This window comes from Tetrao urogallus, assembly GCF_951394365.1.
Source record: "Tetrao urogallus genome assembly, chromosome: 7".
In the NCBI taxonomy this organism is placed as follows: Eukaryota; Metazoa; Chordata; class Aves; order Galliformes; family Phasianidae; genus Tetrao; species Tetrao urogallus.
This window is the reverse complement of record NC_136820.1, coordinates 29,105,432-29,213,793: the sequence shown is the minus strand read 5'-3', so window position 1 is coordinate 29,213,793 and position 108,362 is coordinate 29,105,432. Positions and strand designations below refer to the sequence as shown.

At 41.3% G+C, this 108,362-nt stretch overlaps 7 protein-coding genes across 7 annotated transcripts in view; 2 read left to right on the top strand and 5 right to left on the bottom strand.

Annotated features, from left to right (window-relative positions):
- Positions 1–2,079: 2,079 nt before the first annotated feature.
- Positions 2,080–4,909, top strand: GATAD1 (GATA zinc finger domain containing 1; the record flags this gene model as incomplete). Its single annotated transcript, XM_079538623.1, has 5 exons — positions 2,080–2,277; positions 2,363–2,488; positions 2,738–2,797; positions 3,851–4,034; positions 4,719–4,909. The coding sequence occupies 5 exons, from the start codon at positions 2,080–2,082 to the stop codon at positions 4,907–4,909; spliced, it is 759 nt and encodes a 252-aa protein (XP_079394749.1).
- Positions 4,910–17,219: 12,310 nt separating this feature from the next.
- Positions 17,220–29,936, bottom strand: LOC306948932 (1-aminocyclopropane-1-carboxylate synthase-like protein 1; the record flags this gene model as incomplete). The annotated part of the gene is made up of 14 exons (XM_079538671.1): positions 17,220–17,389; positions 18,052–18,205; positions 18,362–18,504; positions 18,632–18,773; positions 20,995–21,040; positions 22,125–22,211; positions 22,631–22,731; positions 24,895–24,972; positions 25,147–25,244; positions 26,859–26,925; positions 27,561–27,630; positions 28,391–28,461; positions 29,662–29,721; positions 29,793–29,936. The coding sequence occupies 14 exons, from the start codon at positions 29,934–29,936 to the stop codon at positions 17,220–17,222; spliced, it is 1,431 nt and encodes a 476-aa protein (XP_079394797.1).
- A 4,184-nt stretch (positions 29,937–34,120) lies between these two features.
- PEX1 (peroxisomal biogenesis factor 1) lies at positions 34,121–54,340 on the bottom strand (the record flags this gene model as incomplete). The annotated part of the gene is made up of 24 exons (XM_079538550.1): positions 34,121–34,202; positions 35,204–35,334; positions 35,559–35,759; positions 36,889–37,119; positions 37,942–38,115; positions 39,246–39,349; positions 39,433–39,575; positions 40,187–40,251; positions 40,754–40,888; positions 41,157–41,326; positions 41,507–41,696; positions 42,847–43,001; positions 43,491–43,661; positions 44,134–44,230; positions 44,951–45,083; positions 45,988–46,088; positions 47,303–47,412; positions 47,681–47,804; positions 48,736–48,855; positions 50,247–51,013; positions 51,103–51,217; positions 51,450–51,533; positions 52,304–52,447; positions 54,212–54,340. 24 exons carry the CDS (start codon positions 54,338–54,340, stop codon positions 34,121–34,123), a joined length of 3,876 nt encoding a protein of 1,291 aa, XP_079394676.1.
- A 369-nt stretch (positions 54,341–54,709) lies between these two features.
- On the top strand, positions 54,710–57,439 carry RBM48 (RNA binding motif protein 48; the record flags this gene model as incomplete). Its single annotated transcript, XM_079538109.1, has 5 exons — positions 54,710–54,823; positions 55,155–55,345; positions 55,472–55,617; positions 56,355–56,875; positions 57,353–57,439. 5 exons carry the CDS (start codon positions 54,710–54,712, stop codon positions 57,437–57,439), a joined length of 1,059 nt encoding a protein of 352 aa, XP_079394235.1.
- A 351-nt stretch (positions 57,440–57,790) lies between these two features.
- On the bottom strand, positions 57,791–62,864 carry CLXN (calaxin; the record flags this gene model as incomplete). The annotated part of the gene is made up of 6 exons (XM_079538031.1): positions 57,791–57,841; positions 59,306–59,410; positions 59,734–59,885; positions 61,612–61,716; positions 62,450–62,605; positions 62,807–62,864. 6 exons carry the CDS (start codon positions 62,862–62,864, stop codon positions 57,791–57,793), a joined length of 627 nt encoding a protein of 208 aa, XP_079394157.1.
- Positions 62,865–64,931: 2,067 nt separating this feature from the next.
- Positions 64,932–79,856, bottom strand: FAM133B (family with sequence similarity 133 member B). Its single transcript, XM_079538117.1, has 11 exons — positions 79,822–79,856; positions 76,612–76,709; positions 75,866–75,944; positions 73,323–73,397; positions 73,132–73,164; positions 72,638–72,706; positions 70,799–70,894; positions 69,592–69,639; positions 67,711–67,806; positions 66,854–66,925; positions 64,932–65,479 (listed from the first exon to the last, which is right to left on the bottom strand). The coding sequence occupies exons 1-11, from the start codon at positions 79,843–79,845 to the stop codon at positions 65,393–65,395; spliced, it is 777 nt and encodes a 258-aa protein (XP_079394243.1). The 5' UTR covers positions 79,846–79,856; the 3' UTR covers positions 64,932–65,392.
- Positions 79,857–96,007: 16,151 nt separating this feature from the next.
- CDK6 (cyclin dependent kinase 6) overlaps positions 96,008–108,362 on the bottom strand; it is a gene marked incomplete at both ends in the record, with an annotated part of 119,630 nt that continues 107,275 nt past the window's right edge. Inside the window, 3 exons of the mRNA XM_079538133.1 lie at positions 96,008–96,160; positions 98,576–98,711; positions 102,677–102,727. Coding sequence (XP_079394259.1) covers positions 96,008–96,160; positions 98,576–98,711; positions 102,677–102,727 — 340 coding nt within the window. The remainder of the gene's footprint in view (positions 96,161–98,575; positions 98,712–102,676; positions 102,728–108,362) is intronic.

The window sequence follows — 108,362 nt, the reverse complement described above, 5'->3', positions numbered from 1 at the left end:
TAAGGGCCTGAAGACAACTGCAGAAATACTTCTGTTAAGAGGTGCATTTTCTCCGTTCTTGTGTCACAGAAGCATTCTCAAGAAGAATTATAGCAGTTCGAAAGTCAGACTTACCATACTCTTCAAGAACGAGGCATGTGTCCAAGTCTTAACTCTGCCACTGCGACATGCCTTGGGCCAGAACTCAGTGACCTCAGAAAGTGGGGCTGGTTCTTGGCTCCACCATGCTTTTGAATGAGGAATTAAGACCTACATGTTGCTAAGATATATGCAGGCTATTCATGTTAGCAATAATTCTCCAATACATTTAAAGAATAGCATCCCTTATAGCTAAAGTAATTAAGAGAAAAAAGGCCCTCATAAGAGAGCTAAGGAGCATATGAACCTTAGCACAGCACCATGTGGAAACACAGACTGCACCAGTCGGGCAGTCATGCCCAATTACATGCATTCACAGCACAAATATTTCCAGACCAGCCCTCCAGGTGCATCCTCTGCAGAGTGACACAATGTTGTAATAAAGGATTCTTCAGATAGGGGCCAGCAGATACAGGAAGCTAAAAGGAAGCAGTGCAATTAAATTATTGCGGAATAATTAAACTATGCAAGCAGGGGATGCATGGAGCATATGTGGATATGCAGCACTTCTAATAATTAATCATCACCATCTGAAAGCTCTCAGGAATAAACGATTCTGCACAGGCAGTCAGGGTGCACTCAGCCAACTCCAGGTGGAGCTGACATTTTGCTCCAGGCTCTTTGTCTGCCCTCGGGTGAAGTCCCTTGGGGCAGGGATGGGTTCTGAGATCAGTCAAGAGAGCACTACTCTTTTGCTGAGGCTAAAATAAAGTAAAATAAGGTGAAAGTATGCAATAATGCGATAAAATGAATGTAATCCCCAGCTTCAGCTAAATTTACACTGTGCAAAATCCAGCCACCTACCTTAGGCATTTCCGACATTGAAGCCACAGCCCTACACAACCCACTTCAGCTTCAGAAAGCCTGGTTCTACTAAGGGGAATCTAGAAACAAATAAAGATGCTCAAAGATTAGCATCACCTTTGCCAAATTTGGATCCTAGCAAGGGGAACAGAGGGAGAGGGCTTTTAAGAAATCCTGAGCCCCTTCCCCCTGTACCTACTGGGCACTCAGCAATTCTCCCATCACATTTCAGCCATTGCCTTTCCAACCTCCCTCAGCCCAGGCAGGGGGCGGTGGGACAGCCAGGGCAGCCCCAACTCTCCATGCCGGTGGTTCTGAGGGCCTTTCAGAGGCCACGAGCAGAATGGTGATCCCAAGCCCCACCTCAGGGTGTCATTCTATGCAGGCAGATCCCTGTGAGTTATGCCCATCAACTACACAGTTGTTCCCATAGCAGAGTGAAATCCTCTGTTTTACATGAGTGATGGGGTTTAAGCAGGATTCTTTTCCTCAACAATAAAAAAAAGTGTTGCAGAACATAGTTCACAACTGCTGAGCATGAGGCAAAATCAATTTAATTTGCATCAAGGCAGGTTTAAACGAAACCTAGCAGCTCCCACACTCCAGAACCAAGCCCTGCCACATAATCATAGAACCACAGAATTGCTCAGGCTGGAAAAGACCTTCAAGATCATCAAGTCCTACCTCAACCTAACTATACCACCCTAACTCTAACAGCCTAAATCACATTCCTGAGCACCACATCCAAACAGTTTTCAAACACATCCAGGGATGGTGACTCAACCACCTCCCTGGGAAGCCCATTCCAGTGCCTAACAACGCTTTCTGTAAAGAAGTGTTTCCTCATATCCAACCTAAACCACCCCTGCCACAACTTCAGGCCATCTCCCCTCGCCCTTAAGAACCCACTGCCCTTCCTCCCGTCCTCCGCCGTGCCGCGCCGCCCCCCAGCGGCGGTACGGAGCGGCGGCCCCGCACGCAGCAGAGGGCAGGGCCCGGCCGCGCTCCTCCCGCCGCGCCGCCACGCAGCGACATCCGCCGCCGCTGGGGAGGGGCCGGGACCGAGGCGGGCCGGCGGTGGCACCGCGTTCCCCCGTGTCGCTGCCGGGGGCCGCGGGCCCCGCCGCCGGCCGCAGGATGCCGCTGGGGCTGAAGCCCACGTGCAGCGTGTGCCGCAGCACGTCCTCCTCCATGTGGAAGAAGGGCGGGCAGGGCGAGATCCTGTGCAACAACTGCACGGCCCGCTCCGCCCCGCCGGGGCCCGCCGCCTTCGCCACCACCTCGGCCGCCGCGCAGCACAGCAACGGCGGCGGCGGGGGCGGCGGCGGGAAGCAGGTGAGCGCCGGGCTGCGGGCGGGGCGGCTCCCCGGCGTTCCCGCCGTGTTTATTTACAGCCCCGTTCCGTTCCCTCCGCCCCCAGAGCAAGCAGGAGATCCACCGGCGGTCCGCGCGGCTGAGGAACACCAAGTACAAGTCCGCGCCCGCCGCCGAGAAGAAGGTTTCCACGAAGGGCAAAGGCAGGAGGCACATCTTCAAGCTGAAGAACGTAAGGCGCTGCCGGGGCTGTCCGCTCGGGCGGGGCGGGCGGGCCCTGCGGGGTGCTGCCCGAGGCTGGCGGCCCGGCCCCGCTGTGCGTTTGTAAAGTACGGACGTCTGCGGCTCGTTTCCCGTGTTTCCACATTCTCTGCGATTCGCCGTCAGTGTGTCGTCGTCTTAAAAGGGCGAGAAAACCCACCCTGCAGTTCTTTTGCTCTGCTTTAATGCTCTTCCTCTTCCATCTGTGTTGTTTCCCCAGCCCATCAAGGCCCCTGAATCCGTATCCACCATCATTACTGCAGAGTCGATCTTCTATAAGGTATGGCCCGTGCAGATCTGCCCACCGAAAGGACCTTCCTGGTGCTTTCAGTTTCACAAGTTACCAGGGAGGCAGCAGGAGGTGCTCACAGAGCTGTGCTTCCCTGCCCAGCAGTGTGCGGGGTTCTGCTCTGCCTCATAGTGCTGCATCTGGTGAGGTCCCACAGGAGCCCATGTAGTCACACTTGTCATGTTGTGTTCATCAGAGAGATGGCAGCCGGCCCGGCTCCCACCTGCGCTGTGTGTGAGCAGTCCCACACACCCTGGTAGCGAGGTGCAACTGGCCGCTCCAGTTTAGGCAGTGTTTGGACTGTGCTCTTGAAATAGGGTTTGAAATTTGGGTGGCCCTGTCTGGAGCCAGCAGCTGAACTGCTTGATCCCCTTGGGTCCCCTTACAGTAGTCCAGTCTTGATAGTGCAGACACTGTGCTGTGTTGCAGAATGTTATGACACCAAGTGATGTCGCGCTTGCTGTGCAGCGTTATGCACTGACTGAGCACTGTGTAACATCTGGCCTTAGCAGGAGGTGACTCTGTGTTTTGGGCCTGCTTTGCACACTGATAGGTGAACTTTGTGTGCAGAAAGCTGCTTTGTCTGCACGTACAAGGTGATTGCTGCTATTACTTTCTATGGAAGGTGGTATCACTCATCTACTGACAGAACAAAACCATCACTGCTGTGCAGATGGGAGGTGCAGTGGTAGTGGGAAGGGGGGGATGCAGAGCAACTGAGAGCTGGTTCTGTGAAGGTGGGTGACGCTAGGCTGCTTCTGTGGCATTTGGCAGGCAGAGATGCTGACCTGTAGAGCCTCAAAAACAGTTCAGGGACTGAACTCAAAGTTCCAGACATCAGGTGGTTGTACACAGGTCATGCTGGTGACTGCTCAGGTGTGACAGTGCTCTGGTTCATGCCACCTTTTATTGCGTGTGGGAAAGCTATGGCTGTATTGAGATTGGGGTAATTTGAGGTAGTGTAAGGTCATGATATTTAGCATATGAATCAGAGTGAAGCTTTTGAGATCAGATTGATTTGACTTTCATTTGTGTGCCTTCTAGGGTGTGTACTACCAAATTGGAGATGTTGTTTCGGTAGTTGATGAGCAGGATGGCAAAACATACTATGCCCAGATCCGTGGGTTTATTCAGGACCAATACTGTGAAAAGAGTGCTGCGCTAACATGGCTCATTCCTACACAAGCCAGCCCCAAAGACTGCTTTGACCCCGCATCCTATATCATAGGTAATCTCTAAGCCTTCGTTTCATATGACTGCTTACATGTTCCCAAACTAATGCAGAGTTGTAACTTTTAAGTAAACTTCTTTGGTTTGTTGTAGTCTTTTATGTGATTCCCACATTTTAGACCCTAATCCTGTAAGCATTTAGTTTACTTGAATACTTTTTAAAATTTATATATGTGAGCAGCACTGCTGCAGTGAGTGGGGTTGTTTATTTCTTGTGCTCACAGGCATACACAATTACAGTCTTACAACTTTAAGGATCAAATTACTACTCCACAGATAGAATTAAAGTTATTATGACATAAACTAGATGTGCCAGTCCAAGCTGTTTCTTCTGAAGTGATCAGAATTAGCTGCTTTTAATCTTGGATATATAAAGTACATTGAGAGCACTGGCGTAGAGTGCGTTCTGCAGCTGATTAAGAAGTAGTAATAAATTGAGTAAATCCTTCTGACAGCAGGCACAAATAGGATCTATTGAGAACACGTTCTTCAAATGGGGAAAAAAATCAACCCAACAGAAATAAGGAGGTTTTTCACTGGTGCTTTAGCCTCAAATACCATGCAAGGTATTTTTTTTGGTGGGGCAGATGTTGACTGTTGTTGTGTATTATATCGTCTTGGACTCTCCACTTTTATGCCTTTTAAAATTTGTATTTGAAAAACATTATTTTTTTTTAAATAGGACCAGAAGAAGATCTCCCAAGGAAAATGGAATATTTGGAATTTGTTTGTCACGCACCTTCAGAATATTTCAAATCTCGATCATCTCCCTTCCCTACTGTTCCTACAAGGCCAGAGAAGGGATATATATGGACTCATGTAGGACCTACCCCTGCAATCTCCATTAAAGAAACTGTTACTAATAATTTATAATTTTTTAAAGGAACACTTTGGACCAGTTATTTTCAATATATCCTCAGGTCTGCATATCCCATATGTTTAAAAAAAAGGTTTTTTTTTTAAAAAAAAAAAAAAGGATAAAATGTTCTGTTTACTTCATGGATTTATGTATTTATTTTAAAATACATCTCATCTTTAAAACTGAAGTTGTTTCTTTTTCCCCATGTTATATTTTGTAGTCATTACTGATCATTTTGGGAAAACCCACAGTTTCATATCCGCTTCTACTTGGATGAGCAAATCAGTTGACTTCTGAACATTGACTTTAGCATTCTTATTTTCCAGTTTTGCAGAAAATGAGTTACAGCGTGTACTTCTAATTGTGCAGCACCTTAAATGCCTTTTTCATGGAATCACAGAGCATCCCAAGTTGGAAGGGACCCACAAGGGTCATCAAATCCAACTCCTGGCTCCACACGGCACCACCCAAAAATCAAATCACGTATCTGGGAGCGCTGTCCAAGCACTCCTTGAACTCCAGCAGCCTCGGGCTGTGCCCACAGCCCTGTGCAGCCCATTCCATGCCCACCACCCTCTGGTGCAGACCCTTTACCTGACCCCCACCTGCCCTCCCCTGACGCAGCTCCATCCCGTTCCCTTGGGTCCTGTTGCTGTCACACAGAGCAGAGCTCAGCGCTGCCCCTCCACTCCCTGTGAGGAGCTGCAGCTGCTGTGAGGACTCCCCTCAGCTCCTGTGCTCTGGGCTGAGCAAACCCAGGGACCTCAGCTGCTCCTCATACATCTTGCCTTCTGGACTCCTTGTAGGCCACTTTGTACCCCTTCTTCGGACACTCTTAAACAGTTTCCTTATGCTGTGGCACCCAAACTGCGCCCAGTGCTGGAGGAGAGGCTGCACAGCTCAGAGCAGAGCAGCACAACTTCTCCCTTTGCCCAGTGGCGGTGCTGGGCCTGCAGCACCCAGGCTATGGTTGGCCCTTCTGGCTGCCAGGCACACTGATGGCTCATTTTCAGCTTTCTGTCAACCAAGCTTAATTTGGCAATTTTTCTTTATTTCTTAAATAAACTCATAAATACCCAAAATAAATTCATAAACAAACACTTGTGGATGCAAACTTGATCAGTGATGCAGTAACTAGTTTTCTATTGCACTCATTTTTTTCTTCAGGCTTAAGCCTATCAGCCACGTGGCTGTATTCTTAGCTGTCACCTTCTAAGGGAGTGTTTTTCAGCCCCATGGGCCTAAGTAACTTTATGATAAATGTTGTTTCTGTATGAGGATACCCTTCTTACAAAGCTGAATGCAGATTTAAAGCCTGTTATTTGGGTTTGTCACCTTGCTTCCTCCTGTTGGGATATATCCTTATTTCTTGAGTAAGGCAACAATGACATACAGTTTGAACTGTACGTTGTTATAAATTTGTGTGCATTTTTTCAGTCTTTGCAGTTAACAATGATATGAAAAATAATCCTGAATTCAAATTAAACATTTGCTCAGGAAAAGGAAATAAAGACCGATTTTATATACGGATAGTCTCAGTAGAGTAATGAAAACACTTAAGCGGCTGAAGCGGAAAAGTACCAAATACTGAACTACTGGTGTTAAGAGCTTTCTGCACAAACTGTTCTACAAGCCAGCCATCTCAAAGCATTGTGATGTACTTAGGAATCCCTGAGCTTGCTGCTTCCTGCTGCTTGTGAGGGACAGAGAATGTAGGGGGCCTCCCCAGAGGCAAGACTTGGCATTTCCTTTGGTTGAGCTTCATGAGATTCATGTTGGCTCATTTCTCCAGCCTACTCATGTTGCACTGAATGGCAACACAATGATCAACCATTCCTCTTCATGCCATTCAATGCCTGCAGTGTGAGCACTGAAGAGATGTGAGGTCTCCACCTGTGTTCTGAAGGAAATCATGGTGGCCTTCAGGTTCAAGTGAGGAAGCTGCACGATAATTATGAAACTTCACAGTCAAGAAGAGCCAGAATAGAGTTGTTGCAGGAGCTTTACAGGCACGCTACGTGTAAAAGGTGATAAAGCTATTGTAGCAGAGGTGCCAAATGAGTTCCAACATTTGGAAACCTAAGGAGATATTTATGCCAGAACAGGTCTTTGTGGGGGACTTATCACATGTTGTTCTGTTTTGTGCAAACAGCCATCACTGCCAAAAAGAGAAGGAGCTGACCTGAGAAAGTGTTTCAGAGAAAGAAAAACAAATGAGTTAAGACTATTTCTAAATGACCATAGATGGTCCTGCAAGGACTTGCTCCCTGGTCACACGCTGTTTCAGATACTTGAAAATGATTGTGACAGGGACTGGAGAGTGAAACAGTAGCAACAACCACAACTAACAACTTTTCCAGGCCTGCAAAAACAAAGGTTGGTGATAAAATACTACTGAAGACCTTCACAAAACTTGCTGAGTGCACTTTGCAACTGAAATGCAGTAATTGAATAAATAAATGGATAGGAATAAGAAAAGCAATTTGATAGGCTCTGCACCTAGTGATCATTGCTAATCAGACATCAAAACCCGTCTTTGATAGCCAGGCCCATGAAAACACCAGCTTTCTGCTGTACAAAATCTAAATGCTGGAAATTGGTAGAGGATAACAAGGGAAAGCTTGACAAATTATTGTGTCATAGACATCTGTGGTGTCGCCATGTGTGTTCTGTTGAATGACTGCTTACATTAAAAAGATGCAGTAGAACTGGAAAAGTCAGTTCAATGGTGAGGAATCCTCAACACTCACCTTTGGACTGCTTGGGTGTTTCAGGAAGTCTTACAGTGACTGCACAGTTCTTAATACCTTTCTCCTGCATGTTCTGGCTTTTGGCCATTGTTGGAGGTGGGCAGCTCTGAAGATTCAAGCTATAACACAGTGCTGTTCTTGTGTTGATCTAAAAAGATGCTTCTGAGTGCTGGCAAAAGAGGGAATAGAGATTAGAAAGAGAGAGACATTAGAGAAAGAGAGCACATAGCACAGAGGGCTCTCAAGGTAGGACCTGCTCTGAAAGGAGGAGGGTTACAGCAAGCCAGCAGATCTTCTCAGCAGTGGGCTTGGAGCAGGTGACCTCCAGAGGTTTCTTCCAAGCTCAACCCTTCATTGTTTCTACATCAAAGTTTTGCGAAGAGTTCAAAACCAGCACTTGAACTGGCAGATATTGTTAGCCACCAAAAACCAAAGTTAATGTGCAGATCCTCTTCTCAAAGTCTCAGCTTGCTCAAGGTGAGCCGTGGGGCATTATATGTAGGCTGAGCCTGACAAGAGCCTACAGAGGAAGGACTTTGCAATACGCATTCCCATATTTATCCCACAGAACTCGTCACAAGCTGTAGCCTTATATGGGTACGTTTTCAACATGCCACCTCTGCTTATCTCAGCAAGGGAGTGTTCAAGTCACAGCTGAGATATGCAGACTTCACAGGTAGGCACAAAGCAGTTGCTTTTGGTTTTGTTTTGGCCAACTCTATCTGCAGGATCTACTCCCATTTCCTCCACAGCCTGTGGTTGGTTTCTTATAGGGAAGGACAGGCTCTGTCTGGCCAACACCCAATGCTTGCTGCACAGCCCGTACTACCGCCCCTTCCTTGGTTATAAGCAAGAGATCAACACAGGTGAGTTTTTCTAGTTTACCACCTCTGCTGATCTTCTACTGAATGTGCATTTAATTTTTAAAGGGCAGTGCCAGGAATACTGTGCACAGTCAGACTTTGCAGCCGGCCGATAGACCCAGTGCTGCACTGACAGGTGCACAGAGATCATCCAGATCTCACCGGTAGAGGACGTGTCTTTGGGAAGTGGTGAAAGCTTTCCCTTGGTCATTCACCATGCTGTCTGCAGTTGGTTCTCCTTTTGGAGCTAATAGTGACTCATTGTTTTGGAAGGTGGGAAATTGCAGGAGAGAAGAACCCAGCACCAACAATGGCCAGTGGGAATGAAAGGTTTGAGTCGAAGAGATGCAACAGGACAGAACAAATCACCCACAAACGAAGGAATGAAGACCTCCTGACATTCTACCTGCGTCATCAGGATGCACTAAAAAGTCCTTGTGCATGCCACCAAAGCAACATTTTTACTCTACCGTGTTCTGACGCTATAAGGAGAGGTAATTGGAAAATGCTGTATGCATCGTAATGTGAGAGAGAAGGGTTCTCAAGGAATGCATTGCTGACCAGCAGGACAAGGTATCTTTACACTCCTTCATAGTGGCCTGCTGAAATCTAGGCTTGGGAAGAAGAGGTTCCCAAATTCTGCTTATATATTTCAGATTTATTGCCACAGACTGCCTTGCGGCATGAGTTTATCAGAGTGGGACATTCATCAGAAAGAAAGGGATTGTTGACTGTGTCGGATATTACTTGCATGGAAAATTATTTCTATTAGTGTCAGCTGAATGATTTGTGTTAAGAAATCAATCAGTGATACTGAACAGGAGGGAGTGATGCTCTTCAGTAAAGAGATGGGCACAAGGACCATGAACACACGTGGTGCAGGGAGGCAGCTGGAACCTCTGACACAGCTTTGTCCCCAAAGATATCCTGAGTGCAATACGGCCTATGTCTTCTCCCTCAAAAAAGCTTCAGAAGCTCTTGAAGCAACCCTTTTTTCCTATGGAAAGAAACGGATGCTTGGGCTTACTGTTCTGAGTCGATAGAGAGCTGGTGCCCAGGACCGTGTGATTTTTTTAGATTTCAGATGAAAGCCACCTCTTTGTCCACAGCTTGGTTCCAATTATATTTACTTTTCATTAAACAGACATCCAAGTGCTTCAGAAGTTCATCAGGAAGTACGAGCCCCATGGAGCTGTTGTTACCAAAGAAGAAGTTGTTATTGTGAGTGAAGACACTGATGTTTGCAAACAAACATCACCAAAGAACCTCAGCAAAGCTGCAACCCTAATGGAAGAGCACAGGGTAGAAGCAGGAAGCAGAGACTGCCCAGAATCCCATAGCACAAACCTTGGGGAGCCTCCAGAAGGCAGGCCACGGTCACAGCCTCCAGCTCCAAGGGACCAAAGAGAACCGAAGGATTTGGGTCTTCCCCCTGATGGTAAGTGAAACTGCATGGGTAAGAGTGAGAGAATCACTGAATACAATGTTCTGTTGTTATTGGTCTGAGTTACTTCCATAATTCTATGGAGATGTGTATGGGGAGCTAAGACATGTATCGATTCCATCTGTATAAATAACAGATTGAACTTGGTTGTATCATCTTTCTAATCCAGAACAGTTAACAGCAGGCAGAACAAAATCATGTTTATACAGATTTTTGTTCTCACTACTGTAGGGCCAGTAAGGCCCTTTGTTAATCATTACATTTACAATATCAGCAACCACAATAAATGTGATCTTTGTTCCATATAGAACATACCCAGTAAAGATGGAGACTAAAGTCTGCATTACCTCAAAGCATGGTGAGCAGTGGATCCCTGCGCTGCTGGGCTGATGTCTGCACCCAGGCTGTGTCCAGGCTGTGCAGGGGAATGCAGATGCAGCATAGAAGCAGCCCATTTCTGAGTGACCAGTCAGCACTGGGTATACAGCGAAAGTAAACAAGAGGCCTATAAGGCTGTTACAGAGCTGTTGGTTAACCATCAGCCCTGCTAAAGAAATAGGAAGTGGCAGTGCACCCTGCAGCTGTAGCCATTGAGTGAAACACCCACCACTGGCCGTGCCCCTCAGCCTCCCACAGCTCCCACTGGACTTTTGATGGCTTCCCAGGGGAATTTCTTGACAAACAAGTGAAGCAGGAACATTTCACTCTTTCACCACATATTCTTGGGGTAGCATAGTTTTACTCTCAAGTTCTGTTGCATTGGTGAAATGATTGAAATAACATTGTCTATATGGTCTCTCCAGATTTCAGCAAGAAGGTCTATGGGCTGGCAGCCACTTATCTCACAGTAGCAGTGGGATTTCTGGGCTGGTAAGTTCAGGCTCTGTTCACTCACTCTCACAGCAACGTCTCTGTGGTTAAGCTGATTGGCTGCCTGGGTCTGGAGGGTGCTACTCCCTAGGTGCTAACGAGGGAAGTTGCAGGTAATGAGATTCTTTACAGCTGTGAATACAACTCAGCCCTGATGCATTTAAATGATTCCATGATCCCCCAGCTCTTCATCAGAGCCTGCATTCTCCAGAGCCTGCTCTGGGGTTTAGAGTGACTCTGTAGCTAAAAGGTGGAAACCCAAAGGTCCAAGTTGTTGCAAGATTACGCTCAGTGGTTAAAAATGGAAAACAGAAGTTGCTTTATGCCCAAATGTAATGGAAGCCCACCTGCTGGGATGACCTTATCCCTGAGGCTTCAGCAACCCCATGGATAGGCTGCAACGTGCTTTGCAGTCTCATAGGATGTTCTAACTCTTGCTGTGTCTTTACAGGTCCAGGCTACGGCTCCAGCTGGGGAACTATTACTGGATATCCCTCCCTTTTGTGTAAGTACCCAGAATGACATACCAGGCTTCAAGTTCAGGTAAATGCTATGGTCATAGAATCTCAGGACTTTTTGAATTGGAAGGGACCTTTAAAGATCATCTAATCCAATTCCCCTCGATAAACAGGGACACCTCCAGCTTGATCAGAATGCTCAGATCCTGATCTCCCCCTGACCTCCAGGGATGGGGCGTCTACCACCTCTTGGGCAGCCTATGCCAGTGCCTCACCACCCTTATTGTAAGGGACCTTTTCCTTATATCCAGCCTATATCTCAGTATTCATTCTAAATCTCAAATGATTTGTATGAACAATCTCTGCTCGCCATGCTCAGGGGCTGAAAGGACCTAGAAAAAGCAGAAAGTAAAGCCTCTGGGCATGCTGATTATACTGCTTACCAAAAAGCTGCTAGGCACGAATTACATGATGAACAGCATGGCCTTTGTGTTCTCCCTTGGGTGCAGCCTTCTGATACAAGTTTGCAGATCTTCAGAGATGCTCACTTAGGTGAGTTAGAGGTAAAAAAAAAAAAATAAAAATAATTTAAAAAAATCTTTTCTGATATCCACACAAATATATGACAAATATTTGAGGGGAAAAAAAAGTTTATTTACTTCACTTGCAAGTATGTAATGCTGCTCTGTTTCAACCAGTACAGCCTGTGTAATTGAGACTCCATTTCAGTAATACAAAAATACTTTGGAATAAATCACTGAATATTTCTTGGACGGATGAGCACATGGGAATCTGAACGCTTTGCTTTCAGTATTAAAACTGTTACCACTTATGCGCTGTCTTTATTGGAACTATCACTCATTAAAAATGTTTTCTTTGCTTTTTTTCCTCTGTAACTAGGATGTGCATTGCTCTTATCCTCCTGAGCTCTGCAGCCAGCCAATTGGGTTCCGTGAATGCCTTTTACAGCTTGACAGTGGTAAGCCTATTGCTGAACTCCACAATTCTTCCTCTTCAAGTGCTTTCACATCTCATCAATTAATACAACATTTAAAATTCTCCTCAGCAAGAACTGTCATCTAAAACAATCTGCCTGCATTATATCCATCATGGAATTTTTTTTCCCATTCTGTGAGGCAAATGTTCTGGATAACACTGATTTCCAACAATCGCCAAAAGGATTATTTTCTCTGTGATGAGTGATTTTTTTTTTTTTTTTTTTTTTTTTTTTAATTTTTTTTTAATTTTTTTTTTTTTGTCTTTGTAGACAGCAATTGGAAGTGCAATACTTGGAATTATTTCAGAGTAAGTCCTTCAACCATTTTTCTTTCACTGCCTTACCTTCTGCTTGAGCACAGTGTGAGATAACAGGTTGTCTCTTGTGTCCTAGCTCCTATGAGTCAGAGACAGTGATGTTAGCTGGAGGAATAACTGCAGCTGCAACCCTGTTACTATATTTATTTGCTCAGAAGACAAATGTAAGTATTAACAACATTCTAGGTAACTTCAAGTAATCGTAACTTCAAGTAATCTAAGTTGTTGTGATATTAATGACAGTTTTATATCTGTTTTGACTTTTAGAGTTGCTCAATTTCTGCAGACTTTGTATGCCACTCAAAAACTAGCAAAGTAGAAAGAAACAGAACTGAGCAGTTTGTGCTGGAGGCTGTGACACTCATAGGACCAATCTCCCTCTTTCTGTCCCAGCTTTTCTCTTCTGTCCAAAGGTTCCCTACACTTAATGTGAGAGAATTCAGAATTTATACTACAGAACGTGCTGTATTTATGGGGTTTTACTCATGATTATATCACCACTTATCTGTTTCTTGGAAATGAAATCAGAAATGCTGATGAGTATCAATGGGAAGGCAGCAGGAGCTGAAAGTCAGGTTAAGGGATTAACAAAACATGAAAATCCCTCCCATGACATCCTTACAACAAAGCTGAGGAAGTGTGGGATAGATGAATGGACAGTGAGGTGTGTTGAGAACTGGCTGACTGGCAGAGCGCGGAGGGTCGTCATTGGCGGTGCAGAGTGTGGTTGGAGGCCTGTTCCTCAGGGGTCTGTGCTGGGTCCAGTCTTGTTCAACATCTTCATCAATGACCTTGATGAGGGGATAGTGGCCACCCTCAGCAAGCTTGCTGATGATACGAAGTTGGGAGGATTGGCTGACACACCTGAAGGCTGTGCTGCCATTCAGAGAGACCTGGACAGGCTGGAGAGCTGGGCAGTAAGAAACCAGATGAGATTTAACAAAAGCAAGAGTAGAGTCTTGCATCTGGGGAGAAATAATTGCATGCACCAATACAGGCTGGGGGATGAGCTGCTGGAGAGGAGCTCTGCAGAGAGGGACCTGGGTGTCCTGGTGGACAACAGGTTGGCCATGAGCCAGCAGTGTGCCCTTGTGGCCAAGAGGGCCAATGGCATCCTGGGGTGCATTAAAAAGAGCATGGCCAGCAGGTCGAGGGAGGTGATCCTCCCCCTCTACTCTGCCCTGGTGAGGCCTCATCTGGAGTACTGCGTCCAGTTCTGGGCTCCCCAGTACAAAAAAGACAAGGATCTCTTGGAAAGAGTCCAGCGGAGGGCCACGAAGATGGTGATGGGCCTGGAGCATCTCTCCTATGAGGAAAGGCTGAGTGAACTGGGTCTGTTTACCTTAAGAAAAGAAGACCAAGAGGGGACCTGATCCAGGTCTATAAATATCTAAGGTGTGGGGGGCCGAGTGGCGAGGCCAGAATCTTTTCAGCAGTGTGTGGGGATAGGACAAGGGGAAATGGCCAGAAACTGCAGCATAGGAAGTTCCACATGAATGTGTGCAAGAACTTCTTCACAGTGAGGGTGACGGAGCACTGGAACAGGCTGCCCCGGGGGGTTGTGGAGTCTCCTTCTCTGGAGATGTTCAAGGCCTGCCTGGATGCCTACCTGTGTGACCTGGTGTAGGGAGCCTGCTTTGGCAGGGGCGTTGGACTCGATCTCTGGAGGTCCCTTCCAACCCCTACGATTCTGTGGGGGAGGGAGGAAGGAGAAGCAGGACAAGAATCTGGTTTATGGAAATACTGGTCTATTAATAAACTGAGTAAGAGGAGCAAAAGCTTAAGTCAGCAGCAGTAGTCTCTGGGTTTGTCTTCATGCATGTCACTGATGTTAGTTCATTAATCAACATCCCTGCACATCGTGTATTGTTTTGATTCAAAGATGTGCTGGCTAATTGCAGCAATAAAAAAAAAATGGCTAAAATAGCATCACTGTGCTTTTTGTCCCCAGAAACCACCGATGAACTTCACCATAACGAGCACTTTGAGCATCCTGTGGGTTGCTGGGGCAATTGCCTGTGTCATTATAAACTCATACGTAAGTACCTTGCTGGATGTGTGCTTGTTGGATGGCATGAGTCAGTCTGTGTCCTGCAGTACCTGTAACCACTTCATAGAACCATGAAATCACCAAGGTTGGAAAAGACTTCCAAGATTATCCAGTCCAACTATTCATCTATTGCCAGTATTTCCCCACTAAACCACATCCCTCAGTACAACATCTGAATGTTTCTTGAACACCTCCAGGGTTGGTAACTCCACCACCTCTTCCCAGGGCAGTCCATTCCAGCACCTGACCACTCTTTCAGAAATGTAATTCTTCCTAACATCCAACCTGAATATTCCCTGGCACAATTTGAGGCCATTTGGTCTGGCTGGGGTATGTCAGCCACTTTTTAGGAAAGGTTAACCTTTAATCATCTGATGAGTAAACATGGGCTGTAGATTATCCCATATAATAAACTAATGAGTTTTGCTTCTTTCCAATCCTATAACAAGCACAGGTAGGCAAGTGACAGAAGTAGAATCGTGCCTGTTTCAGGTTAACTGCTCCATCATGTTGTTCTCATTTTGTGGCCTTTCTTGGATTCAGCTGGAGGTGCAAATGCAATGATGAAATTATTTCTACGTGATTCTGACTCAAGTTTTTTGTTCTTCCTCACAGAAGTTCCAGGCTTTGTATGCTCTGTTTGGAATTCTGTTCTTTGCTACTGTAAGTATGACATTAATCCTGCTTTTTTCATCAGTAAGTCACTGCTTTGCTACAAGCTCTTGGTGAAGCTCTCAAATCCCACTCCCCGGTGCTGCAGTTTGTCCCCTCTCTGTGCACACTGCGTGACATGGGGGTGCTGAGAGCTGTGGCCTGCAGATTAGCTGCTTCTTAGGCCTGGCCTGAGAAAGGCAAACCCTTTCTCCAGCAAACTGGGTGAGGCAAATAGCAAGCTGCACTTCTTACCTGCCAGAATCAGGAAATATTTGGCTTAGCTGCTGACGCACACAAGTGATCTCTGGACTACTTGTATCTCTCTGCTGCCAGTGTGATGGCCAAGTAACATTTCTATATACAGGAGCTGAAGGAGCAGTCTGCTTCTTGGCTGCGGTGATAGGAATGCATGTCTTCCCAATGTTTTTCTTTACTTTGGGTTCCAAGTGTCCACTGTCTACAAATAATTTTGCAGTCCTGAGGGTTGGACAGCCCTCTGTCCCTGCTGGAGAGGAGTTAAGACTTCTTATCATTAATAGGGGATTGCAATCATTTTCTGGAAGAATCCTCTTGCTGTAAATCAGACATTGACAGTTCTCTATATTGTCCCTTTTACATAGCAATTTCTTGCCAAATAAAACAGATGGTAAGTACTTCTCTTTTAATGTAAGTTGCAGAAATTCCAAAATGCAAAACTGAACATACATGCTGTTTTCTTCCCTCTTCTTACAAGGATCTTACAAAGACAGTGACTGAGCTCCAAAGTCAGCCCATGGAAGTGCAGCACTCTGCAGACCATACCGAGGCAGCACAAGGACTTTTCATACCCATTGCTATGATCTTCTTCTTTACTTTGCTATTAGTTGGTTGAACACACAGCAAAGCCAAATATTTTGGCTGCCCTCAACTATCAGCAAAGTGCCACTTTTACCTAAAGGAAAGTACAGGACTGCTCCTTGAGGCATTCTGGCAAGGTGGCTGTGGAATGTATTTTCATGTAATAGTATTTCTATGGATGGAAAAAATCTTAAGATATTGTAGAAGTGTATTAATGAGAGAGTGAACACAACATACCGACTCATCAGTGAAATATTTTCCTCACTGATGGGATGGCCCCTTGATCAATGAATTATGTTGCATTTATTGTCAGAATTGAACCCCAGTGAAAAGTTACGGACGACATAGAAGATGGGAGATGTTTGATGGGATGGTGATGGTTACTGTGAATATCTTTTTAAGGACTGTCATTTGTACTTCTGGATGCTTGGTAATTTGATAGAGCAGCAAACAGGAAGCTCAACAAAGTGAGAAGGAGAGCAAAACTCAGGAGTGACATGATCTTAGGATTAACTGCTGAAACATGCTGAACATGGGCACACATCTCATGTGCATGTACTGAGTTACTTAAAAACTTGATATTTAACCCTGTATTGCACTATATTGCTGGTTTTGGAGCATTACAGGCATTTGAAATTATTGACAGTATCTCTTGCATACATTTTTGACAGCTACAAAAATTTAGAACTTAAATATCACCTGATTTAGTATTTGCAGACTTCTGATTAAAATATGCAGCCCACTACACATATCTATCTGCATACTTTTTACCAGTATGTTCAAAATTTTATAATCTGCCATCCAGGTATATATATGTAAGACTTCTTGCTTTTCACTGATGCTTAATCCACTTTAAATTGAATAAAGCTGGAGGCAGTGCTCAACAAGGGCAAATTTCAGAATATCTAAAAGGCTCAATTTCTTCAAATTCCATTCAACAGGTCTGTGTGCATGACTAGAAATGCCAAGTCACAGTGAAGTGAGACTGTTATGCGATGTTACAGCCAAAAATACCTAAGTAATGTAATCCTTTAGTAAACATAAGCATGCTAAATTTCATCAGTAATTAAACACACAGATAAATTTAAAAAACAAATATATTTTTTAGCTGGGAGGCATCATCTCGTGGTGTATTTGATGGTATGCCAGAAGAATCTTTTTCTGGGCTGCATGAAGAGTCTGCAGTAGAAGATGTGTTGTTTACAACTGGTTTGGCATCATCAGCATGCAGCATTTGCTGAAGTCTCTCAATACCTACCAAAGGGAAACATAACTCAGTTCAAGCTTTTCTTATCCAGTAGAAATGGTGAAAATAGAAGGGAAAAGTTGACTGGACACAGATTGCTCAGAGATGCTGTGTAATCTGTTTTTAGATAGTCCTGAAACTTGATTAAAGAAGGCTCTGAGCTCTGAATTAGCACCTGGCCCCACTCTCAGCAGGAAGTTGAAGTAGTAGATTTCCCTCCCAACCTACATTTTTTTTGTTACCCCATACACTTCCTTTACTTCACAGAAATCCCTTTTGCCAATAATATATAGCAATTGTTCAAGATTACGTATTTTAGTGCATAAAAAATGGGTAAATTTTTCATATCTCACATATGAAGCACGTACAGATTAGGGGTGCTGTGGAATGCCGACATGATATAATGGGTAATTTTCAAGAAGAAGCAGCGACTTCCAATATAGAAAAAAACAATTCTTAAGATGCAATTCCACAAACTGGAAAGGTTTGACATAACCCAAGAGTAGTGCTCAGTAACCAACGCTCTGAGCTATTCTAGTATTTCTCAGTTTCATACAAGGGCTAATAATGCCCTCACAAGCTGAGAGGGGATAAGCAGATTTGAATAATGCTAATGTTTCCCAAGGCTTGCATGCTACTACACGATGTATTAAAAGTAAAACCAACTTACATAAATAAATCTTATTCACAGAATCAGAGAAAACTAATCGAAACCATCCAGGTTCATAACAATAAAAAGCTTTTCCAGGACTAATCAGGAGTTTCTTATCAAGGAGCTTCTGCCATAGTTCGAGTTCAGCTTCAAATGTCTGTGATTTTAAGAACTAAAAAAAAAAAAAAGAAAATAGATTATTATTAAAGATTGAACAAATACACAGACTGAAAGAGCTTTCTATGACCAGATATTAAAGCACTTAACAACATGCACAATTTCATATTTTCAGCTTCTACATTCCCACTATTTCGAAGCTCTTACATACTTTTCTGAAGTCTGCCCACACATAGAGTCCTCCTGAACTTTTCAGCACAGGTATTCCAATGTCTGCAAGTCCATCCACAAGAAGATTCTGTGCTTCCTTAAGTCTCTTCTTGTTGGTGGGAAAAAACACATTATCCAACCAATCTATAAAATCAAGACAAACAAAATTCTATTTATTTCCACCTGTAATAAAAATAATAATAATAATAAAAAAAAAAAACAAAGCAAAAAAAACCAACCAGCTCAATGGAACATTTCTAGTGGGGCTAACCTCTGTCCTTAAGGAATTGAGTGAGAACATGCTGAACGGGCCCAGGACAGCTGTGGAAGACAGCTAGTTGATTCACAGCTTTCTGAATTTCATGATTTCTGGTGTACAGTACCCCAACTCTGATTCCGCTCATACCAAAATCCTGGGAAGACAAGAAGAAGATGGAGAGAAGCAATTTTTACTTTATGCTTGTTCTTTATCAAGCCACCGAGTTTAGAATCATTCTGATGTAAAGGAAAATAAATCTCAAGAAAAGGTACATTACTGTTGCAGTTCAGCAACCAGAGGCCTCTGTCATGTTCTTAAGAAAGTCCTGTATTATTATTCTTCTATATCCAACACACCAGCATACACATATATATAAATATATAGATGATTGTGTATTTCTTGCATACAAGTCTCAACAGTTTCAAGGCCTCCCTAAGCAACCATATCTACATTGCATCTTGTTTCTACGTCCAGTGTTTGTTCTTGATCAAAGCGTACAGTTCCCTATTGTAAAAGATCACCACCCGTGACCACCACCTCAGCACAGCAGAAGCAACAAACATAGTAACTAAGCAGACCTTGCTTTTGCCATTTAGGCCTGTGATGCCCATGGCCTCATGGGAGTCAGGCTAACTGCGGATCCCCACAGGGATGGACCCCCAGCAAGCTCCACATAGTCCCCATCATGTTACCACATCAGCTGTTTGATCAAATAAATGTTCCTGCTCTGCAAAAATAACCTTTGATAACACAATAAAACATTTGATAACACAGCAGGCATTGGAGTGGGCTGCCCAGAGATGTGGTGGAGTCACTGTCCCTGGAGGTGTTCAAGGAACATTTAGATGTTGTACTGAGGGACATGATTTAGTGGGAAATATTGGTAGTAGGTGGATGGTTGGACTGGATGATACTGGAGGTCTTTTCCAAAGTCGGTGATTCTATGATGAAGAATAAAAAAATATTGAGAACAGATGAGTAACTACAAAAATTAAGTTTGGCATTGTCATCAGAGCCTACTGAAGTATGTATTCTGCAACAGTCACTGTTCAGAAGTATTTCCAAAAGCTACATAAGTATGCAATAGCACATACATATTAAAGTCAAATTTCACTGAGTCCCTATGCAGAAAGCCATATGGTTCAGTGCACAAGACATGAAATCCTAAATTCTATTACTGCAAGTCACCAACTCAATGGCAAGCAACATCTATCAATGTAGTTATTATCAGCATATCTCTTGCATTATTACTGATGAAAGAATTCTTAATATTAATGAAAACAGCCTTTAGCTCCTCATTGAACATTAACAGCAAGGAAGTCATTAGCCAAGCAGAGAATGAAAGACCATAACCAAGAAATTTAGGATAAAAAGTATAGAGTAACATCCAAGTTAAAAATACTGACCTACTGCCATTCCTAGGGTCATTTTATGTACAATGCAGGGACTGCTCCATCCCCAAACAAACAAACACAAACAGATAGTATAATGTCCACTCAATAAGGTACCAAATTAATCCCTGTCTGCAACGGGAGGTATAAGATTATGTCGCCTGCATCATGAAATCTTTGCAAACATTCTCCATGCCAAACTGGAAGTCTCATTTACCCAAGCCTGACAGGACTGCAGAACAAACAAGTGGCTATGGAAATTTCTGCTCATTACATTAACTGGAAACATCTAACTTATCTTCTGGAGCACACTTGGACAAATGTAGTCCCAAGAACAGCAGGAAACAACCAGTAACATCCAAACAACTGTGAGACAGGAGAGGCAGAGGGAGAAGGAGATGGTGAAGGAGAATGTGAAGGCAACACTGGCAAAGCAGCATAAAATAACACAACTTGGTTAAAAGTCCTACACTGCTCTTCATTAACTCAGTTTTGAAGCCTTTCGCGTTTCTCAGATAAATATTTTGTGTACCTTTAGTTATAGGCAAGAATAATGAAAGACAGACCAGTGGCTTTACCAAGATTGCTTTCAAGGCCAACAACTGAAAGAGGCTTGACTCAAACCCTTGGCAGTCTCCATTATACCCCATTAAACCCCTGTTCCAATCAGCCATCAGTTTAGTGTTCCCTCCAAGAGAAGAAAAGACAAAATGCTACAGATCAGAAGGTGCTTATATGCATACTTCCACTGTAATTTTCCCCAGAAAATATAGCTATGGTGGCTGTATAAATAAGCATTAACTGTTTCTGTTAAGTAGATCCCTAATTAAACTGCTAAAATTAATAAGTTCTAGACTGCCAAGGGAGAAAGTAATAAATAAAGAGAAGCTCAGTTTGTTATATGCAATACAAATTATGTCAGAATAGTTCAAATAAGTTTTGTGGTGAAATATCTTAAAACACAAAGATAATATTTGGACTTACCTTGCTAAAACCCCACATAAAATGTGTTCGTTCAAGATCTGGTAAACTGAATGAGAAAAGAAGATAAGAATTGTTGCTGTAGATGAACAAGTTGTGCAGGCATACTAAAATGATTAAATATGTAAAATTATAATTCATTTTCAGTGAAATTAGCATTTAAACTTTTCAAGTAGCATGGATGTTTTCAGAGAACTTGTAACAAAATGCATGTAGTATTCTAGGAGGCACAGACATGAAATAACAGAAAAGGACTTCTAGTAAGATGTAACAGACCAGTTATATTTCCCAGATTCCTGCTGCATAGTCAGTGCTCACACCTATATTAGAACAAAAGCAGTATTTCCATAAGGGATGCAAAATGGGTCTTGTACTCAACAGAGAACAACTCTGCTCCACTCTGCTGTGTTTCAGGCCAGGGAAGGGAGAGGTGAACATTTCAGGTCATGTATTTACATGATTTGGTACAATCAAACAGAATACTCCATTGTAGACTACTGAAGAAGATGCTATTTTCTCCTTTGTGTAACTCTGAGTTAATAGGGCTAAGCCTGGAAATTTCCTTCTTCAGCTTAATAAAGCTAGGTGAACTTTCACAGCAGCAACAGCATTTTTTCAGGCATTATTTATAGCTTATGATCTTATGTGGTTGAGACAACAACCAGTAGCTGACTACTTGGTTATACTTGGATGGACTTGGAAATTTCCTATCAGTGAGATAATTATACAGTTAAGACCATACTTCTGGAGAAAGAAGTTCTATTAGTCAGATACCAATAGGTTTAAGCATTCTTGAAGAATTACTCTTTCCATCTCCTGCCAGAGGACACTAAGTGCCCAACAGCATACTAGTCAGGAAAGAGATTCATGGCAGCAGGTCACTTGAGAAAGATGAAGGGCTCTGTCAATTTTTGATTACTATTACTATGCCATGCACATTAGCTACAACCAAGAGATCTGTTCATGTCACTCTAGAAGCATCTCTTGTATTAACAATTCTCACAGATGCAAAGACCTGAACATGAATTAGTTAGAAATACACAGTTATACTAGCTAAGCAGAAAGTTTTTTAAAAAGGCATAGCTTCCATTTTGGATTAAATATCTTGACCCATGCTAAGAAATCACACTTACCTATCTAAGCTAAGAACACTGGTGAAGGTGGTATCATCATAAACAGACAGCATGTAGATTTCATCCATTATTACATGCAATTCATGTCTGTGTATAAAAAATACAGGCATTTAAATGTATTTAAAATTAATTTATTTCCACATATATATATTTCTATATAATCTTAACTACTGACATGGCAAAGTATCCATAATAGCATGCCTATTTGCTATTACATTCACCACAATGATTTCACACATAGAAATCACAAGATTTTTTTTTAAATAATCCCAACAGTATTTCATTTCAAAACAAACTGTTGGATCTCAGAGAGATCCCATTTTATTTTTGTGCTCCCAGAAAAGCCAAGCACAAAGGGTAGTTACACAGAAGCCAAGCTCAAGTCCATGCATGCCACCTCCTCAGAACAGGAACAAAGGACAGGAGGTAACAAAGGTAATTTTTCTTCATCGCTGTATTGCATAATGGAAAACTGAATACCAAACAAGTAGTGCCAGGGCTCAAACCTGTGCGCAAAGTCAAGGCATTCCTTCAGTAACTGCGCTGGGTAAATGTCCCCTAAGGGGTTGTTAGGGTTGATGAGGACTAATGCTCTCACTCTGATGCCCTGAAAAAAGAAAAACCAGCAGTGGGAGACAGCAGTGACACCAAACTGAAATTGGAGGATGCAGCAAGAGCAGACCGTTCCCTTCCATGGAAAGTTGGCTTTTAGAAATCACTGAATTATACCTGGTATACATTAGCATGCAGATTAAACTGCAGGTTTTGTTTCAGTATTCATCCTGTGAAATGCCAAGATCACACCAAAAGGTTTGTTAGTGAATGAAAATCAGGTTAATGCTCATTTGAAGCACCCACTGACCCCAACAGGCAAGATCACGATGGGGGGGGGGGGATGAACAGTGGTCCAAGATACACTTCCAAACAGATTTGATTGCAAGCAGGCAAACAGTTAATGGCTGCAACAAAAACTTTCAAGACTTTAAATGCACCAGCATGAGGCATTACCTTATTCCTTCATGTTTGGAATAAACTTAAATCAGTACTTTTTGTTTCAGCACATTTAAGCTTTAGAAAAACGGACACACTGCATATTCTCAGTCCATCCTGGCCTTCTCTGAAGGAGATCATTTGTGTTAAGCATCTCCAGAGGAACTCCAGGAAATTAAATTAGGTGGAAGCACCATTACTTGCTTTCCCCTCCATATGCAATTTGTCTGAAATTTAATGGTTTCTTGTTCAGCTCTTGCTCACAGTAGGAGCTTTCAGCTATTGCCTTGGAGTCCAAACAGTAAAAAAATTAATGGGGAACGATGCAGATACTAAACCCAAAGCGTGCTTGGCATATCGGACAGCTGACACATATTAAGCAGAAGATGCTGAGGCATTCATGTTCACAGGAACAGCTGCTGAGGGATAGCAGATTCACAACTGCTCTTCTAGTCTGCTTACTACCTTGCACATATCCAAACAGATGTTTGCAATGTTATCCACGAGATATCACACACCTTGCCCTGTGACCCCACACCTTGTCTGGGCAGTCCACATCACACGAGCTTGGCACTCACACCCTGCCCAGCAAGGAGGGTTGGTGGGCAGTTGCACATTCAGTCCCACACAGTCTGGCAGAGGCACTGGCTGATGACACAGACATACAGATGGTGTCTAAACATAGGCACTGTGCTGACGAAGCAGTTGGGTAAACAGAAGAGCTTTGACATGTCTTACATTAAAATAAAAACTATACACACATCCATGTGTATACAAAATATCCACTTTTTTATATGTGACCTTACTACAAGTGACCCTACTTGTGCCTATCTGCGGTATCTGTTGTTAAACCTTATTTTCTACCCTAGAAAAGGACATAACAAATCTGTGTTAGTCTTCTGTAACACCACTACCCTCACCACATCTTTGATAAAATGTGTTACTACTCATCCTATGCTTCCCCTGCTGGATTCTATCAAGGACGAGCACAAAGGCTGAGTGCATTTGTAGTTTTCCAAGAAGTTTGTGGACCATAAATACCAAGACACTAAGAACAGGAAGCATTTGATCTTGAAACACTGGTGAGCACTGCTTTGTGGGCACTCACAAGACCAAGCATTTCTACAAAAAAAAAAAAAAAAAAAAAGTTCCAAAGACAAAGAGGGACAAAATATATATTTAACAATATGAGAAATAATATCCTCATTTACACAAACCTGATCAGAATAAAACAACTCAAAATGCTAAGACTTCTGGTCTAATGACATTTCCTAAATCCTGTGAAAATTATATATTTTCTGAGGAGCCATCCTAGTGGAAGAAACATCCTGTGCCAAACCTCCTGACCCCACCAAGCTCCCAGTGACATTGTGGTACAGCAGATTCTGTCCTCTGTGCTCCAGAAGAGCCCTCCTCAGAAGCACATTCAACAAATTCCTTTACTTAACTACACACATTATTACAGTAACATATTCTCTCTTTTTAGGATCTGAACAACAGCTTCTTTACTATACTTTGAGTTCCATTACCAAGCAAGAGACTTAGTCTTGAAAGACAAATTAAGATCTATTCATAAAACACAGTGAGGAGTTTCTCTGCATTTTGCTACAGATTACAGAAACAAATGCAATCCCTGTTGCTAGAGTTGGACCCCCCCTTCCTCTTCTCCAGAATATCTGCATGGATGAAGATATACAAACAGTTTGATACCAAGAGCATATGCAACTTAAAAAAAAACATAAGGAAAATCTGAAAAATCAGAAGACACTGCTATTGCTACCTGCTTTTTAGCTCTCTGTAGTGCAGCTTCTAATTTTTCAGCTGTTAACTGGAAAGGGTGAGTTTCTTCGTTAGTCACCTACAGGAGAAAAACAATCAGCGAGAACAAAGGAGGAAACACTCCCACCCAGTGAAAAATATACTCAATACTGGCTCTTAAATAAGCTAAACAAACTACAGTTTCTGATGGCACTGCTTCAAGGAGGGAAGAATACTGCTAAAGAATATGAACAGTATATGAACATGTCTTTACCTCACTGGACAAGGGCACATGCACGGGCTGCAGTCCACCATATAGCCACATTTTTGAATTTATGCCACCATAGTGAGGAGCTGGAATAAGGTATCCATCTGAAAGTATTTAGAAAAAGGAAAAAGTTAGGAAAGTTAAGGTTTCTCATGAGGAATCACTTTGCTAAGACACTAGTAAATTGAACTACCAGTCGAGGAATTTGACATGATTTCAACTCAAAGGATTCACTGCGGCCTAAACCAATATTCAAACTAAGTTGAAAATTTTGTACTTGTCAGTCAACCTGAATTCTACCCAGTCCTCTTCCCTAGCATTTTCAACAGTAGATGTGTATCAAGTCATATGAGTAAAAGGGTATGGACCTAGTCAACTTGCTGTGTGACTTATTCTAATAAAATAGTGACAAATAACTATCTTGCTCACAACATTTTGTCAATGTGCTCTTAATTTTTCATCAGGAACTACTGCAAACCTTAAGTACTTCTCCCTGGCTGCCAAAGTGCTAAACTGCAGCAAGGAATCCTGCAGCACCGTGGAACTTCTTTCCCTCCTGCTTTTTTATTTCTGTGAGAAGCCCCAGGTTGGTGCTTCCCTGCCAATACCCCATGTGACAGGGTTTCAGAGAGGACAGTGTACTTCCTTTTCTCCTATTAAAGAAGGGAAGAAAGGAGTTTGTCAGTCTTCAGGCAAGAGAGTTTCTGTTAAAGCTTTGTAAATGCAAAAAATCTGAACATATTAAAGTAGGACATGAATATGAGTAGCCTTGAGTAAACATTTTCTTTACCATTTTAAACAAAACTGATTTCACAGCCTCTTTACCACCATGTGCTGAGGTCATCCTGCTCACCTTCCCACTCTGATGTGTGCCCATGGATGTTGTTCACACCTACTCCAGGTATTCCCTTGGCTGAAAATCCCTCTCTTGCTACAGATCCACTCCCTTTTCTCAAATTCCTTATGGATGCTTTCCTTCCCCAGTCCACTTTCTCTCTGAGTGCTGCTCTCTTCAGATTCTATGTGGTTCCCATCTCTTTTTCTCATCACTCTTCAAAGCTCACTTTCTGTTATCTTTACACCCTTTCTCTTCCTATACTGCTCCTCCCCAAAACCCTATAGATTATGTTCCAGAAAGTGGCTGGCCTGCTGGTACCTCAAATGTTTTCCAACCTTATAGAAATAATCGGAGGCATTAGTTCAAAGATACTTTGCTAGAAACAAAGAAACGCTAAGTCCATGCTATGCTTCATCCAGTTATAAGGAAAGCAAGCTGTGATTTAGACACAATGCTATCATGTTCACTTTTAACTTGTAAACAGAATCACAGAATCATTTGAGTTGCAAGGGGCCCTTTAAAGGTCATCTAGTTCAACTCTCCTGTAGTGAGCAAGGCCACCTACAAGTACAGCAGGTTGCTCAGAGCCCTATCCAGTGTGATCTCGACCGTCTCCAGGGATGGGGCATCCACCACCTCTCCAGGCAACCTGTTCCAGTGCCTCACCATCCTGATTGTAAAAAACTTCCTCCTCATATCCAGTCAAAATCTCCCCTCTTTTAGTTTGAAACGATTTCCCCTTGTTCTATCACCACAGATCCTGCTAAAGTTTCTGTCCCCTTCTTTCTTACAGCCCTGCAGATACTGACAGACCACTCTCAGGTCTCCCTGAAGCACTGATAAATGCTTTCAAGCAAAAAGCATTCAGGTTTTTACTCACCACCAGGGTCACACAGCACAGTTGACAGAGTGGCAAAAACTGCACAGCAGCCATTCATGACAGTGATCTGAAAAAAGCAGAACAAATGCTCCTTAGCTGAGATACCACCACCTCTGTGGTTTAAATTCAAAACGGAAGAGTGAAGAAGCCACACAACCACAACTATCATACAAAGTGCTCGACTGTCACTCACTGACCACTTTTTCAAATGGAAAATTGACATTACTGATGCTTCTGTAGATCATGTATAGAGAATCACAGAACATCCCAAGTTGGAAGGGACCCACAAGGGTCACCAAATCCAACTCCTGGCTCCACGCAGCAACATCCAAAAATCAGATCTCATATCTGGGAGCGCTGTTCAAGCACTCCTTGAACTCCAGCAGCCTGGGGCTGCGCCCACTGCCTGTGCAGCCCGTTCCCTGCCCACCGCCCTGTGGTGCAGCCCCTTCCCGACCCCACCTGCCCTCCCCTGACGCAGCTCCATCCCGTTGCCTGTCGCTGTCACACAGAGCAGAGCTCAGCGCTGCCCCTCCGCTCCCTGTGAGGAGCTGCAGCCGCCATGAGGGCTCCCCTCAGCTCCTCTGCTCTGGGCTGACACAGATCTCTCCTGCAGTATCCTGCTGACATTTGTGTTCATGTTTACTTATCTTTTATCAGTTCAAGACAAAATAAACTGCAGACATAAGGCAATTTGCTTACATGTTCTGGTCTAAGTTCTTTTGTGGCTCTGGCATAGTGAGTCAGAAATTTGGCAATTTCTTCTCTGAAGCTAAAATACAGAAGAATTAGAGTCAGTGATGTAACTGCATATTTCTCAGAAGAAAAAGCACAAAAGATGCATAGAAAAATGAAGTTTACAAAACAAAAAAAAAAAAACCAACCAAAAAGAACAAACACACCATTCTGTTATGAAAGCCTTGAAGATTTTTTACTTCCTACAGCTTAAACAATATAATTTCCTAAGATACACAGAGAGCTACATTTTGTGAGATACAAAGCACACAGAAGACATCTGCAGCCTTGAGCAGCAGTGGTTGTGACTCAGCTGTTCTGCACAGTGGAAAAGCAAGAAAATAAAGAAAGTCATTGGAGCCAAAGTGGAGCACCAGGATGTGGACACCAGAAGCAGTGGGACCTGGTGAATGACGGCTCCAAGCGAGCTCCCATGTGTGGTGAAGGCTGCTCCACTGTTCTCCAGGAGCAGTACTCAGGCCTGGCAGCCCAAAGAGCTCCCATTCACCCCTCTCTAAGTCTGGGATGAGCCCTCCCAGGAGTCATCCACCCTCAGCTCTGAAGAGCTGCCTCTGCACGTCTTGCACCCAGCCAGACACCAGATCCTTTGCCACTTTTTAGCACTGTAAGGATGGAGAAAACAACGGAACAAAAAGCCAGGCAAGCAAAAGCACATCCATGAGCAGCTGCCATTAGCACACCCACCCTTCAGGCTCAGCAGGAGAATGAAGCCACGCACTGCAACTCATGAGCATGGAGCTCAAGCGGGGACAGAGAGGGGAAGATGAACTTCTTACCTCCTCGCACCCTGCGTGTCAGGGTACTGGAAGAGATCGGGCTGCAGGCAGTCCATGTCAGGCCGTGTGAGCTGGAGACATGAGAGAGAGACAATGTAGAGCATGGAGTAATTGGGATCTTCCGCTCTGCTGTACCATACTTTTTTGGTTTTAGTTGTTCAATAACAATAAGGAAATGGAGAATATAAAAAAAATATATATTAGATAAAGTTTTATGATTTGCACTTCTCTAAGATACTAGAAACAGCATTAAGACATCAAAACAAAGGAAGAAAAGAATGAAGGAATTACTTATTGCTTTTCTCCATCATATACTTAATCCCACATAGAGGAGAAGCAGGCCAGCTGCTCACACAACTGCTGCTGAGATGTATCAAAGCCCAAACAATTCTTTCCAAATTGCTGACATCAGATGTTAATACCAACCTTGATGAGCTTCTCAACCAGCAGAAATAACACACTATGTGCTACAGAAGGAAAGCAGCTGTGCTATCAGCAATGGCTTTCCTGCCCTCAGCACAAGTGTCCCTGTGTAAACTGTCTGATATTCATTGTGGCCCCAGTTTGGGTTCATTCCTATAACAATCTCCAACTGTTGCCAGCTCTGCTAACCCCTTAGCTGAGCTGGACACTGGCTTTGTGCATGGTCCTCCCTCACCAGCACCACAAAGTTGCCAGCAGTTGCACTGGTGCAAATCATCTCTGCATGCAAGGAACACAGGAGTTAACGTGCTCCCAACAGAAGGTCTGGCCACAAGGTCCCAATTTGCCAGCACCTGAGCCAGAACATCTTGTTTTCAAGCAGGTAAACTAGAATTAATAGAGTGGGAAAAGAACTCCTTTAAAGGCTGCTCTCAGAGCCCAGCCCTGAGAACAGCAGTTTAAGTTCTCAGTTGTAGCATTAATTCTGCTCCAAGCCTGCATTCTGCACACTGAGCACTCTGTGGTCTGAGCTGTGGCTCTGCCAGCAGACACGGGGGCCCCTCGTTTGGGCACCGACCACACGGCCCTTGCAGGAGCACAGCTGTGTCTGTGAAAATAGAGCACCTTCAGTTCTTTGTGTACGAAGCTGAAGCAAAACCAAATTGTGGTTTGCAACCTGAGGCAAATTTTCATTATGTTACTTAGCAGACACAACATTCACACAGTACGTGTGATGTGCATCCTTGTGAAAGCAGCCCTACGGGCGATTTTCTCCACGCTAAACTGTTACCCGGACGCTTTGAAATTGTTAGAAAACAGCAAAGAAGCCGGCAGGCCGCCACACTTACTCTCTCCTCTATCAAATCAAAGCACAGCTTGTTCTCGCTGGTCCCCAGGTTCACGATGCCCTGGAAGAGACGACACTGAACCACACCGGCAGAGCGCCGTTTCCCCGCAGCCCCCGGGCCGCCGCCCGCACCTCGGGGTTGCGCTCCCGGTCGAAGGGATCGGAGACGTAGAGGGCGAAGCCCCCGTCCAGCAGCCCCGGCACGCCGGCGGCGATGCGGGCGCCGCGGGCAGACAGCGCCGGGCCGGGACGTGCCGGGAAGCCGCCGCCGCTCATCCTCGGGCTCGGAGCTCCGCGGCCAATGGCCCCGCCCCGGTGCTGCTTTCTGCTCTGGAGCCAAGGTCACGATGTTCTAGTCAGGATTTTGGTTAAAGGCACTTTAGTACAATGCTTGTGTGCTGTCAGGATAATGTGTGCGGATCAAGGAATAACGTACCGAGTTTCCTGAAACTTGGCAATCATGGGGGACATGGAGATCAGCGCTGGATTTTAACTGGTTTGTCTGGTAGAGTCAAATAACAGCTACACACTTGTGAGAGAGAGGTACCTTCCTAATACCTTCCTACAGGAAATGCCACCAAGCCCCAACCCTGGCCTGAACCCCAACCCTGGCTCTAACGGTGGTTCTGATCCTGCTGTGCTTATGCTGGAATTGCATAATGAGACACTGACAGCATTTTATGGATGGTTTCAAATAGTTTGCTCTTCATTCTAGAGAGCTGCTGCTCTCTGAAAGCAAAGGAGCTCACCCAGCAGCTTCATGGCCTGAAAATTTTTCTTGTACCAAACCCCTGCATCAGCAAGCACTTCTCAGCCAGCCCTCCCACAAACACACACCTGCTGTGCTGCACCCTCGCCCAGGTCACTGCTGAAGACCCTTAGGAACTGTTTTTACACTTTACTGCACAGAGGAACTCCAGAATGACCTTTTCCCTGCGATTCCTTTGTCACAGAATCATTTCAGTTAATTCTAGCTATTAACACCAAGGAGTTTTGGATAGTGGTGTGGGACACCGCTCCTAAGAGATACAAAATCCACCCCTATTACCTATCAGCTGCAGCTGTACCACCACTGCTGTACGATGGTACTGAAAGGCACTGACTGGGAGTCCCACAAGATCCCCACCAGCTGCTGGAGGATACGGAGAAGGAATTGCTCACACCTGTTTCTGTTGGGCTGGCTCACAGTGGTGACCTGAATGCCAGTGAAATGATGTAGCACTTCTTTACCAGCTACAATCCACGGATCAGAAGGTATTTTATCCCATACCTCTGGTTCTAGAGAACATTGCTAACTGTTATTCCATGCATTTTCACTCCAGGATGTCTCCAGCACATTGTCACTCCTTTGTGCCCAATGCAAATCGTGTCACATAACCCACGCTCACCTCTCAAGCCAAAGCCATGCTAACAGATGCCCCACGTTAAGAGCAGTGTAAAAACACAGCAGCCTCTACAAACCCCACAGTGAGCTGCTCTGAGGTGTGCGGCTGAACAGCTGCCAGCTGAGGTGCCTGAGTGGCAGCTATTGCCACACTGCTCCCAGTGATGTGTCACAGAGTGAATTCCTATGTGCCGAATGGTACAAAGCATCAGGACTCCTGACTCCAGCACGCAGAGCTAATGCTCCAAATACCAGCGTAATCCATGGAGGACATTTCCTTCTTATTCTGGTCTCTGTCAAGTTCCTGCATTATTTACGATCCTATGATCACTATCTTGCCTACCTGGAAAGGCTGCCACCCTGCTGTTCAAACACCACAGGATCATGGAAGATATTAAATGACAGTCAGATCCACATGTAATCATACAGCATTGATTTCTTTTTCCCCAAGTAAAATGATAGCTTAGATTTACTGTGAAAGAGATGAACTACGTACGGTTTCATATGATATGAACACACACATAATCACACAGCTGCTGAGAAAGACAACCTAGGAAAAAAATAAATTCCTGTGATGCAAAAGTTTTGGTTTGCAATTATATTTTAAAACATTTGCATTTGGGCTGGAAGAACATACTTTGCTTCCATGATGCCAAGAGGAGGAAGAAACTCCCCGTACAACATCAAGTGTAGATTATTACACACAAAAGCTTCTTTGGCCAAACTGAAATTCAGAATCTGTTTTAAACCTAAAACATACGTCCATCATTTGCATGATTTGCACCTCTCCTATGAAGAAAGGTTGAGGGAACTGGGCTTGTTTAGTGTGGAGAAGAGAAGGCTCCAGGGAGAGCTCATTGTGGCCTTCCAGTACTTGAAGGGAGCATATAAACAGGAGGGAGAACGGCTGTTCATGAGGATGGATAGTGACAGGACAAGGGGGAATGGTTTTAACTGAGAGAGGGGAGGTTTAGGTCAGATATTAGGAGGAAGTTTTTCACCCAGAGGGTGGTGAGGCACTGGAACAGGTTGCCCAAGGAGGTTGTGGATGCCCCATCCCTGGAGGCATTCAAGGCCAGGCTGGATGTGGCTCTGGGCAGCCTGGTCTGGAGGCTGGCGATGCTGCACATAGCAGGGGGGTTGAAATTAGATGATCATTGTGGTCCTTTTCAACCCAGGCCATTCTATGATTCATTATGCAGGCTGTTAACTGCCACACTTAAACTGCTGAGAATTCTAGCTGGTGATGTCTATTATGAAATATTAACATTAACATAATCTAAGCCTCAGCTCAGACTTCCATTTCAGATGGTCTAGAAAATCCTTACTTTTTTTTCAACTTGAAAATAGAAAAAAAAAGTTTGTTCCCTTAAAGCTTGAAAGTTACACAGTAAATACCTTGTGGATTTTTTTAGTTGTACAGCAGAAATCCTATTTCCCAACAAAAAACAATTACGATTTATGGCAGAAGAGCATAACAATAAACAACCCTGACACACTGGATGGTATTTAACGCCCTTACTTGTGGCAAAGCAAGCCTGTCAATTTTGATCGAGGAATTACAAAATTCTCTCAGTATTCAGACACCTGAGCCTTTCTGTAGAGCTAATTGCACTGACTAAGCCAGCCTTTAGCAGAACCAACTCACTCACATCACTTTTTTCCAGTGAGTTGCTTTTGCCGTTCTGCTGTCACAACCACCACCTGTCAGCACACGCTGAATCTATCTGCCCCAGGCTTTTTGTCAGATGTCACCAGCAGACTCAATCTGGAACTCTGGATCACTTCAAAACAGGTACATTCTTTCCAAGGCAGTAGTTGAAGAATTTAGCAGCTACACACTTATAAGTTGAAATTTCCAAATACGAATCACTTTTGGAGTCAAAGCTGCCTAAGCACTTCTTAAGAAACATTTTGGGACAGTAGCAGGAATGGAATTCCTGTTTGCAAAGTGAAAGTGTCAGTTGTACGTTAGAAACAAGATAAGTGCTCGTATCTATATTTATCACTTGTCTCTTCAGAAGTCCCTCGACTACAAGGAAATGCTGGCTGGCTGCTGGGGAAAGGTCAGCATCAGCTGGCAACGTCAATAACAGCCGGGTGTATCACCTGATCACAGAAGGGGTGATGCTGCCCAGTGCCCCAAAGCAATACAGGTATGAGAAGGCACATGACAGTAATTACAGCCAGAAAAATCAATGCTTTCTAATTACCTCACAGAGGTAAGCAGTAGGGAAGGATGATCAGCAAAAATGAGCAAAAGCCCACAGTATTGGCAGAATGTTGTGAAAGGGTGGTAAGGACTCACAGCAAACAGCTCCAGTACTTTTTCTTTCCAGGCCTTTTCCTTTCCCCTGCTGTAAGACTTTATCTAGCTATCAGCTGGGGAAGACAACTCTTTAACAATCTCACTGTAAGTAAGTAGATGTGACTGTAACCCCATGTAAAGTAGGGAAACTTCCAAACGAGAGATTTTTCAAGTCTCCAAGAAGAAGATAGGGTTAGAAAGATCTGATTGTTACGAAATGCAACTTGATGTTACTCTGAATAATTAATGGTGGCAAACGACAAGATAAAATTATGTAGTTTTGTCTTAATATTTTTCTTTTTTGGCTACAGTCGTTCTAGACTTACCAGTATTGTTGGCCCATCAATAAACATATGATGTACCACTCTTCTCTGAGCCCTCCGAAAGCCATTAGAGAAAAGCTGTTCAGAATGTCACTGCATCATTTCCTGCCTTAGACAGTACAGTTTACTCAGACAGGGAGATCATTATTAGGTTGTGGCAACTGTATATTGATAAAATCAAAATTTAATTTTTTTGTGACAAACAACTGGACATAACATAACAGAAGTTCTCTCAAAAATTTAATATTAATTTCCAGGAAGACAATTTTCTTCAAAATAAAATGTGAAATAATTTTACAGCATGTAAACTAGAAAGACATTTTCTTCAACTGCTGCATTAATAAACCCATATGAATATAAATAATCTGATGTAATCACTTAAATATTAAGCTCCCATTTGTCATTTTCATTTACAGTTCAGTAATTACAAGCACATTAGAAGTTACTATGCTAGAGTCATTTTTTGTCCTGGTCTGAATGCTGACCCAACTTGTCCTTTCCTCTTGGGATTCTGAAAATTATCGTACCTGGAAACAGTAAAAGACAGCAGCATATTAGCCTGAAATCCCTTTGTCTGCATATGCCCCCAAAATACACAGTAATGCAGCACAGAACTATCAGTGTTCAATTATATTTTGGCTGAAATGAAGAGCACCTGTTTTCTCAGACCTGCAGGCCTGGAGGAGTTTTCATCCACTACTCTGACTCAGGCAAAGCAGAGCACAAAGCTATTTTTTTTTTTTTAATTACTATTATTCTAAAATAACATATATATACTTTAATTATTACTCTTTAGAGGGGAATGAAGAAAAGTGGACGGGGGGTACTGATTCCTAGAAATTATCTCTTTCTCCTTTCCTTCTCTCTGATCCCTGCTGTTAAGATCTGCTTATCCATGTAACACCTCAGGTAGATCACACCTTAATTCCCAAGTCCAAAAAACATCATGGACTGTTTTGATGCCACTTTTCAGCTTTTTCACTCCAGTCATTTTCAAGTTTAATGGACATGTTCTCATTTTCAGTATGTCTTCTCTTTTGCAAATTGTTTTTCTTTGGGAACATATATAATGAGGACTCAAAGCATCATACCTCTTCCCAAATACAGTAGTTAACAGAGGCACTAGTCACTAGAAAGTCATAACAGAGCAATTTGAAAACATGGTGAACTGCTACTCAATGGGAACAGGTAGGACCTAGCTTTATGTTTTAGAGAATCAGAATTCTCTTTGTACTGGTATAACTTTTAACATAATAAAAGGGGTTTTGGGTCTGGGATTAGAATTTCTAGGTCCAATGTTAATAAAAACAATAAAAGACACCCACACCCACACTGGTAAGATAATTTCTTCTTTCTATTGTGTACCTTGGTATTGGTGAAAAAAAACTGCTGTCACTCAATTTCCATGCCACCAGAGTGGCACACAGAGTATCATTAAATAACTGTTGTGGTTCTGATGAATAAGAAATATGGAAAGACCAAATCTCCACTTGAGCTCACAATTAATAATGAAAAATATAATGCTTACAGTTCAGTAAAATTCTTCCAGTCATCTTGGCTAATGGATGGTCTTATACCCTCAAGAGCAGTCATCAAATGGGACTGGGTAATAATTAAAGTGTTCTTGGCAAGCACAGACTGATTAAGGGTGCCATCCTCCTGGAAAACAGAGCCACGAACAAACAATCAGAAATTATCAGAGAAAAAGGACCCCCTGTAATTACAATCACTGCTTCCCCCTGCATTAGTAACACATGCCTGGCTTATCTTCCTCAAACTAGGTATCACTTATCTTTGTTATTTTTAATATTATTGAATGAATTATTTATCAGAATACAATGAAAGGAAGCGCTTAGACTAAGTATTACAAAAAACTGTCATACTCCATTCTTGCTTTTGTAATTGGCTTTGATAGCATTGATTTCTGTCCTCAGGTGCTCTATTTGCTGCTCCTGGTTATTTTCCAGTGAGTCTTCTTGGGAGACTGTTCTAAGCATTGAAGGTTGTGACGATGCTGTGTCTCTCTGAGAGATGTTGGTAAAATCGTGAGTTATAGAGTTTGGTCCAGACAAACACAGAGAGCTCTAAATTGATCAAAGAGAAATACGTTAACTAATTATGGATTCAAAAGAGCAACTCAAACATTAAGATTTAGCTAACTTTCCTACCAACTTCATTCAGTATCACCTTGCTCCCACCAGAAAAAAGAGTACTTTCAAAAATACATCATGCAACCTTTTGTATAGACATAGAAGAAAGCACAAGTTTGGAAACGAAGTGTTTTCCCTTCAGAAAAAAATCAAAATATTTTTGCAAAAGCCTATGTAAAAAAAATACAAATGTCTAGTAAATACATAGCTCTTTTTATGTACAAAAAATCAGTGGTTCTGAAATCTGAGGTTCATGCAGTTAGCTTCAGAGTGACATTCCATTTTCTATCACCTCCAAATTCTCTGTGCACTGGGTAAAACAAGCAACTTCAAAGTTCCAAAGTTTTGCAAGGTGAAAGTCCTTGTAGCCTCAGTGAAGAAATTCCAGAGTTAAAGGAAAACCTAAATCTCTCAAGATACATTACTGGAACATTGTCATGTATAATACAAGATAAAACACAAGAGCACTTTATGAGACTTAGCAGTTAGAAATTCTCCAGTGTGAAGAGAAGCTATTTTTGGCTTTAGGAATCAATGCAAGACAGTTCTGAAAACAAGATTCTAACACCTTTGATAACTACCTGTAAATACAATTCTGCAACAGATCTCAGAATGAATGGATCACACGCAAACTGTAAAGTCATCTCTCCACTGTAAGGAGCTCACAGCCAGCATGTTCTGCTATATTTACCCAGCAGCCAAGTGAGACTGATCAGCACTGTGACATGGGCGCTGGCTAGCCAAGAGCAATAAACTTTGGAAGGCAACAAGGCATTAGACCAGATAGTAAGACCTGGTGTGAATACAGTTGGTCTGATAATAAAGCACTAAGCAGTATTTTGGGATTTTGATTTAAAAGTTCTTCAAAGTTGTAGAGAAATCCATATCCTGTTCTGTCAGATGGAATATCCCACCCTGGTTCCCACACTGGACCCACAGTGCATAGGATGAAGACAGCTTGAAGGACAAAGCAGACATAACTGTATTTATTAAACCTCGTGGTTTTTTTCCCACTTCGCAGTCGATAATTTTTAGAGAATTCAAAATATCGAGAGTGATTTACCAGGTCTGAAGGACTTCCATTTCCTAGTTCTGATTCATAAGAGCTTCCAAAATAAAGACGATACATGTTGGACCTTGGATCTTCAGGAAGCAACTCAGACATGTCCAAAGAAATAAGAGATTGCTCAGGTGCTGCTTCTCCATCTATTGCTGAGTCATCTGAACCACTGCTATGGTTTAGAAAAACCATGGAAGACAGACTGAAGTCACTATCAGAACTAGAACCAAAATCCTGTGACAAAGAACAGAGCAGAACGTTCACAGGTGTTAACTCACAGCTAATTGCACTCTGTAATGCATTAAAATATTTCATGTGTAGTCCAAACAAAAGTTTTGATTTGCATTTGTTTCTAGCAATTCTTCTCTTGGAATATGAGCTCTTTCATGCCACTAAACCCATATTTCCTTTGATCTCCAAGTAGTGGAAGCCTTGCCTGCCCCTTTTCAGCTAGAGCAAGACAAGCATTAAAAATATGATGGCAGGCAGTTGAATAGAAGTTAGAAGAGGAAAGGAACCTGTCATTTACAAGGGATAAAAACTTACAGTGGGATCCTGTACCTTATATTAAATATGGGTATTATCTGAAGGGGTCTTCCAGAGTCCAGCTATCAACATCCTCTTTCCATACCTCCCCTAACCTCAGATCACATTAAATCTGTCAGAGTTCCCCATAAAACCCACCAGTTCCTTGCTTCCTCCGTCACTGCAATTGTGTCACTTCAGAACGGAATTTGCTAGATACTCTTTGAAGGCTTTGAGTGATCCCTCCTGTTGGTCTATCAGTCATTTCTCACAACAACAATAAAGAGATTCGGCTAAAATAAATATTTTTTTATATTAAATGCTTCTCACAAAAATTAAAGAAAAAAATCTTGTCTTTAAGAAGTTTAAATTTAAACTAATTTGTTACATTATTCTCATGTGATACCATACACATTAAGATTTAATTCTTATTAAACAGCTTTGCTGAAAACACAATGGATAGAATTAACCCCTTCGAACATACCAGCATTGAAATATAAAGAGACCATCTTTTATATCTGTATTATTTACCTGCGTTAAACCTGAGCTTAAATTATGTATTGCCTCCAACTGAGCATTGTATAATAAAGCTTTTAGGTCAGCCCCTGTGAAGTGCTCTGTTTTTGCAGCCAAATACTCAAGGTCCACATCATCTGCCAAGGACAGAGAATGACTGAGAGCTTTTAAGATTTCGCAGCGTGAACTCTGCAAAGAAAGAAAAAAAAACCACAACCAAACAACTGTCAGTAAAGCAACCTGTTATTTTCCTCTCCTAGAGAGTGCTTCGTCTCTGTCACAAGCAAATTCTTCTTTAAAGATACTCCCCTAATAATAGTACATCTTGGATACACTGAATAATAATCAAACTTTAAAACGGGCATGATTTCTGTTACCTTTTCCTAACGAGGTTAAGAGAAGATGTACCAAACAGTATACAACACAGAAATATATTCCTCTAAATACTCATCTAACATCTGAGATTTTTATATGTGTCATATAAACAAAATATGAAGCTGAACACTGCTAGTCATATTTCCTTTTGCACAGAGAAATACGATGGAAGCGGTAAGCACTTCCATTTACTTGAAGGATCATATTCTAAACCAAAATTTAAAAAGGAAGAAGTCAGAACATATTTGCATTTTTGGCATGCAGGAACATCACTGTGTACATTTAAAAATAACATAATGTGGCATTTGTTAAGCTTTCCAATTAATCTGAAAATGAACAGCACAACTATAATATAAGATGGGGAACCAAAGACATGCCTTGTACAGCCTTAAAGGCCTGATCCAAAATGAACTAAAAAAAATTCCCTTGCTAGACAGTGACACACCTGACTTAAAAGAGCTTGTACACTCAAAATTAAATGTGGGCAAAGGGTGGAATCAACAAGAATTCAGAACAAAACTACTCTGAAAATTTCAGATAATCAAGGGTTGTGAATGCCTATGGGTTCACCACCTCAAGCAAACAGCAGATGCATCGGATTTTTAATTCATTGGAAGATGCAAAAGATTATAAACATGATGCTGCAACTAATCTCTGTGGAATAGTTTACTGCTACAGAATATTTTTTATTACTTTTTTTTTTTTTTTTTGATCAGTTACAATCGCTGGAATATGGTTTGATTCTTAAGACTGGTGATAAACATTTTTGTTTTGCCTCAGTTTTATACCAATGTATTGGCACGAGTGAATTTTTACGTACAACTGCAGCTGTGCAATAGACCCCAGTTTGGCCAGATTTGAAATATAAAGAAATGGAGATTAACTGAAGCCCAGTAGTTTCCCAGTTTTCCCATTTTGTCACATAAAACATTTTATTTTCTCACCAGATCTGGAGGAGGACAGTACAGGCACTTATCCAGTCGACCAGGTCTTAACAAAGCAGGATCAATCAAATCTGGGCGACTAGTAGCAGCTAGCACATAAACACCTTTGGAAAACATGAAGAAAATACCATTAACACCTGCTAGATATCTGTGCAAGGAGGGAAAGAGCATACAGATGAATTTTTACCTTGTAAACCTTCCACACCATCCAACTGAGTCAACAGCTGATTAACCACTCGGTCTGTAACTCCAGTGTTGTCATGACCTCGGCGAGGAGCAATGGAATCAAACTCATCGAAGAAAACAATGCAAGGTTTGGCTGCCTGAGCTCTTAAAAACAAACAACATTAAGTTAAATATAAGTAGAGGATAAAAAACTCGTCTCCTGTAAAAGTTAGAGGTTCTAAATAATTTTTTTTCTATGGAATCACTGCTCATTTTTATGACGTATCTTCTCCTCAGTTTTCCCTTTCTAAAGTATTCAATTGCATTAATACACATGAAAGCTTCAAAATTCAGATGTGGTCTTGGATTATATAAATACAGTATAAAGACTGTCTACACTGCAACGTACATGAGAAGCAAACGCTACGAAGAGTACATTTACATTAGTAAGCATTGAGGCTCAAATTAGGGCATGTTTGTAAAAACAAAACTACTGGCACCAAGGATCTCAGTACCAAGTCTAGTTTGACTCTATGTACTGTGTTCATTGCCAAGCACTCTGAAGTGGAGAGAAATACGAAAATTCAGAAGTGCACCCTGATCTTAACTGTTCTTAGAAAAGTTCTTAAAAGACCATGTTCAAATCTTGGCAACTTATTGACTCCTTTTTTGGCACCTTTTTTGGCATTTGATAACCGTATCTCTCTGAGAACAAAATCAATTCACAGAGCTTCAACCAATAGAATCATAACATCAGAAATCTTTACAAGGCCAACCTGTTAAAGATATCTCTAACTGCTTGTTCACTTGCTCCAATATATTTGCTGAGCAGCTCTGGTCCCTAAAAGAGGGAAAAGAATATCTGTGTTACACATTATTGGCTTTAATTTGTCATTTAATACCAACATTGATTTTACATACTGGAGCAAGGTAAGTTGTAACCAAGAGAATGCCAGCATTCCAACTATATTCCAATGTAGCACAATATGTATTACTGTATCACAGGTAACAATTTACACTGCATTTTGAAAATACATTTAAAATATATTGCCCAACTTCTGGTCCCACAGAACCAAAATTCAGGATTTGTTTTTATTAATAAGATGGGTAACTAAGACAATCCAATTGAAATTTATTATTCTGCTTAATGAAAAATTATTAAAAAAAGAAACAAAGTCATAAAACTGTGAAGCTCCAGAAAGTCAGATGCTTGGTTATCCACAGAAACTATTTTTGATGAGTTTTTAACTTTGGTATTTTGCTTTTACAAGCACCTACTCACAGCTATTATACCGAGCTATTTAATACAGTTAATCAAATGAATCAATCAATTTTCTTCTTACTTTGACACTGATGAAATTCATTCTGCTCTCTCGAGCAACTACTCCTGCTAACAGTGTTTTTCCTGTTCCAGGTGCTCCATAGAGCAAGACTCCTGACCTCTGTCGTATAGGCAGGTTCGCAAATAATTCTGGATACTGGAAAACAACACCAAACAAGACATGTTATGAAACATGCAATTATTCTACAGTGTACTGAATAATCACTAGTGTTTGATTTTTGAAGGGTGCGGTGAAAGAGTTCTCTGGTAGCTGAAAATACTTGAAGACTGGGAAGACAGAAAAGCAGCTTAAAAAACCATATTTGTCTTCCTTCTGTCAAATATGTGCTGCTTCTTAAAGATCATAACTGTTCTACTAACAAAATGTACAAAGTTCACGTAACTGACTTAAAACTACTGCATACCTTTGCAGGTAACATGATGGTATCCATGAGTATTTGCTTCACATCTTTTAAGCCACCTATCCTATCCCAGCCAATGTCCTTAGGTTTATGAAGGCTGACATTTCTCAGAGCTAATGGAGTGAAATCTTTTAAAGCTTTCTGAAAATCCACGGTTGACAGATTCAATTCTGCTTTAAAGGAAAAACAAAAAAAAAACCTATATAACCCAAGAGTAACAAATTCCTCACAGTATGCAACAATTAAAGACATTTTAAATGTGAAACAACATTTGGCTTTTCATTTGTGTATTCTAAGAAGTTCCGGATAACAAAAGTAAGAATATGAAATAGAGGTTTTGACAGTGAACGTACCGCCGTGTTGAAATGCATCCTGGTTAGAAATACAGGCATGAATGGCACGATCAACCAGCATAGTGAAATCTCGAGCAACAAAACCTTCTGTTTCTTTTGCAACATACTGGAGATCAAGACTGGAGAACTTCTCTACATCGCAGTTCAGTTTGTTTTTTATTACAGAACAGAGCACTTCACACCTTTGCTTCTGGAAAATAGAATGGGGCAGGAAGCGTGTGTTCAGTTGTCAGTTGACGTGGCTTTCGGATACTCAGAAAGCAAATATGTATTACTTATCTCACACATCACTATCATGGAATCTTCAAATGACAAAATCTGAGTAGGCACAAAAATGAACTAAAGTCAGCTCTTCAGCTGAACTTCAAGAAATTCACCAGTTTTACAAATTCAAAGGTTTGCACTGCCAGTTATCTTAAATCTAACAATAACAACAAAACAAACTCCCACCCTCAACTTTCTGCTGTTTCACACCAATGCTTCAGTTCCATAAGAAAAAATGAACATATTTTCCTTTGTGCTGAACTTATTGGATGTGAAATAGATAGTGTTAGATAAAAATACAACAAATAATTTGCTATCTTTTGAAAACCTGACTTTTCCACTGGTGCCTCATCCTCATTCATTTATTAGTATTAAAAAACCCACAACAAAACACCAGCACCCAAGCAAGTAGGAACTACTTGTGTTAAACACCCATCAGTTGCCATAACCACGTCGCATCCACTGCCTCCTGCAATTAAGTCATACTGTTCATTCTTCCCTCTTTCCTTTTTACAGTTCCAAAAGGGACTTCAAATAAAATTCAAATTCAAATAAAATACAATTAATATAGAAAAATAAGCCCAAACCTGTTCATAAAATTTAGTTTTAATAACATTTTAACATGTAATTACCATTAATAATATGTTAGCACATACTTATTCCTCTGAGAGGCAGAAAAAAAACCCCCAACAATAACACACTTAAGCTAAGTCTCATTTATCTAACTGTAGTGACCTGACATGTTCTCTCAAAGTTGCTTCTCTAGAATTCCCTTATGGGTAACAAGGGAACATTCACCTACCTTGGACAGCCTAACTTGTTTTTAGGTTGAACTGAACCATCCTCTGAATACAGCTTTTTTCTCTCCACTGAGGATAATGAAACAAATTGGGAATTTTCACTGGCTTACTTTCCAGCCTTATAATGTCACACAGGAGTGCTGGGGTATGTAAGTATCATTAAATACTTTCTATGATATCCAGGTTTCTCCTCATCCCCCAGACTAACCTACAATCTCTGTGGCTGAAGGGAAGGCAAACAACACTGTAATCAAATTAATAAATTCCCAAATTTACCTGATCTGGTGACTGGATATGTTTGAAACACTGAAATATATGAGTTCCTTGAGCTGAAACCAGGGAAGGATGTAGAGCATGTTCAGACTGACTTGTAGCAATTAATGCAATCAAACTCCCCAAGGAAATAACTTCTTTTATCAGATCTTTCAAAACTAAACAGAAAAGGCATTGCTGAAGGAATTGCAAAATAACAAAAAGATTCTATATTTGATTATATCCATTATATACAGTGCAAATAAAAAGCATTAAAAATATATTTAAAAATAATTTCTTTATTGCTATGTTTAAATGCTCTTTTTTAACAACAAAATAACAAAACCAAGCCAAATTAAAACAATGAAAATCCCCCAAACATCCCAACCAAACAATATAATTATTTTTTCTAGGACAGTACATTTCATTACTAAATGTCATCAAAAGTGCTGTTTAAAAGTTAAATTTTTGCAAAGTAACTGATGATGTCTACCACAGGATATTAAACATTATTTTTCTGTGTTGTGAACTCCACTCTAAAAACATACCACACTGTTCAGAGGCAATAATGATTGAGACAGAATGTCCAGCTAGGACAGTACAACTGAGGTGCCAGAAATGCTGGGCTGCATTACACTTTTATCCAGATACAGGTAGTAGAGCATTACCATAAGCAAGTCTACTGCTCTGAACTGACTCAGGGCTGTTCTCATGCTCTGGTGTAGGAGGTACTCCAACAATGTGATCAAGATCGTCCATTAAAATAACGGATGGTTGTCTCCATGACGCCTCTAAAAAAGCTTCTTCCACATTTTTCCTTATGTTTCCTAATCTTTTTCCTGTAGGATAAATGCATTTTAATGACAAAACATAAAAGGAAAAAAAAGATCAGACTTGTATATCTTGCTCAAGTAATATTCCAATACTTGGATTCAGCTACCTTACATATGCTTCTGTAAATCCAGATACCTATTTTAAAGCAGAAACAACACGTTCTATCCAAAACCTACTTTCACTAACACAGGCATTCTAACAATTATTTATGTTTGTTCCAGCCACCACAGCTGAAGAAACACACCGCTGATCCTGCCACTTTCTCCTCATTTGTTACATCTTAAAATAAACGTGGCAAGAGTGGTTTGAATGCAGTGGTGGTATGAGGGACAGAAGCTGGCAGACATGAAAAAAAGCTTCCTTGCAAAAGGAAATTTAACAAAAAAAACAGAAAAATTAGATTACATGCGGTAACTTCATAATTACAGTTCTTTGTCATACTGCAATTGTTTGAGAAAGTAACAGGTATTATCCTACCTCTTAAAGCTTTGCAATCAATTACTTCTACATGAACATCCAATCTATCAAATGCTTCTTTGCAGATGGCCTTTGCTAATGTCGATTTTCCACTTCCCTGTAAAAATAAAAGTGAGCTAAAACAGAACTATTTGCTTCTGTTTCTGTGGAATTTCTATCAAAACACACATCATCTAAGCTGGGAAGGCTGTGAGCACTTTGGTTTTACTCCTCAGAAGCATACACTTATTCCATCTCTGCATCACTTGGTAGAGACTGAAGCCATAGGCTGAAAAAAGCCTAAGTCAAATTCGGAGTGGGTACATCCACTATAGACAGTGCTGTGATTCCACTTTTCCAGTGTTGTTTTTATTATGATGGAACGTGGTGTTAAATGCCACCACAAAAGACAAAAGGAAAATCAGAGCACTGGCTATACTGACGTTTTATGTTAGTTAGAAAATAAGAGCAAATACTGTATTCTTACTTTCAAATATTTCAGAGACAAGAAGCACCTATTATATAAACACAAAGTAGATTAACGACCTATGGAAATAAACTGAAATTTATTGCTATCAATATTCAAATTTATATATGCATATAGATGATACACACATATACACACTACATGTGAATGTATAATATCATAATATATAATGTCATAATATGACATACATAATGCTTTACTGTGTCAACTCCGTTCAGCCAACTGCTTGTTTTTCAGCTTGTTCTTTAGTTCCTCGAATTTGCATGGTAACAAAGAACTAATGAAAACAGTTCTGTAACTATTGAAAACCACTGAGCAGAGTTTGCAAGTGCAGAGCAGTAGGACGTGTACCTTTCCTCCTGTGAGAAGCACCCCTCCACTTCGCAGTCCCACAGCGATACCAGCCAGCTTTTGAGATAAAGGACGACCCAAAAGACTGTGACTTATGTGTTCATAAGAAGATGCTCCTAATTTGTCCACTCCCCTGAACAGCAAAGAAGACATTAAATGTCTAGAGTAGCATCAGCATACATGATATAAACAGTAATAATTGTAGTATAGTGAGGGTTCGATGTTGATTATGCAAAGTAATTCATATTTTCATAACTCAATCTGAAAAGACAGCATCTTTATTCCATAGAGGAAACACAGGGGGCACAGACAATGCAGATCACCCCTGCTGTTGAACAATTAATCACTCAATGTATATCACCCTAGCAGGAAGTGGGCCTCAGACAACAGAGCTAACTTCAGTTTTTGGGGTTTCACCTTGTTGAAGGTCCAAATAACAACCTCCTAAGGGATGTAACAAATTGGTAAAACATGGTGCACATCTGGGTCAGATAACTCAGCCCATCAGAAATAAAGCAGCACGTAGTTCATTTGCAGACATCTTTATCCTTCACCTGTCTTAAATCTTTGTGTCTTTTGACACAACAGTGCTCCTTTCAGGTTCACCAACAGCAAGGCTCTGTTTTGTATTTTGTATTGTACTGTGAAAAACAAAATGAATAAATACAACTTGTTTTTTTTACATTCCTACTCTACCATGCTAACCCCTGGTCAGCTCTAATTGCCTCCTCTCAGCTGCCTTTCAAAATGCCAATAGCACAGTAAACAGCATGCTACCACAAGTCTCTCAAGTCCCCTCTTCCCCAACTCTACTTGAAGTTTACCATACAGCACCACTGTTTGTCCTTCTACAAATGACAGCAACATTATGATAGGAAGGGCTGAGCCTGACACAAGCCAAAATACCAAATGACGCAGAATCATGCTGTAAGATCTGCATCAATTAAATAATACAAAAAAAAAAGATCACTTTCACTAATAATCTTCTTCATTAATTCCCATTCCCTCATGCACTTTCTGCTATGAAGATGTCTCACCCTAAATGGTTTAGTCTTTTGTAAGGAAGGTTTCTGTCTGTTTCACGCACAGGCAGCTGGCTGTCATCATCAGCTTTTGCAGTTAGAGGGTATAAAAGAACCTACAACAAAGGAAAATGTTAGTACTTAACATTAAATACAGCTACAAGAGAAGAGTATAGAAGTAACTACCCTTTTTTGGAATCTTTGTAAATAAAATTTGCAAGTATGCCTTGCTGAAGCTTAATCTGCCTGAAAGAAAGATGTATTGGTAAAATGACATGGATAAAATATTTCCAAAATATAATCTAGTGTTTACAATGATGTAAACTGTGACTAGGATAAGTGCTCTTTTATGTCAGACTATGCAGCCCATCATATCTCATATCTTTCCCCACCATTAATGTTTCTTTTACTGTATCCTCCTTGTTGTGCTGGCATCGACACCCATGAGGCAAGATGATCAGTCAGACAGGGAAACTGATCTGGTTGAAACACCTGGCTTTTTTCACAGTCTAGTTTACCAGGGAGCAAGTATGAAAAGCTAAACTAGCAAACAGGACTAATTGCAAGGTTCACAGGCTGGAACAGCTTGGTAGGTGACTCTGTTAACGAATGCACACTGTCCTTTCATTTTAACACTGGTCTGTGTAACCATCTGTAGAAGACTTCTCTACTTCTCAAATACCGATACAAATAAAGCTCTTCTACTTTTGCTCAACAGGAACTCTAAACTTTGCAGAAAAAAAAATCTATTCTGAACAGCCAAAACAGGACACCTTAATTCTCTGCCAGTTTAAAAGTTAAAAAAAAAAAAAAAGAATTATCCTACTATTACAACCATTACCCAGGAGTCAAGGACATCGGCTAAACCTGCATTATTAATGGAAACCCTAATCCCAATTGTTTAAATTTTCTGAGAAAGGAAAGAGGGCACAAGCTATATAAAAGGGAAAGCAGAAATAAAGTTTAAATAGGCATTACGTCTCATCTTTGTAGAATCAGCTCCTGTTCATGTAAAGTGATTTTACAGTGGTTCAGGGACTAAGAGAAAAAGTAACTATGCATCAGGATGGGATATTCAAACGTGGGCAATGCTGACTTCCCTCTGCTCTGATTTTCCTGACAGCTTGATGCAGACTATGAAAGTCAATGACAAATAAATTTCCAGGCATGCCTGGAATCTTACCAATGCCTCAGGCTGTAAAATAACACACAGAACGCAGGTGTAACTTAATGAACAAACCAACAATTATTTAAAATGCTACACATAATTTACTTGTAACCAAATATAACAATTTAAATTACTTGATACCTGATAGTATGGGATATTTACTTGTATATTAGTCTTTTGCAGCAAACTGGGACTCAGTATAAAAGTATTCTCAGACTTCTCTTCTTCAGTGTGCACGTGATCCACTACAGTAAGGACAAACTCCTCCATTCCTGTAAAAACAGAAAGTACAACCACTAAGATTCCTAATTATTTCAACTTTTATTCTTCACAAGATGAAATATTAATATATTCAGAAATACTATATATACTCCAAAATGAAATAATTAAAGAAGTTAATCATTATTAAAATGTAGTTTATGTTTACAGCTCCAGTGTAAAGAGATATGTTATATTAAATGGTGCACAGAGAGATCACAAAAGGTATATTGCCTAAATAAAATTCCTAATGGACAGTTAAGATTGCTACATGGTCCTTACCTTCTTTAATACGCAGATGTATGCAGTTTGTGCTTGTCATTATCCATGGAAGATCCTCAGTAGCAGAATCCTTTAGCCAAGCACTGAAAGCACATTTAACATCATCTTCACATGTATCTTTATGCTACATAGGAAAACAGAGACAAAAAGGGACTTGAAACAAGGTATTACTACGACTGTCCTCCTTCCATGCATAGAGCATTTGATTCTCTTATAGTAGCAGAGATCTGGAAGAAGATGAACAGTCTCATTTATTTGGAAAATAACACTACGCCAACAATTCTGCCATTTCCGTCACCTGCTCTGTAGAAAGCACCTGCTGCTTTGCTACTCTGCCTTTGCTACAGCAACAATTGGCTCTTCCACCGCCCTTAACAATTTTATCTTTGGAACACTGATGTAAGGCAGAGAAGTTTTTATTCTTTTATTTATCTGTATTGCAAGATCCAAAAGCACTACTCAGCTTCTGGGTTTGAAACAGTGCCAGGTTACCACCACTGCCTGTCACTAACTCTGGCTAGGCACTATATCCACCTTTCCTGTACATCCTGCTTCCTAATTAATTCCTAACCTAATTAAAAAGAACATGCACCTTTTCCTTATTAGCAGGTGTCCCTCAATGCCAATATCTTTTTTCATAAGCAAGACACTTTCACACTTTGAAAACAAAGAAAGACTCCATCATACCCTTTAAATAGAAAAATTTTACAGGTAAGATGCAGAACTATTTGAAGTACTTACCAAATGCAAGACAGAGTTCAACAACTTAGGTATCAGCAAACAAAATACAGAATAATATTACTAGATAAGCTTTGTTAGATCACTGCATCTTCTTGATTTCAATGACATACAAAGGAAAAATAAAAACCAAATTCCTTGGGAAAGCACTCATACATGATAGACATCTTCCAAGTTATCATGTAACACAAACAAATCCAACATTAAAAAAAAACAAACAACAATACAACAAAAAAACAACACAGACAAGTTTGACCAGAGCAACATTATTTTTTCTCAACCTATGAACAAATACATGACCAAGAATATCAACTCACTAAGTTCTGTGTGGGTTGCAGTCTAAGAGATATAGGAATTTTAGGAATAGACTCTAGTGACTTAATTTGGACTGCTGAATGCATTTCAATTCGTAGCTTTTTTCTCAGGTCATCTGGAATCTGAAATATTTAAAATAAAAGCAAAGAAAAAAGAAACATCAGAAAATAAAACTTGCATATTTGCAAAAAAAAATTGCATATTGAGTACAATAACAGTTTCTTCAACACCAATTGAGCCTCATATTTGATCACTGATGGTTTATTCAGTGCAATTTACAACACATTTAAGAAACCATAAAGCTGGCATTCAAATCCTGTTCTCACATTTCTGAGTGTCTTTTATCCTACTTGTGAAAACACTTGCTACAGTTGACTGTCTATTAACTTTAAATAATAATAATAAAAAAAAACAACCAAGAAGATTGAAAAAGGATTCCTCTTAATTCTTAGAATGTTGCAAGAATGCAACATTTGGTGATTGCAATATATTTTACATGGGCAGGTTATGCATAAACAGGCTGTTATAAAGATCAGAGCCGCACACATTTTCAGTACAGACAGAAATCCAGTTTTCCTGAGCTGTACCAGCCAGTTTGCCCCGTAAAAAGGAAACTACTTTTCAAATATTCTGTACTGTTTTAAGTGTTTTCAGTTTGGAAATGTGTCTCAGAAATGTTTATGAAGTCTGAAAGACTGAATGGTTGCTAACATTTGGAAAACTGCTCGCATCAAACGATTTTGTGGTAAACATTACTGCAGGCTTTTGCTCTCACTCTTGATAAGAGTCAGCAAATGGTGAGAAGTGTAACGTGTCCAAATAGTCAAACAGTGATTTGGAGTGCATATGATCTATTTCTCTTGATCCTGCGTGTGTTTCCAGGAAAGAAAGAACATGAGCAGGCTGTATAGCTCTGCCAGAATAAGCTGAAGTGTCAGTGTCTGCACACTGGGACTGTGTCACCCTACAGAAAACAATATATAACAGACCAAGAGACTTTAAAAGGTATAAAAGCTAATTATTTGATAGTACTGCAAGATTTTAATGAAAACTTCAACAGTATATAAAAGCACCTGTAAATATCAGGTAACAATAGGATACATTATGCCATTACTTTATAGCATGATGACACCTAGAGTCCAGAGCATATTTTATAGCAATATCTGATGAAGAAACACTTCATTAAGCATTACTGAATGCACATAAACAGATACATTCATGTTCTCGTGTACGGCTGCCAAGAAATTCTGAAGAAAATATGCACCTCCAGCAACACTGAAGGGTTTTCCTATTTGGTGCCAAAATGCTAGGGGTGCAGAAGCTCAGTGTACACTGCATGATGATAATATCAGTGAGAAGGCTCAGCAAGGCGTAGTTCTAGCAATTATTATTTGATTGACTTTACTCAAGAACCTTCTGCAAAGCCTACGCCCAAACTGCACATCAGTTCCAGTTATCCAATAGCAAATATTATCCAGTAAAAAGCCCCAAAAGATAGTGTGCTCAAACTGACCCAAACTCTTCCAACATGTAGGGCTTCCCCACCGTTGCCATACTCTATGACACTCTTTAGGTCTTCAAATCCATTCCAAACGATCTGAACAACAGATCCCTCACTGGACGCTTGAATGCTATTGGAATTATTTTTGTCTTGCGTACCAGGCAAATGTTTTTGCTTTTCAGATGGCAGATTTTGCTTTGCTTCTTGATGACGCTGTCTGGGGGAAAGCAGCTCGTTTATTTTCCCGTAAGAAACTACAGCATTTGGATCCAAATCAGTAAATTCTAAATTCCATGGAAAAATATGAACGGCATTGTATTTCAGAAATGCATGAAGGGCTGATGCATTCTGTACGCTGGGAGGCTGGGACTGACAAACTCTAAAAATGGAATCCACGTGAATTAAGTTCAGCAGCTTGTCTTTGAAGGTGCTCATTTCATCTTTATCACACAAAGTCTTTTGTTTCTGTTCAGCTGTACGAGAGAAAATGCTCCCTATGAAATTCCACATATTTGGGAGAACATTTGAGCCAAACGTCACATTTGCATCAGCCTTACTCTGTTCAGGGGCTCCTGGATTTAACTGAGGTTGACTGGCAAAAGGCTCCTTTACAGTTTCGTCTTGCTGCATGTTATTTTTCACAAAACTCTTGAGTAAGATGTCACTTTCTGTAGAAGGCATGTCTATGATGTTTTCCTCAAGCTCACGTGCTTTCGGGCATATCAGCAGCTCTGTGCATGGTTCTAATCTGCCATAGGGGGCTGCTGGCACAAGTGTACCTGAGTATGAACAAATCAGATGAATGAATGCATCCACTCTTGCAAGACAGCTTACTCGAGGCACCACCAAAGCATTCACTGTTGCTTACCAATTCTGATGTAAATGTGAGTGTGGTGTTCAACCCATACAGGAAAGATGGCTTTTGGGAATACGATTCGGATCTGGTCCAGAAGATGCTTTTCAAGAGAGGGAGCGTGCAGTTCCTGGGAAAATGTGGTATCATTATAAGCTTGGACACCTTTAAAACATGCTTGAACATAGAAGTTCTACATATTTTTCTTACACATCATTTGAAATACAAAATACAATGAAAACCCACAACATTTAGTATTTGCTTAGGAGCAGAAAAGAATAGGGGATCGTGACAACAGCTTGTATCTATATTCTCTGTCATGTGCACAAAAATGGCATGAAGACTGGAAAAGGTTTTATTACCAGTATTTCCCAATCATCTGCTGAGAGTGGTTCCACTTCTACTTGCTGACAGGAGGAGACGTGCAAACAGGGTTCCAGGAATATCTGACAGAAGTAACATTATTTCAAAATAATTTAACTCCTTAAATGCATAAAAACTCTACCTAGAAAATTCATCTAGAAAACTGGCATCTTCATTACATGTTTTCACTGCCTTGAACATAGTTCCTCTTAACCACACAAGGTAATTCATAAGCAGGAGATGGAAGTTCAGGGTGTTAAGGATGGATTACATTGCACAAGCTTGGGGACTTCAACAATATGTGAATGGAAGTGAACAAACACAGCATCCAGAGCTTTAGCAGCTGATAACAAACACTAGTTTTCATCGTATATTATCTTACAACACCTCTCTGGTTCTGCAGAGAGATATATCATTTCTAGGGAGAATATGCTAGGAATGTAAATAAGCTAAGATAAGACACTGCTTTGAGCCAAAAATTATGCTAAATAAAATTTACCTCACCAGAGAACGTGAATACATAGATACACCACATAATAATGAGGCGTAGAGTAAAACAAGAGCAGAACAGTATAGTCTTTACACTCTCACTAATTTTAAACCCCACAATCTGGATGTTGAGGTATTAACATCCCGTGACACAACGCTTTGTCTGCCTCTAGGAAATTTTCCCAACTTTTCTCCAATGAAAGAATCATTTACAAGTTAAACACCCTGCCCAAGAGTAAGAGGCAAATTGAACTGCATGTTTAGAGACAGAGGATGTAGGATTATACAGTGGAAGGAAAAATAAGGAAAGAAAATTTAAACCCAAAATGAAGAAAAAAAGAAAGAAGGAAATGGCATTTCAAACCTGTTCTCCATCTGCAATGCCAAGTTTCTCTGCTAAATGCCTGTTCATCTCTGCAATATTTTCACTCCGGTGACCTCGATGCCTTATTTCCATCCAGCTCAAGTATATGGGCTCATCACCACAGGATACTTTCACAGCTTGGCCCTATGAGTTTCAGATAAATAAAATGAATTGTTTTCAAACCAGGCAAGAAAGATCACTAACCTGTAACTGCATAGAGGGCTACAAGGGATTTAAAAGTGTTTTCTGGATTTTACACGCCTGTTACTACTCTGTAACAACTTGCAACGGTTATGATACACTAGTAAAGGGTGATTCCATTAGTGAGGACAGGAAATTTGTGATGCTGGCAGAGTAGTTAACTTCTTGTTAATTGAGACTTCCCATAGAATTCTTCATGTAGCCTATTTGCATAACTCTTGTGGATTGATTACTTCTTTTATACAGACTTTCACTTTTATAGGCTGTTAAGTAAGGAAAGCTTTCTGTACTTCCCTTCTTCTACATTATACCGTGTATCTAAAGGAATGCATAGCTCCTACTTCCTAGGTATGGAAAACACATGGGCATAATACTAAATTTCTCATGCGCTCTAACATTCTCACAGATCCCAGGAGAGCTGTCACAAGCCGGGCAACATTTAGAATAAGTCACAATTCTTATCAACTCATACCAAAATGATCATATCCATCTCTTTCAGAACCGCTCAGCTATTTCCATTCCAAACTTAAGAATCTGGATACATTCATCCCATTTTCTCATTGAGACTGTTCTATGATGCATCACTCAATTCTCACTTCCTAAGGTTTTTGCAAAAATGACATAACTTGATGAAAACCAAGTGATGAAGACAACATGTGCTGTGAATATGCCACTGATGTGCTTTTTAAGACAGCAATGTTTCTATGCAGATCATTTTCTGTACAGAATACACACAATTCACTTCCTAATAATTTCAAATATTACTCAATACTTTGTTAAGATTTGGAAACACGCCTGGTTTCAAGACTGCTTTACCAGAGTATGTCACACACCTGCGCTCACAAGGATAAAGCTTTTCTTCCACGTGTCTCACTCCTCACACAACTCCCAGTTCCCAGGGCTGTTTTAACACCCACTTACCCCATGCCTTGTGCAATCAGATTCAGCTGTAGATTGCACTTTGTTCAGGATCATCAATTAACATAAGTGGAAGAACTCTCAGTAAGGGCGACAGAGCACCAGAACAGACTGCCCAGAGAAGCTGTGGAGTCTCCTTCTATGGAGCTATTCAAACCTATCTGGCTGCCTACCTGTATGAGCTATTGCAGGGTACCTGCTTTAGCAGGGGGTTGGACTCGCTGATCTCGAGGTCCCTTCCCCTACGATTCCGTGATTTAAGCCCCTTAGAACATCGTGATTCAGCAGACCGCATTCCGTGTTACTTCTATCAGGGTATCAGAGCCCAACCGTCTGCATTTTGCAGACTACACGAAATAAGTAGCCTGCCACAACACGTACGTTTACGCCGGATTTCCTGCAGCAAACGTAACGCCGCGCTCAGGGCCGAATTGCGGCCGGCTGCACGCATTACTGAGCAGAACGCGTGCCAGAAGCCCGGCGCTCGGCACGGCCCCGCCCGGCCGCACTCCGGCCTGCCAGGGCCGGGCCCCGAGGCGCTACCCGACGGGCCGTCCGAGCCGCGCCGCGCCGTATAGGCTGCGCGTCGTCACGGGCGCAAAGCTCCCGGGGAGGGGGCGAGGGGTCCCGGCCCGCGCGGAGGACGCTCGCCGTCTCCATAGCGACAGCGGGGGCGGCTGACGTCGGGCGAGAGAGGAGGGCTCCGAGCGTCGCCATAGCAACGGGATGCGGTGGGGGGGCCCCGCTCTCCCACAATGCTCTCCGAACGGGGCGTCCCCGGCCCGGTACCTGCTGCAGGCGGAGGTGCGAGGCCAGCACGGCGGGCAGGTGCAGGAAGCAGTCCCGGGTCCCGCTCAGCACGACCGTCGCCGCGGCGACTCCGGCGCCCCCTCCACCGGGGTTGCCGCTGCCCCACATACTGGCGGCCGGCTGGGCCGGGCTGAGCTGGGCCCCGCCGCCGCTGCGCGCCGCCCCGCCCTGGCGCCGAACTGCCCGCTCGGTGCGGCCGGGCCTTCCCGAGATTCCTTCTCCTCCCCCCTGCCGCCCCCGGGACAATGGTACGACCCGCTGCCGACCAATGCGGTCGCGGCATCTACGCGTTCCCGTCCTCTGATTGGCCGCTCCATCGGGGGCCGCGGCTCGTTCCGCCTGGCCTCTCGACGGTGCCCGCTTCCGCTCCTAGAAGAGCCGATAAGAGAAGGGCGGCGTGCCGCGCGCGGTCCGATTGGCTGCTTGCTCGGCGAGCGGCTAGAGACGCCTGCGCGGGGAGCGGCGGCGGCTGGGAAGATGGCGGCAGGCGGTGGCGGCGCGCTGGGGGAGGCGTGCAGGCACCACCAGCAGCTGGGCGCCTGCGGGTCGCGCGCCAAGTACCGCGAGGGTCGGCGGCCCAGGGCCGTCAAGGTGCGGAGCGAGGGCGGGCTGGCCGCGCCGTGCGGAGATGGCCTCCGCAAACGCTCCGAGCCGCGGAGAAGCGTCAGCTCTCGCTGACGTTCTGCGACGAGTAGGAGGTTTGCGGTCGTTCCTCTCCGCGGCGGCCCCGGGTAGCCGCACCTCGCTGTCTGCCGGCCAGGCTCCCGCCTTCCTGCTGCGGATCCCATCTGTGCGCGGAGCGCAGCGGGCCTTCCGGCATCCCGAGAGCGGCTCAGCAGCAGCGGCAACGCGAGTGCTTTGAGCTGCTATTTTTGCAGTGAAGCCAGAACGCGGGCGTTTGAGAATACTCTGTTTCTTTCAGGTGTATACCATCAACTTGGAATCTCGTTATTTACTGATCCAGGGAGTTCCTGCGTTAGGTGTCATGAAGGAATTAGTGGAGCAGTTTGCCTTGTACGGTGCCATAGAAGAGTACCATGCCCTCGATGAATATCCTGCAGAGCAATTTACTGAAGTTTATCTTATAAAATTCCAGAATCTCCAATGTGCGAGGTATTGTACAGAGCAGTAACTGCCTTTTGCTGTTTTAATCCTTCACGGCCTCTTTGTGTATGATCTACATTCCAGAGAGTTGAAGTAAAGCCCACAGTTCTGCTAATGCCATTTAGTTTCCTTCAGGGTGGCCAAGAAAAAAATGGATGAACGGAGTTTCTTTGGGAGTTTGCTGCACGTGTGCTACGCACCAGAATTTGAAACAGTCCAAGAAACTAGGGAGAAGCTGCAGGACAGAAGGAAGTATATAGCAAAAGCAACAAATCAAAGAGGTTTGTAACTAAACTTCATGTAGAATCTTAATTTCAGTGGTTGGTGGGTCTTGGTAAAGCCAAAAGCATCCATTAAAGAAAATATTTTGTATTTAGCTGTTTTAAAAGATGCAGAATTAGGACATTTCTCAATTATTTTTAAAGATGCATCTTTCAGAAAGCAATGTTTTAGTTAATGTGCACTTTAAAGCTTTAAAACCTCACTGTTCGCTTCTCTTGTTCTCTTTTCAAAATGTTACCTGAAATTTTAAGCACAGCCAGGAAAGTGGGGATCAGTTTTTTCCCCCTTGTTGCAGTTCTTTCAGGCATAGCCAAAAAGACAGTTTTGTAAGAGGAAAAAAAAGGCACATAAAAAGAACCAACCAAAAAACCCAAACCTTTTCCAGCCTGCCATTTGGCTATGTAAGGAATGTGAAGAATGGATTGGGCTGACAGGCAGCCTTGCTGCTGAGCTCCCAGGCAGCGCTGAAGGATGGACAAGCTGTAAAATAAGTACAGTGCCAAGTACAGGCCTCTCCTTCCTTATGCTTATGTACTTGGATATCATTATTCATTGCAGGAGGTTATTTCTTAAGGTGCTTCTTAAGCAGAATCACAGAAAGGTAACCAGGAATGAAGTGTTGCTGGTAGCGTTTCTGTCACTGTATTGAACACTCCTTATATGTTAGAACTAATGGCATAAAATAATGAAGGGTTTTTTTTTTTTTTTTTTTTTTTTTGGCTTCTTTATTTTAAAGATTGGTTTCTGTTGAAGAAAACAGAGGGGCCTAGAAAGACCAAGTCTGACTGTCAGTGGAGCACATCAGCATCGTATGCAGCTAGTCACTGGGATCCATCCTGCTTTCCAGATTCTCACGGGTTGTCCCAAAACACGGAATATCCTTCTGGCAATCACAGTCAGGGCCTATTGACTTTTCCCCAATGTGACAACCACAGTGCTGAAGTCTCTGGGAACTTTGGTCAGAGCACATCCCTATCTCTGAAGACACATCCAGGAGGATGTGCTTCACCACTGCCTTTAATTCAGCAAAGGACAGTTCCAGTTGATAATGGAACTGACAGGTTTATGCCTCGTACAACTCACCTGCAGGAACGTAAGAGGAAGAGAGAAGAGGGTAACAAATCTGCCCTCATTGAAACAAATGGGGACAGTACTGACATCGTTATTGGTCCACAGCTACCAGAAATACCTAAAGTGGATATGGATGATGATTCACTGAATACTTCAGCTACCTTGATTCGAAATAAACTGAAAGAGGTATGGATTCTTAAAGTTCTGATATTTTCATTTTCACACATCCTTTAAAAAAAAGTATATTTCTACAATGCTTGCCAAAAACACATTTTTCCCCTTTCCAAAATATCCAACCAAGTCCAAAAAGTGTACCAGACTTTATTTTGAAGCACCTCTGCTATGGAGAGCAAGTGATAAAATATTGAATAGTGTATATCATGGAGCATCTGAAATTGATTTGTGTGATTGAAATTTTCTCAAAAACAAACAAAAAATAGCTAGCACACCTGCATTTCTTAAGAGTTTTAGCTCTCACATTTAATGCTGCCTTTGGTGTTACTTCTCTCCCTTTTCTATTGAAAAAATCAATGCAAGTGTGATTATGAGAATATATGCCTGTTAGTACTCACAGACTGAAGAAACAGCCTTATTCTAAAACTAACATTAAAAAAAACCAACAACGGTTATGCTTCACTTAGAATTTTTTTTTCCCTGTTTCAGGTAGCAGAGTCTGTTTCGAGTACATCTGTGGAAAAACCAGGCACTAGTGCCACCAAGCCACCAGTAAAGCAGAGAAGAAGAATATAGATACTGCTGGCAGCATCTTTCTACAGTTCTTTATTGAGGATATAATTTAAAATACTTACTACTTTTTTAATTTAAAAAACAAAATTGTTTTATACTGCATTTCCAAGCAATTCCTTGTTAAAAACAGTCCCAATATTAAAAACTAAACCAGTGTAATATTGTAGCAACCTTGTCCTGTGTATTTAAAGAACTGGCAATTAGTTAAAGTAATAAAAGCAAATTCTATTTATTCCACAGCTTTTACAGTAAAGGAATATTGAAATTTAAGATATCAATTATTTTGTGTTGCTTTTATTTCTACTGTCCTATGAGGAATGATGAAGAATTCTTAGAGCAGTCTTCCAGTTGCAGTTACAGTTTACGCTTTTCCTGGAAGGTCCTCCTTTCAAATGCCATACTGCTCTGTTAAATCAGGAGAAAAATGTAAGTTTTTTTCTCAGTTAACTAGAACTTTTACATTTAGTTAGAAAAAGAGGGCCAACTGAAATGTGTAAGTAGTGAAACAATACTCTGTAGCATGGAAAAGCTAAATCCCGTATAATTACTGTCATCAAGAAACTGATCACAGTGTTTGGAGTTATAACCACACTAGGAAAGCTTGTGAATTCTGAGCTTTCTTCATGCTCAGAAGTGCTCATAGCTGAAATCTATTGATTTTGGGGGATTTGGAAGGGTATATAAACAGAGTTCTTTTTAAAAAAGGAACTAGAGACCTCGTAAAAAGGTACCAGTTGGGTAGGGTGCAGAACAGACACACAAACAGCGGAATCAAGAAACTGCCTCAGTTTCCTACTTGTTGCCACAAGTGGCTGGAATTGTAGCCCTGATTTACCACCAATTCTGACAAAAAGCAAATAATTTTTCTGGGCTGATCGGTGAAAGTAAATGCTGTTAAGAAACTCTTCAAAACTTTCCCCTGATAGAGAAAAACAGAAGTACTGACCCTGGGTCACTGAAAGCCTACTGACAGCCTTTTAAAATGTGAGGTTTTGAAAACAGCTACTGTTTGGTGACCTGAGATTATCCAGACTGCAGCCACAGCTATGAGACTTCTTCCTTCTGTCTTCCAGCCTACTAGGAAGGTGAGCTGGCATGAAATGTAGGTTCTGAGCGAAATAAATGCTTGACTTTTTTTCAACAATCTTAGGAACTTTTCTGTTTCTATGCATTATTGCATGTATGTCAGAATTTTGTTTTTCCGTTTCCATGAGGGCAAGACTGTTGGCATTTAAAAACAAAATGCAGTTCAAAGAGTATAATGATGGATTAGTAAAAAATGACTATTACAAAGCAGACATCTATGCTTCAGTTTGACTTAACACTGAGGAAATTACTGCAATCCCAAATGACCATCTTTCAGGAAAAAAATCTCTCTGAATTGGGTGCGCTGCTAATAAATAAAGCTCAGTCGGATGGAATTTAACAATAGAAGCACTGCATTATGAGATGACAATTCTAAGGTATTTTCTCAGAAGGTTACCAGTTTCTCCCAAAAGAATGGCAGTGGAGCCAGTGGCACTGAAGGAAGAACAGACACTGCATTCCTGAAGAAGTTTCAGATAAACTGCAAGAGACTGATCTCATTTTCTTAGCCTGGGAGGATGCTTACTGAGAATCATTTATTGTATTGCTGCCACAGCACAGGCAAGTGGCATGACATAGTATGTTTCTATGCTCCCTGGTATCAATGTTTGACTGTATCAGGAAATGTGTACTGTGACAGGCAGACATGAACTCAGAAAATCTCACAACTGAAGCACCAGATGAATTCAGCAAACTTCATACAAAGACAGTTAATGCCATAATTTGAACATATAGTTAAAAATAGTAAGAAGATAGGTTTTTTTTAACTGAAGGCTGATGTACCTTTATGTCTGGCAGACATGGTCCAAAGGCTTCTAAGAGAAGATTTTCATTTTTGACAGCTTCTTCAAAGTCCGCAAAAGAAAGTTTGCCATCATGGTCATGGTCCTACACAAGGAGAAGTCCTTAGCAAAGTATTGTAGTAATTGCCTGTTTATTTAACAGATATTTCACTCGTGGATTTTTTTTTAATGCAAAAATCTTCCTTGGGCCATCAGTCTGCTCAGACAAGATCTGAGCTACAGTAAGCATTTATTTAATCCTCATAAAGTAAAGGCCTTAAGTAAAAATAAATAATAATAAATTTTTTTAAAAGGTGCACTATGACTATTATTCAAGGCATAGGGCCAAACTGAAATTCCTGAAGACCAGCCTCCTATGGGGAGAACAAGCTTGAGAGATGCTAAGTGTCACAATAGGAAAGTACTTGCCATTTTCTTCAGTGCTATGTCTACCAAGTCTTTAATTCCCTCATCAGGATCTTCTTCTGATGGTTGTTTGAGAAGGCTGTTTTTCAGCATTTGAAACATCTCCTCTCTTGAAATATATCCATCACCATTCAGGTCATAAACCTCAAAACAATCTTTTCAAAAGATAAAATTTAAAGTTCATACAAACTAGATCACCCATCAATAAAGCTGTTGCCTATAGACAGAAAAGGTGAATTATATGTTGTACAGCGTATGTATTGAGCAAAATTTAACATATTCAAATTAGATACTGGGAAAAGATTCTTCACCAGCGGGTGGTTGGGCCCTGGAACACAATCCCCAGGGCAGTGGCCATGGCCGCAAGCTGCTGAAATTCAAGCAGCATTTGGACGCTGCTCTTAGACACAGGGTTTGAATTTTGGGTGGTTCTGTATGGAGCCAGGAGTTGGGCCTGATGACCCCTGTGGGTCCCTTCCAACTTCCATGTTCTATGATTCTCGTACTATTTATGTATGAAATATACCTATCACATTTTGATACTGCTCAATTATTGCCTATTTACCCATTATAGTTGAAATCTATTTCTTCAGTTCGTAACAACGATAGTAGTTTACAGATCTTAACTTCCCTGAGAGTACCTTTTTAGAACATAAATTAGGCTCTCGTTTAGAAACCCAACTTCTTGTGGCTGGGACCAGCTGTCTGTATCAGAAGGGCTTTGAACATACAAATCATGTCCCAGTTACTTCAGAAACTGCTTTAGAAAAATAGAGGAGAAAGAATGAGTTGTACTAGCATGGAAAAAGCAACTGAAGTGTCTCTAAAGGCAAAGAGTAAATCTGCAACAGAGTATTTTCAGCACAGGCATCTGACTAATGTATCTTGCAAATTCTTCTGCCTCCCTGAAATCGGAAATCTAGGACTATAACGCGTTTCAGTATCCTTCACAAAACTTATTTAAAAAAACAAACAAAAGTTTTTACTTTGGGGGCAGATTTTTCTTCCCCTGCTAATGGGTTTGTACAGTGAAAAATTGTACTAGCATAAACTTATGATAAACACCACTGCGTGCCATCACACACCAGTATATCCTAGAGTGCGCACTGCAGGGCTGCATACTTTATGGCCTGTGGTTCTTCTGATGTTACATCCTGGCATATATCCTAGTGGTGTGACATCCCAAGCCATGTTCCAGTGTAATGCTTTATGATAAAATTTGACAGCATATTATGGATGGCTGATGCTGAAACCATGGAAACAACATGCTATCATTCTCCTTTTTCTATAATACTCCCCCTCCACCCCCAATCTCTTCCTCCCCCCCCACCCCCTTTTGCTGCTTTTAAAAATTCTAGAGTTCCTGCATTTTTTTCTCTACCATCTTTCTCCATCATTACCCTGAAGGTTCTTAGGAATATTTTAAAAAATGGACTTAGTTTTTCCATCTATACTTCTGAGCCGAATAACTGCTAGAATCAACGTAACTGCTGCTTGTCCCCGTTGTGCCAGTACATGAATGCTGGCACAGGTCTTGTTTGCCTGAGGAGGCTGTTATCCAGCCACCCCCTTCCCCTTAAACTACATGTTTACTTCCAGCTTTGTGTGGGGATACAAAAACATAAATTCTGTCAAAACCATACAGTAGAACAAGCTTCAGTTCAAGAGATTTTCTGTCAGCAACACAGTAATACACAATTACACAATAATCTGTCTCAGAGAAATGGTTTCAGAAATCATTTTCACTGAACGCTACAGAAGAAAACTTGTCAACTATTAAACACTTTGATTAACTAATCTATTAAAATGAAAGTGATGTGTAATTCAATATTCCTGAATACTATAATTACCACTAAGTACTAGCATGCAGATAAACCTTACATTTAATCCTTTCTTCCAGTGTCCCCCGAAGAAATACCGACAAGCCTTCTACCCATTCCACCACACTGATGTAATTATTATTGTCTCTATCGAAAGTGCGGAACACTGGAAAGGGTTATGAGATGCATTTTAAATTTATGTAATACAGAAACGCAAATATTTCCTTATGTTCAATGAAAACATAAAAACATTTTTCCTCAAGTAGAGAAACACCTTCACCAAGTCCATGACAGAGCCCTCCACCAGCTGCAATGGCCACCAAGTCCTGCAGCCACAGAAGGAAGGACAGTGGCACTGCGCTGCCCTCTTCTGTCACGGCACTAAGGGTGTCTGGGACAGACATATCCACACTCAGCACCCCCGTGTTCCTTATCTGCCAGGCCTTCCTCATGCAAGAGTGTGAGCCTTCCCAAACCATGGGAAAACCATTCTGTATAAAGAAATATACTCAGCAGCACCCTGCATGACTTCTTTGGCTGCCCCTACATGCCTGAGACAACAATCCTTTGTCCAGGAATGCTCACTGGGTCAGCAATGTACTTTTTTCCTCCCCTATGGACACTTCAGCCTTCCACCTCCCTTCCACCCTCACACAGAGGTAGCAGTTCGCATACAACTTTTCTGCTTTGTCAACCTCTCTCACAGTGGTCTAAGGGGTTTTCTTGGCAGTAGGGATCCACTATTCTCACTGGAATAAGAAAACACACAGAAACTAGTTTCAGGTTTTCACGTAACCTGGCAAGTCTTCAAGGGAACTGTTGTAGAGATCGCTGTTCAGAAGGGCTGGCCAAGGGCTGCAGAGGAAGCACCGCAGCCCTGCTGAGCCCGCCGACCTCACCTCTGTCCATGAGCACGTCGTCCGTCATGCCGAAGGCGCGGTGCAGGGTGTCTCGGAACATGTTGCGATCGAAGCCGACCGCGGCAAAGCGGCTGTGGGACGCGCTCATCAGCGTGTCGAAGAGCCTGATGAGGCATTCCACTTCACCTTTATTAACTGGGGAGCCGAAACACAAGCAAACCGAAATAGCGGAACAGCGGCGCAAAGAGGAAAGAGACCTCGCGCATTGAGCCGGCTCAGGGGACGCGAAAAACCGACATCGCCCGCACCTCCCCCCGGCCCCACGCGCCTTTCCTAAGGGAGGGGGCGGGCAGCGGGGCACAGCAAACGCCATCTCCGGCCCCGCACGGCACTCACAGTGCTTGGCCGAGCGGCTCAGCGACTCCACCACCTGCTGCAGCCGCTTCTTGCTCATGGCGGCGGCTTCCTCGCCGCTGCCCGGGCAACCCGGGCGGGGCAGCCGCCGGGCCCGGCGCCGCATGGCGGGGCTGCCGACTCGGCAGCCGGGTAACGCCCCGCGCGAGGAGATGGCCGTCGGCCCCGCTCGGCCCCCGCGGCGACGGTTTGCGCCCGGCAGCAGCGCTACGGCGCAGCTGCCGCCTGCTGCGTGTGCCGGCTGAGCAGCAGCGGGACGGCGCGGCTCGGGCAGGTCGGTGAGCCCCGCTCTCGCCCACTAAACCGCAGCTGCTCGCCCTTTCAGTACACGCGGCACCGTGGCTTTTTTTTTGACGAGGAAAAGAAGATGCGAGAGGAGTCTATGTGTGGTTGTCTAATGTATTGAAAACCAAAACACGGTCCATCGCCAACATGAAAGTGGCTTTGCTGTGAACTGACAAAGCCTGTAAGCTCCTTAATAGCTACAACTTCCAAAGCGCTGCAAGCGTTTGTGAAGCACACAGCTGACAACAAGGGCACTTCTATTCAGACTACTAAAATGACATACCGGCCTACGGATGTGGAAGACTGTGGTTCTCGTTCCCATTTTTATTTCCTTCTGTTGCAGGTAGTTGCGTAAAAGTCAACAAAGGTATCACACAGAGCAGAGCATTGGATATGGTTCATTACAAACGGTTACCAACACTGCAATGCCACAACTGAGAAACAACAACACAAAAGCCCCCAACCAAACCCCTACTACTCGCTGCCTTTACTGACACAACGGGGCGGAGGATCAGTAGCATCAACCAACAATATAAATATGCCATCTGACTATTTAGTGTACGACACTGCTGGGACTCAATGTTTGTATTTTCTAAGAACTCAATAGAAAAGTCAACCTCGCTGTAGAATGACAACGTCAAATCATCTCTCTTCCCTTAGTTTTTCTTTATGATCTGCAGACTAATTATCAGCTATGAAAGGTCTTGAAATCCTTGGCAATAAAATACTTCAAACGTCGGCATTTTAGAGGTAAGTTAGCAGTTAGCACCTGTGCAGTGGCAAAAGGGGTGGATCGTTCCTGTCATATCCCTAGCTGACCACTCAGACAGATGGGTGTTTGTTAAAGGCTAAAGCAGGCACAGCCACGGGTACTTCCATGGAAGATACAAGGAGAATTTCATGTAAAAACTAAAATCTAACGGTTGCTTGTGTTTTCTTGCGTGCACATTTAATTTATAAAAGCTTATTTTCAATTCCTAAAGCAACTAATTTAAAATAAAACAGCTTTATGATTTAGGTCAACATTCTGTAGCCCTCAAGTACAAAAATATAAATACAAACTGTTTAATCAGCATATTTAATGAGATTCTGGCAGTATGTTTTTTTTCCTTAATCTAACAAGATGCGTCATGTAACAGGTCTGCCACTGAACTTGCTTAAGAGTAAAATCAGCTTCAATATGAAGCTGTTAAGGTATCAAAACCCTGCTTTTTACATGCTAAATATCTTCACGAGTGTGCACTTCAACACAGCAATGAACTTAACTGTAAGAATAACTAAATACATAGATGGAACTCTGCATGTGAAACATAATCCAGAGAACTGGTTACAACAAATGATTACCTGCATTTCGTTAATTTAATAAAGGTACAAATCATGCAAAACAATCCAAAAGGTAATGCGAAGGGAAAAGAAAAAGCTACCGGAGTTTGCAAGAAGCGTCCAACTAAACCAAAATTACATTAAATAAAATAGGCTCATTTACTAGCACAGATCTATCGCTATTTCAAAGAAGCAGAGGCAAAGTCTTCTGGCTTTGAATGTCAGTTATACTGCAAAATGTCATTGCTCTTGCTTAATGCAGAAGCACATGCTCAGAAGCCCAGAACTGCTTATTCAGAAAAGGTCTGCTGACAATTGTTCTGGCCTCTCTGGAATCAGAGATGCTGCATGGATTAAAAATAGCAGAGACTTGCAAGGATCAAGGCAAAGGCACCCTATTCAGTTAGCCAAAATGGTAGCATTCCCTTTCTCATAAGCATGAAGACAGTAATGGGGCAATTACTACAAAGGCAGCATTTTATACGTTGTCATCAATTTCCCATTTTGTAAATGCCATTCGCAGACACCAGCTGGTAACTGTTTAAATATAATATAAACCTACAAGATGAATTTGGGATTTTATCTGTCCTGATTTACAAATAAAGACTATTACTAATGCTTTAAAACACTACTTTAGGTATCTAAAAAGTTTAACTCTTACTTTCCAATATTTTACATCTTAGCTGGACTACCATCTTATGTTGTTTCAAACATCCAACACTGCTTACTGGACCTTAATAAAAGTTGTACCTCGTGTATTAAGCAGCAGGCAATAACAATGGTCTTCCCCAGCACAGCTGCATCTGGCTGGCTACTGAAAGATTAGGAATATTTCTAGAACACAGGAAAACTCATGCAGTTTGGTAAAGTTTGTTATCATTTCACAGTTTAAATTTCCTTCAGTCATTGCACTTTTGTTGATAGTCTTGCTTTTGATTTTGTTTTTGTTTTTTTTAAATACTATTCCAAATCTGAATTTGAACCAGCAGCTTTCTTTTTCTTCTTTTTACTATGCTTCTTGTGCTTCTTTCTCTTTTTTGCTTTATCCTAAAAAAAAGCAAAAAAGCAAAAAGGAAGTTACAGTATGAGAAAACTGCCATCTACTAAATTCCATTCAGTAACAATGAGAGCATGGAAATGAAAGTTCTACAAAGACATTTTGGAAGATGATTCTGTAAAAATCTATGGCACTTTAGAGAAGACTTTTATAAAAGCCTATTGAAAAAAAAAGATCACACAAAAAAAGTTTATGATTTGCACTATTATGAGGAGTTTTCAATTTATCCATCATGGTCTGGCTACTTCACACCCCCCAGCATCATCACTATCATATTTCTTCATCTTTTTAACAAATTTTCAGTGCTTTGTAGATATCTGAGAGAATAATGTGCTTTGAAATCTTATATGGAAGTAACTTGGCTGTTTACAGACTTAAATTAGGTGCTTATATTCACAGTGAACTATACAAGGCTAGAATCTCCAGCATTTGCACCTTAATTAAAACAAAAGATATAGTTTCAATTTTAAATATTCACATACATACTTAATTAACACCACCAGATTCAATCAAAAACTGAAAGATACAAACTCGTCCTTTTGCAAGCACAAGTTCAATTGGAATTCTTCAGTAGGTGCAACAACAGAAAGCAAATTTGGTTTATCTTTGTTCCATACACATTACTTATCTCTTTTAAGGAAAAAAAAATAGTCACTAGGAATTTTATGACAAACTAACTAACTCAAATTCCATATGTGCTGAAAACAGTACTGAAACTCCTGTGGTTAGGTGCCGTAACTCATTTGGGCAACTGAGGTACCTAATGACAAACAGTGCTGCTCACAGTGCAGACAGAGTAGCTCACAACTACAACCCTAACTCAGGTACATGTGACATATCTGAGGTTCTACCCTTTCACTGCTGAACCCTTGTCTCACCTTTATCATCAGAGAAAGTATCCACAAAGCAGAGAAAAGCAACAGGTTGCCAGCAGCATTTCATTTGGTTGAGGGAAGAATTATATTAGTATTATGATGCTGCAGAGATCGAGTCCTAAGGCCCTTTTTATAGTCTGGTACAGAAACTCAATGAAGGAATATTTATACTCCTATAAAGGAACAGCCTCAATATCTACATGACACATTGCTACCTCATCTGATACTATGTAGAAATTTGTAGTTGTTAGGCTGGTACAGAGTATTCTGACTTGATGCAACGAATGTTAAATACATCTCAATTCACACATATCTATGTAGTTAAAATAGTGACAAATTCTTTCCTTAATCATGCAGCTGAAAAAGTGATTTCAACAGATAAAGAGAGAAATTTCGAATTTCAATTAATGTGACTTTAACTATTAAACATTGGTGTTACTGTGAAATTACAAGTTAACCAAGTACAAGATATGGATGTCCTAAAACTACAGTATGACTGTAAGGGATACTTGCTGTTGCTTTCTCTTTTTCCTCATTGCTTTTCTTCTTTTTCACTTGAACCTAAAAAAAAAAAAAAAAAAAAAAAAAAAAAAAAAAAATCAAGTATAATGAGACAGCAGCTTTGGAAATGCTGTTTTATATGAAAGTTTGAAGTTTTGTTGTATATAAATGAGAAATGGCATAACACTGGCAGGACACACTGAGTGGCTGCTGACTATAACAGTGCTATATTACAGAATAACTATAATCCTATAAACATCTGATTTTTGGGCACTCTGCTATTTAAACACAGCAGCACAAGCAGCCAGCAGAGATGTAATGGTAAAACTACTGAGTGAATAACCTGGTTGAAATTTTAATGGAAAAATCCAGCAAACTGGAATCTTTTGGTGTTCTGTAATTCTACAGGAACACAAATCCTGAGAGGAAATACACACAAGGGTGAGAGTAAGATTATGTCCAACACTTTCTAGATGAATGGCAAAAGGCAGCCAAAAGAAGCTGAGCAATCTTGGAATCTTGCCTGTGTGTATTCAGTGATCAGAGAGAAATCTTGTGAAGCACCATTAGCCTCATTTTATTAAGCTCTAAAACATCCATGAAAAGTTTCAAGAAAATTAATTCAGAATAAACTGTAGGTGGTAGGAGTTGCACTGAACAATTCTTATCAGAAGTATGTAATAAAGAGAAAAATACAACTTTGAACATGCCACATGCTTAAAACCAGCTGTATAGAACAGAACATTTCAGTATTATATTCCATTTGGGCTAGTTTTAGCTGTTCACTCATGGGAATCATTAAGCTAAAAGCATTAAAACATCTGAAACTTAGCTTTCACACTGACCTCCTCTGTCTGATCCGGTTCTGATAAGGATTCTGATGATAAAGGCCCATCACCACGATCGGCTTTCTTCCTCTTTCTGTGATGATTTTTACCATCCTACATAAAACAATATATTTCAAGTAATATTAAGCCTTTCAGATATTATGAAACTTCTGCTTTAAAATTATATGGAAACATTATTTCTGAGTTATAAAATATTTTTTAAAAATTATGCATTAATTATTCATCAGCAAATCATCATAAAGTTAAAATGCTTTCAGTGAGAACATAATAATTTTCTGTGTGTTGATTCATTACCAAGATACTGCAATTTCTTAAGAATGATATAATAGTACAATACAGTCTCTTATTTTAAGTGAAAACTTACATAGGAGCAAGCATTTTAAAATAAAATGCTTCATCACTTCAAAAGACTGTCAAGTAAATGAAGATGTCTCAGAGTATGGCTGCTTTGGTGCTGATAAACAAAAAGCTCCCTTCAGATTTGTGCCTCCGGCATGGGACATGTTCTTACAACATTTTATATAAATAGTTTCAATATATTTACAGAGCACTCAAGCAGTCTTTTATTTTTCAGTTTTAGTTTTTGTAATTCAGATGCTGCAGGAGATTGTTCTGATGAGCCGCTTGTTTTTTTTCCTCTATACTTTTTCAAGTAAGCTTTGCTCTGGACCAAGCAAGGGATTCCTGAGTGAAACTACTTTTCTCCATTTCCTCCATTCTATTTCTAAGTAAAAAAAATAGTAAAAATTCTTATTAATCATCTTTTTGAGTGCTGAGATTACTTATATCAACCCTCCTACTTAGTCTATTATAGGTACCACAATCCTTTCACAGAAGTACTCATGAAAAGCACACACGATGTAACCCATCTGAGAAGGCATCTTCAGAACAGAAAAGACCTGCAGCCCCCAAAAGCCCTTTGATTTCAGAAGTGTGAAAGCAGCAATACAGCTTAACCAAGATTAAGGGGCTATGGTAGTCACTTGCTCTTTGAAGAGAAGATACTCAAGAAGAGTTGAGAAATGAGAACTGGGAAACACACACAGAATCAACGTCTGCCTGACGTAATGGAAATTTTATATGTCAAACCGTATAACACGTTGATTGTAGTAGCAGAGAGCAATGTGTTAACAGAGGAAAAAGAAAGACTAGGGCTGACACTGAAAGCTTTGTTAGTTTACACACAGAAATAACTAACATTTAAGTCAACAAGATTATTTGCATTCAATGTAGTAGCAGGAGGAAAACCCTTAGACGTGTGTGTACAAAATGGGTGACGTGGGAGAGGAGGGAGGGATTTTGTGCCCAGAGAAAAGACAGAATAAGATAAACCTGCTTAAGCTAAGTTTTCTCAGTAATGTTTTAAAGCAGCTATGAGTAAAACATGCAATTATGACTGCATTTTTTAAAAAATATAATAAAATAAGGATATTAAATAAAATTAAATAACATAAGGATATTAAAATATCCTCTGCTTGCTGTTACTTAATTTAGAATAATGAGCCAATATCCTATCAGGTGTGTCACTGAAATACCATACATGCTTCAAGTCAATTTAACTGTTAATGTTAAGCCCCACATACTAGAGTGCTCATGATCTACTACAGCAGATTAGATACTTGTTTCATTTACCTTTATGACAAAACCAGACCCAGCAGTTTCTACTGGCAATTACTAAAATAGGAACCTAAAAATCTTACTCAAACTGGGGGCACTGCATTGTCAAGTTTTGGACAATGACCATAAGTGTAAGCTGAAGTACTCAAATACTTAAAAAAGGGAGGGGGGGTCGGGGGGCAGAGAGTAGAGGAGTGGAAGAGACCCATTATATATGTAAAATGAAGTTCTGATGCAAGTATTTAAAAAGTAAAACTATACCTTCTCTTTCTCATGGTCATCCTTTGACTTCTTCTTTTTTGTGCTGTCCTAGGTAGAAAGAAAAATATCCACCATGACAAAATTATTCCATTAAAAAAAGAAATTGCAACAGCAGCTTGACCCATTGCCTCTTTCTGCACACTGAAGATTGTTCACTTGTAGCTAACACGACCAATACAAAAAGCAACAAGATTTTGATGGCAGCTGCTAATTTCTAGAACAAGCAGTGAGAAAAGGTCTCTGTGGAATCAAACAACAGAGAACTTACTCAGAGCAGTACACCTAAAGAGCCTCTAGAAAGGATACCGGGCACTACTACTATCACCTCTAACCTCCAGCAGTCTGCAGTCTTTATTCTCCATCCATGCTCATCGCAGTGGATCAGGCAGTGGTTAAAGCGAGATTGCCATGGAGTTTTCTATCTTCTACTTTCAAAAGTAAAAGTATCTCTGTGTCCTTTTATGCAGGAAACCTTTTCGAACTGCCACTAGCACAAATTCATAGTTAGATGCAAACAGTGATTCATCAGATTTTATACCATTCTGAATTAGGAATTCCAAGAAAATTCCAGTGAAACGCTGGCCTACACATAATGTTATAATTATTTTGGAAGGAAGGGAGTTACTGTCCACTACTACAGAAAAATGGTAACAAAACGGATTGCCACATGTATCTTCACTAATGTTGTGCCTGCAAGCACACTCTCCTCTACTTTAAGTATTAAAAAAAAACCCAAACTTTCAATTTACTACTTATTTGCAAGGCTGAGAGGTCCAACGGGCAACTATTCGGTCCAAACTCACTTAGGAAGGCAGCATTGTGGCCACTGATTCCCTGAAATAGCTGCATTTTCACAGATGGTATTCAATTCAATAATAGCATGTTGACAAGAACATTACAGAACATTTTCATTTTTGAAGTGTTAATGTAGTATTAAAACATCTGAGCAGCACAAAAACTGTTTATGTCTGAATTCAGAAAAGTAGATAAAAACTGATGGAATATTTATTTTCTAAAGAGGAACTGTATTCTGCCAAGACACTGTGGACAGCAGAGGTACATTCCTGATCACAACTTAAAAGATACAAACACAGCTCAGCTACAGTAAGAATGCATGACTTTGGATACAGCAATTATGAAGTCAGAAACACTTGTCTTTAGAACACAGATCAGACACATTTCCTGAGGGTAATGTGCACTTAATTACCTTGCTGTCTGACTCAGATTCAGAAGCTGAGCTTGATGAAGATTTCCGTGAGGAGCGGTGTTTCTTTTTCTTTTTTTTCTTCCCCTGCTTTTTATCCTATCCACAAATATTTTAGGAAAAAAGAAAAAGACAATCCTGAATTTATTTTCACTAGATACTAAAAACTTACATGCAAAGAATAGGGAATGCCAAATTTCTACATATTATCATTTTCTCTTGAGGAATAAATATACTACAATTGATTCCTTTAGTGGAAGACATTTGTATCTCTTCCGCATTGAAAAAAAATGAACTAGAGTAAAATTCAGGTTCCCTAGATTCTGTTTATCATTTAGATGTATGCTACAGAACCTGACTATCTCTAAAAAAGATTTATGCTAAACTAGTAAAAATAATGTGGTGAGCTGGGGGGATTCTACTGGAAAAGCATACAAATCCATGTCAGCACAGCAATGGATTCAGCTTACAAGCTAGCCTCCCAAAATACACTCGTTTATGAAGAAGTTATTGAACAGATACATATCTAAAATTCACAACTGTATCATAAGCACCAAATGTACCAAATTTAAATAGCTTCATGCAAACGAAGCCCTCAAAGAATATTTTAAAATAGATTGCCAAGATCTGTGTTAAGTCTCGTGATGAAGTGTGAGCTGGTATTTAATTCGACTTTTGATATGAAATATCCTTTGACAGAAAAATATGCATGCCACTGTGCATTCTATGTTACTTGTGCATTCTTCTACGTTACTTTTGTTTTCCCCTCATTTTCTAGAATGGCAGCCTGAAAGCCTTATTCTGATCACACACTTTTTATAAAGGCATGCAGCGACAGGATGAGGGGAAATGATTTTAAACTGGAAGAGGGTAGATTTAGAGTAGATATTAGGAAGACATTCTTTACTGAGAGGGTCGTGAGACACTGGGACAGGTTGGCCACAGAGGTTGTGGATGCCACCACCCTGGAAGCATTCCACCACCTGGTAGAGTGGGAGGTGTTGGAACTAGAGAGAGGGTTGGAACTAGATAATTTTAGAGGTCCCTTCCAACCAAAACCATTCTATTATTTTTATGATTACAGTCATTTTTTCTTTGCTTTTTACCCAATAATACTGGTTGACATATGTCAAAAAAGACTGCATAATGAGGCTGCTTTCAGCATCTGCAGTTTGAGATACTCTGCAAACTTTCACAGCAAGATGCTAATGCTCTATTTCTTGCTCAAAGATCTTAGCTGTGTTAATAGGAATTTAGAGGTTAAGATTCAGAATAGTTCAGAACTGCTGACGCTATACTAGATCCAAAGAATATCTCAATCTTTAATATCTCAATATCAGAATATCCCAATCTTCAATCAGAACAATCTTTTCCAAAGTATGTAAACCTCTCTGCTTTATTATAGTGGCTTCAGAGTATTGCTGTGGGTTAGTCTAGTTTGCAATACATCATTTTGCAATGAATCTCAGGTTCTACAGATAAAATGGGTTAACATGTGTAGTAAGTCCTCACTGCTTCTCTTCATTCCATCATGAACTACAGTATCACCCTTTTAAAGTACCTTTATTGGCTGTTAAAGCCAGTAAATAGTAAGTAAAATTAAACAAACACTAGCCACTATTTCAGTGACTAGGGTACACGTGGTAAAATGCTTACTCATTTTCAGTTTAATCTTCCATGTTCAAAACAGAAATCCCAAGTATCTCCTCCATGATGGAAGAGTTCTCTTAACACAAGAAGAACACGCTCCACTGTTATGCCTGAAGCATGCTGAGATCAATACAAAGGCAACATTTCACTCAACATACAAAACGTGTTACATCCTGGTGGTTTAGTGCTTACCTCGTCTTCTGAATCAGATGCACTGCTGGAAGAATCAGAGCTTGATGAAGAAGAGGAAGATGAAGACAACTTGACCAAACACAACAAAAAGTGAAGCTTGTGAGATGCAGCATTTTTTCTACCAAATAAGTAAAAGTCCATGCAAACACCTAATCTTAAGATCTCTCCATTTACAAAGCACTGTCAATAACTGTTTACTTCCAAGAACTTGGGCTCACGTAGATTTTCTTAAATAAGACTTAAAAAGTGACCTCTGATATTTTTAATGTGATAATGTATATTTAATGTTTTCCCTTCCCACCAATTGCTCTTTAAGCAGAGGTAAAATTCTCCTTGTGCAGAATAATCTGCCTCTCTCCAATTAAAATCAGGTAATTTTAATAACATCCAAATTCAAAATTAAAACTATATCCCCTCTTTCCAAGAAAACACAAATAGCAAATACGCACAATCCCAAAGCAAAAAAAGCTCAGAAAATTGAAAATTTTGCTCACCCTACTAGATTTCTTCTTTTCTTTTTTCTTTTTCTTAAAAACAGAATAAAACAAACGTTATTTTTGGCAATGTGTTCCTGTGCATTTAGGTTTATATACATTGATGCTGGTTTTTAAAATGTTTTCATGGCATTTTGTACTGCAAAAACCAGTTCCAAATACCAACTGTAACCAAATTGAAAATAACTGACCTCTTTCTTTTTGGAGGAACTCTCATTTCCACCCAGTAATTTCTCCCTGTGTTTTTCCAGTTCTTTCTTCCAATTCTGAAACAAACAAAATGAGGGTGACACGACCATTATTTCCAAACAGCTCTATTAAGAGATCTCTGTCAAAATCGTGTCCTTTACTTGAATTAATGAGTTTTCATAAAATCCACAGAAAATAAACAGTCTGTAGTATTAACCATGGCTATGGTGCACTTAGTATTACAGAAGATTAAAATTAATCCATTTATCTTAGTTCACACCTTAATGTTCAAGTCAGTTGGGCTTAGGACATGGTTATTTATCTTGGAGGTGATCAATTTTGGTCTCTGATTTTGTAGTACCACAGAGCTCCTGTTAGAACACATCAGTACGGTGGGGTCAGCCTACCAAACAAACAGGCACTCTGCCTATGTTTTATAAGTACCCGAAGTAGAATTGCAAGACAAATGTTCCTGGCCCTTCTTCAACACACGGGTGTATCATGTATGTGTTCTGTGCTTTGTCAGTGTCAATGATTAGAACTTCATTATATGCACATCTCTTTTGTTTCCCTCACGAGTTCTCTCAGTCTATTCCAAATTCCACTTCTAAGGGCTCTGAAGCATCCAACATCCCATCACCCCGAAATTCTGCTAGCTTGAGCTATTCCTGCTTTCCATGTTAGCAACATCAGGTGCTCCTTTCTTTATTATTATCATTTTTATTCTTCCTTTCCTCCTAATGTGCTGCTATTGTTCTGGCAAAGAAATGACAACCCACATACTGTGCTGAAGGAAAAGAAATACCAGGATTTGAATATGATTATACACATGCAGTGCAATATGATACACAGAACCCCAGGTCAGCACATGGTGAATTAGCTTAACAGTGCTGCTGAAAGAAGTCACAAGGTTAGCCAGGATACAGTGCTGCATGCAGTGTGTTTCTGTGATCCAAGGCAATGCTTACAGAGTACCACAGCAGGCTGGGCACTTCAGCCTCCTGGTGCTGCCTACAGACCCTCTGACAACAGACTGGGCTTTGTTAGGCAGACATTCTCTCTGAAGTAGAAACAGATTGGGTATGTGTTCTTTAAAAAAACAAAAACAAAACAGGAAAACCCACAAAACCAATAAACCAATAAAACAAAAAGCACCAGAACATCTGTCAGTAAACTGAGAGGGCACCTCAGTCAGAGACTTGTAACACTTTCTACCACTGAGAGATCTGTGCTCAGAAGCTACAAATAATTCATAATAAAGCAAAGAGACACAATAAAATACTAAACCAAACTCACAAAGCTGAAACTGACAGAGCACAAAACAACCAGTCTCCTCAGAATTGCATCCTCTCATCTTCCAAATATTGGTATAAATTCTGAGGCAAAAAGATGTAACAAGCATGGTATGAAGCCCTTTCAGTAACAGAGGCACACAGAATCACACTGAATCACACAGAATGGCCAGGGTTGGAAGGACCTCAAGGATCACGAATTTCCAACCCCCTGCCACATGCAGGACCACCAACCTCCCATCTAATACTAGACCAGGCTGCCCAGGCCCCCATCCAATCCGGCCTTGAACACCTCCAGGGACGGGGCATCCACAAGCTCTCTGGGCAGCCTGTTCCAGCACCTCACCACTCTCTCTGTAAAGAATTTCCCCCTGACATCCAACCTAATTCTCTCCTCCCTCAACTTAAAACTATTTCCACTTGTCCTGCTGTTATCAACCCTTTCAAAGAGCTGATTCCCTTCCTGTTTGTAGGCTCCCTTTAGGTACTGAAAGGCTGCAATGAGGTCACTCTGCAGCCTTCTTTCTCCAGGCTGAACAAACCCAGCTCCCTCAGCCTGCCTTCACAGGAGAGGTGCTCCAGTCCCCTGAGCACTATCTACTTCAACCAGAAACTCTCATACAGTGTTGAAGATTACTTCTTGAAGCATATTCCAAGATACTGGAATCCAAGAAGGGAACGGAGCAGTTAAATTCATCATCTACTGTTTCCTTCCTAGGTACACAACAGGAGTCATATATGAAACTTTCTTACAGCACGCTGATCTCCAGCGGATGCTAAACACAGTTACAAGAATAGCCCCACTTATAGCAGGGAACCAGCACAGAATGTAATCAGCTTAGGATAAGAGAGAAGTGTTCCATAAGCACATTTGGATATTCAAGGCCACTCTTAGTGCACTCTCCCATATCCAAATTATATGCATGTTCCTCACCAATGCAGCCTGACTCCAGTAACACACCTCTTCCCAATGTGTTTGGATTGTGTGACCTTAAACAAGTGATGATTAGTTCACATTTTCTTCACAGCATTTCTCAAAACCTTTTATGCAGTGTTTCTCTGAATCAGGAGTAGCTCTTCATTGGTTAATAAGTAATGTTAATATTCAATACAAACAAAATAAAACGTTCACTCATTATGAGATTGAGCACAGTAAAACATTACGGCTACTTGGAGCTGTTAATGATAAGGGAAGAAAAGCAGCATACAAGATAAGACAGCTGGGGCATTAACATACTAACAACACTACCAACCTCGTTCATCTTCTCTTCAAACTCAGCCAAAGCCCTGGATCCCTTCTTTTTCTTCTCTAACTGTTCTTTCACTTCTTCCCTGTACAAAAAGGATGAGAGATCAGTCACTGTATTCTCACAATTAAAAATACCTGCTTCAGTGTCTAACTTTATGTGGGTTTTTTTTGAAGTGTAGCTTTGGCTGAACTTCCAACGGGAAAATTATCTTAGATGTTACACATATGGTAACCTAACTGTAATAACTTCAGCACGGTAGCTAAACCTCTCTGAAAGATCTAAAGCTAACTTTGCAATTAGGTAAATTATACTCTAATTTCTTAAGAAAGGGCTTAAATGGCCTGAATGTAAAGTAAGCTGTTGACCGTACCTTAAAGCAATGATTTTGTGGGGTATGGTAGACTACGTTCTAAGAATCTACCAGCAAAATGCTTTTTTTTCCCCTAGAGATTACTTTGTTTTAAAAATTTAATACGTCCGCATGCTTTAAAGCATTAGGATTCTGAAAGAGGTAAAGTATCCAACATTTTCCTCTTTTGAGAAATTTCTGAGCCAAGGTATTTAAAGACAAATGTGAAACGTATTTCAAAGTGAAATATTATTTTTAAAAGAGACTGAATATGCATTTAGAAAATAACATTTTCGCCAGAGCCAAGGAACCTTCCAAAGCATATCACTGTATTTGAAGGAGGATGTAAGTAACTGAGAGAACACAGGGAACAAATCTTTCACTCAGCTCAGGCACTTACCATGTCGGCCTTGGTCTGTTCAAGTAGTCTTGTATTGTTGGTCCTGAATTTTGGGCAGGACCTCGTGCTCTGGCCATAGCTATGGGATTCATGTAAGCCTTGAACATGAAACAAAAAGAAATATAAAGTTCATTGGTTGTGCTGTTACCAAGATCTGTCCTTGCTGTTCTTCACACATCCTTTTCCTCAGTCACAGAAAGACCCCGGAAAAGTGTTTTCAGTTTGTTACGCTTTGGCAGAAGAATTCGCCCCAAAAGGACCATTGCCCTCCCTGAGCTGACTCTGCAAAGCGACCACAGCCTTACGATTGTGGAAACGCTCTTCCTTGGGACATGGAAAGCATGATTTAATTTCAGCTCTTTGTCTCTAGGACATCTGGCACTCGGGCCTTTGGAGTTCTGCTCAAAACTGATGATGGCAGACTCAATGCATCCTGGATAAAATAACACCACCCTACAAGACTCTGCTGTAACACCAAACAAACGAGCGGCGTTCTGCTGACAGTTATGCGTATATGAGACCTTGGACACTTAGGGCTATCATAAGGCAAACACCTGGAATTTTATGAGGTATCTATTATAACCTCAGCAATTAATGTCAGAAATTGAAGCAAGCAATTACTCTACTGTTACTATGCCAATGATATTTTGCTCATGTAGAAGGGAGGTACATTTTCCTTCATCTCCTGCTCTTACCAGGATGCCATCCCAAAGCCTCACTATTTACCTTCACAAAACACAAGACAAACCGCTCCTCTTGCCTGCAGGTTGCAGATAAGAAAAAGGTCAAGCAGTGTGCAGCTCTGGTTGCCCGGCACCCTCTTTTGTAGCAGGAGGATGCAGGCGCTCAAGTGAAGACACATATTCACATTTATAACTCTAGCAGTTTATTATATTACAAATCAATAAGGAATAGGAATTCTGGATCCAAATTGAGCTTGAGTCAGAAAATATTTCCTTTAGCAGTGCAGGAATGCAGTACTTTAACACTGTTTTCATTAAACCAAGACAACTGCAGTGCACTGGGAGCAGCAGAAATTATGGCTGAAATGCAGTTCCCGGCTTGGCTCCCTGCAGCCCTCGTTGGCTACCTGCAGGAATTCCTTGTGAAAGCCTGAGCTTCTTATGTTTGTAATTATTCCTAAGAACAAGATTGCTCGCTGTTCTTCAATAAAATTTAGCAGTTTTCCTCCCAAACTAGCCCAAAATGACAGTAAATTCCTCTCTATCTCTTGGCTAGAGCTGCCAAATGCTGGTTTTCTGCCTCAAACTGACTCCCTTCAAGCCCTCCACACAGTGGCACAGTTTTCTTCCTTTCCAGCAGCAGGCACATAACGACTGAATACTATATTGCATCCCACAATTAGGGAATGTATGTCTTACAATATTCCTGTAATTTCAGTAACTTTATTTATGAAGATACATTTTGCCAACAAACATTTCCTAGAAGCACTTACACTGCTTTGCATTTCAGCAGCCAGAAACCATAGAAAAAATTGTCCTAACAAAGAAAGTGCTCATCTGCACGTTTATTTTCCCCTCCCAGCAGTTTGCTCAGGCAGTTATGAAAGATATTTGTTACAGAGCTTTTGTGCTCATGGAAAGCAGAAGGCACCTTCAGTTGGACAGGGTCCTATGGGCAAGCCATGCAACCCGTCAGTGTCCTGCAAGTGTTTTGAAGATGTGAAAGAAATAAAGTTCTTGTTCTCCTCCAAACAGCCCAAATGGTGACAGCTTTAAGAACGGCCATGGATAAGATGTAAAACGTGGAAAGCTCTGCAGTCACAGAAGAGCAGAAAAGACCCTATGAGATAACCTGTCTATACCAGTAGCCGTTGTGACCGACTGTTTACTGTGCCATAGATTACAGGGATATAAGATTGGCTGGCATGGGTAGGTACATCCCCATTGTAATAATAAAATAATTTTAAGCAGACACTTAAGCACAGCCCAAAATACTACAGCAGAGCACCATACTTGAAACATAGGCCAAGCCCTGCACTCTGACACAGTCACATCTTTAGAGTTACAGAACCATAGAGTGGTTTGGGTTGGAAGGAACTTGAAGTATCATCCAGTTCCAACCCCCTGCCAGGCAGGGCTGCTACTTCACAGTTCAGCTGCCCAGGGCCCCAGCCAACCTGGCCTTGAGTGCCTCCAGGGATGGGACACCCATAGCATTCTGGACAGCTGTGCCAGTGCCTCACCACGCTCTGACTAAATAATTTAGTCCAGTCTCTAAGCTAAATCTCCCCTCTTTTACTGATCCCATCATTGTGGTGCCTCAGCAAAGCAACCAAAGGCCCTCAGCTCTCCGCTGGGACAGCGTCCTGTACACCTCTTGCACACTGCCATTGTGCTGAGCAGACAGTTGCCAATGTGGAGCCAGCTACAGCTCAAAGCACTTCCAAAAACAAGAAAAGGGGAAAAACAGTCTCATGACTGATTTTTTCATCACAAAACTCAGCAACTGCGAATTCACACTTCATGGTGCCTAAGTAAGGGAGTGTAAGGTGAGCGGCTGGCTGGTAGGCACAAGTTTCAAGGAGATAAAGGGATGAATGCAGTAACAATGCAGAATGAAGCTCTGCAACCACGAGTATTTGGGCCTCCTGAGGCGAGCGGAGCCATGCGGAGCCCGTTTCAGCAGGGCCGAGTGCCAGGCGTAAGGAGACACGGTTTAGCGACTACCAGAACTACTTCAGCAGCTGCAGCAACTCCCACCGGGAACGCTGCGTTTTTTAAGGACTAGGCCAGCATCTTCCATCGCCCGCGCTCGGCAGCTCGCACAACAGCTATCAGTCACGGCCGCCGCCGGCTTCGACACGGCAGTGAGGCTCCGTCACGCGCCCCCCCCCCGGCGCTCGGCACCCCCCAGGCGCTGCCCGCTCCCGGCCCCGCGGACCCCCCGGACCTCCCGCCCGGCGACCCGCAGTTCCGCGGCCGGCGCGCCTAACTGCTCGGAGCCTCCCGCCCCGCAGCCGCCGGGCCGCCGCTGCCCGGCAGTGCGAACACAGGGACGGCGGCCCCGCTCGCCCGGCCAACGGCTTTCCGCTTCCCTCTCCCGGCGGCCGGAGCCGTGGACCCGGCCGGTCGGGCCCTCCGCGGCCTCCGCCCGCCCGCCGCACCGCTGCGGCCGCCCGGGCACGGCGGCCGAGTCCGGCGGCGGCCGGCAGCCCGGCCCCCGCTGCCGCCCGCGGGCGTTACTCACCACGCGGTTGTCTCGCTTCCCCATGGCGCCGCCGCGGCCCAGCCCGGGCCCCTTCCCCTCGCCAGGGAGGCCGCGCCGCAGGCGCCCGGCCCTGCTCGGCCCCGCGCAGCCGCTCGGCCCCGCGAGCGCCGATGGCGGCGGCCGAGCAGCGCCCCCTACCGGCGGATCGCAGCCGGAGCCGACCGCGGCACCGCCTCGGCTCGTGGGCGTGGGGCGAGGCCTCGCGGGGCCACACGGCGGGATGGACGGGGCGGAGCTCCTCGGAAGCGGCGCGGAGGGGAGCGGTGGAGCTTCGTGAGGTGCGGCCGCGGCGGCGGGTCAGCGCCGGCCCACCGTCGTGGGAGAGCTGGGGACCAGGGAAGGCTGAAGGGAAATCGGAGCGTGGGGTGCGTTGGTGCCCTGGGATGTGGAACGTGGGGAGCCCATCTGCACTGAACACCTCGGAGGAGGGGAAGGTGCCGTTGCGAGGTTTTTTTCTCCTCTTGACCTACCTAGTGGTCGCTTGGAGGAGTCGCTTCGGTTTCCTGAGGTGTACGCTGAGGTGCCCTGACTGTGGCGGCCTGTCCTGGTACAGTGCTCTGCGGAGACGGGTCTGCTGACAAAACAAAGGGAGAAGAAAAGGAGAATAAGTGCTCAATCGTTACTTATTACCTCTCTGCTTCCCTGGCAAACCAAGGAATTCTGTAGTGTGGTGCCCGAGAAGCCCGTCAAAGACACGAGCAGCAAAACTCCTTAAAACATATGGAGGAAAAAACAGCATTAGCAGAGAGAGAAGATCATGCTCTTCATGGTGCGGCCTTGCCCTGCATGCCTCCTCAGCCTGGTCCCCTGGGCAGGCCCTCACCATCCAGCCTGGGGCTCACGGTGCCTGGCAGTGTGCTGGGGTCTGGGCACAGGTCTGGCCATGCTGCTGTCACCACACACCAGGTATGGGGACATGGGTCTGGCTATGGCACTGCAGGCTGTGCCCAGTGCCGAAGGTCTGGGAGCACCACAGCCTGACTTGAGGCCATGGCAGGGTGTGAAGTTGTGGCTGACAGCCCCAGAGCAACTTGGTGCATTTTGGTGACACTGCCATTAGCTCTCCTGCTGGCTTGGGAGCAAGGAAACACATCCAGCCAGAGGGGGTGCCTAAAAATGGGTGACAGTATGTACAGGAAAGGCTTCTGGGTGACAAGAGGCTGAAAGGTGCCTGTGTCTATAGAACACAAAAAAAGCAACACAGCCATTGGGTGTAAAGTGATGAATACTGCAAATCTTGCTGTGTGCCAGTAACTGACAGACAAATGAGAGATACACATTTAAATCTTTTAAAATGAACATTTGCTTCTATGGTGCAATGATACATGGTGTCGTTAGGTAGTTCTGAAGCAAAGAAGATGACAACATTTATGAGAATAATGAAAACTGTATCATATCACTCGTGCTATTTCTCTGTGGTATTTTGCTTAATGGACAAAATTTTATTTTGTCTTCCATGGTTGAGTTTGATGAGCTTGGTGCAGCTCAGCCTCTCTCCCAGGTGAGGGCAAAGGAAGAAAATCTCCATGGGAAGAGGTTCCACAGCTGCCTACAACCTGCTGGAGCTCCTACTCTGCCAGATTAGCACTCTCAGAGATCAGATGCTGAATGGAAGCTCTTGATCAGTCTGTTTATTATTTCTGTGTTTTTTCCATGTTTTCAACACATGCCAGCTGTAGTTGAGGTGGGTATGTCCAGCATTGCCCTCAGCACAGCCTCCCTGCAGCTGATGGCACATCCATCTCTGGCTGGGCTACTGCTGCGCCCTCTTACGCAGCGCTTCAAGGCTGATGTGGAATGCCACGTAAGGTAAAGGTAGCTGTTTTTGTTTAATGTCACATTGTGTACAAAGTGTATATGCTGGTTTTGTAAAGGATTTACATGACTCCTTGTGGTTTCTAGAGGGCAGCAAAAAATTGTGGTTTTAAGTTGCAGAATCCTTTGTGTTGTGGTCTGGTCAGCTTTGCAGCCATCTCCGCCTAGAACTGTGACCAAGATGTGTCTGGGTCAGTTTTTACATACTGATGGCTCATTGAAGCCTTGTTAGTAGAAACTACTTTTATCCTGCTCTAAAGAGACTTAATGGTCTTCGCAGATATATCACAGAATCATGGAATGGTTTGGGTTGGAAAGGGCATTAAGGATTAGCCAGTTCCATCCCCCTGCCATAAGCAATATGCTGAAACTTCACGTGAGCTGTTTGCTGAGGTGTTCTGTTGATTGGTTAGGAGTGAAAACAGGGGTTTTAGAGTTTGATGATGTGTCATATTGCTGGACTCCAAACAAGCACTTTTACCATTTCTGTGTACCAGAAATGTTACTGGTCTCATATCCATAGCCAATGAAGGAGAAAACAGTCAATGAATAAAGTGTGCTCAGGTTCTTAAAAGACAGAAGGTGGAAGTAGCAGCAGACATGAACACCAGGCCCTTCAGTGGAACAACTGGATTGAAAAAAATCAGGGAAAATAGCTGAATCAGTGCACAAGTTGCCTAGCGAAGTGAACTCAAACAAAGAAGATTTCAGTAAAGACAAACTAGTGCTGAACAGAGTCGCCTGGACAGCAACGGCAACAATTTAATGCCTTTGAAAGAAAAGGTGACTTTTTTTTTCTTTTTTTTTTTCCTTAATGGACTTCATCCTATGGAAGCAAGGGAATAATTCAGTGGTCAGGAAGAACAAGGTAACATTGTTATAAAACCAGAGGTGTATGATGGGTTACTTGCAAGAGTGTGAACGTGCTTATGTTTCTGTGTCTGGCTTTGTGTGCATGTTGGGTTCATTTTCTGTAAGGCTCTGGGTGTAGAGGAAAACACAAAAAGAAAAACTGGGAAACGGCGTCGCTACTTTTCTGTATTTAATATACAATACTTACTGCATTTGTATTCATTTTACATTTTTAGATAAAAGAAAAATATAGCTAGAAAAGTGAAGTAAACTTCAGGAAAGTAGTTTTAAATACAAAACTAGTTTCTTGCCTTTTTACTTTCCAATAATTTGGGAACAACTAAAAAGAACTTGACGCCATGAACATTTTTATTATATCAATTTTCATACGGAACCCTCAGCACCCACAATAAATACACAACTTTGCTTTTCTTGCACTGCCAGCAGCAAAACGTTCAGTTCCAAAGGACTGTAATTCTGATATAATACATTGACAACCTTCTGTGTGCCTTAAATTAACTCTGCCGTATTGACAAATGAGTATTTTTGCAGTCCACCATCTTTACAGACTTGTGAAAGCTAAAGAATATGTTATATGGTAAGGTGCATGCTTGGAAGAGTACGCTCCGATGAACTTCAATGCAGTCAATGTAAAGCAGCCCCAGCGAAGGGTGTTCCTAAAGCAGAAAGCCTCCCAGGGTGAGATCTGGGACACAGAGCAGGCATGCAGTGAGATCAAAGGGCTTTGTCTGAAAGCTTGCAAAGAGAGCCCGAGAGCGTCCAAAGTGTCGGCATTGTTTCCCAGCCATTCTGTACAGCAGAAACATAGTTTTTCCAATGCGTATATGGTAATCAGCAGCTGTGCAAGAAGAGAGAGGCTGCAAGAGTTCACGTACAGCAATGGTGCAATATTTTTATTTACCACAGTTTGCGTTATGTAACCCCTTGGTGTATATTTATAAGCACAAGGCAAGCCAGCAACAATTCAAGAATCACGGTTACACCTTCCTGTACCTCTGTGGGTGATACTGTGTTTCACACAGAGCTGATCTTAATGCTGAACAAAAAGAATGTAAAGAACACTGAATTATTAAGCACACAGAATAACAATAATGATGCACCTTTAATAGAAACAGTAACACACGCACCTTTTCATGTTTGTACCCTGATTAAAAGAACATCGTGAATTTCAAGTATGAAGTGATACAGTGAAATCATGTCCTGTGAGTAGGTATCCACGGTAGTCTAGGTAGTACACTTTGCACCATAGGTAACTTTCCACCTTGCACAATAAAATCCTACTGCCTTTGTAGGTAAAGTGACAGAGCTCAGCGGGACTGCGCTGCCTTTCACCAGCAGTTACGTGTCCTAAGGTGAAGGAAGGAAAACATCTGAAACTGCTTTGCATGATTCCCTTGGATAATGAAACCCTAGACATCTCCAGAGCACATGGCGTTACGAAAAGAACACAACAGAAGTCAAACAGCGTTAGATGCCCCTATAACTTCTTGATTTTTTTTTGTAAAATCATACTGAGAAATTAAGGCACTGAGGCAGATTTTGACATCAGCCTGGTGTAATAATACCAATGGATGAAGTTACTCTGGATGTGTCACAAGCTGTCCTCCCTGTTCATAGCGTTCTGTAAACCGGAAAGCGCAAGTTTTAATATTGCCTTTTGAGACTGTAACGTATCTTGCAGATTCCCAAAGCAGTATCCCAGAAGGGTTACAAACAGGCCTCACTTTACGCAGTTCCATTAACTTCAGTGGGATTTGTAATGTGGAAATAGGCACGCATGGGGTGTCTGAGCAGTGAGAAGTGAACCTGGTTTCTGGTACGTTTCTGCACCAGCATCACGCTTTACGTCACATATCCCAATGCCACAAGGAAGTGCACTTCCAAAATTTGTATAAAAAACAAATGAATAGAAACTGTGAGAGAAATAATATTAACTAAATAGTTTTTGTCGCATTACCATTTATATAACATTCTTGCTGATTTATTAAGCTTAAGTATCCATATAGACCTGAGCTGCCTGACACTGGAATTTGTAGATTTGCATGGTGAAATTCTTAGTTTAAATTAATTGTAGTCAGTGGAGTTACAAAAAGAGTAGATCACGCTGAATGATTTTAATTACTTTGAAACTCCAATCCTATTTCATGCAATTGTCCACGCACACACACAAAAAATACCAACATTTGCTGCCTTTATGCTTTTGTATAGTCAGCAATCTTTTCTCAAATCCAGATGGGCAATTTGATTGTTGCAACAAATGTACTTCGGTTACGAGGCCCCACACAAACGTGGCCCCTGGTTTCAGCACCTGGAATCTACAGATATCTGCTGGAACGACTACAGACAAGATAAAGCCAAAGGCGGCCTATGTAATATTTTCTAATCGTAATTTTTCAGACAACCATCTCCCACTATGTATAAAATTAGCTCTACCATAGCATTTCAAAGTAATCTGCTTATTCTTTTACATATTAAACAAAATACCCTAAAGCATAAAAATACTACATCTGAACACACATACTATTCTAAGTACAGTATGAAGCTTATTTAAAACTTGTTTTTTGACTGATCTAGCTCTCTGCCTCTCTATGGAACTAGCTTCACTTCAACAACAAAAATGTACACGAAATGCAAATACATTATTAAGCAGCAAGACTCGACACATTTTTTGGCAACTACCCTTTCACAGGACTAGTGTGTTTTCCTAAGAAATAATATACTGAATTACAATACGAATAATTTAGGTTAATGTCAAATAACTTGCAGATATATGTGTTCATATCGTCAATAAACACAGACCCCACTTCTGGGTGTCTTGGTGCTGCTATTAACCATGCGTCCTCACAACTACCATCAGTTACTAAACGAAAGCCTTTCTCTGCAAACACTTCTGCGAGCAAGCCCAAATGAGAACCCCCTCTCAGCTCTGGGACTGCCCAGCTGAGGCGTGGGATTCCTGTGTTTACCCATTTGGGCCTTCAGACCAAAGAATATCAAGCTAGTGAGGAAATACAAACACATGCTGTTACAAAGAAAGGAGACAGACATACGACGAAAGCACTCCGTGATGCTTTCAGGAGTTACAATAGAAACAACAGCTCCAAAGTATACAGTTCAACTTCTAAAACCATTTCAAGGGTATACTTTAACTAGAGCATTCAAAGACATTATACTTTAAAGCTGTTCAAAGTAATGCAGCTAAATATTACATTAAAAATAAAACCTATACAAGATTCAATGGCAGAAGTAGACCACTTAACTGAAATGGAATGAAATGGACCATAAATATGTTGATCTGAATGCTTGAGAAGAATTTGCAAAGAAATTAAAGATTGGAAAGAAAGAATAAGTGGGTGCCTGTCGGCTTGCTTTCAGTGCCTAACTCATACAGCTTTGTGTAGAAAATAAATTCTAGCAAGAAAATAATAGGCAACTTCATATTTTCTCTTTCTTAAGTACTTGAAAATGTGTTACTTGCTTTAACAGAAACGGCTGCCTTGCCTATGAAGGAAACATGGCTAAAATTCCTCGAGACTTGTCTAGGCCCCTTTCCCAGCGGAACTCCAGTGGCTTCCACTCCTCAGCAAAAAGCACTGCCATAAGGTACACTTCTTTTGCCCACACTGTCGTGACTGTAAGTGGGTTGTTCAGTCAAGAGATTCAGAATGCTGCAGAGAATGACAGCAAAGTTATTAGGCAGAGCTGAATGCAAGAAAGGCATCATGGATACTGGATTTAATTTGCTGGAATCTAAACTGAGACAAATGATGCATTTAGATGTTGTACTGAGGGACATGGTTAGTAGGAAATATTGGTGATAGGTGGACGGTTGGACTGGATGGTCTTAGAGATCTTTTCCAACCTTGTGATTCTGTGATTCTACGATTCTGTGATTTAATATGGGCTATGATGGCACAATCAACATTTTTATGCAGTGCTGGTCTGCTCTGGCTTTGAGCTAGTAATCTGTAGTGATGCTCTTCTGTTCAACTCATCATGCACAGTGGGAAGGAGAATGGAGGTAAACATGATAAAGGAAAAGAAAGCTGGAAAACCACTGGGTTGCCATACACGTAGGGCAAAAAAGGAAAGGACCAACCTCTGCAGTCCCCACTGCTCACATTTCTACTTCCCTCCCTCTGCCTCTAATCTCATGACATTGCAGCTCCTCTATCTTCAGTCCAAAATGTGCGTGGCAATCAATGCCTTCAGATGAGCACATTACCACTGAGCTCATATAAACCTCCTTGTACAGCAACACATTCACAAACTTCCTGCCAGCATCCAAATCCTGATGTACTTTTTGTTGTAGTTACAACCCATAGTTACACCAACCCTTGAAGATGGTTGCAAGAAATTGTGATGGATTTTGTGTCTTGCTGGATAAACACTGCAAAGCACTTTTTCTTTAATCAGCAGTCTGCAGAGCCAGGCTTTATTTTGAATCTTTACTTTCTCTTGCCAATAAAGGATGCATTGTCACGCACCTGGAGTAAAGCACTTTGTCCTATGCCCAGAATTCAGTCATCCTTTAGGATGGTGAGAGAGATCTCCTAGGGGAGATCTTACTATGCCACTGTTTAAAATGCACTGTCATAGAAACAGTAAGCACACTGTCTCCTTCAGATCCTGTACAGACCTTTCCTCAGGGGAAAATACTGGGGTTATGGTCTGTCTGTGCCTCGTACTAGTGGCGGGGCTCTGTACTCACACCTGCCATAGCACAGGCAAAGGAAAGAGTGCCTACATGCACCCATGTCACCTTGAGCGCTGGAGACCTTCATATAGAGAAGAATAGGTTCCTACCTGCTCTGACTCTTGCTGGGAGAAAACCTCTCCCTGGAGCAGTGATCCCTGGGAAGGGGAAGGGAAAGGGGGTAAGCAGTAGGAGGAGGCCATTTGCTGGTCTCGTTTGTATCCTTCAGAAACTTCCATATAATAGAAGAATCACTGGCTGCTCTTGTAAATGTACATGACAGACAGTTGGCTAGAAATCTTACATATTTAGAAAATAATCTTCTGAATCAAAAATTGCTTTGGCTGATCAAACATATTCAATCTAATTTATCCTCGCTTGTATATTTGCTTGAGCAAAAGAGTATAAAAAATAACGAACACTTTGCCATATTCTATTGTATTAATTCCCAATTCCTAATGAAAAGCAAGGAAAAACTATAGTACACATAGAGTATGCTGCCTGCAAATTGGGGAACTGCAGAATCACAAGGTATAATTTAGCTCACAGCTTTTTAAGTGACTAGAGAAGTATCAGCAAGGTCAGCTATAAGTGACAGGCAATCAAGGTAGCTTGAGTAAGCAGGATGCTGACAGACCTCTAAGGACCAGGTTCCTTTTAATGTCACAGTAGCTTGATCTGGGATAAGGGAAGGAGAGCATTTAGCTGCTAGGTGATCCATCATTGCATGTACTTAATCAGTGCCTGAGAAGGCACTGTAGAATTAAAGATTTCCTACCCTAGAACTGTGAATTTGTCTCTGTGCCTAGGCTAGTTGCTATTGTTTACTAGAGGGACTAAAACAAGCCACTTTGTAGCATCACTTGCCCCATCACCCATACACGTGGGCTAAACATAAGAAAGTGCTACACAGACCTCATACTTCTTATTTCTGGAGGTGGCATAACTCCCTCCCTGCTGTACAGCCTATGAAAAGCCTCCCTTCTTCCTGGCAGATGGTCCCGCAGCATTACTTACATCGGGTGTCTCACAGACTTGCTAAGTTCTCAGACTTGCTCCTGCAAGATGGTGAGCCACCTGGACTGATGCAGCTAAAACTTTATGTGCATAATCTCATGAAAATCCAAGTACTCAAAAATATGCCATTTTGGCTTGGCAAAGAATTCTCAATTTGCTGCAGGAGTCAGCTTGTAATCTACAATACCACACAGTATTGGGCACAGACAGTGACCCAACTGCGGTATAGCAAAGTATCCTCTGTTTCTGCAGCTCAGATACAGGCTGTGTTTCTATGATCAGCTTAATCTTCTCTCAAACCCTCATTGGCACCCACTCCCCCCTTTTTTTCCTAATATCTACACAGAAAAGTCTCTAACTTCTACGCAGCCTGATTTTTAAAATGTTGCAGTCTTGAAAAACGGCACCAGAATTCATGACTTGAGTTGGCACATTCAGTACCCGGAACTAAAATCCTGTGTGAGAGCATTGCTTTATCATCTTACGCTTGTGGAAGGAAATGACAGGAGAAAACAAAAAAATGTCTAAACAAAAGTTTTCCCCTTACATTTATATCTAACTTTTCCACATATCCACATTTGCTTACAACAATTGTCCTGAACCCTCCTAGTCTCTGCCTGTTTTTTTTCCTATCTCTGCAGCACTTCACAATTTTCCTCTCTCGTCTCAAGATAGATGCTAACATTCAAGAACACTTTAAAATCCCCACAAAGATTTATAAAAGGAAGAAAAGACAAACACAAGAAAATGACATTTACCCCCTAGCATTAATATATGGCAGGAACACACAGCAGAATGTGGCTTCATTCTGAGTGTAAAACAGCAGCAGGAAAAAATGTTGAGAAGATTAATAAAATTATATAAAATTAATCTAAAGGTGAGGATTTGAACAACCTGTCGTAAGTATGAAACATGAAGTAAGAGGAAAAGTTGCCTATTGTAGTAAGTTAATTAGAAACCCATCAGAAGTAACAGCGCAAAGGAAGCTGACAATTGAATATTTGTGACAATTTGTTTTCCATTTGGGAGTAAATATCAGTGTAAATATAGGAACATTTTCCTGGCATGTAGATGGGTTTAAGGTGCTGAACACTCAGTATTGTAGATGCCAATTTAGCATGCTCCCAAAAGGGCAATGAGCTTGAGAGCATTACAGCATATCCAAGCAGACATCACCAAAGTCTTCCCTTCTTTCAATCAAATAATATAGGCTGCTTTAGTGCAAATGAACATTCAAATGCTGATTAGGTTAAGTTCATATCTAGATTCTTCCATAAAGCCCTATCAACTTTGCAGTCAAAGAGCATCAGTTCCAATATTTGTTTAATACACTGTTTGTACAATTCTCATTTCATAAATACCAGTTGTTCCTTAAAATCTCCTTTTCCATCTTTACTAATGTCAGTTTTTTTTTTTAAATTTTTCTTTTCAAAGGCAGTATCCTTAGTCTGGTCTTTTCCAGAAACAATTTTCTCTACCCAGTAGCAAAATGTCCGTATCAGAACTTCTTGCTTTCTCTAGACATGCAAATGTCTCATTGACACTGGGTAGGATGAAGCCGACAGCAAATTTTAACTGAGATAAAACATTTCATCTGAAGGAAGAAATGCCATCTGGTTAGGGAGCTCTGGTTCACGTCTGCTGGAAGGCTGGAAATTTACCCAATCTGAACACTGCAGAAGCTTTCAAAGGACTATGTTTAAGTCAAGGCAACTTCTCCACCAACTTTTACTCCAAGCAACATTTTCTGCCTGGAAGGCAAAAGGCTCACCCAAGTGTGGTGCTGACTACTTTCAGCTTCCACTGAACACAAAAAGAACCGACAGTGCTCACTTGGCTTTGTGGAATCATTTTCAAGAACAAGTTCCTATTTGATTCAGATCTGTTCTCTCACTCTTTGTATTAAAAACACAATGACTTACATAATTTTAAGGGATTTTTTAAAATGTAATTAAACTGTGATTGCAGTTTGAAACTAATAGACTTAAAGATTTGTAGCTATTTTCTACAAGAACGGAATGAGCTATTTTTGTGCACAGTATTCCTAGGTGTGTTTTATGGTTCTTATTTTGTGTATTTATTACATATCAGTATGTAATACAGGCCAAGTTTTAGACAAAAGAGAAGAAATAACATTTGCCAAAACTATGCTTGTCAGTTCATATGTCCACGTCTTTCTTCTTCTAATGGCCTAGATCATTTAAATCAATGAAAAAGCTTCTTATTGCTTTTCAGAAGTTACTGGGATTTGATGGCTACAGAACCTGGTCCAGAAACTGGAATTATATTACAGCCATTATCTAACAATTTGTAAAACAAAGGGATAAAAAAAATAACTGACAAACAGAACTCCTATTTGAGTTGCACAGCCTGTTTGACTGGCAAACTGTAGTCAGGTTTTTACATACCTGATCAGTACTGGCACACACAAAAAATAATATGATAGTGTAGCCTGGTAGGTATGATTAGGCACATAAAATCCCATTTTTCTAGAGATTGTTTCTGATTCTTTTCTTCATGGAAAGTAATCTGTATACTCCAATGCTTATTAATCCAGTAGAAAGAAAAGTGATAGCTTATTAACAGTTAGCTACTGCAGGTTTTAGTATATTACAGACTATTCTACATGAATTTAAAAATAAATTTCTTAATTTTCTACCGCAATGCCGATTTGGAAAAACATTTTTTTTCTAATATACTAGTGTCAACAAAATCACACAGTAAGAGAGGTGTAAAATCCCATTAAATCAAGAAAACTCTTGATACTTAGAAGTAGTTTTGAGGCAATACAATAAATAACTTAGGTCCCTAGGCTTCTGATCAATTCAAGCTTCAAGCATAAAACAACAGATCACTCTAATAGTCTACTATCTTCTCATTCACATTGTACATAAAAATTCATCTGTTCCTGAAACTATTGCCTAAGAAAAATACTAACAAAGTGGTTCTATAAAACAGAGTTCTGAGAATAAACATTCAACTGTGTTTTATACATGGCAAATAATTTACGTTGTCTTTTAAACCAAACTGTGGCTTATGATTCATATACATATTTAGCAACTGATGTGCTTTCAGTTGTGAGTCAGATAAGTGCTCCAAGTTTGTTGGCTAGAAGACCAAACCAGCATGTTTTGTCATTATTTTCCATATTAAAATTAGCCAACCACCAGAGAGAACGATTCCTTTGGATAATAAAACATGCTTCTAAAAGATAGTGAGAGAACCTGTGAGAAGTAGCATGGCACAGTACTTTCTTCTTATTCACCAAAACAACCATCAAGTATGAAAACTACTTAGGAGTTGGGATGCTGGACAGCATCTCTCTGCAGAAGATTCTCAAATATTACCTACAATCTGCTGCTTCCTTTCATTTGAGAGGCTCTATACATACTTGTAGCACCACATTTCAGAATTTTGCAAGCATGATATCTTAATTTTTTACGTCTATTTTAGGACTGAATCAAGACAGAAAGGTATTCCTAGCATTTCACATAGTAGACCAGTGTGCAGGAAAAACGGAGTGTGGGCACAGCCTACACAGAAATACAGAAATATGCACAAACCCTGTTTTTAGAATTCTACCTGGCACACAGGAGGCAACAAAGGTGTACACAAAACTAATGTTAAGTGAGGACATGCACAAAGAGGGCCTTTTAAAATCATCTCTTCTGGGCTGCTGCACTAAAAGAAGCAACACTTCTTACACAGCACACAGTGGGCACCGACATTGTGGAATGCACAGGCACAGGGGACACTGGCATTGTGCAGCTATTGAAAATCTGGAAGAATCTTGCTGGAAATAGCACCTATGAGTGTCACTGAAATGTTTCCCGTAAGGATGCTGAAGGAGAGGAACTGCAGAGCTAGACTGAATGTGGGGACCGGGTGAGGAGAAAGGGGCTGCCCCAGTCTTATTGCTGTGGCATGGCACCAGCTGACTTTAGTGGTTTTTTACCTTGTCTGCTGGGACTGGATTTTTCCTGTAGGTATGTAGCAGGGATAACAAACCCGTTTGTGGGAGATGGAAACTGCTCCTGTTTCCCAGAACATCCCATTGATTGGTGCAGTGTCTGGCTGTGGGTGCTCTTGGAGCTCATCATCCATCCTTACTTTTAATGTATTTTTTGCAAGGCAGTGAGCTTTAGCTGCTGAACCAGTCCTGCAGAACACATGCTGACAGAGTAATTCTTAAGAATTGTGTTCTGAAGTATTTTTTTAAAGGGTTTATGAGGAGTTGTCATCACAGTCTGGATTGAGTATGTCAAGGAGCACTTTCTTCTCACGTATAATTCTAATTCTACACATACAGCATTAATAAGTAAAGGTACTCGAGGACTACAGCCCCCATGAAGATATAAGGAGCAAGAGCATGATGTAAGCAGTCTCCCAGTTGTCTTTGTTCTGTCTCACTAGGAGCGTGGTTCCCCCATGCTGTCAGCCAATGCCAGTGCTTTGCCCAGCCAGAGAACAGTTCTCCTTGGTTTACCAGGGTAAGTTAAGCCTCGTGGCTTGGCAGGGCAGATGGGAATAAGAGGAAGCCTAAGACATGTCAGGGAAGGACTGCTGGTATTTCCTCCTGAAGAGATTTTGAAAAGGAAGTCATTTGGAAAGTCCTTGGGCCTTTGAATACATCCATTGCTACAAGGGAAAAAAGATCTTTTTCCCAGCCCTGTCAACACTGAATTTTTTTTTGTTGTTCCTGCCATTCCCACTGGATGTTTGTTCCAGAACATGACCACTAATGCAACCTTTTCCAAGCTATTTCTCCTGAATGCTCCCCCATATAACCTGATCCTATATTAGACGATGTACAGCACCATGTTGCAGGAGCTCTGCTTCCAATTCCACATGCCACCTGTGCTTTTTTCTGCTGCTTGCTTGAGCTTCAAGTCTGATACTACAAACTAGGAAATGTTGCCCCAACAGTTAATTTTCTGGCAATTCCCACCTTTTTCATTCATTCTTGGGCTCACAATAACCTTTGGCTTTAAGCATTACCTTCCCTCTTTTTTTATTTTGCCCTAACAATTTGCTTACAGTCAGCAACCATATTCTCTTCCAGCCTTTGTGTTGCTAAGCGCAGTACACCCAGCTCTCCTACCAGACAGCAGATGCACTTCACCATCTGAGAGTCTGGAGTCTAATTGGAAAGCAACACCCCCAAACCCACACCCAGACCCATTTTCAACCCATGTTAGCTCTTGGAGAGCTCTGGGAAAGTTCCCCGACAGCTGATGGCAAGCCAGTATCAGCTGAATGCCCTGATAGCGTATGTACGGAAGCTTGGCGGTACTAACATGTGGAATGTTTTACAAAGTGCTAAGCTGTGTAGAAAACTTTTCTATTGTTGCTGTTGCAAGATTCACCTGTATTTTGTCTCTGTTTGTCATTCTAATTAGTGTTTAAAAAATGTGATCAAAAATACCACCTTGGTCTATTCTTTTCTATGAATATCAAAGCCCCGTTCCTGCTCAGGTTTGCTGAATGGCAGAGGAACAGGGTTGGTTCAGCACCAGTACCACGGGCTCGCCGCTCTCCTTGGATGTATGAGCAGAGAGACCGGCAGAAGTGAAGCTGAGCTCAGAGCAGTGAGCTGCTGTGGCCGCTCCTTGGCCTTCAGCTTGCCACTGGTGGAGCTTCCAAAACTCTTGTGCTGTGCCTCTGCATTATCCTTGCGTGCAGATGCCTCTTATGTGGTCTTGCCAGGCCTAATATGCAACTTGCCTGTTCATGCTGGTAGGTTTTGAACAGGAACCATTCTGGGCATGAAGAAAGGCACAGGCTACTGCATGCATACACACAAGCGGTTCTTTTAAAATCTGGCCCATTTAAAGTAGGCATAATGTTAACTACAATTTGCACAGTTAAGTGTCTAATAGTAAAGAAAAGCTTTATCCAGGAGACCGGTAAGATCCACTCACCATCTTAGCAATGGGCCATGTCCCAGACAGTACTGATACCTGAAATAGAGTTAACAGTGAAGTGCACCACAGCATGCAGTCTGCCACGGGGCTGAGAAACCCGCCAGGAGACAGCTACAGGTTCCTGAGCCCTGTCTGGCACAATTACATCGCTCAATTCAGTGCTAAGGACCTGCTTTTGCCAAGCGTGCCGTGAGCAAGGGTGTAACACTGGCTCCATAGCCAGACGAGAAGAAACAGAGATGAGGAAGAGAGTAGCCTAAGGGACTGTCATAAGAGTAAGCAAAGCTGTCTGCCTCACTTCTCATCAGTTACACTGTAGTAGGGTGTATTTATATTTTTATGGTAAGGGTTAACTCGTTGGACCAATTTTTCCCCCAAGTCATATTCAGGTAAATGCACTGAAGTCATACAAGGAAATGGCTTTCATGGATTGAAAATATTTCTTTTTTTTTTTTTTTTTTCCCAGTACAGTATTAAAAAAAATAAATGCTTCTTTTTAAAATACTGAAAATATTTTTTAGTTAAGGTAAAAATACTAAATATAACATTTTAATGTAATATTTAAAATTACTGTTCTATAAAGGCATGTGAATTGCTTAGTTATTTTGACATTCAGTAATGGCACATTAAGCCTAGTGGAGAAGCATGTGCCAGTATACCACATGGTGGCTTAGGAGAGAAGCTCATGCATTTCTGCATAGAAAACAAGTCTTCTTAATAAGCAACATCTGAGGCATTTTGTGACAGTAATGTTCATGACTTGAGATGCATGGCGGCTGTTGTAGGTAAGGCAGCACAGTATGCAGCATACAGTTCCGCACAGGTAAATAACTGTACTTAACAAGTATAGCATTCTCTCCTTCCAAACTGGAAATATTTTTTCTATGTTCCTTTTCAGAGAATGACGACAACAGGTTAAAGATGAAAACCTGTATTCACTTTCATTGGATCTACTCGTGACTTTGAGCTGCATATCAGAAAATTTCAGAATGAGAGAAAGAAAGTGTGTTTGCAGCTGTTTGCAGAAAGGAACGATGGGTTAGATGATGGGTTAGAATGTGCATGGATTCCAACATAAACTGACCATTTGGAAGCTGAATGGATCTTTAAGAATGAGACCTCGGAAGTTTTTTTAAACACTTGCTTTTGAAACATACACACAAACTTAACTAGATAATAACTTGTTTGTGTATTAAAAAAAACCCTAAAAGCTGAGACATTTATTACGATCACTATCATAACTGTTGTTTTTATAGAGCGATGAAATAACAAAATAATCCATCCAAGTTTTCAGCTGGGGAAGGACCTGCATGTATTCTGTGAGTGCACAGTAGCTGGGTGTATTAATGTATGTATCAGTTAACTGCAGGTTGCAGAGATCTGATACTTCAATGCCATTCTTTAAATATCACTCTAAGAGATCACACCATCATAATAAAAGTACCAAATCATGCTTCAGCAGCTAGAGAGATTGTATCCTGTTTTGGCAGTGACTTGATCATCCTACTCCACACTGGCAGCATTCAATTTTAGAAGGATAAAACGGCAGCAAAACTGGTCAGCAGCTTCTCTTCGTCTGGAGTTTTCCCAGGCAGATAAACAAGACAAAAACAAAACAAACATAAAGCTGCAATGGGAGCAGGCCAAAGCCCTGGCCCTTGCATTGCTCTGATGAAAGTAAACTACGTTGATTTCCTTGGATAAGCACATTGCAATCCCAAAACGAAAGACAGTGTGTAAAACCTCCAAACAATGATCTTCACTAGAACAGCCATGTGGTTTGTATGGGACAGTGGCCTTGTCAGCTACACATCTTGTTCATTTATAGGTTCATCTTCAGTCAGCATTGTGATGCATTCACCTCACTGGAGTTTTGGCTGGATGACATGTGAGAGTCCAGATTCTCCTTGCATTTCTCCAGACCATGGAAATATGGGTGAGACAGGGCAGCATAGGCAGATATTCTCTTGGCTGGATTGAACGCTAAGCATTTCTGTAAGTATGAAAAGAAGTTGTTTTTAACTACAGTGTAGAGTTAAAATTGTTAACATCGCAAGTCACAGCCCATTTTTATCAGTATGAGACACAACAGGGTCACAGACGGTGCTGCGTGATAAAGATGACCATGCACATTAAAACAAGTAGTGGGGCAGTGGGCTTACAGAATCCCCAAGGCTGATAGAAAATACCAGGTTAGAATATTAAAGTGTTCATAGTTTAGGAAGCCTCAGAATTCATATTTTCTTGAATTCATATGCACAGGACAGACTGCCTCACAGGCTGCAGGGAACAACTATTTACAAACGGCTTTTGAATCCTCTCAGTACTCAATGCACTGCTCTTTTGTGCTTATACAAACACGGAGTGCTTTCTAAGGTATGTATTAATTCCTAGGGTCAACATCTCTATAGAAGTTGAATCTTTGACTTTATACCCTTTGTGTGTTAATGTTAAGCATTCAGTTTCCTACCTTTAAAACAAGCAAACAAACAAAACAGAAAAATTCCATCATGCTGAAATAAAAGAAAAATCCAAAAGAATATTTAATATTCATCAATGCCAGTCTGCAAGTGTGCTGAATACTCATGCTGTTCAGTACCATCGTCTCGTATTTTTCACTGACTTCATGTAAAGTGTTGTCTGATGATGTAGTTATTTGGGCTTTAACTGTTTGTTTAGACTGCATCCATTTGAAAAATGGCAAACTGAACTCTTGGACTCTTGCAGTGACTCTTTAGGACTAACGTAGTGCAAATCTGCATGACTTACCACTGAGCTGAAACCTTTAGAACATGGCTTTCTGCCATAATAATGACAGCAGTAGGGCTGGTCAGTATGTTAAGCATTCCCAGACAGAAGTACTTTGATAATGGATTTCACTTCTATATGTAAGAGAAGTGATGACTTTAAACTATTTCATTCGGAGTCTTTTCAGAGTTGTGCTGAAGTGATCATAGATCTTAGGTCTATTACTCTTAACTTGTTCCAAACCCCTACCTGCTTGTTGCAGATTCATTCTTCTTCCCTAATTTTCAGTCTAATTCCACTGTTTATGTTCCAGTGATGGTAGAGTCGTATTTTAAGGTCACCTTAGAAGCTCTTGTATCATCCCACTAGGAATTCTCCCTCTCCTTCATAGTTGTACTTTGCTTGCCTACTTTCCAGATGCTTTTCCCAGCCTTGGATCAGTCAGCTCAGAACACTCTCCATACGTTTTATACCTTGGTCTTTTCCTTTGCTTCACCTTCAAATAGCATTCATCCTAGTGCCCTTGTCTAAGCAGTTTCAGCACTCACTTACTTTACTTGCATCAGAATTTCTATCATTTGACTCTTGAAATTTAATTCAGTGACTTTCTATTCCCTTTCATCTGTGGATCTCAGTTCTCTTTTTTTTTTTACCTAACAGTAATGGCTTCCCACCTTACCATCTAGGCAAAGATATTTTTCTCTTCCTCCTTCCCATCATGCCTCACACTCACTGTGCCGTATCCATATTTTACTACTTGTTTTTGAATCTAGTTCTTTTCCTATGTCTAGCTTCCATTTCCAATCTGCCTGCAAATACAAAAGATACATTGCACTTCTGTCATTTCAAGTGTCCAGGTGTGGTCTACTTTACTGAAGCTGGGAGCTGCAGTTATAACAACAATGGAGAATGACCTGCTGCTGTACAAATGTAACTTTGGTTGGAGCAGCTGAAATGATGCATCAAATCTTTCAATATTTGCAATGAGCCCTCTCTAAAGAGCCCATATGAACTGAGATCTTTCAAAGACTTTCAGAGAAGAACTTTAGCTAGATTTAAACAACAGTAAAATGCAAAGTCATTCTCAATATTCAATTTGAAGACTGAACTTTAGAGTCAAGGTTTCTAGCAGATCTATAAGAATGTTGGAAATAATTGAATCGACTTACATGCTACTAGTTTTACAAGCACAACTTGTTTGCTTCTGTTCAATCCTGCCAGCTGTAAGAGGCAATGATTAAATGGCAAATTCCAAATCTCAACTTTTCAGTACTCTGATTCTGATGTAATCTGCCTATACAGCCCACTTCCTGCTTTGCACTATCCTGTGAAAAACGGCAGATCATTTTCTGTACTTGTATCAGACTAGTATTAGAAGAATGGCTTCTAATCGGTTGCACAGTAGCACTCAGTAATGAGGATCAAGGCAGAAGATATGTCAAACAGGTCCTTCTGTGGCAGTTTCCTAGCCTTTATCTGTCCTCACCTCTGACACCTCTTGAGCCAAATATGGTGTCTTTGTGTTGATGTTTCACAGATATACATGAATTTGTCTACTTGCTTTTCTGCTTCATTAGTAACCTCATTAAATGGAAACAGAAATGTTTCTTGGCATGCAGCTATCAGTCATGCAGTTTGAACAAAACAGATGGAAACTCACAAGAAGCAAGTCTTTGCCCATTTCATCAATATCTGGTACAAATTTTTCAATAGGTTGTGCGGGTCTGGAAGCAAAAGCATTTCTTGGAAGGGCAACATCGTTAGGCCAGTCCTCTTCTTCTGGGAGTCCAATTACACTGTGCAAAGCAAAGCATAATGTTAGCTCTGGACATCTACGCAGTCTCCGTTTTGTATTTAATGTACTGAGTGACAATTTACTTTATGATTAAGTCTTTTAGTTCAAATGAGATTAGTTGAACAGTAATGCACTGATCACTGTGAATAGAGGGTGATGAGTGTAGGTCTTCAATGTGCTTGGCAGAAATCATTCTGTGGCCAGCACGCTTTTCTGGCCTAGGTCTCAATTTTATGAGTCTTTTTTGTTGAAAAAGTGCTGAGTGCTTTGGAAGAAATTTGCTCAGCTCTTGACTGGATGGTGCAACATATGTCACTCCAGGATGATTAAAAGCAGTAAGTTTCAAAGGGGAATTGCATGCAAGGACCTTTATTCACAAGAATAGAGGCTGAGAGAAGAGTGTGGGTCAAGATGAGGGTAAGGCAATAAAAGGGATGTTTCATAATGCTTCAAAGCTATGTGCAGTAATTGTTGCCTAAAGTTAAACAATTTATTTGCTTCACAATACAGGTTTTAAAGCCTCAGTTCAGAAGTGGCATAGGACTTCAGTATCTCTGTGTTTCTATTTGCCTTTGTATTTTATTTTTTCTTTACTTTTCAATAGAATATTTGAATTTCTTTTTATCATTTCTTACCTTGTTACTTTAAATTCTAGAAGGCATTTAAACTCAGTAAATAACTATGCTAAGGTTAAAATAAAATAAATGAAATAGTAGGTAAACATCCAATACTGGGTCATGTCTCGTACATTTCATGTTTTAGTCTGAAGTTAATGTTTGTGGTAATGAAACATCAGTTTCTCATGGAAATTCTGGAAAAGACCTGACATTCTATGTCAGGTTTCAGGGAAAACCAAATTATACAGCCTGTAAAGTTGAGATTTTCAATTCAAATGCTAACAGCAAGAGGAGAAGGAACAAGGAAAAACTTCACTAAATCCCTGGGTCTGCAGTAAGCCCAGTGCCACTAGGGAGCAGCATTGACCTTTCTTGCTGAAGTTGGTAATAAGGCTGGGTGAGGCCAAAGGCCAACATTTTGATGTAAATCATAGATTACCTGAACTGAGTGGAATTAGTCCAGCTCTATCTACACGGATTTTAGATTATAATTTGGCTCAGCTAAAATTAACATGTCCTCAAAACAAAAGTGTGACTAGAAGGTCAAAGCAATTAATACCTCAGAGAACTTTACATCTTACTGTATCAGAAAACAACAAAGCTCTTGGGAAAAGATGAGTTAAATCTGTCTGAAAAATTACGATGTTTTAATCAGGACAGGTATGTCAGGGGTATGGTGCAGCACCCCACAGTGGTTATAGCTGCATGATCAGCTGTTTGAGGATCCGAACCTGTATTAAACATAACACAAACAGCACTGTTGGAGGACAAAGGAGTTAAATATTTTAAATAACATTGAAATCTAGCCTGCCATTCAATTGTGTTTGGCCAGTCCCAGGCTTTTTATTTTTTGTACGAGAGAGCATGAAGAGGCCAGAATTAGCACAGGCCCAGGCAAAGCTAACAAAAGAAACCAGGAGGCAGCCAGTCAGGCAGGTAGGGCGGACAAGACCAAGAGTGGAAAGATATTTTTAGTTATGCGCTCCTGCAGAATTCAAAACTCTTAATAATGAATGTCTAAGAAGATGCCCTCACTCTGGTCTTGTAGCATTACCATTTCAGTGACTAAGTTTGGGTGTATCTTGGATGAGTTTCACCTCCTGCCAAACGTTCAGGCCTGGTCTTGAGAAATGCTGAGTACTTTCCGCTCCCGTTGATCACAATGAGAGACAAGTCTGCTCATACCACTGCAGCATTTACCCTGAAATCTGTGAGGATATCCCACATGCAGACAGTGTCCTAGAAAAGCAGGACACTGTTTGGGGCAACCTCCTAAGGATTTACCCTCAAGCACACTGGAATTTTACCTGAGGCAAATCAGCACATGTAAAGCAAAGGCAGACCACAGCCCGATTATATGAAAGAATACATCAGTCCAGTCTGCATGAAAATCCTGAAACTACTTTCTGCCCAAATTTGTCTGGAGAATGACTCACTACCATAGAAAGAAACAATCCTCCTACAAGAAGAGCTATGCCTAACTGTATGGGGTTGTCCAGCTGTGAAAACACAAAATAAACACTATTTTACCCCCCAAACCCAAACAAGTGACTTCTGAACTATTTAAGGAGAAATGTGAAAAAGAAGCAAAAGCAAACTTTCTCTTTAAGTAAATGTATAATAAGGAATTTCTTCTAAAATTAGCACTGCATTTTCTTTTCTTGATGAATTCTTTTCTGCACAGGTAATCGCCCCCTAGGGATGGAAAGATCCTGCTGGAAGTTGCTGCTACTGGTTATGTATTTAATCCTATCCCAATTAATTTAGATTTTTCCTCTTAATTATCATTAGTAAATCAAATCAAAATCCCTAAAAAAAATCACAGCTTTTTTTTTTTTTTTTTTCCCCTCAAAATAAGTTCCATGTATCAAAACTATCTTCATTTAATAAAGCAGAATATTGCAGGACTGAAAGAGTAGCTTTGGCAGAGGAAAAAGTAAACTTTGAGGATTGATTTTTTTGGATTATGCAGGAAGAGCTGTTCAGCGCATGACAAATTAACCACGCAAGTGAGTCACATACACTGGTATGGCATGCAGGAAAAGGAAGTCAACTGTGTGAAATCAAGACCTGCAATTTAGGAACCTCATACTAAATAATGAAAATGCTCAGAAGCAGATCTGTTAATGACTTGAGATATGGAAATATGGCTAGGCAGAAAAATTCATTATTTATTCTAATTATGCTCTTTTTCCTAAAAAATTTACTATCTTGTGTTTGCAGTATCTTTAACAGAACAGAGTTTCAACGTCTCCTTTTTCTCCCTCTCTCACTTTGCCTGTCTGTTTCTTCCTTCATGAACATCAGCAGATCTTTGCAGTCTCTCCACAGGAAAAAGGAACGCAGTGGTGCAGAAGTAAACAGGCGTTCGTTCTGTGGCATGGAATGAGACCTAAGTGGGTCTGATTTCCTAATGAAGTGATGTGTACGTGAATCTTCAAATTACATGGCTCTTACAAATTTAGAAACATTCCTTGCCCTGAAGAGCTCTTACAAGAAAAAATTAAAAAAAGATATATTCCTACTTAATTAACACATCGGTAATATCGGTCATTTTACAATTTATTTTTTGGTCGCTTCTGTTTCTAATAAGAACATACTTTGGAAAAGACTTAATCTACCTCAGAGACTTCAGAGCCTCTCCACCTCCTCAACATATTCTGTACATCTGAAGAAGAAAAACACAAACTCCTTGAATTTAGAAAAGGTTTTAAAGGAAAGCCTATTAGTCAGCCTCTGACAAAATCTACATTATGTGCTGCTAGTCCTTCTATTCTCATAGTTATCTGGACTATTAATTGTTCTAGCAGGTTATACAGTATTTTTTAAAAGCTAAACTATTTTCTCATGTACAGAAGGCTTTCCCATAAAGAAGCTGTTGGTAAGCATCCTCGACTTTTTAATTTGATTGGCATTTTAAAGGATTCTAATGTTATTTTCTGAAATACACGAGGAAATTACTGAAAAAAAAAATGAAAACTGCATTTGTTGCAACAAAAAATGCATTTGTATTTGAGCCAAGAGAATCTCTTGAAACTAACTGCTTAGGAAAACTCATGAATAGTACATGCACAGTATGTTTAAGAGATTTAAAAAGCCCCAAACAGAAGCTTCTCGTAACTTCCTGATGATGGCTGCTAGTTCTGCAGAACTCTGTTCCATGCTGCTTCCTCCTCCCACTCTGACAGAGAATGCATGGAAATATCACGTTGCATAGAGTAGCAACAGGAAATGGGCTCTAGGAATACTTAGTTCTAGACACATTACTGCATTAAAAACACAGCAAAGAAACCTCACGGTATTTCAGTATTAAACATATATTGACATAATGCAACTGGTTATTACTTACTCAAAGATTTTTCCTAGCTGATCAACATCTGAATTTCCACGGAAGAGTGGTCTGAAAGAATAAAGAGATATTTTTTCCTTTAATTAATGTGAAATTTTATTTGTCAGCTGCCAACGTAGAGTGAAAGCTCGTTATTTTTCTGCAATCTCATTTCTTTTGCCTTCATATTTTATCCAGTCTTTGAGAATATTTTTCTACTAAACTTGATAAGAACCAGGACAGATGGGAAATATTTTTGAATATCCTACTTTTTAGAATTTAATTGCATCCTTCAACACGTATAACTTTCTCTCAGCTAATGCTATCCTATATATAATCAAAACAAGACAGAACATAATGAACTGTTTAGAGAGACAAAAACAGAGTGAAATGTCATGCATTCATTAAATTATAATACAACTGGAGATTAATTATTATCGTATAAATTCAAAATTAAATTCTTTTTATGTTGTATATTGGAAACATACTTCCACCAAATTTAAAGGATCAAATAAATGACAATGGATTTATGAAGGTCTGTAAAGAATGGGGTGTGAAGCGATACAGAATTTACCTTGAGGGAGAGGAATACTTCTGCTGCATAAATATATTCAGGAAAGAAACAAATTAATTGATGGAATTGCTAGAGCTTTCAGAAAAAGACAGTGTCAAAAATTACTTTCAGTCAGTGGCACACAGTTTTTCCTCTCAAAGTGAAATTTAAAATATTTTTACTCTGTATGACTGTATTGCCATTTTGGTCTACAGTACAGCAGGTTGTGATGAACAGTGCAGTTTGGTGTCTAAATTCCCAAGAGATTCACAGAATCACAGAATAGTAGAGGCTAGAAGGGACCACTGGAGATCATCCAGCCCAACCCCTTGCTAAAGCAGGTTCCCTACAGCGGGTTGCACAGGAAAGTGTCCAGGTGGGTCTAAAATACCTCCAGAGAAGGAGACTCCACAAGCTCTCTGGGCAGCCTGTTCCAGTGCTCTGTCACTCTCAAAGTAAGGAGGTTTTTCGTCATGTTCAGATGGAACTTTCCATCTGCAATTTGTGCACACTGCCGCTTGTCCGGCTGCTGGGCACCACTGAAAAGAGCTCTCCCACCCAGGAGACATTTATAAGCATTGCTAAGATCCCCCTCAGTCTCCTCCAGGCTGAACAGCCTCAGGTCTCTCAGCCTTTCCTCATAAGGGAGATGCTCCAGGCCTCAATCATCTCTTCAACCCTCTGCTGGACTCTCTCCAGGAGTTCCCTGTCTTTTTTGCAGCCTGCTAGTCAGGCTACCCCTCTCTCTGGATCACAGCCCTCAGAAAACACTGCAAGCTATGAATTTATGGTCACAGTTCCCAAAACTATTCAACAGAGACATGGTGACTTTACAAACTAAGTATTTTCCCATGCATCTTTGATTATGAAGAAAGGTCAGTACTTTCATGTCTCCCTGTACACTCCTTTTCTTCTCTCTGAAAAGGTCCTAAAAAGCTACATCCAGAGCCACCATCTTCACTGTTGCACTTCTCAGGATAAAACCTCTCCTGTCTACACTGGGAGAACAAGAAGTACTCAGAGACAGTCCTTCCCCTCTCACTGCCCATAGGCAGAAGCAAATGTAGGATTTGGATCCCCTATTACTAACTATGAGTTCATTGTGAGAAATGGTGCTTTATATGTTGCAGCTCTCACATGCAGAGCAGGGCTATAGGCCACTACTTATCTGTGGGTCAGCACCAGATACACCCAGATAGGCCCAGAGGATGGTGACAGGTCTCAGGCATAATAAGCCCTGCAGAAATCTGTGCCACTAAGAAAAAAAGCAAAGCAATAACTGGAGGACATGCTGACCATCTTTGATGAGCTAAATGTGCCTTTTGCCTCTATGGTTGCTGCCACCCAGATCACGTCCTATCAGCTAACACTGCAAACTGCTTCGGGCAGAGACACAGTGAACAATTTAATCAAACTCAATTTTAAACTATATGACATCAGATTTAAACTGATGGGCTAAAATGTGGCAGTCTGGTACTTGTCCATAAAGGGCTTTTTTATTTAGACTCTGAAGAGATGATAAATGATAGTATGCATTGCTTCTTAGGTGTGCATGCCACTTATTAATTGCAGTCTCTTTGACAAGACCACTTCAACTCATACCTACAGATTTCTGTATTTTATAAGCTTTACGGTATCTGGCAATAGTACTTTTACCAAAAAACAGTGAAGCAACTTCACAAAGATATGAGCATCTACTGCTGTCAGATTTGAACCTGATTTTCAGGATGGTCAGTAGCTACCATCCCAGTACTACTGTGGCAGCAGATACACCGATACCTTCCAAAGTCAGACAAAGGAACAACCTTAGGCACGGTTCTGAATGACTCGCACGGTTCTGAATGACTCGTTAAAGTAATTAACATACAGCCTCCATCACCTCAAGAAATTCATTTTGGCTCCAGTATTAGAATATTGGAGCCCTTTAAACTAACAAAATGTACACAATCAGGCAATTCTATCCATGCAAATGGAAAGCAGATTTAATGTTGCAAAACGTATGCTGAATTGTGTGTTATGTGAAAGCTTGGCAAAGTCAGCCTTGTTCGCAAATCACCTTAGGCAGTGTCATGCCAAAACAAGTATGATTCTTGGGATTTTTAAGAGAGGTTTTTCCCATCACTGCTGTTGTCTCAGATTCACTGAGGGCTGAGGAAAGAATTTAAATTCTTTTGAATATATAATTATACAACACAAGGTGACCTTCCAACATACTTTGATATTTCATCATAATGAAGCATTATGAATTCATCTTACAGACTCCTATCCATCCCACCATCATGACTACAACAGAATGCCAGCTCTAGGTTAGGCACAACTAACGTAATGAAATTTGCCTCGTGAATTTTGGCTGCCAGTTCAATTGGAATATTGGATGGATGATTGGGGAAGTAGATCTGTAGATGCACTTAATCAGCAATTGTATGAAGATCTCTGCTCACATTTTGGCACTAATTATTCTTCAGTAATGACTTGCCAGCACTACAAGTCCAGTACACCTTGGATGGGAATGTTCATCTTAAGTCAGTATTTTTTAATGCTATTCTTAAAGGTAGATGATAGTTCTCCCAGTACCACTGAACTGGAAGCACGCCCAGCAGCCACAAAAATGTAAAGTATCACCTTTGTTCTTTGTATCTTTCACTTGACTCACTCACCCACTCACTCCCTGAGGTCTATTTATGCAAGCTGAATCCAGAAGTCCTTACTTGGGGATATATCCTCCCTCTGTGATGATAATCTACCTGAGACTACTTAAAGAGAAGGCTTGATTTTGTAAAATTCCTTATTTTTTTTCCTTAAGAAAGGCAAGGAGCTGGATCTGTCTCCTGTGACAGAAGATATGTCTGCCCTATGACCTTAAAGAACTCTATGTAAAATCTGTGTGTGTGTATACCTCAGGAAAGAGGGATATTCCAGTGGAAAGAGATACACTTCCCTTCTGTGCGTTTCCTTATCCTCTCAACCTTCTCTGACTTTGCTTACCACAAAATCCATGCTCTGAGGGATGGACCACTGCATAACACCACTGCTGTTATGAACCACACAGAAGATAGGACAGAAAGAAATACAGTGCACCAAAAGACTAATTTAGTTTCCCCATTAGTTCAATAAATCTCAAATGTTGTCATGCTGCCATATTTTCCTATTTTTGTTGGTTGCTGCTGTGTTTTGTTGTTGGTTTTTTGCTCTTTTTGTTTTGTTTTAGGGAGAAGGGAGGAGGGAAATCTTACAAGAAGTCTACAGGTCTCTGTCCTGTTTCACCATTACTTCTCTAAACCTTGGAGCTAAACTTTTATTCACCGCTCCTTGAAAAGTACCCACTGAATGGAGGAAAAAAAATCTTTATTTGTAAGGTGAGACCAGAATGCCCATAGCTTACAGATCTAAAGATGAGTTGGAGATGTCATATTATAAATAAAAATGTACTTTTGAAAGCTAGGAGCTATCATGGAACAAGATCCTGAGCTACAGATAGGATATGCAGCTACATAGTTATGTGGATATTAGCTAGGAGTCCGCATTGTGACTCTTTTTACTTAAATCTACCATTTGTATGGTAGTCCAATACTGGTGAGGTGCTGGAGTGCTGGGCTCCTCAGCACCAGAGAGTCAGGGACATACTGGAAAGAGCACAGGGAAGGGTCACAAACGGACTGGAGCATCTCCACTATAAAGGAGGGCTGGAGAGAGCTGGGGCTGTTCAGTGTGGATAAGAGGAGGCTCAGGGATAAACTCATCGATGTGTTTAAATATCTGAAGGAAGGGTGCAATGAGGACAGAGCCAAGCTGTTTTCAGTGGTGCCCAGTGCCAGGACAAGAGACACGGCACCAAGTGGAAGACAGGAGGTCCCTCTGCACGAGGCAGCACTTCTGTGCTGTGTGGCACCAGAGCACTGGCACAGGTACCTGGAGGCTGTGGGGGTCTCCTCTTTAGCGATCATCAGAAGCTGGGCACCCTGCTTAGGCGGGCCCTACTGGGCCACATAGACCCAGAGGATCCTGCCCATATCAACCACACTGTGATTTGTGATAACATGGAAATAAAAACGGATCTCAACATAAGGCTGAACTGTAAAACCTAACATACCTTGAAAAAATTAGCATCTACTTACAGTTTAGAAGGACTTAATACTACTAATTCCTTGGCTGAAAGGCTCACTTATACGTAGCCAAACCAGTAAGATTTTATTATTCTCCAACTTTCCCATTTCATGCTGTTGTTTCATACTGTTTTTCACCTTCACTGAGTATTCTATGTGTCAGAGCTTAATATGGGTGTCTAAAAGGTTGAGCATTTTATTTTATAGACAGTGTGTTTCACATCTATGTTACTCAGTAAAAACTGAGATATAAACATTTCCTAAGCAAGTCTCTATGAAAAAATTCCCCCTGGTGCAACTCTGCTAACATGCCAAAGCAATTCTAAAAGTATTGTATACAATGACAATGCAGTGACACCCTCGAGATAAATGAGGTTTAACTGTAAACTGACCACATTACTTCTAGACTTTAGTTTAAGCCCGTGGTCCACAAAGCAAAGACAGCCTGTAACTAATTATAAGAAAAGTCAGTGTTTTCATGCAAATTGAAATTAAAGGCATTGATAAACACTGCTCTAGCACATACTGCAGTGCAAACAAGGAAAAAAAAAAAAAAACTATAAAACTACATGCACTGAGGCACAGGAAAAGACTTCTGCAAGTTTCTTGGCTGATATTTTGAACCAATTAGTGACATCCAAATTGGAAGCTGTTTTCCAATTTCTTACACGGAGTGATTAAACTACAGATAAAATGGATACATGGAAGAAAGCTCATATAAAGAAAAATGGTACTGAAGAGTGAAAAAGAACAGTCAGGAAACTCTCTTTCTAACCAAAATACAAAAGAGCCAACATGACAATTCTAGTATTGCCAATACAATCGCCTCTAAGGCTAGGCATGGAACTGGAAATGTAAGAAATAACTTCCAAAATAGCTATCTGGATACTATCTGCTTGTCCATTTGCTCAGTTTGTTGAGAACAGCAGTGGGAAATCTGATCACCTTCCTTGTTACTACAGAAAAGCAATAAGGATGATTTCTTGATTACTGACTTCACACAGAATCACAGAATCACAGAATCACAGAATCACCCGGGTTGGAAGGGACC

Bases quoted from the DNA above. Each gene is read 5' to 3' on its own strand.
- FAM133B (XM_079538117.1), bottom strand. From the start codon at position 79,845: ATGGGGAAGCGAGACAACCGCGTG. The intron at 69,640-70,798 runs GTAATTAAGTGC...CTTTCTACCTAG, and splicing joins AATCTGAGTCAGACAGCAAG to GACAGCACAAAAAAGAAGAA. The intron at 67,807-69,591 runs GTATAGTTTTAC...TGTTTTATGTAG, and splicing joins ATGACCATGAGAAAGAGAAG to GATGGTAAAAATCATCACAG.